The sequence below is a fragment of the Ursus arctos genome, unplaced genomic scaffold (assembly GCF_023065955.2).
Source record: "Ursus arctos isolate Adak ecotype North America unplaced genomic scaffold, UrsArc2.0 scaffold_21, whole genome shotgun sequence".
NCBI classification, from domain to species: domain Eukaryota; kingdom Metazoa; phylum Chordata; class Mammalia; order Carnivora; family Ursidae; genus Ursus; species Ursus arctos.
This window is the reverse complement of record NW_026622886.1, coordinates 5,224,249-5,341,632: the sequence shown is the minus strand read 5'-3', so window position 1 is coordinate 5,341,632 and position 117,384 is coordinate 5,224,249. Positions and strand designations below refer to the sequence as shown.

Here is a 117,384-nt window from a genome sequence, read left to right as displayed (position 1 = left end):
AGTTTGGTTGTGGCTTGAGGGAGAAATCTAATACAATTTACCCAATAGCCAGTTGTCCATTCCTTATTCATCACCTTTCCAACTTATATATGCTCGGACCTGCTTCTGAGTTGTATCCGTTGACATTTCTGTGTGTTCCGGTGCTATTTCCAAAATACTTTAATGGTGGTAGCTTTATAATACATTCTATATGTAAGAGGGCAAATTTCTCATGACGCTTTCCTTTTGGAATGTTCACACTATCATGACTAAACTGTAACTTCAGAAAAAAAATGTATGATGTAAAAGCAAAAGAACACTGGGAAAAAAAATTTGCAACCCTAAGAATTACTACCAACAATATAAAAAGAGCTCTTCTCACTCATTAAGAAAAACCTCACGTACTCCAAAATAAAAATGGCCCAAAAAAGGAACGGACAAGTAAGAAAGAAGAAACATAAATGGACAATTATGAAAAAAAATAGTTCTTAGATATGCAAACAAGGAAATGCAAGCAAAATGTCATGAAATGCCATTTTTCACCTAAGAAATTTAAAATTAATAAAAATTAAAATGCCCAGTGTTGGCCAGGTTTAGAGATACAGGTAGGAAAGTCAGTTGATCAATTCTCTCTGAGAATTCACCGTAAAAAAATAATTGGAAAAGTGCACAGATAGTGGTTTAAAAGGTACTCTTTTCAACATTGTTTAGTCACTAAATATTAGAAGTAATTGTATAATATTAGAGATTGATTGAATAAATGTTGATACATCCATATGCTTCAGAAATACCCAAAGTCACTAAAATTTTACTTAGATTTATATTTACTGATTTAAAATATACTAAGGAAAGAAAAGCAAATTATAGAATGCTATTATAGCAGGATTTCATTTATTTTTGTGCAATGTTTATGTGTCTGGGGGGGTGTGTACATACGTGTATGTCTCAGAGAGACAGAAAATGAAATTTAAAAAGGCTTGTATTAAAGTGTAAATAAGGTTTATGTCTCGGTAGAAGATTTGTGACTGATTTTTTTCTTTTGCTTATCTGTGTTTCTGACACAAATATCACTTTGCATAATTTTATCAAAAGTAGAAGAAAATTACTCACTTCTATGTCACCTCTTCTAAAATGTCTTCCCTGACCCTGCAGGCCAGGTAGGTGCCTGTCCTTTGTAAGATCACATCACCTTTCCCTTATCTCCCTCACTGCATGCTAGATTTTAACCCTCCATCCCCTGGCTATTTCCTCTGCCCAGGCTGGGAGCAGCCTGAAGACACATAGGGGCTGGCTGTGCCTTATTTTTCTCTGTGGACCTGGAACTAACACAAGGCCCGGCATAAAACAGTCCTCAGTGAATACTTGAGCAGAACTCAGCATCTGTTTTCTTATCTGTAAAATGGGTATAATCACTGGGTCTCTCTTAGCCCCAAGGACTGTCGGGAAGAACACAGGAGACCCAGACCTCAAGTTGTTTTGTAAACCATTAAGTAGGTGCTCCAGGGTGCTCAGTTGGTGAAAGCATCTAACTCTAGATTTTGGGGGCGCCTGGGTGGCTCAATCGTTAAGCGTCTGCCTTCGGCTCAGGGCATGATCCCGGAGTTCTGGGATCGAGCCCCACATCAGGCCCTCCACTGGGAGCCTGCTTCTTCCTCTCCCACTCCCCCTGCTTGTGTTCCCTCTCTCGCTGGCTGTCTCTCTCTCTGTCAAATAAATAAATAAAATCTTTTTAAAAAATAAATAACTCTAGATTTTGGCTCAGGTCATGATCTCAGGGTCCTGAAATCGAGTCCTGCATCAGGCTCCATGCTGGCTGTGGTGTCTGCTTAAGATTCTCTCTCTCCCTCTCCCTCTGCCCCTCCCACCCTCCCTCTCTAAAAAAATAAAATCAATAAACAGCTAAGTAGTATTCACTTACCATAGAGCGTTATTGATAATGTTCATTTCCATTTTCCTCATATCCCCAGCCTCCCGGCTCCACCCTTTCTAGGGAACTGAGGTTGCTAAGAAGATGGAAGGTCTCTGTTGGCCAGGCCCTCAATTCTCTCCTCCCCATCCACTAGCCTAGATGCTTCTCTAACTCAGGAAACCCTCCCACCTGCTATCCAGCCCGGTAACCCCTCCTGTATCTCGCAAGAACCAAGAACCTGGATCCTTGACAGTGTCTACTCTTGACAAATTTGAGGAAAATGTTTCATCTATTTTGTCTGAGAATTAAAATAATATTATGGTTGGTACAGAAAATACTAAAAAGAGAGAAAATTTACATCACCCATAAACTTAATCACCACAATAATGCAACTATTTACAAACGTTGTTGTTCCCTTCAAATCTGTATACACACACATACATATTTGAATGAAATTGAGAGGTCCACATATATATGTGGTCACCTGATATATGACAAAGGTGCCACTGAAATAAGTGAAGAAAAGATGAGCTTTTTAATAAATGGTGCTAGGTCAATTGCATATCTACATGAACCGAGAATCTTGACCCCTACCCTCACACCATTTATGGAAATAGTTCAGAATGGATCAGAGTCCTAAATATGAAAAGCAGACAACAAAACTTCTAAAAGAAAGCATAAGAGAATTTCTCCATGACCTTGAAATAGGCAAAAAATTTCTTAAGACACAAAAAGTATAAACTATAAGAAGGGACTGTTAAGTAGAACTTAATTAAAATTCAGACTTCCGTTCATCAAAAGACACATTTAAAAAAGTGAAAAATCGGGGCACCTGGGTGGCTCAGTTCGTTAAGTGACTGCCTTCGGTCCGTGTCATGATCCGGGGGTCCTGGGATCAAGCCCCGCATCGGGCTCCCTGCTCTGTGGAGGAAACTGCTTCTCCCTCTCTGTCTGCCTACTGCTCCCCCTGCTTGTGCTCTCTCTCTGTCAAATAAATAAAAGCTTTAAAAAATGAAAATAAAAATATAAATAAATAAATGAGTGAAAAATCAAACCACAGACTGGGAGAAAACAATCACAATACGTATATATCAAAGGACCCGTATTCTCTGCCCAGGCTGGGAGCTGGGATCCGTATTCCGAATTTATCAAGAACATCTATGTTAAGAAAAAGACACGGGGCACCTGGGTGGCTCAGTCAGTTGTCTGCCTTTGGCTCAGGTCATGATCCCAGGGTCCTGGGATCGAGCACCCGTGTTGGGCTCTATGCTCAGTGGGGAGCCTGCTTCTCCCTCTCCCTCTGCCCCCTTCTCTGCCTACTTGTGCTCTCTCTCTGTCAAACAAATATATAAAATCTTAAAAAAAAAAAAAGAAAAAGAAAAGACAGACGAGGTGCCTGGTGGGCTCAGTTGGTAGAGCATTTGACTCTTGATCTTGGGGTTGTGAGTTCAAGCCCCACACTGGGGGTAGAGTTTACTTAAAAAAAAAAAAGAAGAAGAAGAAAGAGAAGACAGCCAACCCATTTTTTTTAAATGGGCAAATTTGTATGGGCACTTATAAAAGAGGATATCTAATTACCCAGGAAGCCATAAAAAGCTGCTAACCATCATTAGTTATCACAGAATGCAAATTAAAACCACAAAGAGGTAGCGCTGTCCCCAACCAGCGTGATTAAAATGAGATACGAAATGTTGGCAAGAATGGGAGCTACTGGAACTCTCATAAATGACTTGAGGGAGTGAGGGTAGTTTCTCCAACCACTCTGGGGAAGTGTTCGATCGTATCTACTCAGGTTGAATATACATGGATACCTTACAACCCAGCAAGTTCACTCCTAAGTATACACTCAACAGAAACGAGTGCTTAGGCCCAACCACAGTACATACAAAAATGTTCATAGCAGCTTAAAAAAGCCAAAAGCAGGAGAAGAAAATTATATCAACAGTAAAAAGAACATATGGAGCATGTTCATACAATGGACTAACATACAGAAAGGAAAAAGAACAAAGTAGAGTTAACATGTAAAGAAATAAGAAGATGTGGGGCACCTGGGTGGCTCGGTCCGTTAAGTCGGCTCACGTCATGATCCCAAGGTCCTGGGATTGAGTCCCTCATCAGGCTCCCTGCTTAGCGGGAGGCCTGCTTCTCCCTCTCCCTCTGCCGCTCCCCCTGCCTGTACTCTGTCTCTCCCTGTGTGTCAGTTAAATAAGTAAAATCTTAAAAAAAAAAAATACAAAGACGTAAATGTCCGTGAACCGATGAATGAACAAAATGTGGCATCTTCATACGGTGGAATATTAGTCAGCTCTAAAAAGGAATGGAGCCCTGATGCCAGCTACAACACAGATGAGCTTAAAAACACAATGTTGAGGGGCGCCTGGGTGGCTCAGTCGTTAAGCGTCTGCCTTCAGCTCAGGGCACAATCCCAGGGTCCTGGGATTGAGCCCCACATCGGACTCCCTGCTCCGCTGGGAGCCTGCTTCTTCCTCTCCCACTCCCTCTGCTTGTGTTCCCTCTCTCGCTGGCTGTCTCTCTCTGTCAAATAAATAAATAAAATCTTTAAAAAAAAAAAAAACACAATGTTGAGTGAAAGTAGCCAGTCACGAAAGAGCGCGTATTGTCAAATTGCATGTGTATGAAACGTCCAGAAGAGGCAAATCTGCAGAGACAGAAAACAGCTCAGTGGTCGTCGGAGGCTGCAGAGAAGAAGAAATGAGAAGTTACTGCTAAGGGCTACGAGGGTTGAGTTTCTCAGGGGGTTTTTTTGTTTGTGTCTTTTTTTTGAGGCAATGAAAATGTTCCGAAATTGGATTGTGGTGATGGTTACACACTCTGTGACTATGCTAAAAGCCGACCGAATTGTATCCTGGGAAGAGTTGGCTTTGTTTGCCTTTTTTTTTTTTTTTTTTTTAGACAGAGAGCGAGCGAGCGAGCAGGGGAGGAGCAGAAGGAGAGGGAGATAATCTCCAGCAGATTCTACACTGAGCCCAGAGCCTAACACGGGGCTCGATCCCAGGACCTCGAGATCATGACCTGGGCCAAAACCGGGAGTCAGATGCTCAACTGACTGAGCCACCCAGGTGCCCCTCAATTGTACTTATTTACTTATGTATTTATTTATTTTAAGATTTTTAATGTATTCATTTGTGAGAGAGAGACAGAGAGAGCACACAAGCAGGGGGAGAGGCAGAGGGAGAGGGAGAAGCAGACTCCCTGCTGAGCCAACCGGAAGCCTGACCTGCGGCTCGATCCCAGGACCCGAAGATCTTGACCGGAGCCAAAAGCAGACACCCAGCCATCTGAGCCACCCAGGCGCCGCCTGTATTTATTTTTAAGTAGGCTCTACACCCAACATGGGTCTTGAACTCAAGCCCTGAGACCAGGAGTCACAGTCTCTACCAGCTGAGGCTGGTACCAGTCAGGCTCCCTCTCCCCCTCTCTTTTTTTAAATTGAACGCTTTATTTATTTATTTTTTAAAGATTGTGTTTATTTGACAGAGAGAGACACAGCGAGAGAGGGAACACAAGCAGGGGGAGTGGGAGAGGGAGAAGCAGGCTTCCTGCTGATTAGGGCCTGATGTGGGCCTCAATCCCGGGACCCTGGGAAGGCAGACGCTTAGGCACCCAGGCGCCCCTAAATTGTGTACTTTAAAAGGATGAACACTATGGTATGTGACATATCTCAATTAAGCTGTTGTTTTGTCGTTTTTAATGAGTGAATCTCACAGACATACTGTTGAGTAAGAGTTTAGATACAAAAGAAAAAAGTAGCTACTGTATGAGTCCATTTACGTGACATTCTAAAACAGGCAAAATCAGGGTCTACTGACAGAAGCCAGAATGGAGGTTCCCTCCGAAGAGTTTGTGAATGGGAGGGGCCACAGGAGCCTTCTGGAGTACTGGAATGTTCTAGATCTTGATCCGGTTGGTGGTCACTCTGGGTCTACCCATGCAAAATGTATTGCTTTGTGCACTTAAGACTTGTGTGCTATCCTGACGGTAAATTCTATGTCAATGGAAAGGAAAGTAATAAAATTGGAGCAAAATATAAATAATTGGTAAAGATGAATAAAGACTATGAGAGTCCTTTGTACTATTCTTGCAATTTTCCATAATTTTTTAATTCCTTTTTTTTTTTTTAAGTAGGCTCCATGCCCAGCGTGGAGCTTAAGGTGGGGCTTGAACTCGCAACCCTGAGATCAAGACCTGAGCTGAGATCAAGAGTCGGATGCTTAACCAACTGAGCCACCCAGGCGCCCCCTATAAGTTTTTCAATTACATAAAATTAAAAGTTTCAAAAAACATAAAGAAAGAATTATGATTTGAATTATACTCTGTATGTGGCTTTGTATTCCTGCTAATTATTTTTCTCCTCAACATCTTGGGAGCTCACCTGCCTACAAACATACTTTGGATTTCCCTGTCCTAAAAACAAACCAGAGGGGTGCCTGGGTGGCTCAGTGGGTTAAGCATCTGCTTTTGGCTCACGTCATGATGCCAGGGTCCTGGGATCGAGCCCCGAGTTGGGCTCCCTGCTCAGCGGGGAGCCTCCCTCTCCCCCTCCTCTCCACCTGTGCTCTCTCTTGCTATCTCTGTCTTTCTCTCTCCAATACATAAATAAAATCATAAATAAATAAATACCAGAAAATGGACTGTTACCTAAAATATACAAAGAACTCTTAAAGCTCAACAATAAGAGAACGACATGATTAAAAAATGGGCCAAAGACCGTAACAGTCACTCAGCAAAGAAGAAACACAGATGGCGAACAAATACATGAAAAATGCCACCATGTCATCAGAGCAATGCAAATCAAAATGAGATATTACTACACACCTATTAGAACGGCCAAAATCCAGAACAGTCCAAACACCAAATGCTGGCAAAGACGTGGAGCAACAGGAACTCTCATCGATTGCTGGCGGGAATGCAAACCTAGTTTGGAAGACAGTTCTTGGCAGTTTCTTGCAACACTAAACACACTCTTCCCATACAATCCAGCAACTGCACTCCGTGGTAATTTACCCAAAGGAGTTGAAAACTTACATCCACACAAAACCCTGCACACAGATGCTGACAGCAGCCTTATTCATAATTGCCGAAACCTGAAAATAACCAAGATGTAGGTGAACGGGTAGAGACATCCAGACAAGGGAATATTACTCATCACTAAAAAGAAATGAGCTGTGAAGCCATGAGAAGACATGGAGGAAACTTAAATGCATGTCACCAATGGAAAGATCCCTCACCTTGCTCTCACTCACCTCCAGCCCCTCCTCTCTCTCAACTACTCCTCAGAGGTCAGCAAGCTGAATGTCTCACCCAGGTCTTGCCTTCCTAGACAGCATTTGAAACTAATCAACATCCCCTCCCACCAACACAGACTTTCTAGAAACTTCCCAGAGGGACGGATCACCTTCCTTGTTCCGTGGCTAGGGTGGACACTCAGCTGGAATGCACAGGTGTGGGCTGCATCTGTTTATTAAAGACAGTGTTTCTTCCAGTTACCTGGTACCTGTGGTATACCTGTTGTTCAGTGGTTTTTTTATGTGTTTTTTTATAATTCTTATTTTTTAAGAATTATTTATTTATGGGACACCTGGGTGGCTTAGTTGGTTAAGAGTCTGCCGTCGGCTCAGGTCATGATCCCAGAGTCCTGAGATCGAGTCCTGCATCGGGCTCCCTGCTCGGTGGGGAGTCTGCTTCTCCCTCTGCCTGCTGCTCCCCCTGCTTGTGCTCTCTGACAAATAAATAAAATCTTTAAAAAAAATTATCGATTTATGTGATCTCAACACCCAACATGGGGCTCAAACTTACAACCCTGAGGTCAAGAGTTGTATGCACTACTGACTGAGCCAGCTGGGCATGGAGCCCAACATGGGGCTTGAATTCATGACCCTGAGATCAAGACCTGAGCTGAGATCAAGAGTCAAACACTCAACTCACTGAGCCACCTGGTGCCCCTTGTACGGCGTTTTCAATCGCTCCTCCACCAGAGCTCACATTTATTGGGTGTTTTACCATGGGGCAGGCACTCTGCTAAATGCTTCATTTAAGCATTATCTCCACTAATCCTCACAAACACTGTGAGGGTAGATACAAATATCATCCCCGTTTTAGAGATGAGGAAGCGGAGGCTCAGGGAAGTTGAGTGGCTTACCAAATTCACAAATTCACGCATCTACTAAGTGGCAGAGCCCCGCAGCAGCCCGCGTCCGTGGAATTTCAGCTCTCCTCCTCTCCCCCCTTCTCGGTCTGTGCCCTCTCTCCTGAGCTTCCAACCCACTCCCCCACTTTGAGATATCATCTCCATGGGAATGACTTCCAAATCCGTATCTCCCACCCCAGCCTCATCCTGATGTTGGGTCTATTTTTTTAATTTGTTTTTATTGTCGTATAATACATACATAATATAAAATTTACCACCTTAACCATTTTTGAGTCCACCATCCATCTCCAAAACTCTTGTTATCTCACAAAACTGAAACTCTGTACCCACTGAGTAGTAACTCCCATCCCCTACCACCTCGTCCCAACTCCTGGAAAGCCACCATTCCACCTTCTGTCTGTCTGATTTTTGACTCCTCTAGGTACCCTCGAATCACACAGTATTTGTCTTTTTGTATGTGGCTTATCTCACTGAGCGTCATGTCCTCAAGGTTCATCCATGTAGTAGCACGGGTTAGAATTCCTTCTTTATTAATGCTGGATTTTATCCCGTTGTATGTGTACACCACATTGTGCTTCTCCGTTCATTCATTGATGGACACTTGGGTCACTTCCGTATTTTAGCTACCGCGAATAATACCACTATAAACACGGCTATACAAATCTCTCTTCTGTTTTGAATTCTGTGGGGTGTATACTCAGCAGTAGAATTGCTTGATCATATGGTAATTCTATTTCTATTTATTTATTTGTTTGTTTGTTTGTTTATTTATTTATTTATTTTTAGGACCTGCCATACTGTTTTCCATAGTGGCTGTACCACCTGACCTTCCCACCAACAGTGCGCAAGGGGTTCGGTTTCTCCACATCCCCCCAACACTTATTTCCTGGATCTTTTCCCTTAAAAAAAAAATGTACTGTCAACAAAGGATATACATACAACAGGAAAATCGGTGACATTTTTTCTGGGTTTTTGACGGTAGCCATCCTGATCGATGTGAGGTGGTACCTCATTGGAGCTTGGATTGGCATCTCCCCGATGATGAGCGACACTGAGCGTCACTTCATGGGTTTCTTGGCCATTTGTATGTCTTCTTTGGAGAAACGTCTACTCATGTCCTTAGCCCGTTTTTGAATTGGGGGGTTTGTTTTTCGCTGTTGAGTTTTCAGAGTTGTCTACATGTTCTAGATATTAATCCCATATCAGATACATGATTTGTAAGTATTTTCTGTCAGTCTGTGGGCTGCCTTTGTACTCTAGTGATAGTAGATTCTGATGCAGAAGGTTTTTTGATTTTCAAGTTTAATTTGCCCATGTTTTTGTTGCATCTGTTTTCAGTCTTTTTCTCTTAATCAACATTATTTTTTAATGCTAGGACAATACACCCTAGACTAGACAGAACGCCTTGGGAAGGATGTACAAGAAGTGAGTGACATGGGGGTTTTTCTTAGAACTGGTAGGAAATCAGGGTGGGAGAATTTTCACCGAAAAACACTTTAATGTCTCTTACATTTAGACTCATCTGAATGTATTATCTATTTATAAATCAAATTTAAATACGAAAATATATGCTACGCATTAAAATATACATATTATAGGGGCACCTGGGTGGCTCAGTGGGTTAAGTGTCCCGGGATTGAGCCCAAATCAGGCTCCCTGCTCAGTGGGAGGTCTGCTTCTCCCTCCCCCTTCTCCTGGCGCTCTCACTCACTCTCTCTCTCTCTCAATCACCCTTCTCAAATAAATAAATAAAATCTTAAAAAAATAAAATAAAATATACATATAAAATAATATGAACTCATTATTTAAGTTACAAAATATTTTTTAAAAAAACAGAAAAATATCTAAATTACCTCCAGTTCTCTTTCCCAAGATTCTCTATGTGTTTCCCTATTGTTCAGTGTCTAAATGATGAACTCCCACCATCCTGGGTCTTGCCAAACCCGTCTGTGCGCCTGACTTCCAGCTCTGCTCACATTTCCAGCCTCTCCATGCCAACCAGACTCAAACCCAGAGGACTCCGTCGTCCTCCCTCCTCCCTGGGAGCCTTCAGCCTTCCCAACACCATCTCACCCAGGCTTTCTTTCCTTCTCTCTGGACTCTCACTGCCTTCTGTCACTTGCCCTTCCCTCCTCCCCTCCAGACAATGACCTAAGTGTCCAAGTTCTCCTCCCTCTTCCCCCCTCCCCAGTATCTTCCACATCCTGAGTCACTCGCCCTGAAACACAGATCTAAGCATCAGCCCAGCCCAGATTCACTGAGCTCTTCTGGGCAGGCCAGGTGCTAAGGACTTGGCACAGAGATTGCCTTACTACATTCTCATCTCAGTCCTTTGATTTGGTTACTCTTATTCTCCCCCATTTCCCAGATGAGGAAACCAAGGCACAGAGGAGTCAAACAATGTGCCTGAGACCACATTGGATCTCTCAGATGCTAATATAATTAGGATTATGATTTGTTCATTACTCTCAACAACCCAATTTTTTTTTAAAGATTTTATTGATTTATTTGACAGAGAGAGAGACAGCAAGAGAGGGAACACAAGCAGGGGGAGTGGGAGAGGGAGAAGCAGGCTCCCAGTGGAGGAGCCTGATGTGGGGCTCGATCCCAGGACCCTGGGATCATGACCTGAGTCGAAGGCAGATGCTTAACAACTGAGCCACCCAGGCGCCCCAAAAACAACCCAATTGTTATTATGACTTTTTTTCTCCTCCTTTTCACAGAGGAGAAAACTGGAGCACGGGATGTTAGGTAACCTGATCAAGTCTCTGGGCTCATAGATGGCCAGGCTGGGATTTGAACCCAGATATTCTGGTTGCACGAAATCCAAAACCTCTCACCTGGCAGACCGCCCTGGCCCTCAGGGACCCTAGAGCACCTCCCGCTTTACGCCAGCCCAAGAACCTTTCTAGTGCTTTCGGTGCAACGCCCACACTGCGAGCCTGGTAGCCACGGTGGGGCGGGGGGGGGGGGGGGCATGCAATTGTCTCCAACCTCCTGGTAAGCCCTGTCTCTCCCTGGTTCTCTGCAGGGTCCTATACCCCAAGCAGCAGCCGTTCCCTGCACCGTGAACCTGCCCATTGTACCCACGGGCCCTGCTGCCACACCTCGCCTTTCATGCCTTTTCTGCCAATTCTGCCCCCTGAAGCCCCCACCCACCGGCAAGACCCCATCCCCCACCAGAAGGTGACTTCTCCCTTCGCTGGACCTACAGCAGGTTTGCACCCTCTCAGGGTGCCTCTTCCTTTCTGTCCCATCTGTCTTGGGCCGTCAGGGTCAGAATCCAGGCTCCGCTCCTTCCTGCACCTGTCTGTGCCTCAGTGTCCTCATTTGTCAAATGAAGACGATGCCGGTCATTGCAAAGTTGGCTGGTCGGGACCATGAAGACAATCGGGGTCAAACACCCACCAGGCAGTCCGAGGGAGTAAGCCCCAGCAGGGTTTGCTGTTGTTATGAGGAATGTGTGTTGTCTTATCTCCTCTAGGGGTGAGCCCCTGAGGGCTTAGGGCTTGCCCCACCCTGTGGCAGGGTTGGTGGCTGACAGCCTGCAGTCTCTGCTCTTGTGGGGCACACAGGACTACTGCTAGGACGGCCTATAGGATGACACCGCAGGGGCCTGGAGGGGCAAAGGGCGGCACCTGGGGGAGGGGGAGAAGTTCATTCCAGGCCGAAAAACTGGGCCCAAGGCCCAGTGGGGAGAAGACGCACACGGTGCGGGACTCTGAGCAGCCCAGTGTCGGGGTGGGAAGAGCCAAGGGGCAGGAGGGGTCGGCAGGGCCAAGGGCCTGCTGCAGAAAGTGGAGTTCTGGCACCTGGGAGCTTCTTAAATGCAGGGTCTCACTACCTAGCCCAGACCCACCGGAACCCAAAGCTTCATGGTAACAAGCCCCCTCACCCCGGGGTGGTTCGCATCATCTTCAAGTGGGACGAGCACCGGGCTCCATCAGGGGGTGTCCTGTGGTCGTGCTGAGGGCTCTCCACGCCATCCCATATTAGAATCGCTGGTGAGATTTTAATGAAATCAGAGTCTCGGGACATGCATCTTGAGGACCTGTATTTTATAAATCCGTTATTCATTCGTCAAACAATTACTGAGCCCCACGTGTACTCTATCACTGGGACCATGCCTTCTCCTTCCCTGGAACGGCATTCAAGGCTCTGCCTCCAGCGTGTGCCCAGGGAACCTAGTGCAACGTCTCCCGTGCCCAACTGACATCTTCTGTCTGGGCGCACCCGGCCTCCAGGCCTCCACTCAAAGATCTCCATGTCCCCCTTCCTCTTGAGTCTCTGAGTGTGACGAGTCCCTCAGGAGCCTCTCAAACCCTCCCCGGGAGGTGGGGGGCAGAAGTCCTCCCCTGTGCTCCCACTGCACTCTGGGCTTGCGTCAGTCACGGGCCCCTCAAGCCCTGAGCTTACCGGCCTCCGGACAAGGAGGCCAGGCGTTTCTGAAGGCCAGCGCAGGGCTTTATTCTTACTGATATCTCCAGGACCTGGCCTGGTTAAATGTTTGTGGAGCAAATGAACAAATAAATAAGCTAATAAAATATGAATAGGGGCTCCTGGGTGGCTCAGTTGGCGAAGCGTCTGCCTTGGGCTCAGGTCATGATCTCAGGGTCCTGGGATCAAGCCCCACGTTGGACTCCCTGCTGAGCAAGGAGTTGGCTTCTCCCTCTCCCTCTGCCCCTCCCTTTCCCCCACCCCCTCTGCTCATGCTCTGTCTCTGGCTTTCTCTCTCCCAAATAAATAAAATCTTTAAAAAAATAAAATAAAATAAGAGTATATGGGAAACCAATACATGAAAACTAAGGAATACAATTATCCATTCATTGGTGCCCTATGGTCTCTTACCACAGATGGGTGCTGGCGAATAAATAAACATATGCTTCTAGGTTTTGGGGGGTTTTGGGGGGCAGCTTTATTGAGATATAATTCACATACCATAAATTTTACTCATTTAAAGTATATAGCTAGTTCAGTGGTTTTTCGTACATTCACAGGGTTGTGCAACCATCACCACTCTTTAATTCCAGAACATTTTCATCCCTCCAAAGAAACCCCATATCCATTAGCAGTCAGTCCCCATCACCCCCCACCTTCTCCCCCAGCCCTAGGCAGCCACTCATCTACCGTCTGTCTTTGCCTATTCTGCACATTTCACAGAAATGGAATCATGCAGTCTGTGGTCTTTTGTGTCTGCACGAGTCTTCAAGGGTCGTGCCTGCCGCAGTCCGCATCCCGGCTTCATTCCTTCCTATTGGTCAGTGACACCCCGTACTGCGTTTCCCCCACTCGGCCGATGACAGTGCCCGAGCTTCACGCAGATATGTAGCTTTTAGCTTCTGCAGCAACATTTTCATCCCATCTCACTGCACCCTGACGTCTACTGTTGGAGGAGGGTGGTGTTTATCCCCATTTTGCGGATAAGTCAAGTGAGGCCAGACAGAGCAGCTGTGACTTTGCCGGAGACCACAGGCCGTTCAATTGCAGTCGTAGCTTGAAGCCCTTTTTCTCTGTCTCCCTCCCCAATCCAGTGTATATCACGTGTCTCTTTTTCCCTCAGAAGGGCACTGCTCAGGGCGTCCACGGTGCCCCACGGCCACCAGGCCTTGGGCACACAGACGGTTGGGCGTGTGCTCAAGGTTTCAAGCCTTTATCTTTCTTGTCTGGGTTTACGAGCCAAAGGTGTGCCCTCTCACCCGCCTCAGAGCACACAGGCCATTTCCACGTCCTGGGTGTGGGTGGAGAGGACGTAGCCAGAGGAGACCACGCTCCTGGAGTCCTTGGCCTCACTGTCCACCCTGCGAAAGAGGGGCTTCTTGCACCTGCCCCAGAGTCACCCAGACCTTCCAATGGCCACTGCCTTCTGCTTGCCACGTCCCTTCCTCCCCAACCAGAGAACCTCCACAGCACTCCGCACACGGATACAATGTGTTTCACGTCTGCTCCCCCAAACCTGTGGGCTCCAGACAGGAAGGGTCCTAATCATCTCTGAATCATAGAAAGTGACACTTCATAGGAACTCGGCCAGTGCTGGTGGAATGGATGGATCTTCCCATATTTTAATAATAGCCTACAAGGGGCGCCTGGTTGGTTCAGTCAGTACAGCATGAGACTCTTGATCTTGGACTGCTGAGTTTGAGCCCCACGTGGGGTGTAGAGATGACTTTAAAAAAAAAAGTAATAATAATAGTGCCTACGAACTATTCATGTTTACCACAAGACATTCTGTCCTGACAGCAACCCTCGGATGTGGTATATATCTCCTTTCCACAGAAAAGGTAAAGTTGACAGGCCCAAGGTCATAGACAGCAAGACATAGACCTGGGAGATAAATCTAGACCTATTTAGGGAGCCCGGGGGGCGTGGTCGGTTAAGCATGCGACCCTTGAGCTCGGCTCAGGTCATGATCTCAGGTCCCTGAGTTGGGCTCAGGTCTGCACTCAGCAGGAAGTCTGCTTAAGATTCTCTCTCTCCCTCTCCCTCTGCCCTTCACCCCCGTGCTCGCTCTCTCACTCTCTCTCTCTCAAATAGATAAATAAATCTTAAAAAAAAATCTAGACCTATTTGTTTCCAAGTATGCGCCTCTTTACCACCAGCGGGTCCCTTGGAAGGGCAAGTGGGAATTTAAGCCTTTGGGAGTGGATGATTTATTTTGTTTACTTATGTACTTACTTACTCAAAGATTTATGTATTCATTTGAGAGAGAAAGAGAGAGAGAGCACTTGAGCATGGGGGAGGGAGGAGAGAAGCAGACTGCTGAGCTTGGAGCCTGAGGCCCAGGCTGGATCCCAGGACCTGACCGGAGTCAAAATCAAGAGTCCCTTGCCCAACGGATTGAGCCAGGCAGGTGCCCCCAAGAATGGATGATTTGGGGAAAAAAAAGAAAAAGGAGGGCAAGGTTACCCAAAGCTTCTCAAATTCTACTCACCTGTGATCTCTACTATGAGATCGTACTTAGGGTCTCAAGAGAGAAACTAGCTCAGAGAGGTTACGCGACTACCAAAAACACACAGCCTCAGTGGGAGGACCCGCCCTCAAGGCCAGACCCGCCTGCTTTCAAGGGCCGGCTGGCTTCAGTCCGCCACCGTCACTGAACAGTTACTCCACCTGGCGCAGCTCAGACGAAGTCTCGGTTTCCACTGAGCAGCGTTAGAAGTGAATGAACAGGGGCGCCTGGGTGGCTCAGTCGTTGGGCGTCTGTCTTCGGCTCAGGGCGTGATCCCAGGGTCCAGGGATCGAGTCCCGCATCGGGCTCCCTGCTCGGCGGGAAGCCTGCTTCTCCCTCTCCCACTCCCCCTGCTTGTGTTCCCTCTCTCGCTATGTCTCTCTCTGTCAAATAAATAAAATCTTAAAAAAAAGTAAATGAACAAATTCAAATCATGGAGAAATCAGAACCCTCGTCTCTTGCTGGCGGGATGGTAAGAAGGTGCAGCCACTTTGCAGTAAGTGTGGCAGTTCCTCATACTAGTAAACAGTTACCAGCTGATCTAGAAATGCCACTCCCAGGTATCTAGCCAGGAGAAATGGAAACATATGTCCACACCATCACTTGTCACAGCAGCATTATTCATAAGAGCAAAAAAAAAGAAAAGAAAGAAAGAAGAAAGGAAACAACTCGAATGTCCACGAATTGACGAATGGATAAGCAAAATGTGGCCTGCTCATAGAATGGAATGTTATTTGACAATAAAAAGGAATGAAATTCTTTTTTAAAGATTTTATTTATTTATTTATTCATTTGATAGAGATAGAGACAGCCAGCGAGAGAGGGAACACAAGCAGGGGGAGTGGGAGAGGAAGAAGCAGGCTCATAGCGGAGGAGCCTGATGTGGGGCTCGATCCCGTAACGCCGGGATCACACCCTAAGCCGAAGGCAGACGCTTAACCGCTGTGCCACCCAGGCGCCCCAAAAAGGAATGAAATTCTGACACACGTTACAACATGGGGGAACCCTTCCTTCCTCTAAGGGAAGGATGCCAGTCACAAAAGACCACATATTGTGGATTCCATTGATATGAAATGTCCATGTTAGGCAAATCTATGGGGTCAGAAAGTCAATGAGTGGCTGCCAGGGGCTGAGGGGAGGGCAGAACGGGGAGTGACTGCTAATGGGTACGGAGTTTTTTGGGGGGGGGGATGATGAAAATGTTCTGGAATTTGAGAGTGGTGATGGTTGCACAACTCTGTGACTATCCTAAAAAACCACTGAACTGTATACTTTAAAAGGGTGAATTTTATGGTACGTGATAAACTATATATCAATAAAGCTGTTATAAAAAGAATATGAATAAATAAAAATGAAGTGACCTTTGTCTCTCCCAGCTCCGTGGAAACAGGTATTTGAAGGTGAGAACCACCAGCAGGTGCACCCATCCCACACCCATGCTGTGACAAAGCGTGGCCTCCTCTGAGCACCACACACGTTCCCTGCAGCCAACCTTGGCATGTTTGACTAGCGGGAGTGTCTCTCAGCCTCTCCTCCCTTGGAGGGTGCATTTTTAACATTTGGCCCTATTTATTTCTGTGTGGCAAAGGACTTCATGGGCCTGGTGTGTCCCTTGCCGGTGGGTCAGGCCATGCTGTATGACATCCATTCCAAGATGGGACGCCATCTTGGCAGCCCTGCCCAGCTGGGCGGCAATGGACTCAGGGTGACGTCACAGGATTTCAGCCATTCGGAGTCAAAGCAACCTGGACCCCCAGTGCCAAAGCAACTGGAACAGAAAGACAAACGCACAGGATCTGACTGACACCCAGACACCTGAGTTTGAATCTCTGCTCTCCCACCTACTAGCTGGGTGGTCTTGAGCTTTCTCTTAACTGCCTGGAGCCTCCAGCTACTCACCTGAAAAAACAAGGGTGATGATTTCAACCTCACAGGACACTGAAAGGGTCCTGGCTATCCACACCGTGTAGTCCATTGAGCCCAGCGGCCTCAGCATCCCCTGGGAGATGGCTAGAAATGCAGACTCTCGGGGCACCTGGGTGGCTCAGTCGGTGAAGCGTCTGCCTTCGGCTCAGGTCAGGATCTCAGGATCTTGGGATTGAGCCCCACATTGGGCTCCCTGCTCAGCTGCTTCTCCCTCTCCCTGTGCCCCTCCCCCCAGCTTGAGCAGGTGCCTGCGTGCTCTCCCTCGAATAAAATTTTTAAGGAAAAAAAATCTTGGGCCCCAGCCTCGACCCCTGAAATTAGAATCTACATCATAACATCAGGCCCAGGGGATTCATAGGAAGGCAAAACCTGAGAAGCACTCGTGAGAATTAAATGAGACTAGGCAACACCTGGCCCACACTGGGTGCCACCCACACCCCACATTGTTATTATAACATTATTATAACATTATTGTTATTTAGAAAGAGGGCTGGACTGAGGTGCCAACCCTGCCACTTCCTCGCTGTGTGATCCTAAGCCAGTCACTTGACCACTCTGGGCCTTAGTGTTTCCATGCCCCTTCTCCCAAGATTGGTTTCGTGAAGTTCATCAGATAAAATGCTTGGGAAGGTGCTTTAAAAATGCGAGGGCTGTCTGTGCATACGGTTAGCTCGGCCAATGTGGAGACAGAGTGACTTGCAAGACTCTGGAGATAAGAGAAGGTTTGAAGCAATGCCCAAGCACCAGCCAGACGGGCAGAGACCCCAGCAAACAGACAGGAGTGACTGGGGAAGCGCTGTCTGGCCCACCAGGACCCTGTCTACCTTGAAGTCCTTTCGCCCAAGGAAATGGGGACAAAACCACAAAGTGCTGTCGGGCAAGACAGGGAGGTAGCGGCCAAGGTGAGGTGCGGGCTCACAGCTGGGGGCCTCCTTGTAAACTGGGCAAAGGGCTCCCACTGAGGAAGTGTGAGTGCCGAGGCCAGAGGCAGCCCTCCCAGTAAATGTCAATGTCACATTTAGTGGGTCTGCAGGGGGCTGGATATTCCTCCTCCGCTTACCCACAGCCCCTCTCTCCCCAGCTGGCCCACGGGATGGGCCAGGATGTGTTCGCTCAGAACATTTCTAGATACTCACTGCCCAAATGCTCACAGCGGCCCTAGAGGTAGGTCTCTTGCAATTCCAAATGGTACAAATGCGGCCACAGCAGCACAGAGAGGTTGAGGGACTGGCCCAACACCACAGAATTAATAAGGGGTGGAGCCAGGCTTCAAGCCCAGGACCTCTGGTGCCTGGGCCCCTTTCTGAGCAACGCTTCAACTGCACTGAATAATAAATAAAAATAAATAAATAAAATTTTAAAAAACAATTTAAAAAATAAGACTTTATTTTTTATTTTTGTTTTTTAAAATTTATTTTTTTAAAGATTTATTTTGACAGAGAAAGAGAGCGAGAGAGAGAACGAGCGATGGGGAGAGGCAGAGGGAGAGGAAGAAGCAGACTCCCCGCGGAGCAGGGAGCCCAATGCAGGGGCTGGATCCCAGGACCCTGAGATCAGGACCTGAGCTGAAGGCAGACGCTTCACCGACTGAGCCCCCTGGGTGCCCCAAAAGACTTTATTTTTTAGAGCAGTTTTAGGTTCACAGAAAAAGTGGCGATACCCCCACCTATCCCCCACCTGTGCACAGTCCCCCCGTCATTAACACCTCCCACCCGGAGTGGCCGTGATGTTGTTATTTATAAAAAACAAATATAGCTGGACATTCAGAGAACACAATGTATTTCCCACATTTGCTCTCGGTCAAGGTTCCAGGCTCACAGCTCCCAAGCGCTTGGAATTTCCTAAGTGTTGACAGCCACAAAAGCGTCTTTTGTTACATTAAGGAGGTGACTTCTGGAAAGCACCTGAGGATGGGGGCTGGTTGCCAGTGGAGCCAACCAAGTGCAGAGAGGGTTGGAACTTTCAGTCCCACCCCCCTGACCTCCAGGGAGGGGAGGGGCGCAGGAGGTTGAAATCAGGGGCTCATGGCTGGTGATTTAATCAGTGGTGCCTTGGAATGAAGCCTCCATAAAAACCCAAGACGAGGAGGTTCAAAGAACTTCCGGTTGGTGAACACAGGAAGATTCCAAGAGTGATATGGAAGTTCCATACCCTCTCCCCACACCTTGCCCTATGCCTCTCTTCCCTCTGGCTATGCTTGAGTTACAGCCTTTCATAAAAAACCAGTGACCTAGTGAATAAACAGGTTTCCTGAGTTTTAGGAACAGCTTTAGCAAATTAATGGACCCAAGATGGGTGGGGGGGTCTTTGGAACCTCTGATCTCTATCTCATGGGTCAGAGGCACAGGTGACAACCTGGACTTGTGACTGGCATCTGAAGTGGGGGTGGGGGGAGGGGCAGTCTTGTAGGACTGAGCCCTTCACCCATGGGATCCAACCGGTCTCCAGGTAGAAGTGACAGAATTGAGCTGAACTGTAGGGCACTCCGCTGGTGTCTGGGGCATTGCTTGTTGGTATGGGGACCTTCTTCCCCCACCCGCCCCACACATACTGGAACTGGTGACCAGAACCCTTATTAGTGGGTTTGTTTTTGCTTGTTTGTTACAAGTGACGAACTTACATTGACACGTCCTCATCACCCAGAGTCCGTGGTTTACATTATGGTTCACTCTGGGGGGGCGTACGATCTGAGGGTTTGGACAAATGTATAACAACATGAATCCATCATTATACTATCATACAGAGTTTTTTCATTGCCTTAAAAATCCTGCGTACTCCGCCTGTTCCGCCTCTACCCCTACGCCTGCAACCCCTGATTTTTTTTTTTTTTACTGTATCCACAGTTTAGCCTTTTCCAGTTGTCATATAGTTGGAATCATACCGTATGTATGTGGCCTCTTTAGATTGGCTTCTTTCACTTAATTATATGCATTTAAAGTTCCTCCATGCCTTTTTATGGCTTGATAGCACATTTCTTTTTAGTGCTAAATAACAGACCATTATCTGGATCTATCACAGTGTATCCATTCACCCACCAAAGGACGTCTTGGTTGCTTCCAAGTTTTGGCAATTATGAATAAAGCTGCTGTGAACATCCGTGTGCTGAATTTTGTTTGGACAAAAAGTTTTCACTTTTACTGTTGTTTAGCCTGGAGTTGGAGATAGTTGGTTGGAGGCTGGCCTGAGAGCCATGCAGCAGAGAGAACAGGGCTAGATGTGGTCTTCTAGGACCAGAAGAAGAAGGAGAAGACAGAGGAGGAGAAGACGAAAGAGGAGGAGAAGTATTAATCCAGTAGTCCTGTCCATAGCATCAGGCCAGCAGAGAGGTCTGACGAACCAGGGTCACTGAGCAATTTCAGGTCTGCTGCCTGGTTCGTTACATTCCAATAACAGCCCCATAGCAAAGCAGTACACGCAGGTGCTTTATCCATGGCAGTGTCCAAAACAGTGTTCTTAAAGTTTTTGTTTCTTTACCTTCAAACCACCATATATTGGAGGAATATATCTTATAATACAAATACACTCACATAAGTGAAACACGTTTCCCCCCAGTACTCTGGTATCTTCTAATCCATTTCATTGTTTAAAATGTTGGTCATGACATTGACTTCATGGCATATTAATGGATTTTATTGACAGTGTAGCTTTTGGTAAGTTCCTGAACCTCTGTAAGCCACCACGCATACCTCAAAATGTTGTTCTGAGTAGTAAGGGAGATAAGGTATGTGAAAAATTTAATACAGTATCTGTAACACAGATAAGGGCCCAAACCAGGGTTGAACTCCGAGCCAGGTTCTCCTTCCCGCAGTTCCATGCTGCCTCTCTAGAGAACCCAAACTTACTGGGTATGGCTTCCAAAGGTTGTGCTACTGGTTATAGCTTTCATTTGGGTAGAGGCCAGGGTCACCACTCCTGGAGAATATAAGAAGCTGTCCTCACGCTCTCCTGGACCAGTGACCATCTTCTCTCCCCCCCTCCATTGTCCAATTTATCTTATTTATTTTTTATTATTTTTAAGTAATCTCTACACCCAACATGAGGCTCGAACCCACAGCCCCGAAATCAAGAGTCACATGCTCCACCGACTGAGCCAGCCAGGTGCTCCTCCATCGTCCAATTTAATTCAACATCCATTTGCTGGGCATACACTGGCCACGACTATTCCGCCTTTCCCTTCCTCAGCCTGGAACTCTCCAGATAACTGCACGATGCCCTCCTCACTTCAACAGATTGCTGCTAAAATGTCACCCCCACACAACCACCCCTAAGCCAAACGAGAATCACTATCCCTGTCTAGGGTAGCCCCTTTCCCTGCTTTAGTTGATTCCAAGCGTTTGTCACCACCTAACAAATGGTACACTGTGTCGGTTTATCCATGAACTCTTTGTCTTCACTAAAACATGAAGTCCAGGAGAGAAGAACTTAGAGTTGGTTCCCTGATCTATCACCGAGCAGGTGCTCAATAAATGTCTGTCAAATCAATAAATGACACTGGGCCAAAGCTGGGGAGGTGGGCTGATGAAACAATGGGGACCACGGGGGGGGTGTGGCTGGACATTTTGACAAGTGCGCTCAGACAAGTATAAACCAAGTGCCTGGAAGCACAGAGGAGGCAGAGATCAACTCTTACGTGTGGATCAGGGAGGAGGCTCAGTGATCCCAGAGGCTTCGAAGATGGAGCTGTAAGGAAAGAGAGTGTCTGTGTTGAGGCAAAGGCAAGGACAAGGTCGGGGCAAAGTCGGGACAGAAAGGTGATTGGGCACAGAGACCAATCTGTGGGACTGTAGCTTTGGGTTCAGGGTTGATGGGCAGCTGGGAAGAGGCTATAGGGCAGGCTGTAGAGGGCTTTGAATGCCAGGCTAAAAAGTTCTCTGACAGTGTCCTAAGATGTCTCCAGGGGCACCTGGGTGGCTCAGTCGGTTAAGCCTGGGATTCTTGATCTCCGCTCAGGTCTTGCTTTCAGGGTCGTGAGGTCAAGCCCCATGTTGGGCTCCAGGCTGCGGGTGGAGCCTACTTAAAAAGAAAAATCTATCCATCTCTCTGTATCTATATCTATATGCGTATGTCTGTGCACATATATGTGGACCACATATATGTACACACCATGAGAAACTCTAAAAACATAACATTTAAATACATATTTTAAGTTAAATATACATTTTTAAATAATACATATTTTTAATTTTATTTTTAAAATAACTGTTTTTTTTTTAAATTACATTGTTAATGTAATCTCTACCCCCAAAGTGGGGCTGGAACAACAACGGGAGATCGAGAGTCTCATGCCCCTCGACTGAGGCAGCCAGCCCCCCCCAAATAATACATACATTTTTTAAAGTTTGTTTTAATAAAACCCCCACGGTTCAGTTTGAGCATAAAAGGCTTTACGTTGAAAATCTCCCTCCCACTGCTGCCCTCCCCCGCCACATCTCCTCCCCAAGGAAGTCCCGCAGAAGTAACCGAGGTTACCGTGTTTTGTGCCCCTCCAGCAGATGCACGTTTACAGGAGGCCGCACTTGGGAAGCGGCTGTGTGGGGTGTAGGCGGTCCATGCCGCTGACCCACCAATAGGACGCAGGGCCTCATTCACCGCGGCCAGCTGGCCCTTCCACTCCTGCGCAGAAGTCCTGCGCGCTCCACCCTCTGACAGGTAGGCTTAATTGGGCCCGCCCACTCCGGTTGCATGAGCCAATCGAGCACGTTATGCAAATTTGAATCGAATTCCGCTCCCAATGGTCGCGAGGTGCAGCAACAGGTCAGCCGGGTTCCCCTTTACTACCTGGGCGCTGAAAAGTCTGGAAAATTTCTGCCAGGGGCAAGAAGAACTTGGAAACCGCGGGAGCTGGAGAATTGGGGGCGGGGACGTAAAGGGGACTGATATTGAGGCTTGAAGGACAGCTAGAGGTCATTTCGCCTGGACTGGGGGCTGACCCTCTCCCTCCCTCCGAGTCCTTCCTGCCAGGTGCTCACATAATCTTCGGTGAAGTCATTACCGGCAGACGTGGCCCAGCTGATGTGAAAGCCGAACGTGGCTTCATCGGAAGCAGGTCCAAGGTCTGTCTACTGGGTGTGGGGGAAAAGCCCCAGAGAGAATCAGAAGCAGGCTCAAATCCTGCCTCTGCCACTTGTTAGCTGTGTGCCTGCCTTCTGGGCAATCCCTGACATCTTGCTAAGGCCTCAGCTTCCTCACCTGGAAAATGGGAGTAGTATCACTACCCTCCTGGCTCCAATGTTAGGATGGATGGACTAGTCAAATGAAAACACAGATTTTGATCTCTGCAAGCCATAATGCTTGACAATTAGAAGAGTATCGCTTTGAGGTTAGACAGACCAGGTGACCCACTCCTGGTTTTCCCATTTATTTGCCGTGTGACCTTAGGCGGGTCACTTTACCTCTCTGACTCTTGCTTTCTTCAACTCTAAAGTAAAAAATTCCAAGGGCTGTCATTAGGATTAAATGAATTCAGGTTTATAAGGCACTTGGCACAGGGCCAAGCCCTGTGATCCTAGAACCATAGGTCCTCCTGGAACCTCAGTTTCATTACCTGTACTCTGGATACAATGATAATATCTTCCCTGCCTGCCCCACAAGTTAGTCGTGAGCCTTAAATGTGTTATGACACAGTTTATAAATAGGAAAACATTATACCAATGTCAATTAGTGATATTACAGGCAGCCAGCACACTGGAAAAAAGCGTGATGTTGGCCCTGTCTCTGCCTTTTATTCTGGGTGACCTCGGACATGTTATTTTATCTGTTCAAAGGTCAGTTTCCTCTCCTGGAATATACCAAGTTTATAGGGTCATTGTGGACATTGGGAAAATGGTGTGTGGAGAGCGCCTGCTATATGCCCAACACGCAACAAATTTTAATAAACGGTACCTATTATTACCAGCTCCCAAACAAGTTTTTCTTTTCGTTTAGAGGCGGGGAGGGGGAGAGGGAGAGAGAGAACCGTAACATATTATTTTTTAAAAAGATTTTATCTATTTATTTTTGCAAGGGGGGAGGTGCAGAGGGAGAAGCAGACTCCCCACTGAGGAGGGAACCCGATGCGGGACTGGATCGCAGGACCCTGGGATCATGACCTGAGCCGAAGGCAGACGCCAAACCAAATGAGCCACCCAGGCGTCAGGAATGTATTATTTTTTTTAAATAAATAAAATTTAAATTAAAAATGGAAATACAACTAATTATATAAATATAATAAATAATAAAAATCAAAACATAATGAATTAAAAATTTAAAACTGATTTTTAATCTCATGAGTAGAGGCCTTGTCTGGGGTAAGAAGAAGCCCGCATGGAAAGAATAACCTTGTGTCCACAAATGCCAGAGTTCACCATGAAACGTCAGAGTCATGATTTTTCTCCCTAAGACCCATGGGAAAATTTCCAAACCCCAACAAGGGGTCACCTCTGAAAGGAGTGACCATCCATTGGTGTCAACACTCTTGAAGCCATTCTGAAGTCATGGTCTATGGAAGGAGATGACCTGGATAAGGCAGCCTTTGGACTGGATTTCCCTGGGCATCAGAGGTATTCAGGACTCAGGGTGAGTCACTCCTCCCCGCTGGGCTTGCCCTCCAACCCGGATAAGGACGAATACCTCATTATGGAGTATTAGCATTCCCCCAACCCTAGTGCCTTACATGGGTATCGATGAGCCATGGGATGTCCAGCCAATCCACGCCCACACTTCTCCAACAGTCCTGGGATGCCTCTGGCCTTTGGACGACCTTCCTGTTCTTCCTCCTCTGCAGGCCACGGTCCGAACCGACTACCACCACCCTACCCTGGAGGTTTCCATTCAGCCGGAAGAGGCAGGAAGGAAGAACATCAAGGCCCCAGCCCACTTGCCCTCCTGTGTCCACTGTCACATCTTTACTGTGTGTGACCGTCACCCTGAAATTCAGGTTTTGTTCACGAATTATTCATCAAGGCGGCGGGGAGCACATGAACTTTCACCTGCCTCCTCCTGGAAGGGACGTGTGCCCTTTTCACTCACATCTCATTGGTCAGAACCATCCTGGGCCCCGCCCAAGTGGAAGGGTGCGGCAGGTGCTGGGGAGCGACTGGAGTATTTGGTGAGCATTGCTGAGTCTGCCACCATCTTTCTGCTCAGCCTTTGACCCACATTAATTCACTTTAGAACCAGAGGACATTAGGGAGTCATCCAGAGGGAGGGGCCTCAGGAGTCATCTCATCCAGTGAGTTCTGAAAGTCGAAACACATCAGAATCTTTGGGTTGTGGTCAAAAATGCAGAGTCTGGGGCGCCTGGGTGGCACAGCGGTTAAAGCGTCTGCCTTCAGCTCAGGGCGTGATCCTGGCGTTCTGGGATCGAGCCCCACATCGGGCTCCTCTGCTATGAGCCTGTTTCTTCCTCTCCCACTCCCCCTGCTTGTGTTCCCTCTCTCGCTGGCTGTCTCTATCTCTGTCAAATAAATAAATAAAATCTTAAAAAAAAAAAAAAATGCAGAGTCCTTGGTCCTCCCCCAGAACTCCTGACTCAGAACAGTGTAAGATGGCACCAGGCAATCTACATTTTTAAAAGCTTACCAGGTAATTCTAGCAGCAGCCAGGTTTGTGACCCACTGATGGAGTCTATCCCTCTTTTACAGATGAGGGAACAGGCTCAGAAAGGGACAGTGACTTTCTCAGGGCCATGTGGGGAGTGAATGACAGAACTTGGACAAGAGTCTAGGTTTCCTGTCCAGGGCTCTGAAAACCTGTCCCTGCCTGCCCCAGCTTCTGATAACAGCACCTCGATTCTCCTTCAGGGAGCCACTGGTCACCCTTTCTTAGTCCCCATGGTGGACATGGGGCTAGGGTAGGACCGTGACTCAGACCTGACCAACCGGAAGCCCAGGATATGTTCTGAGACAGTTTGGGGATCAAGTCTGGGAGGTGGGAGGCAGCCCCGGGATGTCTGCTGCAACTACTTAGAGAAAGCAGCTCTCTTTCCACTGAGGTTGCTAACTGGCTTGATGTGAGACTGGAGAGCTAGTGCCTGTCTGCTGTCCCGTAGTGAGAGCCCACCTGAAAATAAGCCCTGACTGCAGAAAAGCAGGGCTAAGGGACGGAGAGAGGGACCTGTTCACAGCATCCCATCCCTGCATCCAGGTGTGTGTGAGCCAATAAATTCCCTCTCGGTTCCAAGGTTGGCGTCTGCCCTGCGAACGGCTGGGAGACAGAGCCCTGGGGTCCGGTAGCACCATTGGTCAGATGATGCGTGGCTTCGGAGGGACATCTATTGAGGGTCAAGTGTGAGATGCTGAGCCTGCCCCTCATGAGCTGGGGACAAAGGACCCCCACAGAGCAAGTGGGGCCTGAGGCAGGTTCTAGAAGGGCTTCAGAGACACTCGGGTCTCATTTGATCTCCTCCCTGGGAGTCAAGCAGGGGCAGCCGAACCATCTCTGAATGACAAAGAGAGCTAAGCTCAGAGAGAGAAGGTCACTTGCCCAAAGTCACACAGGAAGTGACAGAGCTGAGACTTAGCCCCGGTGTTTCGAGGGTCAGCCCTGGAGTGCTCGGCGCTCCCGGGGGCTGCTCCTCGTGGGTTCTGGCCTGCCGGACGTATGGCAGACGTGTGCTGAGTGAGTGCCTGCCACGGGCCCGGGGCCGTTCTGAGCACTTCCGGGGTTTGCTCACAGGTTCCGTACACGAGGTACTGAGAGGGGTTGCTGGGGATGACGACCCCATGTTACAGTTGACCGAATAAGGCACAGGGTGATTCAGGAACTTCGCTGGGGCCATAAGGCCGGATAGCATCAAGGTCAGATTTGGGTCCAGAGAGCCTGACTCCTGAGCGGATTGTGGCTGGAAGTTTCCTTCACTGCATGTCACACCACATCACGTCAGACAGGAGCTTCTCAAGCTGAGGAGAGCAGCTGAAAAGAAACCAGTCTCTGTGGGGGGCACACGGGGAAGGACAGGAGCCCCTTCTGTGATTACATGGACTTCCCTGGAATGGCCCCTGGCCTGAGTCTCCCTGCAAGGAGGCCTCACAGGACAGCCTGAGAAGCCAGTGGCGTTTCTGCTAAGAGGCAGGAAAGGCGGTGAAGCGTGCTCTCTGGACTTCTGTGCGTCCCACAGAACTGAAAGCAGGGTCTCGAAGAGCTAGTTGCACATCCCTGTTTCTAGCGGCCTTGCTCCCATTAGCCAAGAGGCAGAAGCACCCAAACAAGGTATGGTACACACACACAGTGGAATCTCGCTCAGCCTCCAAGACAAGACAGTTCTGACCCAGGCCATAGCGCGGATGAACCTGGAAGACGTTCTACTTAGTGAAATGAGCCAGTCACAGAAGGACAAAGACCTTCTGATTCCACTTCGGTGAGGTACCTAGAGGAGTCAGCTTCGCAGAGACAGAGAATAAAATGCCACATGGGCGCCTGGGGGGCTCCATGGAGGAGGCATCTGACGCTTGATCTCAGCTCAGGTCTTGATCTCAGGGTCTTGGGTTCAAGCCCCTCACTGGGCTCCATGCTGGGTGTGGAGCCTAATTGGAAAAAAAAAAAAATGCCCCTTCCCGGCGCTGCAGGGAAGGGCAGATGGGGAGTCGGCGTTCAATGGGGACACAGTTCATTTTGCAAGTGGAAAAAAGTTCTGGCGGTGGACAGTGGTGATGGTTGTCCAACAGTGTGAACGCGTTTCGTGCCCGTGACCTATTCACTTACAGACGGTGAAGATGGGAAATTTTATGTTATGTGTGTTTCACCACCATTAAACATTGGTTGATTGATAGATTAAAAAGAGTGCTTGATTGATTAAAAAGAGTGCTCTAGGGGCCCCTGGGTGGCTCAGTTGGTTGAGCGTCCGACTCATGATTTTGGCTCAGGTCACGATCTCAGGTCATGAGATCCAGCCCCATGTCCAGCTTCTGTGCTCAGGGCGTGTCCGCGTCTCTCCTTCTCCCTCTCCCTCTGCCCCTCCCCCTGCTTGCATGCACTTGCTCTCTCTCTCTCTCTCAACTAAATAAAAATAAATAAAAGTGAGTGCTTTTTTTTTTTTTTTAAGTGACAGCTTCATTTCATATCCTAGCTCTGCCAGTCATGGGCAAGTTTCTTTCCCTTTCTGTGGCTCAGTTTCCTTACCTGTGAAATGAGAACAGTACGGGCACCTATGTCAGTAGAAGTATGCTGAGGTTTCGATGCCTCCGTCCCAGCGAAGTGCTCAGAACAGTGTCTGGACCCAGATGCGCGCTCAGCGGTGTTGGCCAGCATTATTTCATGCCAGTCCCTGGAGTCAGAAAAGGAAAATAATGAGTCTTTCCTCTCTAGTTTCTCAGTTACTTTCCCTAAGTTCCACCAACCTAAAGACACGGAACTCCATGCTTCAAGCCACGGGGTGGGCTCGTGGGGAAGACGGGTATCACAGTCAGTGCGAGGCTTCAGCTCCGCTCACCTCGTGCTGCTATGCAAATCTGGCCAGCTTACTTACCTCTCTGTGCCAGATTTTCCTCACCCGAGAAACCAGTGAACTACTCCCTCTCTCACCGGTGGAAGTGAGGATTAAGAGAAGGAACGGAAGTGTATGGGGCTCCCCCCACCCAGTAGGCACCCGTCACATCTCCATGCCGTTCTCCCTCTAAACCAAGGCCAGGACCCAGGGCAGTGTGTTCCCTCACTTCCCAGGCTGTTGCTGGTTTGTAAAGGACCAGAGAAATGTGGTCTCCAAGGACTTCAGTCCGTGTGACCAGGATGAGAGTCATTCACAAAGGGCCACCAGCCCTCCAAGGCTTTCTGAAGAGCTTTTGTCTTCCTTTTAGGGCCTTGGGTGGGGGTCAAGAAAATGCCCAGGGCGATAAATAAAGAGGAAGCAAAAACAAAACTAACAAAACTTGACTCTCAGATGAAAGTGTGTTGCTAAACACTAACCACAAGGTCTTGTGTACAGAAACCACATGTTGGGGATGCTCTCGGATGTCACAAGCTACAGTGGCAAGAAAGGCAGGCTGGGCTGGGCCCCAGGAGGCAGGAGCAGGACCCCACCCTTGGCAGCCCTCTTGGGGACCCTGGCACCTTCATGTCCCAGGTTCCATGAGCTCTCACACCCGAGTTCCCACAGCCTGAGCCACCCGTAACCCCTCCCTCTGTGACCGCCCCCTCCTCTATAGGGGCCCCTCTGCCCATCTGGAGCGCCTTTGGCCCCCACTCTCCTTAGTCTCACTAACCCCAACTCATCCTTCAAAACTGTGTTTAGACACTACCTCTGCTGGGAACCCTTTGCTGACCCCCCGCACCCCCAGACCCTCATAACCCCTATACTCATCTCTACAGCTACAACGCTATAGGGCACATCAATTACCTGTGTCCTTGCTTCTCTTCCCTACGAAGCTGCAAGCACTTAAGGGCAGTAGAATGTTGAGGATGTGGCTTTGGAGTCGGACTGCCATGGTTTGAATCCTGTCCTCCAGCCGTGGGACCTTGGGAGAGTGAAGGACTCTCCCATGCTTCAGCATTCCTGTCTATAAGTTGGGGACGGCAGCAGTGTCTGCATTATGGGGACTCTGTCAGCTGCTGAGGGGGTCTATTCCAATCACACATTCTAGAACTGGGGAATTAACCACAGGATGGGTTTGGGGGCCCATCTGGCCAAGTGTGAGACAGACCTGAGCTGACACTCCATGGATCACCTGATCTCCCCAAAAGCCTTGCTGATGTTCTGGGTCTCCTGGGATTCCCATCAGTTCAGAGCCAGAAAGGTCTGATTACCACCTTTCCCGAATGCGCAGTCACCCTGGAAAAGGGCTGGAAGTGCCTTTGGGGGAGATTGGGAGAAAGCTCTAGAGTGTAAGTTCTTTTTTTTTTTTTTTTTTTTTAGATCTGTCTCTTTTCTCACTGAGCTCCGTTAGAAATTCTCAGCCTTGGTTACTTTATTTCTTTTTTACTTTCCATTTGATATATGCATGTAGCACCCATTTTTCTTTTCAGTTCTAAATCAGCTCCATTTTTTTCCCTGCCAGAGAAATGGCAAGGCCAATTTCGATGGCTCACACTGCTTTCTTTTTTTTTACATTGATCTTTTCTGTTAATCATTTTTTCTAATTTTAATTCCAGTTGAGTTCACATACAGTGTTACATTAGTTTCAGGTGTACGATGTAGCGATTCAGCACCTCCACACATGACCCCGTGCTCATCATGATAAATGTGCTCTTAACCCCCTTCACCTGTTCCCCCCCGCCCCCCTCTGGTGACCAGCAGTTTGTTCTCTATACTTAAGAGTCTGTTTTTTAGTTTGTCTCTTTTTTCCTTTGTTCGTTTGCTTTGTTTCTGAAACTCCACATATGAGTGAAATCAGATGGTATCTGTCTTCTCTATTTTGCTTAGCATGATACTCTCTTCTAGCTCCATCCATTGTCATTGCAAATGGCAAGATTTCAGTCTTTTGACGGCTGAGTACTAGTGCATTGTATAATATACACCACATCTTGGGGCGCCTGGGTGGCACAGCGGTTAAGCGTCTGCCTTCAGCTTAGGGCGTGATCCCGGCATTGTGGGATCGAGCCCCACATCAGGCTCCTCCGCTATGAGCCTGTTTCTTCCTCTCCCACTCCCCCTGCTTGTGTTCCCTCTCTTGCTGGCTGTCTCTGTCTCTGTTGAATAAATAAATAAAATCTTTAAATAATAATAATAATAATAATAATATACACCACATCTTTATCCATTCATCAGTCGATGGACACTTCGGCTGCTTCCACAGTTTGGCTCTTGTAGATAACGCTGCTATAAACACGGGGGTGAAGAGGGGAACTTCCTGGAGGTGTACTGTGGTCCCTCCTCGAGGGGAGCCTGCTTCCCTTTATTCGAGGTGTCTGGGGACATAAACTGACTGAGGGCATTGACTTTTGCTTTGGTCACTCTGTTCACGTGACAGAGAATTCTTCCACTTCCGTAGACCAAGTAAGAATTCAGTAGACCCTCCATCCATTTCTTTTCTAGGGACACCAGGATCGACCAGCCAATGTCATCAATCTCCGTGCGTGTAGATAGATTCAGGGGGTTGATGTTCACGAGGCACTAGAATGATGCTTTCTACGCTATACGTAGAGGGGCTTTTTTTTCTTTTAAGATTTATTTATTTATTTTGGAGAGAGAGCAGGGGGAGGAGCAGAGGGAGAGGGAGAGAGAATCTCAAGCAGACTCCACACTGAGCCCAGAGTCCGATGTGGGGCTTGATCCCACAACCCCAAGATCACAACCCGAACCGAAACCAAGAGTCAGATGCTTAACCAACTGTGCCATCCAGGCGCCCCAATAGAGGGCCTTTCACCACCATCGTTCCTCTTTGTGTTCCTGTGCCCCATAGCAAGCAGGCCCTCGATAAATGATTACAAAATGGGGCCACGAAGGGGTCCATGATCTAGGTCTCCTCTTGAGACATAAGTGGTGTTCACCTGTGATTCGGGTAAGACTGGAGGTCCTGGCACATCCAACACGGGCTTCTCAGCGTGTGGCTGAGGAGACTTCCCAGAAAGAACTCACTGGAAGGTAAAGGAGAGTCCAACATGGAGGGTTGCTTTGAGGGTTGGCCAACGCCAGAGGGGAGTGTTTTGAACATAGAGCAGAGAAGCCTGAGATGTGACCCTCAGCTTACCTCCCCTAGGCTTAGCTGTTTACGAGTGTAGTTATTTGTTTTTATTCTGCCTCTAAGAAACTCCAGCTACAACACAGTTGAGTAGACATACTTTCAGGGGATAGCCACGATCTTTGGTAGTTTATGCAAGATCCTTTTCTTATTTACTTTATGCTTTCCTTCTTCCTTGGTTCCCATTCGTCTTGCCCGCACATGCGTGAATCTTGTGAATTTTCTTTTAAGGGTTCCTCGTGTGTGTTGTTTTTGGGTTTGTTTTTTGCCTTGCATGTGCTTTCATTTTTGAAAAATTACATCGCACTCTGGGGAGCTTGCACGGTACAGTCAGTCAGGCATCCAACTCTTGGTTTCAGCTCAGGCCCTGATCTCAGGGTCCTGGGATCGAGCCCCATGTCAGGTTCTGCGTTGAGCATGGAGTCTGCTTTCTGGGCCTCTCCCCAATGCCTGCACACACACACCCTCTCTCTCTCTCTCAACTCATTCAGTAAATCTTTTTTTTTAAGGTTTTCTTTTTATTTATTTGACAGAGAGCACAAGCAAGGGGAGCAGCAGAGGGAGAGGGAGAAGCAGGCTCACTGAGCAGGGAGCCCGATGCGGGGCTCGATCCCAGGATCCCGAAGACAGACGCCCAACGACTGAGCCACCCAGGTGCCCATAAATAAATCGTTTTTAAAAAGTTAAATCTCTTGGGGCGCCTGGGTGGCTCAGTTGGTTGGGTGTCTGCCTTTGACTCGGGTCATGGTCTCAGGGTCCTGGGATTGAGCCCCACGTCGGGCTCCCTGCTCGGCGAGGAGTCTGCTTCTCCCTCTCCCTCTGCCGCTCCCCCTACTTGTGCTCTCTCGCTCTTACTCTCTGTCAAATAAATACATAAAATCTTAAAAAAAAAAAAAAGTTAAATCTCACTCCGTTTACTGCTTTGAGACCCCCCTGTGTTGCAGTATGCACACCCTGCTCTTCTTGCTGCTCTAACTTCCCTAGCACAGATCTGCCGCGTTTTACCACTAGCAGTGCAATAGTGAATATATCAGCCCAGATTCTCCGAGGGATTTTGATGAGAGTTTCTCCAGGATGATTACCCAGGAGTGGGGTTTCTGGGTTATGGGGCCTTTGATCTTGCCAGATATGGCCTGGTTGCTCTCCAGAACGGCTGTGCTTGAGACCACCCACCACCCCACCTCGTCGCCAACACTTGCGAGTACTGACCTTTCTAAGTCGTGATGGGCATGAAGTGGCATCTCACTGTTTCAGTCATTGTCCACAGCTGTCTCCCCTGCTGGATTGTAATCTGTGAGGATGGGGCAGGTCCAGACAGAAGGTACATCTGTGTCCTTAACATTCTGCTCAGCACCTGCCACGCCAGGTGCTTCCATTTGTACCGTTGAAGGGATGAACTCTTACTCTCGTGAGCCCCCCTCCTGAGCTCAAGCTTGACTCCTGGGGAGGAGAGACAGGGCCGCAAGTGATCAAAAAGGAAGAGCTGATCCACTCAAGCCTCCAAAAGCCATCCGCCAAGGGGAGTTCCCTAGGGACTCCCAGACACAGCTGGAGGGAATGTAAAGGAGTGGACGCTCCCACAGAGCCAGGGAAAGCCACTGGGTTGCAGACTGGTGTCTGTATTCATCTAGAAAAAAGGGCTCTGCTGAGATCAGGGACGCCTGGCCGGAGGCACCAGGCAGAATCCCCACAGGCAGACTTGAATATCGAAGGAGAAGAGAACAGCGGCTGCCGGGTGATTGAACCAAATGGCCCTGGTTCACATGTTATTATAATGATGATTAAAATTTGAGATAAAAGGGCGCCTGGATGGCTCAGTTGGTTAAGCATCTGACTCTTGATTTTTGGCTCAGGTCATGATCTTAGGATTGTGGGATGGAGCCCCGCATGGGGCTCCATGCTCAGTGGGGAGTCTTGTTGGGATAAAATGAAAGCCACATGCCTCTGAACTATTCCGACCAGAAGTCTCCCCGTGGAGTTGCACAAAAGCACTGGCTGTCAAGGGGCTGAGACCTGCTTTTCTGCTGGTAGCCTCAGTTTCTCACTTATACAGTGGGGACAATAAGGGTGCCCACCTCACTGCCCAGCATGCAGAAGGCACTCAGCAAACACTGGCCTTGACAGACTTTCTCACAGGCTTGGCACTAATGAAGGCCAGCACCTGGTCAGGGAGAGGCAGCCCGGCCTTCCTCTGACCTCCCTTTTCTGGCTTCTGTGGGACCCGCTCGTGACTTGAGTACATACGTGCGCTCACTCATTCCATCAGCAAACTCCTAAGGGAGCACCAAGGATACAGCCTCCACTCTCAAGGGTGCTGCAGACACTGGCCAGAGCCGTGAGGCTGTGATGAGGGAAAAACCAGACCTCCACGGGAGCAGAGCAGAACCCCCCCCACATCCTCGCCTGCGGTCTCTTCCAGATCTGCTTGAGCCTCACTCTTCTCCCCTGCAAAATGAGACTCACAGGGTTGTTTTCGTGTTCAAGTGAGAAGAGGGTTGGATGGGAAAGAACTTTCTAGACTGCCAAGTGCATGTAAACAGATGGCCAAGACTATATTAGGAAAGTAGAGACCTCCTTACAGAATGATGTTGATGGTCAGTGGGCTCTTTCTTCAGGGCAGTTTAAAAACCTATGGTTTTAAGGAGCTTTCAAATAAAGGAACAATGCGCTTAGCCCATCCTTTGAAGAGGGAGAGGGATGGGGGCAGTTGGTAGGGGAGGGATGGGGGCAGTTGGTAGGGGAGGGATGGGGGTAGTTGGTAGGGGAGGGATGGGGGCAGTTGGTAGGGGAGGGATGGGGGTAGTTGGTAGGGGAGGGATGGGGCTGAAATTTGGTTGCTCACCCTGCTTTCTAGACTGCCAGGACCTATCTGAGTGATGGGAGGGTCAGGAGCAGAAGCAGATGGAATCCAACCACTGTCTTCCCCGGGCCTAGCCTCCCAGAGGCCAAGGAGCCGAGGGGGTGGGACACAAAGCTCACTGCTCCAGCAAAGGGACAGTATTGGTTAGAGGGCAGACCAGGCTGCTGTCACAGAGTGGCAAACATCAGAGACAGAGATGTATTTCTCTCTCGTGTAGGAGTCCAGGGTGGTGGTGCAGGGCCAGCATGGCAGGGCACCCAGGCTCTTTCTATTTTGTAGCTCAGCCATCCCTCTAGGGTCGCCCTTATTCACATGCCTTCAGCCAAAAACTGCAACTCATCTGTCATTCCAGGCAGAGGGAGAAGAGGGAGAGAGAGGGGCTGACACATTCCTTTCCTATTAAGGACGCAGGGTAGCCAGCCTCCAAGACTGTCCCCGGTGACCCCTGCCCCCCTGTGTTGTCCTTTCCCACACCGAGTAGGGATCGCTGTGTAACCAATAGGATATTCTGGAAAAGACAGAGGGTGCCTTCCGAGGCTAGGTCATAAAAGACGCTGCAGCTTCCTCCTTGTTCTCTCTTGTCGCTCGCACTGGGGGAAGCCAGCTGCCATATCCTGAGAACACTCATGGCCTGTGGAGAGGTCCACACGGTGGGGGACTGAGGCCTCCCACCAGCAGCCAGTGAGAACCTGCCCTGCCGTGAGAAGGAGCGCCTTGGAGGAGGCTCGTCCCACTACAGTGCAGATGGAGGTAACTGCGGACCCAGCCGACATCTTGACGGCAATTTCCTGACAGTCACTGAGTCACTCAGCTAGGCCATTCCGAAATTCCTGACCCCGTGGAACTGTGTGAGATACTACATGTCTATTGTCGTTTTAAGCTGCTAAGTTGTGGGAAAACGCGTTACTCAATACTAGGTAACTCATACAAGTCAGCACTCAGAAGGCACACACGTCAGACTCATTCACATTTATTGGCCTCGACCCAGCCTCATGGCTGCATGTAGCTGCAAGGGAGTCTGGGAAATGTAGTCTTCAGTTGGGCAGCTATATGCCCAGCTAGAACTTCAATGACCCAGGTCCTTAACTTAATCACATCTGCAAAGTCTCTTTTGGGTGTAGTTTCGGGTTGGGTGTACAGCTTACTTTAAAAAAAAGTAAAAAAAAAAAAAAAATTATGCTGGACTCCCAGACTGGAGACCTGGCTTCTGGGTTCCAGTTCTGGTTCTTTCCTTACCACCTGCAGCAAATTGCTGGCCATCTCTAGGACTCTATCAGTCCACCTGTGAAATGGAGGTTTGGGCTTATGTCACAGGTTTTCAAAGTTTTATGTCTAACAGGGAAACCTTTGGTTTGGACATAGACACTGTTAGCACCCAGTACTGGGATCCTCCATGGGACTTACTTCTGCCAGCCCTGGTATCACCTCCCTGGGGGGCTCTAGCTGAGCTCAGGGGAGGCTGGAAGTGCTGAGAGAGGAATGTGCTCTGCCGGGAGCTGGTATGAAGTGTCCCTTTGGGAGGGATGATGGGGTGGAGCAGGCTGTGCACTGGCTCCCAGAGGGGCCCTGGCCTGTGGTGGAGACTGGCTTGACGGCACCTGCTCTGTCACTTGTCCTGCCTGCCTTGTCTCACTGTCCCCTCTCCTTTACCTACAGTGCCTGGGAGTGTGATCCAAACAAATGACTTGTATTCAAATCCTTGTCTCGGGATCCGCTCTGCTTCCAACCAAGTTAGAGTCCCAAAATGCAAACAGATCGCGGTCCCAGGAGGCAGGTGGGTCAATGAGGGCTGTGCCATGTGGGGGGCCACTCTGGAGCCATAGTACGTTTTGATAAGGAAGGGAGTAAATAGGGACGCACAGCTGGAGAGGAAACCTCATGAACCAAGACACCAGGAGGAATCCTTAGACGATAATTTGCTGTCCCCATCCTCCAGGCTGACCAAGGCACTCGGTGGTAGTTCTTTCCATATCTTTCGTTTTCACTCCAGACCATGTTCCTCTTTTGACCAAGAGACTGACCCAAAAAGGATTGTGGTCACTTTCTTATCGGGCCTGTGGTGGGGGCGGGGCACACACGTCAGTCCCTTCCCCAGCTCCTGTGGCCCCAAGCAACTTCTCCAGGGAGGACACTGCAGCCCCACTGGAGGCCACCACTGGGCACCTCCCAAACTCTGAGCCAGACAAAGGAACCCCAGGCAATGTCCTGAGGGTAGGGCCCAGTAGAAGCCAGGTAGCATGGTCCTAGGAGAGAGCACTAGGGAGGAAGTCCTAGGAGAGAGCACTGGAGAGGGAGTCCTAGGAGAGAGCACTGGAGAGGGAGTCCAGCAGCTGCCCTTATAGAGTACTTATCCTTCTGAACTTCAGTCTCTTCAACAGCATCCACACACCAGGATCCTGGGCAGGGGAGGTGAAAAATCCCCATAGGCCACAAACCATGACCAATTGTACCGTTCAGCTGCTAGTTACCCTTCCAGAGAGGGCAAAGCCCTTGTTCCACATTGTGTCCCGGCACCAGGCACAGGGCCTGACACATGGGAGGGGCTCAGTAAATGCTGGCTGAATTAATGAGTTGGTGAATGAATGAATGAGAGCCTGGATAGGCCATCCAGTGTGACAATTTAATCCAACCAAGTATCCCTAATGGGCCTTCTATGTGCCAGGGGCTGGGCAGGGCACTGAGAAAAATCATAAATAACAAAATGGGATTTCTTCCCCTTAAGAGCTGATGGCATAAGAGGGGAGCAGCCTGTGTGGAGGCCCGTGTGTGTATTCCTGGGTATCCTCTGCCCATCTAACTGGAATCTCAACCCTGGGTCACTGCTCAGGCTGTCTGTGGTGGCTGAACTCTAAGGCAGCCCCACGATCCCTCCTCCCGGTCCCTTGTGTAATCCCCTCCCCTCGAGTGTGGATAGGGCTACAGTTTGCTTCTAACCAACCGAGTGTGGCCAACGTGATAGGGGGAGCATGACCACGTGTGGGTGACTCCATTACTCCCACTCTTCTTGTGAGGGGTCTCTGTCTCCCTTGCTAGCTTTGATGAGGCCCAGAGCCATGTTGGGGGGCCCAGGTGGCAAGGAACTGAGGGAGGCTTCCCACTGACAACCAGCAGGGAAACGAGGCCCTCGGTCTGACAACAGCAAGGAACTGGATTTTATCAACAACTGTGGCAACTCGGAAGTAGACTCTTCCCCAGTCAAGCCTCAGATGAGATTGTAGCCCCAGCCAGCACTTTGTCACCTTATGAGACCTCGAGCTGGTAATTAAGCCGTGCCCATATTCCTGACCCGCAGAAACGGAAAGATCATAGATGTGTGTTGTCTTAAGCCTCTGAGATTGTGGTTATTTATTAGACAGCAATAGACAACTCATACATCCTTCCTTCTTCCTGAAACGTCCTCTTCCCTATTCACCACCTGCTTTATCTTTGGGGGTGAAGGCGCGTGTTGCATTTTGCCTTCCCCGAATCCCATTTTTCCTTCTCTAATAACACAGCCCAGCTTCCATGTGGGGGGCCACCTCTGTCCCACTGTTGGTTGGTCCATTTCGTTCACATGGGGCTGGTTCCACTCTCTAGCTCCAGATTTGGACACATGACTTGGAATCCTCCAGGTCAGAATTCTCCATTTGCATGCCCATACGTGATAGGTTCAAGGTTGAGCATGTGTTCTAAGCTGGTGCATTCAGAGGTAAGTCTGGACTTTTTCTGAGTTTGCCACACTGATACTTTAGCTTTGTGGGCAATTGCTGTCATCTTGCAGAAAGAACCCACTTCAGAATGGAGCCAACAGGAGGAAAACAGAGGTAGATTTGGATGGAGACAAAGGCTTTATGATATTGCTCGCTTGAGTACCTGGATCCAGCCATGCCTGAAACCGATAATCTATCCTTGGACATTCCACTCATGTGAGTCAATAAATTTTATTGTTTCTTTAACCCAATTAAGTCAGGTTCCTGTCACTAGGAAAAGAGAGAGTCTTGACTAATACACTCATCTCTACAGGTATAATTCAATAACCACCCTCCTCAAGAAAGCCTTCCCTACTCACACCGATGGGCTTCTGGCGACTACACCACTCTCCCAATTTAGCCTTTGGTTTTATCCTCTCCTGTTTTTTTGTGTTTTTTTTTTTTAAGATTTTATTTATTTATTTGACAGAGAGAGAGGGAGAGAGAGTATTAGTGGGGGGGAGGGAGGGAGAGAAGCAGACTCCCCGTTGAGCAGGGAGCCCAATGCAGGGCTGTATCCCAGGACCCCGAGATCATGACCTGAGCCCAACCTACTGAGCCACCCAGGCGCCCCTCGTCTGTTGTTGTTTAGCATCTTGAGTGTGAGTTCTGATGCTCCAAAGAGATTTGAAGCACTTTTTTTTTTTTAAGATCTTATTTATTTGATAGAGAGAGACACAGCGAGAGAGGGAACACAAGCAGGGGGAGTGGGAGAGGAAGAAGCAGGCTCCCAGCGGAGGAGCCTGATGTGGGGCTCGATCCCAGGTCCCTGGGATTACGCCCTGAGCGGAAGGCAGACGCTTAACAACTGAGCCACCCAGGTGCCCCTTGAAGCACTTTCTAAAAGCCTTTCTCTTGTGCCAGGCACGTAGTACGCACCAAAACAAAACTAAATCAATCCAAACCAAAGAATACCTTTTGGATCAAAATGCAATGTTGTAAAGAGGTGGCTAAATGGACTGAGGGTCCCTACCCCGCACTGGGCACCTATGGGCTGTCCCAGGAATCACCCAGAGCTCTCGAGGAAGCAGTTCAGTTAGGGAACTTGGGTTGAGCAAACAGTAGAATTCATGCTGTCTTGACACTGGAAAGGGAAAACAGTGGTTCTCAAACTTGACCGCACATAAGAATCCCCTGGAGGGCTTGTTAAAACACAGACTGCTAGGCCCCCCTCCAGTTTCTGACCCAGGAGTTCTGAGGTGGGCCCAAGAATTTGATCTAATAGATTCCCAGTATTGCTGACAAGTTTCTAACTACAGGTCCTGGGACCACATTTCGAGAACCTCTGAACAAAATGCTATTAAGAGGATTACAGAGCCAGTGAGGGAAACTGAGTCAGGCCTGGAGGCTACACAGAGAGAGGCAAGCCCACACCACGCTACGGGACAGCTTCAGGGAAGAAGAGCCACGGTACGGTTGTCACCGCTGACACCAGGCACTGGGCACCTGCCACCACTGTGGAGCCCCGGAAGGCTGCCACCTCCCCCATCACCCCCCGCGTCTGCAAGCGAAGTTTCCTGGGGGTTGCACACCCGATTCTAGCTGCAAGAGAGGCCAGGAAACAGAGGTGAGAATTCTAATGTGGAAATTCTCCCAAACATAAGACAGGTTTTCCCAAAATGTCAGGTGGCCACAAAGCACAATAAATGCTGATTTAGTGCGCCTGTTTGATGCGGGACAGGAAAAATGGTTTGTGATAGGAAAACTTTTTTTTTTTTTTTAAGGTTTTAAAGGGCGCCTGGGTGGCTCAGTCGGTGAGGTAACTCTTGATTTCATCTCAGGTCATGATCCTGGGGTCCTGGGATCGAGCCCCATGTTGGGCTCCCTGCTCAGCAGGGAGTCTGCTTGTCCCTCTGCCTCTGCCCCTCCCCCCCCACCCCCGGCCCTGTGAGTGCTCTCTCTCTCAAATAAATAAATAAATAAAATCTTTTTTAAAAAAAGAGAGCGATTTTAAGTCATCTCTGCACCCGATGTGGGGCTCAAACTGACACACAGGCAGAAAACCCAAAGAAAGCCTGTGGGTCCAGCAAGCACCATGTTCTCTCTGGGCCTCAACCGCCCAGTCTGTTTCTCTTTGTCTAGGCCTCTTTCTCGAACTCTGTCACTCACCATTTTGTCTCTGGGTGTCTAACTCATTCTCTCTCTCCTGTTCCTCAGGACTCTTTTCTCTTGCTTCTTCCTCTATGCATCTGACCCTCTCTCTTCTGTTACTTTCTGCCTCTGGCAGTCTCTCCCAACTCCCTCTGCCTCCCTCCCCTCTGCCCTGTCCTTCCTCCTCTCCCTGCCTCCCTTCCTCTCTCCTCTCTTTCCTCCTCCCTTCCCTGCCCTCTGTCCCCCTGGAGCTCAAGCAGAGACCCAGCAGGCCTCTAGGAGACACGAGGCTCCCCAGGGGCCCAGCAGGAAGTGCAGTTTGCCCTCTGACCCCGTCAGCTGGCTGTGGGGGACGCAGCTTCCCTCCCACTCTGTCCTCTGGGGCAGCCTGGGCGGCCTCCCTGGGGCTGGGGGTGGAACATCTCGCTTTTGAGGAGGACAGCCTTTACCGGAAGGGCAGAGGGTAGGGGGCTGGGCTCTGGCCCCATGAGCAGGGGAGGAGAGCCCCAAGTTCACTGAACACCTCCTGGGGGTTGCAGCACGGGTTGCTGGGAGGGAGGGAGGGAGAGAGGGGGAGTGTCAGAGGCCACAGTTGGGATCCCTTCCTGGAAGAATGCAGAACACAAAGGGCAAGGAGCTGGGGGACGGGGGTTGGCAAGAACCAAAGTTTGAGGGGTGAGAGGGGTTTCTGCAGAGGCAGGGGCTTCCTGGCCGGCCCGGGTTGTGATAAGAACCACACCCATGGGGGCATCTGGGTGGCTCAGTCCATTAAGCGTCTGCCTTCAGCTCAGGTCATGATCTCAGGGTCCTGGGATCAGCCCAGCAACAGGCTCCCTGCTCAGTGGGGACCCTGCTTCTCCCTCTCCCTCTCCTGCCCTCCCCCCGCCCCTGCTCGTGCTTGCTCTCACTCTCTCAAATAAATACATGCAATCTTTAAAAAAAATAAAAAAATAAATGCAAATACATCTTAAAAAAAAAAAAAAAGAACCACCTCCATGAATTTGCCCAGCCAAGAGGCCTGGTGTCTGACTCCATTTTCACCTTGCCGCATGCGTGACCGTGGACATGCCACATAACCTCTCCCAGCCTGTTTCTTCATGTATGAAATGGGTGTAAAAGTCCTGCTCATTGCCACGGTGTAGAGCGGATGGGGGGGCTAAAGACACAGGAGAGAGGAAAGGAAGGAGCACTGGACCAGGAGCCCGGCTTAGAAACACACGCACTGAGGATCCCACGGCTGCTGAGGTCGGAAGCCCAGCCCCTGGTCTCCCTGCACATCAAGGCGTTGGCAGGGCTCCATTCCTTCTGGAGGCTCTGGGGGTCTGCGTTCCTCTGCCCCTTGGCAGCTTCCAGAGGCTGCCCACGTTGCTTGGCTCCACCCCCTCGGACCATTCTGCTGGAACCACAGCTCCCTCTCCCCTGTTTAAGGACCCACCCAGGTAATCCAGGGTCATCTCCCAGTTTTAAGGTCAACTAATTAACAACCTTTTTTTTTTTTTAAGATTTTATGTATTTATTTGAGAGAGAGAGCACGCAACAGAGAGAGCACAAGCAGGGGGAGGGGCAGAAGGAGAGGGAGGAGCAGACTGCCCGCCAAGCGGGGAGCCAGACAGGGGACTCGAGGACCCTGGGATCATGACCTGAGCCGAAGGCAGACGCTTAACCCACTGAGCCACCAGGTGCCCAGCTAGCAACCTTAATTACAGCTAGAAGTCTCCTTTGCATGGAACCTAACTGTTCACGGGTTCCAGGGATTAGAACGTCCTAATGACCATCTTGGGGGTCACTTTTCCGTTCGCCACATCCTGGAAGGGGGGAGGTTTCACATGCCCCACCTCATTTTAATCTCCCTAACAACCCTGGGTGGGGGGGTAGTGTCGTTAACCCCATTTCACAGATGCGGAGATTGAGGTCACGATCACGCCAACGTTAAGTTACTGCTCTGGAGGATACGCGGAGGATTTAGATGGGAGCTCTGCCTTCCTAGGAATTTACAACCTGGGGGAGGAGTGGAAGAGGCAGGGTCAAAAGCAGAGAGGAGAGGGGTGGGGAGGGAGAGTAAGGGGTGGGAGCAATGGCTTCTTGGTGGGGGGTGAGGACCCTGATACGCCAGGGTCCTTGCTGCCGGGAGGGCTTTGGCAGTGGGCTAATCCTGTACTTTTCAATGTATTTCTTAGTGGCAAACCACTTCTGCAAGGGCACCTCCCTGGAGGGGCCATAGACAGGACCGATGGAAGTGTAAACTCCTCACTCTGGCCTCTGAGGCCCCCCTGACCTGCCCCTGCAGACCCGTCCAGCCTCCTGTCTCCCATGCTCCACCCATACCCACCACAGCAGCCCCACAGCCATGGGAGACAGAGCTTGTTTTCCTTAAGCTCTTCTGTTCACTCCCCCTTCTGGGCCTTTACTTCTCCTCCTCCCTCCCCTGAGGTAGTGTGCCTAGTGTTGATGAGCAGGGACACTCAAGTCCCAATACCCGCCCCTGCACTTATCTGCTGTGTGTCCTGGGATGAGTTACTTTCCCTCTCTGGGCTTCGGTGAGGAGTAAATACAAGATCACATGGCTGGCCCCCAGGGCACACTCTCCAAGCTCACTCTGTACTTTAGGTCACACCCACAGGTGTGGCCCCTCACAGAGGCCTTCTCAGATACCCCACATCTCACTGCCCTGCCCTGCCTTCCCGCCCCCAACAATAAACGCTATGGAGAATCCCCTCCGTGCCAGGCTGGGCTGGGCATCATGGGGAGACTCACAGGAATCAGGCAAGGCCCTCCTCTGGGGAGCCCCGAGGATAGGAGCCCAGCCTCCAGGGCAGGAAGCCTCAGGAATTTGTTCTCCAACTTTCCTGCCCCAGGGCCGCAGGAGCAGGTCCTCAGCCCCCACCCCCCACCCCCGGGCCCCCAGATGGCTCGGTGCAGACCTCAGGGGGCTCAGCAGCCACAGGAGCTGGGAGCCTGGGAGGGGTGTCAGGGCTCAGACTGAATTTTGCACCTCTGGCTCTGCCCCTGTGCTAAGGGAGAAGAATGGCCCCTGGTCTCTTGACTCAGGAATGCGGAGCATTTCTTAGCACCACTAAGAAGGAAGGGGTCGAGGCCTCCAATGCCAAGCTCTAGAAGGATCCAAATTGCTTGCTAAAACCACAGAACAGGAGAGGTCTGAGGGGAAATGGAGGTCTGGATGGGGGGGTTGGCAGAGATCCTGGCTCTCATTACCCTGCGGGGAGGAGGGGCCTGTCCTTAAAAAGGAAAGTTACCCACAGGGGGAGTGGATGGATGGAGGGAGGCAGGAACAGGACTCTCCCTCCCACGGCCACACTGGCTCCCCAGGGTGTGGGCGAGGGTGTGGGTGGGCTGTCCCTCCCCCCTCGAAGGTCCCCCACCTCCCAGCCTGGCCCCCATTCCCTCCTTTTCTCTGTCCTCAGATCTTCTTTGTCAAATGCCTCATCTCCTGGCCCCTGTTGGCCAGGCCCAGCCTCCTATAATTCTTTTTTTTTTTTAAGATTGTATTTATTTATTTGAGAGAGAGAGAGAGTGAGATAGTGGCAGAGGGAGAGAGAGAAACAGACTGCCCATTGAGCAGGGAGCCCAATGTAGGACTCCCAGGACCCCGGGATCATGACCTGAGCTGAAGGCAGACGCTTCAACCAACTGAGCCACCCAGGCGCCCCCAGTGTCCTGTAAGTCGTGCAGTGACTATTACGTGCCAGACACCACACTCACTAGACAGCCCCGTTAGGGGCAGGACGCCCCAGGAGAGCAGGGGCTGCTCCTTCTCTTTGGCGCAGTCTGGCCTTGCTTTTCCAGCACCTATAGGCCTGCTTGCTCCCCAGAGCCCCCCCCCACACCCCGCAAACCCAGGCCTTGCTCTTCACTCCCACCTGGCCCATCCCAGCTCTGCCCTCCCCCCCTTCCAATTCCTGTGTTTGCTCAGAGGCCTGCAGGGACTGCACTCCTCTCCACCCCCTCCCTGGAGACCTGGCCCTGACACAGATCCTAGCTGAGGGGCCCCTGACCTTCTAGACTCTTCTTGAGCCAGCTCTCCTCTGCCCACCATGACCCCATTCTAAGTGGTCTCCCAAATACAGACCCCCGAGGGCAATTTCCCTTGGCTCCTGTTGGCCTCAGGCTTCAACCAGAGAAAGAGAACCAGTAGGATACATATATATTGAATGACTGATTGATTGATTGACAGAAAGGCATGCTGCGGTGGGAGCTGGCGAGGCAAGTCCAAAATCTGTAAGGCAGGCCATCGGGGAGGGCGGGCGGGATTTTTTTCCACCTCCAGAGCCTTAACTCACCCACACCTGCAAAGTTCCTTTTGCCATATAAGGTAACATATTCACAGGTGTCCGGGATTAGGATTTATTTTTATTTATTTTAGAGAGAGCCAGCGCATGAGAGCGTGACAGGGGAGTGGGGGCGGCAGAGGAACAGAAACTTAAGCACACTAAGCCCAGAGCCCGTCCTAGGGTTCCATCCCAGGACCCTAAGATCACTGCCTGAGCCAAAAATCAAGAGCCCGTCGCTCAAGCAACTGAACCATCCAGCCACCCCCGGTGCCTGGGATTAGGACGTGGCCATCTTTGGGAGGCCAGCATTCTGCCAACCAAACCCCTCCCCGCCGCCCCAGGCCACCACCCTGCCCATTCCTTCACCATCTCAGTTTTCCACAGGGTCCTCCTAAGGCCTGAGCCTGTGCAGGGGCAGAGGGGGTGCTGGGGGCACAGAATGAGGTAGCCTGTGGTCCTTTCCTCCAGGGAGGCCACCGTCAGAGGCCAAAGCAGCCACAGAAGCAGATGGCTGTGACATAGAGTGACTTTGGTGACACGTAGGGGTCAGATCTGAGAAGGGGGGAAGGGAACACTGGCTTGTCCTCAGGGACAGGAGTGTCTCGTGGGGCCCTCCCCGCAGGGGTCGGTGGGGACACTGCCGTGCTGTGGCTAGAAATCAGAGCTCTCCGCAGCTGGATTACCGAGACCCTTTATGGCCGGCAGGAGGAGAGGGGATCACGTTATATTAAAACAAACACAGATTTGCTAGGGAGTGGAATGCAAAATTCACCAGGTTCCTTAAGAAAACAATGGAGACCTGAAGGTGAGGGGGCTTCTGGTTCTGTTCTTTGATCCGCCTTCCCTTTCTTCCACCTGCCCTTCCCCCGCTGCCTGGAAGACGCCGCCGTGCTGGGTTTGGGAAGCTGGCAGGGCAGGGCTGGGCCGGCCGGGACTAGGAACACGGGGCTCCGTCACTCCTCCCACACACCTACCTGGGAGGAGAGAGGCCCAGCCAGCGGCTCGGCTCCAGGCCAGGCGCACACCTGAGCGCGGGGCGGGGTCGGGTGGGGGCCTCGGGCCCTCCTTTCCCTCTCCTCCTCGGCTCCCAGTCTCACCTTCCTGAGCTCTCTCTGGCTGATAAGTGCTAGGGACACAGGAGAGAGCCAGGTGGCCCGTGAAAGCAGACCCCTGGGGACCAAGCCGGGCTCCAACCCCTGAAGCTGAGTGGACAGGGGCAAGTCTCCTTTCCTCTTCTGTCAGATGAGGGTAACTCCCTGCCCTCGCCCTCGCCCTCGTTCCTGGCCAAAGGCCACAGGCCTGGGAAAAATCCTGCCTGACAAAGCCACAGTTACTTAACCCTCTGCTGCAACTAACCACATCTGCAGCCCTTCGAGAAAAATCTCCAGGAAAGCAGCGACTGGATCTTCTGCCTGTTCACCATCCCCGGTGTCTCTTCCAGGGTCTAGCACACGGTGGGGGACACAATAACTACCCCCCTTTCTTCCTTCCTTCTTTCCAAAAATGCCTACAAAGCAGTCTACAGTGAGGTGGGCAGATACTAGGCTGAGACTTAGGCATACCTGTCTTCACTTGACAGCTGAGGAAAGGGAGACTCAGAGAGGTTAAGTGATTTGCCCAAGGTCACACAGCAGGCAACTCCTAGTAAGTGAACCACCCCGTTCTTCTGCTGGGCTTTTCCCACTTGACCGAATCATCAAAGTGTGGAGGTACAGTGGAAAGGAAGGGGGTGGCCCGCTGGGAAGGTAGCCAGAACAGCGGGGCTGGGCTGGCCTGGAGAAACGGGCCGGGGCAGGCTCATGGTGATCATCGAAGGTCAAGGGAGGGACGAGGCAAAGTTTAGTTTTCATCCTGCGGGTCACAGAGACCAGAAGTTTATTCCTGCTTTGGGCCCTTGTAAAACCAAAGTGGCCCCAGGAGAGGGCTTGTCACAAGTACTCCATTTTCTCACCTGAAAGAATGGTGCCAATCTATTGATAAGCTTTCGTAATACCAATGTAAAGGGTTTGAGCCTTGGAGTCAAACATATCTGGGCTGAAACCCCAGTGCTGCCACTTCACAGGTGGGGGATCTTGGCAAATGAAATCACTTACCTTTCCTGAGTCTTACTGTCCAGCTGGGGAAACGGGACTGACCCTCTTCATCACGCAGGGCCACCGGGAGACTCACAAGGGCCAAGCTGGGGAAGAACCCGGCACAGTGTAAGTAGCTGAGACTGGTAGCTGCTATTATTATTACTATCAGCCAGGCATTGGGGGATCAGACCCAGCACTGAAAGTCCCCTAGCCAGGGAGCAGGGCTCCCCGTGTTCTGTGGGCCCACCTCTCCCCACAGAACTTGGAGCCCTTTTGTTTCTGGCTTCCCAAGTGTCCGTACATGTTCCAAAAGTTTAGGCTTACGAGTCATGACCCCCATGAACAGATCACACTCAGCAGCATGAGAAAAAAGCTGGCTGGAGACAGGAGACCCGGGGCCGAGCCCCAATCTGCCCCGACGCCATGTGATCTTGGGTGAGTCATTCATCGCTCTGAACCACAGACAGGGGGAGGGGGACCAGATGACTGGAAGGGCCTTTTCTTTTCTTTTTAAATTGATTTTTTTGAGAGAGAGAGAGAGAGAGAGAGAGAGAGAGAGCACAGGCAAGTGGTGGGGAGGAGCAGAGGGAGAGAGAGAATCTCATGCAGAACCCACAACCCTGAGATCACCACCTGAACCGAAATCAAGAGTCGGACACACAACCAACTGAGCGATTCAGGTGCCCCGAGCCTTTCATTTCTTATCTTAGTAACGGGAGCCTAGAGATGGAAATCCAGCACTGGCCCCAAAGCCTGGTGCCTGCAAGGTCCGAGTCAGAATAACGCCAGGGAGTGGATGCCCACCAGGTGTCCAATTCCTGAAGCCTCCGAAGACTTGATTATAAAGAATTCCCATGAGGGGCACACCTGGCTGGCTCAGTCAGTGGAGCTCGTGACTATTGATCTCAGGGTTGTGAGTTCAAGTCCCACATTAGTGTAGAGATTACTTAAAAATAAAATCTTAAAAAAAAGGGAGGGGGGGAATTCCCATGAAATACAGTAGAAGCGGCCAGATTTGGCAAATGAAATTATGGGTTGCCTGGTTACATTTGAATTTCAGATTACAAATCAAATAAGGTTTCTTTTAGTATTAGTATGTCCTAAATATTGCATGAAACAAACTTATACTAAAAAGTCATTTGTTCTTTTTATTTATTTATTTATTTATTTATTTATTTATTTATTTGACAGAGAGAGAAAGAGAGAGAGCACAAGCGGGGGCCGGGCGAGAAGTAGGCTCTCTGTGGAGCAGGGAGCCCAACGCGGGGCTCGATCCCAGGACCCCGGGATCATGACCTGAGCCAAAGTCAAGGGTCAGACGTTCAACCGACTGAGCCACCCAGGCGCCCCAAGCCATTTGTTCTTTCTCTGAAGTTCAAATAACTCAAATTTAACCAAGCATCCTGCATTTTATCTGGCAACCCTAAATACAGACAGATTTAAAAAACGAGGAAGCTCCGTATGTGCCAACATGAAATGCTCTCAAGAACAAGTTCAGGGAAAAAGTGAAGTGAAGAATAGCTGATAGGCAGCTCTGGGTTAGCAGGGGAGGAAAAGAATACCGGAAATTTGCAGGCAGAAGCCACTGGAAACGCAGGCCTTCTGGGGACGGGTTGGGGGGGCGGGAATGGGAGGATGAAAGACTTCACTGAGTCCCCTTTGTACCTTCTGGATTTTGTACGATGTGAATTTTTTATCCAGGCAAAAATAAATAAATAAATGAGTAACATAATCAGGCCGTTTTGCCCTGACCCCGCTCCCCGCACCCTTAACCTCCTGCATTCTAGAAATACTCCAGGGCTTGTGTTATCCTTATCAAAATTCCTTTAGGCCTTTGGACTCGTCGCAGCCTGTCTGCAGCATCTCCCGGCCTGCAGGAGTGGGGTGAGTCACAGCCACCCCCGGCCAGCTGTTTGCCATCTGCAGACCTTCTTGGGGAAGAGCCCCTTCCTGCTGTGGTCCCCATCCCCGCAAAGACTCTAGGGTTCCTTTCATCTCTCTCTTTCTCTCCCCTTAGACTATAATTCAAGTGAATTCAACTCCCATTTATTGGGTATGCCAGGCACTGTTCTAGGAATGAATTTGAAAGGGAGGGATGACCAGAGCCAGGGGGAGAGGTGCGGCGGTGGGAGGAGCAATTCTGTATGTATATTGCAGGGAGGTGGCATCTGGGAAGGCTTCCTGGAGGAGATGGCACCTTGAAAGAAAAGTGCTCTCCTGGGCACAGACAAGGTCTTTGGGAATTCATCAGCAGGTCTTTTTTGAGCACGACGATGCATGGAGCTCAGTGCTAAGTGCAAGGTTGAAGGCCGAATGAGGAGGTACAAACACAGGGCCCTTCCCTCGAAGAACGTAGTCGCTTAGGGCAGAAAATAGCACATGTCATAGGAGGCTGTGGGCACCACGAGCAGGATGTGCCCCATTGCCATATCCAGGAGGACAGGCAGGGCTGCTAAGGGGTCCAGGGGATGGTTATGAAGCTAGCGTGGGGAGGGCCTTCACACATCCCTACATCTCACTCATCTTTCAGGCAAGGCCTCAGGCCCAGAGAGGGGCAGGGAATTGTGCAGCTCACACAGCAAGTCAGCTGCAGAGTCAGGAGCCCGGCCCAGCCCCCGGGCTCCTGACTCCCAGCCCAGGGCTCTCTCCGCAGCTCCCACTGCCTCCCGCACGGCTGGGAACTCAGGCCGGCATCAGAGAAGGCTGCCAGAAGGAGGGATGCTAGCTAGGCGCTCTGCCCCTGGCCATTCCTTTGGCAGGTGGCACAGATGGGAGGCACGAGGTGTGGTCCCAGGAAGGGACCTGCCCACTTTGTAACCTGGGGTGACTCTGCCCTGGTCGGGCTCCACTCACAGCCACCCGCCAGAGCAATCTAGAGAGGAAAGGGCCGCCTGATAAAGGTTATCTCGTGTAACCCACCCTGTGGGACTCCTTGTAGGAATCATGCCCATTTCCAGGGGAGCAAATGAAGGCTTAGGGCAATGAAGTGACTTGCCCAAGGTCGCTCAGCAGTAATGACCATGACCCAGCCATAAACAGTGCCCTGTGCTGTTTCCACAAGACCATTCTGTCTGCATTTAGGAAGTCCATAGCCCTCCCACCAAGACACACACGCGGTTCCTGCGGACATGCCTGACAAGGTGCTGAAACCCCACCGGGAATGCTCTTTCTTCCTGGTTACCGCAGGCACCCCCTTAAAAGGAGCAGGTAACCCCCAAAGGCCCTATCAGCCTTTTATACTTGAGTGTCAGTTAGTTATCAGACTCTGAGACTGGAGCTGAATGCAGGGCCCTGCCCCAAATGACACACGACAGGTGAAGACGGAGAGGTCCCTGGGCTTGGGCTGCGCCCCAGGAGTGGCAGGGTGGAGCTTCCCCTGAAGCCCCTGGGTGCTGGGCACTGTGTCCAGGTGGCACCGTGAAGGGAGGCACCCAAGGGCGGAGGCACATGGTGATGTGGAAACAACACTAGCTTTGCTCAGGTTCCAACCTGTACCATCTGAGGCCAGCCCCTCACCTCCCTGGGCAGTGGGGAGCCTTCTTGCAGGTGGGGGTGCTTGAAAAGGGGCTCCCCCCAGGGGTCTCGAACTTGAGGGAGCACTGGCATCCCCTGGAGGGCTCCCAAAACCCCAGACGGCAGGGCCCCACCCCAGAGTTTCTGCTTCAGTTAGTCTGGGGAGGGAACTAACTAACTAACCAACTAACTAAGTGCCCTAACAAGATCCCACGTAGCTCTGAGGCTGCTTGTGCTGTACCCCTTCTCTATAAAAACCAGGTGATTGCTATGAAAGCCTAGAGATTGCAGGGGTGGGTGCAGGGGGTGGACAGAGCAGAGCCTAGAAAAACCTTAGGCACGAACTTGACATTTGGCGGGGATTTCACACTCCCATCACCTTGGTTGGACCGAGGGTGCCCAGGAGGAAGAGAGGAGGTGGCATGCAAGGCCACGGTCAGGGGTCAGGATGCCGAGCTCTCTGCAACGACTGCCCCTGTGAAAATCTCCCACTAAGTGCACGGTGGCAGGTGATTCTTTCTATGCCAGGCGCTCTGCCCAGGGCTTCTCACGGATTGTCTCTCATAATCTTGCCCACGAGTCTGTGCAGTAGGTTATCACCACCCCATTTCACAGGTAAGGAACTGTGGCAGGCAGAATGATGGCCCCCAAAGGTGTCCATGTTCTAAAGCCCCAGAACCTATGAATGTCACCTCGCATGGCAGGAAGGGCTTTGTAGATGTGATGTTGGTACGATCTCCGGATGGGGAGATGATTCTGAATTATCCAAGTCAGCCTGAAGTAATCCCAGAGGCCCTCATCACAGGGAGGCAAAAGGTCAATGTCTTATGCCATTCAGGCTGCTAGAACAAAACCCAGCACTGGCTGCCTGGCTTACAAACAACAGACATTTATTTCTCACAGTTCTGAAGGTTGAAAGTCCAAGTTCAAGGTGCCGGCACAATCACTTTCTCCTAAAGTTCCTCCTCCCTGTTCACAGATGACACCTGCTCGCTATGTCCTCACCTGGTGGATGGGGAGAGGGAGCTCGCTGGAGCCTTTTTTTTTTTTTTTAAGATTTTATTGATTTATTTGACGGAGAGAGAGCCCAAGCAAGGGGAGCAACAGGCAGAGGGAGAGGGAGAAGCAGGCTCCCCCCTGAGCAGAGAGCCCTATGTGGGGCTCGATCCCAGGACCCCTTATAAAAGAGGGAAGGGCTCTGCCTTCCTAACCTACACACCTCCCAAAGGCCCCACCTCCAAATACCGTCATCTTTGGGGGTGAGCATTTCAACGTATGACTTTGAGGGGGACAGAAACCAGAAACATTCAGACCACAGCAGTCAGAGCGGTTGGAGGTTGGAGACATGAAGTGTGGGGCTGCCAGCCCAGGCGTGTGGAGGGCCTCTAAGAGCCAGACAAGGCAAGGAAGGATTCTGACCTGGGGCCTCTAGAAAAACCTCAACCCAGCTGACACTCTGATTTTAGCTCCGTCAGATTCATTCTCAACTTCTGACCTCCATAATCATCCGATAAAAAATGTGTCTTGTTTTATGCCAATACATTTGTGGTAATTTGTTCTAAGAATCATGGAAAATTCATCCCAAACCAGAGGCTCAGAAGGACGCAGTGATAAGACTCAAATGTAGTCTTTCTGTCTACAGGAACTGTGTTCAGACCCCTAACCACAAAGCTGACTCAACAGCCAACCAGGGTCAAGAATCGAAGGCACCAATGTCATCCCCCCCCACCGCCCCCCACGGAGTAGAAATGGCCCCGAGGGTGAGCATGGGGGAATTCCGCTGTTGTTAAATGTCAGAAGAATTGTTATGGGACAGAGGGATGCTTTTGGCCAGGCGCAGCAAAGAGTTTCCATATTTGGGAACTCCAGTTGATCAGAACTGGCTGCCTGGGGCTCTGCACAGAGCAGTATCTTGAGGCTGAGTCCAGGCTCCCGGGGAAAGGGTGCTGTGGTCGATTGGTAATGCCTGACTTGGCTTTGCTGTGGTAGAACAGCTGTGTATGCTGATCTGGATTAGATAAGTTTCCTTGGGTTGGCCCTGGGTCTGACTCATCTTTTTATTCCTGGGCCTAGCAATGTGCCCAAAACAAAGCAAACACTCAATAAATGTTGGGAGGAGGGAAGGAAAAAGGCAAGAAGGGGAAAGGAAAGCAGGGAAGGAGAAATGTGTTTTCAGGAGGCCGGGATGAGGGCCAGTGGGTAGAATCCCAGGATGGAGAGCTTCTGATTCTTCCGCCTTGTTCTGTACATAGCAATCCCTTCCTTTGGGGGGACCCCCCCCTCCGGGCCTCATTCCATCTGGTTATGGCAGGGCTGCCAATCACAAGGTCCTGCCCCTCCCCTCCTAGGGCAGGTCTGTGACTCAAGCCAGGCAACAGGGCTCTGGTTCCCAGAAGCAGAACCTTGGTGAGAGACACCGGGGGACAGTGCGTCTGACGGCCACATCCTGGAAAGGGGGTCCGTAAACTCAGCCAGTAAAGAGGAAGTGGTAACTGGGCCAGAAGGCTGGTCTGCGAGACTCCTGAGGGGGAGCTCAGATGCTCCTAACCTTAAAGGCATCTCTTGCAGGACTGCCAGCCGAAGGCACAGAAGCCTCCCCAGGGACGTGCGGGCACCCAGCCTTTCCTGCAGCGGCATGGCCAGTGTTCCAAGAAATCCCTCCACCTTCGTTTTTATTCTGCTTAGTTGTGGAGTCAGTTTCTGTGGCCTGAAACGGAAGAACCCCAACCTTGTACAGTCTTTCTAGAAGGAGGAGTGGGCCAATCATCAGAGCCGTTCCACTAGGGAAATGCTCTTTAGTTGGAGACTTGAGCAGAGAGAGGTTTGTGCTCCCCCAGATTCACGGGTTGAAACCCTCATGGGTCAGAACGGGAGTTAGAGGTGGGGCCTCCGGGAGGTGGAGCCCCCATGATGGGATTAGTGCCCTCTGAGCAAGAGGGCGCTGGTGAGCACACAAGAAGACAGCATGTATGAACCAGGAAGAGGCCCTCACCAGGGACCCAACCTTGCTGGCACCCTGATCTTGGCCTGCCAGCCTCCCAGTCTGTGGTACGCTGGTGTAGCAGCCTGCCCTGAGACACGGCAGGTGTGTCCATCTGGTGTGAACGCTGTGGAGTCAGTCCGGGAATGAATGGGAAGGAGGGTCCAGAGCCCCCGGCCAGTGAGCTTGAGTTAGACTCCCTCCCTTCTGGAGTCCGGTCTGACCAAGCCCTTTGCTCCCAGAGCCTCAAGGAGGCCATGGATATTATTTATCTCATCGGGTCCCTGTGAGACACAGAGAGATAATGTAGGTGAAGCCCTTAGCACATTTCCAGGCTTCTCTGCTCTCCGGGGTGCTCACACTATGCAGAGTAACACTACGTTAATAGACCCAAGCAGCATTAGTGAGTGCCTGCGGGGTGTGTCCCTCCCCAACCCTCCAACCTGCCGGCAGGCCAGTAGGGGGCTGGGGCTTGAACCTGGGCACTTTCCATCAAGAGCCCCAGATCTTAACCAGTATTCATGCTGTCTCCCTAGGGAGAGGCCCAAATCCTTCCCACAGTAAGAGCCCTTGATTGCAGACATCAGCTCTCAAATCCTGCCCCAAGGAGCATGTGGTCCAGTTAGAGAGGAGATTCCCACGTGGAAAAGGAAGGTGAACTGAGAAGGCAGATTTTGCATGGCGAGAGCCCAAGGAGCCAGGAAGCCCAGCAGGAGGAGGGCCCCTCTGCCTGGATTTCAGGCCATATCCAGTGTCTCCAGAAAGAAAGGACTAGAAGCCACCACCCTAATCCTGAGGCCCCCGGGGAAGCAGCAAGTTCCTGGAAGAAGACAGGTTCCCACAGGCTTTACTCTCCTCTGTCACTCTTCCAGGCAGCTCACGCCTGGGGAGAGGAGGAGGAGGGTCTTCTCTTAGCTCAAGGTGGGGGAGGCTCCAAGACGGGAGAGGAGAAGGCAGGCAGCTCAGGCTCAGAGCTGGAAGGGCTCCAGGACCTCACCTGGTCCCCTCCCCTCGTTCTGCAGCCCAGACAGGACAGTGACTCGGGTGGGGCCACAGAAAGGGGGTGGTGGAAGTACAGTGAGGACGCAGGTCTCCCAGGCTGGGGGCCTTGCAAGCACGCGGCCCAGCTGCTCCCAGACAGGACATTTCTCCAAGCCCTTTCCCGAGCCCCCTTTCCCTTTAGACAGACCCTCAACATGCAACAGTGAAAAGAGCGAGCCCTGGATTTGGAGCCAGGAGACCTGAGTCTCCAGGCCTCACTCTGAGACTAACTTCTGTGTAAACGGGTGAGTTCCCTCCCCTCTCTGGACTTCAGTTCCCACAAAACTAAAATGAGGAGGTTGGACTCCATTTTGAAGCTTCCTTGGGTCCAGCGTTCTGAGGGCCAAGGGTTATGAGTTGGGGCTGCCTCCCTGCCACAGGTTTCCCCCATCTCTCCAGAGGCCTCAGAGATCCCACATGGAAGAGGAATTTAGCCAGAAGCTTGGATCGGGGAGGGGCTCTAGCCCTCATATAAACCATCTACTAAGCCAAAGTGCTGGCCGGCAGACAAGGTGGTTGGTACAGGCTAGAGAACAGAGGGGGAGAACTGAGCCCAGCTGCGGCCTCCACCACCCCCTTCTCCCCGCCCCACCCCTGGGGCCAGTGGCATCCTAGGCCAGCCTGGCAGGGGAACTAGATGCCAAGTGGAGAACAAGGGGGGGAGGGCAGTGTGTGCTGGGAGGGTGTGCTGGATGGGGGGAAAGGTGCTGGGGTTGTTCTCCTTCTTCTCATTTGGATCTTGGACCCCCCTGGGAGCTCCACCTGGGAGCACCCTGCAGCCATGGGATCCTGATGGGGGGGAGTGGGCACCCAGACATGGGGGAGGCTGGGGGACCCGCCCTGCCCTCTGGGGCTGCTTTCCTAGTGAAAGTAGCTGCGGCATGAAGGATAGCCTCTCAGGATGCTAAGAGTTTAAATTTATGAAGCAAAAAGGACCTCCCAGCCGCTACTAGACCCTTTGGAAGGACGCTTGGATCCACGTTTTTCAACGCGCAGGTCAAAGAGCAGGATTTGGTGAGTCACACTCAGAATTTCATAATGATGATGATGATGACGATAAAAAAAAATGAAGAGAAAATAGCAGAGTGAGTCTTGGGTAGTAAGTACTCCGTCTCATGAAATGCTCGTCTCAATTTGGCGAGCTGCCCCAGGTTGTGACGTGATGTGGACGCTACCGCGGGTCTCCGGTCGCAGTCAGGAAACCTTGAAAAGCCACTGCCTTAGATGATGTATCCTTTGTTCACCAGCGGTGGGGGGAAAGTGAGCTGGCATGCGGGGCCCCTCCTGTCCGGGCCCCAACCTCCCTGCCTCAGCTCCTTGCTCACACACCCGACCAAAGGCTCCGGCCACACCCAGCTGGGGCCCCACCCCAGCAACTGCACGGCGCTCACACCTCTCTGCTTCCTTCAAAGTCCCTCCTCCTTCAGCCCTACGCCCAATCCTGCCTTCACTCAAGGAGGCCCTGTTGAAATGACACTGCCTCTGGCAGTTGTCCCACAGGGGGCCAGGCAGGATGACCCCCAGTCTGCTGCAGCACAGAGCTCACCCTCTGTCAATCAACTGGCCACATGAGGGGCTTGGCGCACTCTGATTTCATGGAGGAAGGAAATTGTTCATTTTAAATGAATGAATGAATGAATGCTTGCCTGAAGACTGAATTGCTCTGGGGCGCGGGTCCTGGTGCGGAGGCTTGCTGCTAGAATAGTCATCCAACGATTGTTGTGCACCTGCTAGGCACCATGCACCCAAGCTAATGGGGACACCAGGCCAACCAGACCAAGGACTTTCCTTGAGGAGCTCATCGTCCAATGTGAGAGACAGGCATGTAAATTACCACCCCAATGTGATATGATAAGGGGACCCCATGTTGCTGGTGACACTATCAGCAAAGACTAAAAGAAGGGCAGGGTGGGGTGAGTGGGGGTCTTCCCGGCAAAAGGCAAAAACTCTCTTGGTACTTGGTAAGTCCTTTAGAGCACATGACACTTTAAATTTTTTTTTCATACTTATTTATCTAACTCCCCCACTAGCGGGTGAATGCCCAGAGAGTTGGCTGGACCATGCCCGCTGAGCTCCTCACCACTGCTGAGCTCTGTTTCTGGTGCTGCATCCTGACACATTAAATATTTACTTAATGAATATTCAGGAAGCTGCAAATGGCTGGGGTTGACCTGAGAGTAAAGTGGAAGGAAGGAGTGCTAGGAAAAGGCGCTGAGAGGTCTGTGGGCCCCAGACCGCGGAAGGCACATCAGCTCTGCTAAGGTCCAGTCTTTCTCCTGTGGGCACTGGGGAGCCATGGAGTGGTTTCAGTGGTCTAGAAAATTCCTTTGGCTCTAGTGTGCAGGGCAGGTGCCTGTGGCCCAGGTGGGCAGTGGAGAAAGCAAATACAGAAATAACCCAGGCGAGGAGACTTGAGTCTAGAGGCAGCTGGCTGGGGCGCGCTGGCCCGGAATTTGCCTGCTGCAGGTGCGCGCTAGGACACCCTGAGCCAGACTCGGAAATCTGGCCTCCTCCTGCTACCGGTGGAAGGGAGAGCCCCCCTCCCTCTCCCTCCTGGGGCACGATGCAGCCGCTGGCGGTCCCTGCCAAATTTCAGGCACTGTTAGCCTGCTCAGAAGCTTTGCTTTGCGCTCTTGGTACTCTTATTCTTTCTACAAATCAGCTCCTATTTTAACGCATTTATTTGTGAACATTAGATGAATATATGAAAGACCATCGTATTATCATTCTCTATGCCCTTGTGTATTTCTGCACATTTTCATACTAAAAACATTAAGTGAATATTATGTCACTACGCTGTATGGAAAGCCAAGTGCCATAAACAGTAATTCTAAACTCTTCGAGGGAAACTCTGAAATCACCAAAACGAAGTCATATTATTAAATTTACCCAGCTCCTATCTCCTGCCCCAGGCTCTCAGTCTGAGGCCTGTCTCTCCTTTGCTAAAAATGGAATCTGCTAAGGGGGTGTTCCAAACACTCCCCTAACCAGGATTTGCTGAAATGTGAACACTAAGTACCTTGGTGTTTTTAAAGACTGCTCCTATGCCCCCTAACACTGGCAAACAAGACCAGGATTGGGGCTGAACTCCTGGGGGTAAGGGTCTCACTTCTGACCCTTCAGAGCTCAATTATTTATCAACTCTACCAAACACTGCTGAAAACCACTAACTCAGATTAACGCATTTAGTGCTCAACCCAACACAGAGAAATAAGCCATTATAACCCCATTATAACCCCATACAGATGAGAAAACTGAGGCACAGACCAACTGCTTGACTTGCCCTTAGTCCACAAAGCCAGTAAGCAACCTCGCTAAATCGAACCCGAGCGGTGTGGTTGCAGAGCCTTGGCTCTTACCAAGCCATACCACGCACGTTGGCAGGGCGCCTAGCTTTGTAGAAGTTGAGTTCACTGCCTGGCATGTACCAGGCACCCCTGGGCTGGGCGGGGGTGTCCCGAAGAAAGGCTGATTTTCCTCCCACCCCCACCCCAGCTTGCGGCTTCCTCCCAACTTTTCGGGCCCACATCCCGGGCCCGCTGACTGCGCGGAGACCTGCTCCGGGGCAGCTGGAAGGGAGGAGGAGCGCAGGTGCGCTGCCAGGCCGGCTCGGGGGCGGCACTTCCCGGCAGGAAGGCGCTGGGCGGCGCGGCCCTGGAGGGGTGCCGCTGGCGGGCGGGCCCCGGCGCGGAGCGGGCGGACGCAGGTGACGACAGGAGCCCCAGGCGGGAGCTCAGCGCTGCTCTCACCTTATAAGGGCAGGCGCTGCACGGCGGGGTGGGGCGGGGCCGGGCGCGGCAGGGGCGGGGCATCCCAGCCTGCTGGCCTCGCCCCGAGGCCCGACGACCTCAGGCTAGACTTTTCTTGCCAGGGCGGGGCCCCTCCAGTGAAGCCCCTAGGTCCCCCGAGGCCTTTTGGGGCTCCCCCCGCCGCGCCCCTCTTGGCTGAGACCGCGCCGGGCCCCGCCCTGCTAGGGCTGAACTTGACCGACTCGCCTTGTGGCTGTGGGCGGGTTTCTTCCTTCACCCCAGCGCTGGCATCAGGTCCACAGAGGGTAGCTGGGGGAGGAGGGCCTTTAGTGACCGTACGTTAGAGCACTCAGTTACCGAGCCTTGCGGTCAGAGGGTGAGACTTCCCGGGGCCGGTGTGCCCCAAGTGGGCGCCTTTTCTAACTGCCACTTAAAAGAGTTTCTGTAGCCCCAAGCTCAGGCCAGGACCTGGCTAAACATTAGCCATTGATCCATCGGAGGTGCATGGTTGACTGAACCCTTCTTGGAGCGACAAGACTTTAAAACAAATAGGAAGTGTCCCGCATGAGTCACCCCCTGGTCACCTGGCCGCCACTCTTCTCCCTACCATCTCTCCTTACAGCTCAGATCCTTTTAAAACACAACGTGTCCAATTGCTTTTCTTTGACCTCCACTGGACTTCACAACCTCCCAGTCACCTACAGGATAAGTAGGAACCCTTAACTCAGTGCACAGGCCTCTGCGAACTTGCTGTTCCCTGGAGGCATCATGCTGCTCCATGCTTCCCAACCTTTGCCCCTGCTTCTCCCTCCTGGAAAGCCCCTTCCTTGCACACTTGGAGGCGTATGTTCATCCTTCAAACAGATGCCTCTTAATGCCCTCTCCCCGACTTTTCTACTGATTAGTCTTTCTGAGCCTCAGTTTCTTCATATGCAAAATGGGGATAAAATAATCTTCACCTGACCGTGTTATTGTGAGGGTCCAATGAATTAATGTCCATACAGTGTTCAAGACAACACTTGGCACACAGTAGCTGCTCATGAAAATTTGTTGCTGAACAAATTCATCTTACTGTGCTCTAATCACCCATGTTGCGCCCTCTGAGATACATGAGGGCTGGGCTCTTCCTTTTCCAGCCTTGCAGACCTGGTGCCTGGCATACAGTAGGTGCTGATTAGTGCTCGGCAGAAAGTGAGTGAATAATAGGCAGTGGGAGGTGGGGGGGAGGGAGGAGATCCTTCACCAGAAGGGCCACCACTAATGGTGAGAAAATAACCCTCATATCTGCTGGGGTGTAATACATTCTAACTTTCCCTCCACAGTCTTCTGGGAACTTCATGAGACAGATGTTGGATGGCTACTGACCCCATTTCCCAGATTCACTTCTGAGGCATGCAGAGGGGAAGTGTCCTACCCATGGTTACCCAGTGGGTGGCAGAGTCAAGACTTGGCCCACTTTTACCTCTCAAATCCCATAAGTGCTGGCAACCTCCTTAAGTCGCAGGCAAACCAGGATGATTGGTCACCTCAGATCCAATTCCAAACCCTAGTCTCTTGAGGGCCCCTATCCTCTGCTCTCCCATGGGACTACCCCATTGTCCCCACGCTTTTTAGTGAATTTCTTGAAGATACAATGTTCTCCAGCCAGAAGTTCTGGGCAGCTAAAAAAAGAATCTCTCTCTTACTTCCCAAAAGTCACTCACAACGCCATGGGGGTGGGGGATGAGAGCATCCGAAGGACCCAGACCTGGGGCTAGGAGTTTGGTGCACTTTGACACAGAAGAGAAGGCCAGCCCCACCCTCTAGGGCTTGTGCTCTTGCTGGGGAGACAGTGTGAGGACACATGGCAACAGTCTGGTTTTAGAGAGCTGGAGAAGGGAGGGATGCCTCCGTGGGGTTTCTGAACACACCTCCGGACTTAGCCACTCTCCAGCTGGCCTCAGCACCGCCCTGACCTCCTCCCCTGGCTGGGCCCGGCTTCCTCTGTAAACCCGGGGATGGAGACTAGTCTCTGGGGGCTTTGGGCCCTGAGGTTCATGACTTGGGGAGAGCAGAGTTCTGGGAAACGCGGCCTCCAGAGAGGAGGCATCAGAGGCCAAGCACGCCCCCGAGTGAGTGAGGGCTCGAGCCTGGGCCTCACGGACACAAACAGCTTCATCTTCCCAGGCTGCCCCTGCCCCGCCCGCCTCATCCTCCTGGGCCACTGTCCAGAGAAGCCAGGTCTCTGCCTGGTCCCTAGGGACCACAGAGACCAGCACCAGGACAGGGAGAGCCTGGGCCTGGCCCGGGAGAGCCTGCCCTCCCTCCTTTTGCTGGGGAGGAAACTTGCTCTTGTGGCCTGAGCACTGCAGCCCTGAAGTTGGCCCAGCTATGTCTCAGTGGTCAGGGCCAAGTGCTGAGCGAACACCAGGCCTGCTGGGCAGCCAGTCCCACCTCGGCCACTGCTCTGCGGAGTCATTCCTGGGCCATGTGGGGTGCTGAGCTGGGCAAACAAATACTGGCAGGGAAGGGAGGGTCTTTCCTGGCTCCAGGGACTCGGCAGGGGGAAGGGATGCCTGGGGACCAGTTCCTGCCCCCAACACCTCCTTTAGAAATCATCGCTCCTCCTCCACCTCTCTGCCAGCCTCCGAAGACAGCAACCCCAGGATTGGCTACGGAAACCCAGAGCCACCTCTGGATTCTCCCTTCTTGCTTGCTGGTTGACCCCAGGCAAGGCCTCTACCCTCTCTGGGCTTCCATTTCCCTCTCCTCATCCAGACTTGGTAGCCTTCTTCCCTTCTCTCCACATCACCGGGAGCCCATTAGATGGAAAACAAATATGGGAAAGAACATGGGAATCATGAACACTCTCATTTCATGGGGAGGGAGGACACGGTGGCTCAGATACTCAGAGCGATGCCCAAAGTCACCTGGAAAGTGCCAGAGGTGCTGAGGCCCAGCTGGTCTTCCTTGGTGAGGAGCGAGAGGCCTCGACAGTGGGGTCTGGGCTGTGGGATAAGGGTGGGGACCAGAGCAGCAACAGGGCCTGGTGGAGAACAGCTCCTTGGTGGGGTCAGACACCTGACTGACCCATTCATGTTGCAGATTCCTGTGCTCCTCCTCTGTGCCTGGCCCCACGGGAAGGTAGGGATGTGGAAGGCAGCTCAAGGAACAGGTGCAGCCGGATGGACTTGGAGAGGGTTCTGGTCCCAGGAAGGGCATTTTCTCCAAGTCCAGGATCATCTGCATCCGAATCACTGGGCCCTTAGAAATGCATATTCTCAGGTCCCACGCCAGACCCAGGACCCATCCCAGATGCATAACCACAACCAGACGCTTACGTGAATGCTTGCTTTGGACTCCAGTTCTCAGAAATGCCAGGATTGGGGGGCCTGGAAGTTTCTTTCTTATTGTTCTTCTTTAAATTGAAGTGTAATTGACTGGGGCCTGGAACTTTCTAAGGTAGAGGTGGCCCGGACAAAAGGTGGCTGGAGGTGGGGCAGGTCTGATGACATTCCTGCCGCGCAGCCTTCCCTCCCCCAAAGTAAACCAGCAGGTGGGAGGTGCCGGAGCTGGGAGAGAACCTAGCTCGGGTTTCAGGCCCCGGGACTCTCCTTCCAGGCTCTCAGCGACCATAAAATGCTCCCTTTGCCCTGAGAATCCCGCATCTATAAAATCCAAAAGAAGAAAGGTCTACGTCCAGACATGTTCATTCCGGTCTCATTTATAATGGACAGAAATATTAACTGGAAAATACCTATGTATGGGACAGCGTGGGGAAAGGCTAATGGTGTGACCCTCGCAGAGTGACTTCCCTGGTCTGGGATGCGGGGGAGGCTGTAGGAATGCCATGAATTGCTGCTCGGAGGTCATGGTAAGGCTCTAGGGGAGGGTGAAGAGCAGGCACGGGTCAGACTCGGGGGTTTTCATCCTGGCTCTGCACCTTCCTAGCTGTGTGACCTGGGGTCATAACTAAACCCTCGGTGCCTCAATTTCCCCATTCATAAACTGGAGCTGATACTACAACCTACCTCCTAGGGTTATATGAGCATTGAAGGAGTTGGTATACAGTGTTTAAAACAGTGCCTGCAACCTCTGTGTGTTATCCAACAGGCTTTTATGGGCTGAATGTGTTCCCCCCGCCCCCAAATTCGCCTGTGGAAGCCCTAACCCCCAGGACCTCAGAATGTGACTGTATTTGGAGATGGGCCTTTACAGAGGGGATGAAGTTAACACAAGGCCATTAGGGTGGGGGCCCCAATCCAATCAGACTGGTGTCCTTACAAGAGAAGGAAATGTGGACATGGAGACAGGAAGGTTCTATGGGCACAGAGGACAGACCCTGTGAGGACAAAGCCAGAAGGGGACCATTGGCAAACCCAGGAGAGAGGCCTCAGGAGACATAAAGCGTGCTGACCCCTTGATGTCGGCCTTCCAGCCTCCAGAACGATGACAAGTACATTTCTGTGGTTTACTTCACCCAGTCTGTGGTGCTTCGTTATGGCGCCCCCCACCAAACCCACGCCAGGGGGACTTTCAACTGAACCACCCAGAAATCCCTATCCTCCCATTTCAGAGATGAAGAAAGCCGAGGCTTGGCTAAGGAGGGGATGGCTAGGATTGGAGCGGGGTCTATGTGATTCCAAGGCTTCTTTCAGGGCCCCACCAGCCCCCTGGATCCCAGCCTCCCTTCTCGGACAGATCATGTGCTTTCCCACCCCTGTGCCTTTGCACCTGCTCTCCCCTCTGCCTGGAATCCTCTTCCCACTCCTTGCTCTTCAGGCTAACTTCCCTACAGTTCTTCAAAACAAAACCTGTCTGACTGTCCCTTGCAGATCTGCACCCCTCTTGAGGACTCACAACCATTCCGCACTTTATCTTCATGACGTGCGTGTTCTGTGGCATTCCTGCCAGGCTGAGAGAGAGGCACTCACAGACACCAGCTGGCTGAGGCTAGGGGTGAGGTTGCCCTGTGGGGGCTGGAGAGAAGATTCCAGCCTTAGGAGTAGATCCTGAGGAAAAGGAGTCCTGCCTCTGGCCAGGGGTTGGCGGTGGAGAAGGTAGATAAGAGAGGCCCAAAGTCCCCATGCTTGGCATAAGAAAAGGGATCCTTTGACCCTCCTGCGGACAGCAGTGTGGTGGGGGAGGGGGGGTAGGGGATTGAGTCAGGCCACCCCGGGCCCATTTCCCAGGGTATGTCTTAGGCACGGTACACCACCTCTCTGGGCCTCAGTTTCCTTGTACATGAAATGGGAACGACAATGGCTCCCTTGGGGGGGTGTTCGGAGAGTTGGAAGTGGGTGGAGCACCTAGCAGTGTGGGGCGCCAGGGATCAACGCTGGATTGCTTCTCTGCTGGGAGGCAGCGGACCAGAGAGAGACAGCTACTTGCCTACCGCTTCCCAGTAAGCTGACCAAAGGCAGGGGACCAGCTCGCCCCCAATTAATAATTAGCAGTTGTGCAGCGGGGGGAGGGGGTCCTAGCTCACAAGAGGTGCTCCCATCAGTGGCTGCATGTGACCTGCTGGTTCAGGGGCTGGAGCGAGAGGGCAATCAGATAGGAAGGAGTCAGGCTGGGAGGCGTGGAGAACAGAGGACCAGACTCAGGGTGAATTCCAGTGGGCATTCTCCAAGAGTGAGGTCACCACCTCTAGCTCTCCCCGGGGCTGCCCGAGCCACAGGCACCTCTAGAGCGGGAGGGGGTGGTGGCAGGGGTCGGGGCCAGGGCAGGGAGCCCAATGTAAGGCCCGTGCATGGCCTAATACAAGGACGGCCCTGCCCGTGGTGAGGTCCAGGTCCTTATCTCAGGAAACCTGGTGCTTCCTGTTGAAGATGTCACTGGGGGGAAGGGAAAGCATAGCCATGGAAACTTTCGGAGCTCCAGCTAGGTACCAGAATGCTTCTGCACGCCTCGCCATGTCGTCCTCACCGTGACCTCATGAGGAGTGGGTGTTACTGGCCCAGCGTGCAGATGGTGCCACTGAGGCTCCAAATGGTGAAAAGCCTTGCCCGGGCGGGAGAGCAGTGCAGCTGATAGGTACGGACGCAGAGACAGAGTCAGACACACCCGAGTTCAGAGCCCAAGTGCTCTGGGCCTCAGTTTCCTCCGGTAAAGCAGCGACGGCAGTCCCTGCCTCTCGGCCTTATTGAGAAGGCTCAGTGAGAGGACACCCAGAGCGCACTCCGCAAGAGCTAGCCTGCGTCGCCCGGTTTTACGGATGTCACCACTGAGCTTCAGCATGGGGAGGCAGCATGCCCAAGGCCACACTAGCAGGTGACACAGTCAGGACTTGAACCCAGATCTCATTCTTCCTGCCCTCCTTACACCACCGTGGAGGGGCTGCGGATGGTCCTGGGCTTCCAGAAGGCCATCGGGAGGTGGCTGGAGAGCTGGAGCTCCTCGGCAGCCAGCCCCCCAGGCCCAGGGTTCAGGGTCACGCCCCCAGCTGGTGTTCCAGGCAGCAGAGAGGAACTGCGGCAGCATGCCTGGAAGCCTCGCGGGTCGCACAGCGTCCTGCCGGCCACCCAGGCCCCAACATTGTTCTCTGGGCCCTCCCAGGCCAGGGCCCACACATTAGGGATTTCCGGCAGCCCTGCCAGAGCTGCCTTCGCTTTCCGGAGAAAGTTTCCCCAGGCGTCTGGGGCAGGGGCTGAGGGCCCCCCTTCCCCGGCCCCTCGTCCTGGGCAGGGACTGCTGGGAAGGGCACGGGCAGCACGGTCGACATCCTCTTGACCCAACAGGTCCTGGCCCCGGAGCCTGGCCTCCTCAGAGGAGTCCTCTTCACCTCTCCTGGAGCCCAGGAAAGAAAAGGCCGTGTGAGTCAGGGCCCGGGACCTCGAGTCCCCATCACAAGTATGCCATGACCCCGGCAAGTCACGCCGCCAGTGCCCTTAGGAGGGAGACGGGATGACACGCAAGGTCCTCTCACACCCTGACATTGCCTCTGGAGTGGCCCGCAGCCCCTGGCTCTGCCGCGTGGGGAGGGCACGGTCAGTCCCTGACCCGTCCCAGTGCTCCTAAGGCCCGCGGGCGCCCTTGGTTGGTGAGCGCTCCGCTTTGCCGCGCATCTCAGCCATTTCCCGGACGTCACTCTGCCCTCAGTCTCCTCCCCTGAGAAATGGGGAGAACTCCCGCCCGGCGGGGAGTGGCGGGGATCACGGCGGAGAACAGACATACAGCACAACGAATGTGAGCTTCCATCCCTGACTCCCATCTTCGGGCCCACTGGGGGACCTCGGTATCAGGAGAATTCGTGCACAGACACCACCCCTGGGAGGTCTTGGGGCCATACCCCCCTCCCTGGAGGGTGTCTGTGCTTCTGAGGGGCCGGCGCTGGGACCACCAGGTCCTGCAGCGGCCCTGCTGACCCCTCCTCCACAGGCCGGGAGCCCGAGGAGGCACCCAGAGGCCAGCAGCGGGGCCCCCATGCAGAGCCAGCAGCGTCCCGGTGAGGTCAGAGCCATGCAATTAGGCAAATGGGATCACTCCGAGGGTTCTGTGCTCCCAGCCAGTGACTCATGCCACGAACAGCCGCGCGGGCAGAGACTGCCAGCCTGGGCCGGCGGAGGCCACCAGCTGCCCTCACCCCAGAGCACACCTTTTAAGGACAGGGAGCTCGGGGCGGTGCAGAGGCCCTGCCTCTGGCCCCAAGGCCCTTTGGCAGCCCTTCACACCTGCCAGTGGTGGAGAGGCCAGACCCCCACCTGGGTTTACATCTGGCATCATCGCTTTTTAGACGTGACCTTGGGTAAGTCAATTTCTCCAAACCGGTTTTTTCACTTGTAACATGGAAATGTTACTTGCCTCACAAGACAGGAATTAAATGAGGTAATGCGTGTAGAAAGTGCTTGGCTAAGGGTACCTTTTAAGGAGCGGCAGCGGGGTACCGTGGCAGGGCCCCGGCTCGGGCGTCACGGCACCCCGACCTTGAACTCTGGCCCACTCCTTACTTGCCAGGCGTCTCTGAAAGTTATTCAACCTCCGCATCGGCATCTCTTCTGTCGAGCGAGCCACTGCTGCCTGCTGTGCTGGCTGCCGTGGGACTAAGATCACACACTACATTTTGTACCGTGACGAGAGGTGCGGGAACGGGCCAGCCTGCCTGGCCTCGAACCCCCGCCCAGGGCTCTGTGGGCTCCATGATCTTGGACAAGGCCCTCAACCTTGGAGTGGGTCTCATGTGTAAAAGGGAACGAGGATGAGGACGCTGACCTCGTGCAGTCGGGTGGCACCCAGTTAGCGCCCTCGGGGCGCCAGCCGCTATGGCCCCCCCTCCCTCTGCTAATGCCAGCTGCTGGCTCATCTCCCCTCTGTATGCCCGTGACGGGTCCTGGGTCTGAGGTCTTTCAGGCGCTGCTTTTGAGGCAGCGCCGCTCTCTGGCATCAAAGCGGTGTCGGCGTGGACCCCTCCGAGACCCTGGTGTGACTCAGGCACTTTCAACAGCAACCCGAGAGCCACTGAGGACCATGCACCCAGGAGACACGGCACCCCAGGGCTCAGGGCAAGGGTGCCAGGATACCCCTCCTGTCAAGCCCCCGCGGTTCCCAGGAAGCTGGCACCTCAGCAAGGCAACTGAGCCAAAGGGCAGCTCGGCCCCAAGAGGGAGATGGAGGGCAGGCTCTTCTGGCTGGCAAGCCAGGTGGCCTGGCACTTTCCTCCATGGGCCACGGGGAGCTGGAACAAGGGACAGAGAGCCTGGCCCTGAGGCTGAGGAGCTCCTACGGCATACACAGGAAAAACGGTCCAGCTCCCTAGGGGGCCAGGCTTTCCAGAGGAGTGGCCAAGTGCCGGTCAGTGGAGAAGGCAGGCCCAGAAGCATCAAGGGAATCAGGTGTAGAAGCCCAGGCTTCAGAGGCAACCATGTCTGGGTACAAACCCTGGCTTTGCACCCCATGAGCCTCAGTGTCCTTATCTGCGTAATGGGGACAATAAGCAACCTCCTGCCTCACTTACACGTGAAGACGGTGCCAGGACAACGGCCACCACTGACAACAGTGTTAGGAACGGGGCGGCGGGGGGTTGGGGGGCGCAGGTCAAAGGCAAAAGGGTGGTGGAGTGAGAGGAAGCAGGGAAAGCAGCCCAGCCTGGCGAGGGGTTCCAAGTGCTTCCAGAGCCCAGACAGAACGGAAGCTGTCAACAGTGCAAACCCTAGCTTTATTGGTCCGGTTTGTTCACAGTGAGGCTTCCCAAGGCAGGGGTCTGAGGACTCCCCCCCTCCTCCTGCCCAATGTGTGTGTTCTCTGCCTTGCGCCTGGGAAGAAGGGAGGGAGTGAGGTGGCTCTTTGGGGGGTGGTGGCTACAGGGTAATTTAGTGTGGAGCCCAGGGTCTGTTCTTCAGAGCAGGAGGTAGAAGGGATCACATAAAGTTCTTTATTACAGACCTACAAAAAATGAGAGAATTATAGATTACTCTCACTTGTTTGGGTTTCTTTCTTCCTTCTTCCTTTTTACAAATCAGCAGCAGGAAAGAAAAATGCAGGAGGCAGACAGGCCAGGCACTGGGGCGCGGATCAGAGGGAACCAGGGGGATGTGGGCCGAGCGGTCATTGCCGCTGGCCTGGGGCTCTCTCTAGCATCCCGGAAGAAGGGAGACAAGCCCTAGTGGGAGCAGACAAAAGACAGTGGTGGGGGAAGGCGGCTGTCCCCAGATCAGCGGCAGCACCGTTCCTCTGGCACTTAGCCAGGTTGGAAGCACGTAAGGCCCCATATTTGGGGGCGTCATCTCCAAAGCATGGGCCCACAGGGGCCAGACAGAAGGGAGGAGGCAGGAAGGGCCAACACAGAAGGGCTCTGAGTTCTATCGGGAGCCCTCCTGGAACCATAGGCGTCCAGGGGGGCAAGGGCAACCAGGCCTCTTCCCTGCTTGTCAGCCAATGAGCTTCTTCAGGAAGGCCTCCAGCTGGTCCTCGTCCTTGATGCCCACAAACTTGTCCACCACGTCCCCATTCTTGATGGCCAGCACAGTGGGCACAGCTGACACCTACGTGGAGGAGACGAAGGGAGACCAGGTCACCCGGAGGCGAACTTTTCTCAGCGGCCATTACCCAGCCTTTATGGAGAAGGCTGGTGGTGTTTGCAGAGTAGTGACTGCCTAAGTGGCGGGCGGGGCCCCTCCCCTTGGTGCAGGGGTGCTACAGGGCCTGGAGGTCCACCCGCTGGAACGACTTTTCCACTGTGGGCTCCCGGCAGTCCCCTTCCTTCCCCAACCGCAGGACTGACTCACTGGCCCAGTGGTTTGGCTGCAATGACAGGAGGGATGAAAATAGTCCACACAGCTGCAGGCCAGGGCGGGGGGCGGGGAGAAGCTCCCCGAGGGGCAGCCTGGCTCGGGCTGGGCTGGGGCGGGGGGTGGGGGGGGGGAAGGCCCGGAGACGTGAGAGTCTGAGTCCTGGCTCTGCCACTCACTAGCAGGACACACCACCTTCAGGGCCTTGGCACCCTCTTCTGTAAAATGGGGGTGATAGGATCGACCTTGAAAGCTGGGTGGTTGGAAGCTCAGGCTCTGACAGTGGCTGACCCAATGTTAGGGGCCCCCAGCCCCTTCATCACTCCATCTCTTTGTTCCTATTCGCAAAACGGAGCCACTGAGCGCATGGATAGCAGGTCTGGGGGCTGCATGAGGTAAGGCAAGCAGTCTCAGCACGGCGCCCCGCACCTGGCAGGGCCCTCAAGCGTCAGACCTGGCAGAGCACCTGGTATGCAGTGGCGCTCAACAAATGGTGGCTACAGAGAGCATGCCAGAAAAGTCTAATAGGCTCCGTGTGAGCCACGTTCGCTCGCTGCCGCGAATGGCCAGCAGGGTCCAGAAAGTCACTGACTCACACTGGACAGTGTGAGAGGAAGGGCTCGGCCATATATGAGCTGATGTTTATTTATTGAGGTATGGAGGCAACATTCTTGGCCTATGAAGCATTTTCTCAAGTTCCCTCAGGGACCCGTACAGATTCCGTGGCACGTCCACGAGGTCCACTGCCCACTCTGGCATCGAGCACTTTCTGTGGCCTGGACTCCCTGCCTGACATTTGTAGACATTTTTTAAAAAATGGATAAACAGAACAAGATAAACATTCTTTTCTTACACATGTTAACTACAAAGTAACAACAGCAATTTACACAAACATACTGAGTCTTCACAGATTCTGAGTGCTGGCCTGCCCATGAGTCATCCCGGCAGCCAGACTTGGGAGTTCAGACATTCAAACGGCGCACAGGTCAGTTACAAGAGAACTGCAGGCCACCCCAGCCCGCTTTCACACCTTGGGTGGCTGCCACCACGCCCCCTGACCTTACGTGGCAGGCCTTGCCCTCCTCCCCTAACGAGCTCTGGGTGGACAAACACAGCAGGGAAGATGACGCAGTCCCTGGTCGTATTAGTCCCTTTAGGCCCTTTCAAGGACTGTCCTGGGGCTGATGGGGGTGGCAGAACGAATGTGCGGACAGACCCACGTAGCAGTGGGCTGACCATGTATGTGCCATGGTTTGTGGTCCTACCCCTGGCTCCTGCCCTTGTTGTTAATGACTGTGGCACGGGAAGTGGCATGAAGGACAAAGATCCAGCATGCGGCTCACCCCGTCTCTGGGCACAGACCAGGGCTCAGAGACACTTGCTCCCGACCGTGGTGAGGACAAGTGGGGGAAACAGCAGAGGGAGTGGGAGAAGCAGGCTCCCTGCTCGAGCCTGATGAAGGGCTCGATCCCAGGACTCTGAGATCACGACCTGAACTGAAGGCAGACACTTAACCGACTGAGCCACCCAGGGACCCCAATAAATAAAATCTCAAAAAGTCACACACTCAGAACGGCCAGTCAGGTGCCCCCGGAGCTGTGTTCTTATGCGCCCTCTAGTGGCCTGTGAGGGCAGCTAGGGCTCCTGGAACCCAGCCATTAGAACAGAGGGTCAAGGCTGAAGCACCTACTGGATCCCATCCTGTTTCTTAAACTGCTATCAAAACTCCATGTCGTTGTATGAGAAGTGGTCTAATGGCTTTTACGTGTCCTCTAAATAGGCCTATGTTCGCTGAGGTGGCTTGGGGTGGTGTCGGTTTTCAGAGACTCCAGACCCGTCCCGCCACCATCACATTTGTGCAAACTCACAAGCGTGCACACACACGCATGGCTACGCTACGCTACAGTCAGACGTACAACAGACACTCCAAGGTCTAGTCTTTACTGACCAAGGGCGTTCTTCGGAGGGTAAGTCTAAATCAGACGAGTGCACACGGCAACGGGCTTGCCAGAGGCCGGTTTTTCCAGGCCACTGCTGTAGTACCTGGGGTGGGATTGCACCCCCCTCCCCCCCAAGGAGGAGGATGTGGCTTTGCTGATCCCGGGTTTGGCTCACAAATCAGGAGGGGCTGGTGCTTGTAAACACTGCCTTAAATGGAAGCGCACAGGTCCTTGGCACATTCCTCTGGAATGTGATCTAAGTGGAAGAGGGGCCGCGGTGGAGCAGGAACGCCTGCTTCCCTCTCCGTTCTGGCGGCACCAAGCGACCGAGCAGCTATGCTAAGAAGCTGTTCTCCTCCTCCTGCTCTGTGACGCCACCTGGAGCCTAGCGGGCTGAGCCCCAGACCCTGAGAACTCAGGGCAGGGTGGGGTGTGTGTGTGTGTGTGTGTGTGTGTGTTCTGTTCCCACTGTCCTGCAGCCCACCGGCCGCACTGCCACGGAGCTCAATGATCCTGCTGCATTGCCCCCCCCCCAGTCTGTGAGGGACCACCAAGGGGCAGGCATCGTGCCAGCTGTCACATAGGCCAGCAACCTCCTTCTTGGCTAACTGCAGAGCTAATGCAAAGGAAAAGATCACCGTCAGCCAGGCTGCTACGTACGGGGGCTCCTCAAGTGTCGGGGTGACACTAACCCCTTGCGGACGCGACCTCATAAATTCGTGCCTCAAGGTGGGGTCGCTTTACAGAGGAGAAGACTGAGACCCGAGAGCTGAGGGACTGAGTGCTAGAGCTGGGGTCTGACACGAGCTCTGTGTGACTCCATGACGTCTAACTGGGCCACACACTGGCCTCAGAGCTCCTGAGCCCCGGCAGGGTGAGCAAGCTCAGGTAGGAAAGTGCCGAAAGGTCGACTCCACCCTTCAAATGAGAAGCTTCTGGACACAGGAGGATTCTCGGAAAAAACTATTATTATAATTATTACTTTCTTGGATTTTTTTTTAAGTGATCTCCACACCCAATGTGGGGCTTGAGCTCACAGCCCCGAGACTAAGAGTTGCACGTGCCACTGACAGTGTCAGCCAGGCACCCCAGAAAAAAACTATGATTAAAAAAATCAAATCCAAGGGTGTCTGGGTGGCTCAGTCAGTTAAGTGCCTGACTCTTGATCTCAGCTCAGGCCTCGATCTGATCAGAGCCATGAGTTCAAGCCCCACACTGGGCTCTGAGCTGGGCATGGAGCCTTCTCAAAAAAAAAAAACAAAAACAAACAAAAAACCCCAAATCCAACTACATGACATTCTGGAAAAGGCAAAACTGTGGAGACAGTAAAAAGATCCGTGGTTGCCAAGGGCATGAGGAGGGAGGAGAAAGTGGAGCACAGGGGATTTTTAAGATGGTGACTCTTCTGTACAAAACTGTAATGGTGGACGAATGTCACTGTACATTTGTCACAACCCATGAGATGGACACCACCAGGTGGTGAACCCTCGCACGCCCCCTAGAGGGTCAGCATAGGCCTTTGAGAAGCTTGTAGAAAAGCAGAATTTCGGGCTCTTCCTAGACCTACTGAGCCGTAATCTGCTTTAAGCAATATCCCACATCATATGCATGCTTGTGGCGCACTGATTTAGAATACTTTTGAGGTAGGGGGATATGGTAATGATTGAAGTACTATACTTTCCAGCTATGAAATATTATTATTCAGTGAACTATGAAGTTACATAAAACATTAAAAGGGAAAAAATTCAAATAAAAGTTGTGACAGTGATTGTGTTGGGACGGTAAGATGACAGGTGACTTTTCACCCTTATTATTTCTTAGCTGGCTGTTTTTCTAATGCTTTTTAAAGGGCCTTCTCTATACAAGGAGAAAATAAAAAGATAACAGCTCCAAGTGTGAGTCAGAAGAAGCCCCAGAGGAGAGCACAGACGCTCAAGGGTCCACATCTGGATCCGCTCTTTGCCTCTAGCAGCTGGCAAGGTCTCAAGGATCAGGGAATGCCCAGCCATCCAGTGGGGATGAGGAGCTGGGAGAACAGAGAGCTTTTTTTCAGCCAAGCCAGGGCAGTGCACAAATTGGGGGGGGGGCACTGAAACCCCAAGGCCCCCAGCCTTTCCCTTCCTTTTCCTTTGGGTGACAGTGGAGTTCTAGGGCGGGCGGCTGACCGAAACAGAAGTGTGGTGCAAGGAGAATTTGTGTGAGGAAGGACACTCACCCTGAGGGCGTGTGCTGGGCATGGAGAGGGGGCGAGTTCAGGAAAGCTCGGGGAGAGGCACCAAATTCCCTGAATACAACTTAAAGCGGTTTCTCCCACATGTTCATGCAACACCTGGAAAAGGAGGAAGCTGGCTCAGGAGGTACGATGGCTCTCTCTCGGTTGAAACTTCTTCCTCGGGCTCTCTTCCAAAAGAATAGGCGTGAAGGAAGGAAGGAAAGGGCTAGGGGAGGGGGTCAGGACCACCCCTGTTGGAGCTTCCCAAGCACCGCAGTGATATCCGCCCAGGGCTCGACAAAACAAGGAGGCCGGGACCAGGTGATGTGGGCCCGGCCGCCCTGAGGTCCCTCTGTGTGACCCACATATGATCTGGAAAAGCGGACAGGGGGAGGAGTGAGGAGACCCTACAAGGGGACGCACCTCCAACATACACTTTCCAGGCCTGACCACAGGACCTCAGTGGCCAGCCCGACATCACCAGGCTCCCTGGAATGCAGGTGGATATGGGTTATTCTTCTTCCCATCTGCACCAGCTAACCACGGTTCCTGGAACATGGCTGGCGCTCAGGGTGTCTGCTGAAAGTTCCACTGGCTAAGGAAGATTGCTGTGCTGGCAGGAGTTGGCCTATGACAGCTTATGCTTACTCGTCACCCTGGGGATGTCCTAGCGGCTCCAGCCCTAAGCTCATCCCTGCAGCTGCTGCGGGCTTTGGGGTAGGGATGGACAAGTAGGAGAAAGGCAGGGCCATCTAAATGGCCAGTAAGTGCCCCCTTCACTGAAAGATTAGTGGGGAAGCTTTAAAAAAACAGCACCTCGGGACACCTGGCTGGCTCAGTCAGTAGGGCATGTGATCTTGAGGTTGATCTTGGGGTTGTGATTTCGAGCCCCAAGTTGGGGGTACTGTTTACTTAATAAAACAGAACACAAAAACAGCAAGTCATCCCTCCCCTACAAGCCCTTGTAAGCAGCCCCGAATCCCTCACTCAGAGCCATGCACGGTCTTCCTTTGGTAACGCCCCTCCCCCATCTGCACTGGTCATCCGTGGCTTTGCCTGCCCAGCACCTACTTCCTTTGCCTCTGTTTGGGGCAGATGTTCTGGGGGGTGATCAATCCCACCCCAGTGCGGCCAGCCTATCCTCACCCCGCCCCCACGGGGACCGGCTGGAGGCGGCACCTCTTTACTTGAGCTGACATCGTGAGCGCTGAGCCTGGACTTACGAACTCTGAAAGGAACAGGCCCCCTCTTTCAGTCACTGGCTACCCAGAAGGAAGGAGGGATGAAGACTCACTCTGGCCAGATCTTCAAGGGAACCAGAAATCTGGATTTTCACGTGAAATCTCTGTTTTAGATACCAGCATCTGGTTCAGTATTTAAAAAAAAAAGAACCCAAAGCCCAGATCAAATGTGTCGGGGAATCAGATCTGGCCACAGGCTACCAGGCACGACCACGGCTCGGTAAAAACGGTATCCTCAGCATGGTTTCTTGACCCCTTCCCCTCTGGCCACAGCCAACGTTCCCCGTAGCCTGTGCTCTCATTACCTGCTCAGTTCTCCATGCTGGTCATCCAGCCACAGTGCGCCTCACCTCCTTCTCCAGCTGTCCTGGTCTCCAAGGCCGGGAGGACGCCCCCACCCCCACGCTCTCCGGCTCCAGGCACACAGGCACTGCTAGTCTGTGAGCAAACCGGGCTCACCCTGACCACAGGGGCCTTTGCATTTGATGTCTGCTCTGCCTACATTGCTCTTCCAAAGAGCTGCCTGGTTTATTTCCTTACTCCCTTCAGGTCTTTGCTCAGATGCCAGCTTCCCAGAGAGGCCTTCCTGAGCCCACCCTTTTATTTTCTATTTACTTATTTATTTATTTTTATTTATTTTTAAAGGAAGCTCTATAGCCAATGCAGGGCTTGAACTCACAACCCTGAGATCAAGAGTCACACGCACCACTGAACCAGCCAGGCGCCCCCCACTGCCCACCCTTTTAAAAATGAACCTCTCTCCAGCCCCATGCTTAGCCCCACCTCCTCTTCCTGATTTATTTTTTCCCACAGTACTTAATATTTACAGTACTTAATATCAGTGAACCATGACCCATGGGCCAAACCCAGATTGCTGCCTATTTGTGTGAATAAAGTTTTACTGGCACACAACTATGTCCATTTGTTTATATACTGTCTCTGGCTGCTTTCAATGGCAGTTGAGTATTTGCAATAGAGACCCATGTTCTATAAAGCCTCAAGTATGTTCCACCTGGTCCTCTAGAGAAAAAGTGTGCTGACCACACATCAAATATACTAGAGGGAGGGGTGCCTGGGTGACTCACTCGGTGAAGCGTCTGCCTTCGGCTCAGGTCATGATCCCAGGGTTCTGGGATCGAGCCCCACCTCAGGCTCCCTGCTGAGCAGGGAGCCTGCTTCTCCCTTTGCCTGCCGCTGCCCCTGCTTGTGCACGCTCTCTGACAAATAAATAAATAAAATCTTAAAAAACCCAAACAAACTAGAATGTAGGCTCCGCGAAGACAAGGATTGTGTCAGCTTTGTCCACTGCCTTACCCACAACCAAGAAACAGCACCTGGTATTTAAGAGACTGAACACATGCACGAAGGAACACGTTAGACTCCCTCTTGTCTCAGTATGTGCCGTGTGCTTGGCCCTTCTTCTCCCTCTCCATGCATTCTCCACTGCCCCACTCAGAGGTCCCCCTAGTGGGAAGCATTCCCTCCCTCATCCCAACCCCTGCCCCAACAAGCAGTCTCTTCTTCCATTGTGCACCTCTGCTCTCGGCACTTCTCACCATAGGGTGAAATGATCTGTCTACCTGTTGTTCTCTTGCTAGACTAAGAGTGCTGGACACAAGGAGTGTGTCTTCCTTGTGCCAGAATCACGAATGCCCGGCACATGGCAGGGCTCCCGTGTGACTGCTGATTGAGTATGTGCACGGATGAACAGATGAACGAAGGAACGCATCCGTGTCCCAAGACTCAGAGAATAAGCCGGTGTTTTAGATCATACATTCCACTTCCTGAAGGTGGTGAAGAGACTCAACGGGCTCAGAGGCTCACAGAGTCACATCTGCAAAGTGCTCTGAACTCCTGAGAGCGCTAGAAAAAACCGAGACACCCCTTATTGGCTACTGGTGCTCCCCGAGCCCTGTCCCGCACCAGCTACCTAGGGCCGCAAGCACCCCCCACACCAGCTGCGCTGGGGCGGTCGCCTGCCGACTCATACCTCATATTCTAGGGCGAGGTCTGTGTGGTCGTCAATATCCACCTTGGCCATCACCACTTTTCCGTGCTGCTTAGCCACCGCCTTCTCTAACCTTGGCCCCAGGATCTTGCACGGGCCACACCACCTCAGAAGGGGAGAGAGGACACATCTAGTCACAAGAGTGCTCGGCAATCGATCTTCTATCTCCCCAGAACCCTCCCTTGACCCACAGCTTTCTGAGGGGCCTTTTGCCCTTCTCAGCTCTGTGTGGGGTGACTGGCTGTTAACCCACGATGTTCACATGCCAAACAAGAAAGCCAGCACTCTGCAGCAGGGGGATTTTCAGAGGTCCCAGGATCCTAAAACACGGTCCTCATCAGAAGACTTCTATAAAGGTTATTTCAGCACATGTAAGAGAAATACACTGTCATACACAAAAATACGAGATCTGAAGTTAAAAGGTTTGGGTTCAGAGACTCCTCACCAGCCAGCTGACTGTTCTGGGGCCTCAGTTTCCTCTTTTCGAATACGAGAGATTATGCCTCTCGAAGCAGTGATGAGAAATCCACTAAGGCAACGTGGCTCAACGTGCTCTCTAAAATGTGGAGTTACTTCACACACCGCACGGCCCCAGAACCACATGGAGGAGAAGCCAGTGCTAGGGAGCATCTCCAACATGTTCGTCACTGCACCAGGACCTTCTCCGCTTTTACTGCCCAGAGCCCTCAACCCCATAAAGGAAAACACCTTCCTAACAAACTAAGGACCATACAAGTTAAGGAACTTGTGGTGCGGTCCCAGAGCTGGGGACAGGCACCCTGCAACTGCAACCCAAGGCTGTGCTCCAAATGTCTTTTTTCACCCTGGGTTATTTTGCGATCGCCCAGGTCCTGGGTCAACTGCTCACACTGCACTCATCACAGGTGCTCCCTCTGGGTGGTCAGCTCTGTGACGACAGGCTGTCATCTCCGGGGCACCAAACAAACTCATGTCTTACTTTCTGGTCAGAGAAGAAAATGAGGCATCATCCTAGTTACCATTCATTTTGGAAGTCCTCGCTATACCAAGAAGGGAGAAAAGTCTGCCTGCCATGAACCCCTGGCCAACGACCCTTATTTTAGTCTCAACCTTTAAAACCCTTTCCATTCAGAGATTTCAATTAATGAACTCACAACACCTAAATGAACTCACAACACCTAAAAACCCAGTTTGCAAAACTTTATCTCCTATTTTAAGTGAAGGGGAAGCACAAGGACATCAAACAGCCTGCACAAGACAACATGGTGAGTCGGAGAAAGAACAGGAAAGAAAGCGAAACAATCTGCCAGAGATTTATCCAGAAGGCCTCCCAACTTCTAACCCAGGCTACACCAGGATGCCTCAATCTGAGGGGTTTGTTCAAGTTCTTTTGCAGCCAGATGGCTAGTCAGGACCCGAATTCTGGAAATGAGGAAGGCCAAGCTAACAATCAGAAGGCGACAGGCATTTAAATATCCCTACAACAGACTTCTACAGCACTGAAAAGAAAACTCTGCCAATCCCCTGCGTGCCTGGGCACCACTGTGGTGACACTGATAACTTTTTGCCAGCCCTTCCCAGTTTTTGTGGCAAGATGGTAAAAATCAACTTATCTGCAGGGCCAGGAACTGGTATCCACCCAAAGCCAGATGATGTGATCGTCCTATTTTTCCTGCTTTGGTCCAAGCTGAAGGGGACTCTGAGCCAAGTGGGCAGTGAGAACGTGAGTGTTTCTCAGCTCCAATGACAGTGAGCTCCAAAGACTGTTCACTAGTCTGCGTCCTATCAGACTACACTCAATCTTTGAGTGCGAGGATTGGGTCTTACCAGTCTTTGGAATGAGACTATGTCTGAGAAGCATCAAATATGGGACTGAGACACAGCAGGTACTCAATAAATTCCTGAACAAACACCACCTCAGAGTCTTCTGCTGACCCCCAGGACTCACTGTGCATGGAAATCCACAACCACTGGTGTTTCACTGTTGACAACTCGGTCTTGAAAGTCAGGTCCATCCTGGATGTTAAAGGTCGTGGTGCACACTCTGGTGGTGTATATTGACCGGGCTTGGTTGGGTGCTACTGTCAGATCACCAGGACTGCGCTGTGGGGCCCTGCAGGTGAGGGGTGCCCACCGACCCTGAGGGGGCTTCCTGGAGATGATGGAGGCCAGGAATCTCCTCAGGAGAAGCCGCTGAGCCATCTGTGAGGGAGAAAGGCAGGAAGAGTTCAGGAAGTCAATACACCAGGAAAAGAAAGGTATCTGGGCAGTACTGGGGGGGCTCAAGATTCAGGGCCTGGAAAACAATGCCAAGAAATGACACAAGATTTCTAGAGTAGAGGTTAAGTGAAGAATGAGAATCAAAAAGCAGAAGGAACTGCAAACGAGGACAGGAAAACTGGGCTGAAAACCAAAAAGAAATCAGGATGTGGGCGGAGTTACAACAGAAGGGAGGGAGGAACCTTTATTTACGGAGCACCTGCTAAGGGCCAAGTCCATCCCCATCCCCAAGTGCCCTACACACATTACAGTTCTCCCAGATCACCGTGGAGGAAGTTTCTACAGTACTGCTCACATCACAGATGAGAAGTCCAAGGCTCAGGTAAATTGTGACATGTCCAAAGTAACCTAACTATTAAATGAGAGTCAACATTGGAACCCAAGGCCGCCTGCAAATTCTTTATTACTCGTTTAATAGGCGTTTTAATGGGAAATTAAGGGAAAAGGGGGTTACTAAAGGATCAGGAAAGAGGAAACGCAACAATTCAAGGGGAACCAAGAAGTTCAGGAACAGGAGTGTGTGGGGGGTTCTAAAAAAAGAAAGGACGTGTCTGAGAAGGGACTGGGGAATCGGACGCCACCGGGGATCCCGGCTCAACGGAGGACCGGTCCCCCCGCCCGGGGCCTCCGCCCGCTCGGCCGCCGGACAGCGCAGGAACAGGCCCGGAGCGTGTCTCCGCCACGACACCACCTCGAGCCACCCCCACGAGCCTCCTACCTCCCTGCAGCGCGAGCGGAGGGATGCACAGCCCGGCCCTCCCCGCCAGTCAAGGGCACTCCTGCCGTCACTTCCTCAGGGGAGGGCCCTCCGAGCATCACTTCCGGGGACTAGCAACCTAGAGCATTTCTCTCCGCAACTGGAGGGGCGGCTTGGATTTTCCACCAATGGGGATGGCGGGAGACGGCACAGCGGAAGGGGTGGAGCTTCAGTTAGGGACCGGAAGAGAGGGCCTCTGGGGGAGGGGGGAAAGAGAACGGAAGAGGGGGCGGGCTCTCGGGGGGGGGGGGGGGGGAAGGACCGCGAGAAGGGGCGGGCCCTCGGGGGAGGGACCGGAAGAGGGGGTGAGCTTTTGAGGGAAGGACCGGAAGAGGGTGTGGCCTTCGGGGAGGGGCCGGAAAAGGCGGGCGGGCCGTAGAGGAGGGTCCGGAAGAAGAGGAGGAGGAAGGAGGTGGGAGCACGGAGGAGGTACCTATGGGAGAAAAGGGCAGGAGGGAGGCGTGGTTCCGGGTCTTGCAAACTCTTGCACTGCCCGCCGCTTTTCCTCAGTGTCTTCCAAAAACTGGAGGTGGTGAAGTTTCCTTCCGTCCATCTAACAAATGAGGAAACTAAGCTCCTCGAAGGCGGAGTGCTGGTTGGGGGCAAAAGACCCTGACTGGACGTAAAGAGGACGCTCTGTGGCCCTTGTCTGTCATACACAACTGTACGACCTCGTGGTATCGGGCTAGTCACCCTGGCCCAGGGGGCTTCTGTTTTCCAGTACGGGACATGAAAGACTGGGCTTGTCGCAAGCCTGTCTTTTTGGAGTTCCTAGGGAACTGGGCCTGGACAAATGCCAGATGGTGGTCGTACTTGGAGGGCCTGCCTTTGAGGCCCCTAGTGAAGTGTGGTGACCAGTGGACTTGCTTGGGCCTTGGTTTTCCTTTCACACCCACCGTCACTGTCTTGGCCGCAGGGGTGTAAGCGTCCTCTGTGTGTCCCAGGCTGGAGTCACAGCCAGATCTCCTCTTCCCTGCACCCTGACCTTACATTACCACCACTCTGGCCTCATGGCTCTAGGAATATATCACTGCCTTTTTCCTGCTCCTTGCCTTCAATTTGAAATGCTTTTTTTCTCCACTTGGTGGAACACCTACTTACCACTTCTTTGAGCAGCATTAATTGCTTCCTTCTCTGTAGAGTGCTTTGTTCGTAACTCTTTCGAAACACATTGTACGGTGTCTGTCTCTTTCCCTAGACCACATGCTTCCTGAGGGTAGGGATTTGTAGCTTTTATTTGACTCCTTAAGCCCAGCAATCTCATACAGTGCCTGGCTCACAGGGGATGTTCCATAGATGCTTATTAAACAGTATCTTTGGATATTTCAGGGAATGGTTTGCTGAAAGGTTATGTGATTTGTCCAAGGTCACAAGGCAGGTAAATTGACAGAACCCCATCTCACACCTCCATTTCAATCTACCTTGGGGGGATCCCTTATAGCTAGTGGGGATCCCTTACAGTTCCAGAGTTTGCTTAAATGTCTTTCCTGAATTTTGCAGTATTACTCTCTATGACTGGAAGGCGTTTCCCTCTACTCTCCATGGGAGAAAATGCTACCAGATACCAGACTAGGCATCATCTTTGGAGACCCTTCCCTGAGGTCTCCTCGAGTGGAAGAGATGCCCTTCTCCGAGCCTCCACAGCCCCTGTGCATCTATCAATCAACCACCACACTCAACACTCCGTTGTTCCTGTTTCTTTCTTTCTTTGTTTTGTTTCCATTGCACTTATTATTAATATGAAAAAGTGTTAAGAAAAATTTTAGGGCAATTGGCTGACTCAGTTGGAGGAACATACGACTCTTGATCTTGGGGTTGTGAGTTTGAGCCTCATGTTGGGTATAGAGATTACTGAAAAAGGAGGAATGCCTGGGTGGCTTAGTTGGTTAAGCTTCTGCCTTTGTCTCAGGTTGTGATCCCAGGGTCCTGGGATTGAGCCCCATGTCGGGCTCCCCACTCAGTTGGCAGTCTGCTTGTCTCTGCCCCTCCCCCACGCTCATTCTCTCTCTCTCTCAAATAAATAAATAAAATCTTTAAGAAAGTGAAAAATCTAAAACATAATTCATTCTCAGTTTTCCAACGGCTCTCATCCTTCCCTCTTGCCCACACAACTCCCGAACCATTTCTTCAGGGCCAGTTCATGACCAAACCTGTTCACTGCCGTTTTCACAGGAAACAGCTCATGCCCAGGATGGAGGAAAGAAGACGGGAAGAGGGCCTCCATACTGTTCAGGTTCCAGCCAAAGGTAGGCGGGGTGGAGAGTCAAAGAATTCAGACGAAAGGCCTGGCGGCTTCATAATGCCATAGTCTAACTGAAGTGGGCTGGAGAGGGGATAGGGTTGCCCGTCAGAGGCATAAGAGGACATTTCATGGGCTTGTGTCAAACCCAGAAAAACCGAGGGCAGGAGAAGGATGGGGAGGCCAGGGAGGCAGTCTTGTGGGAAGTTTCACAATGCTTGCATGCTGGGACGCGCGGAAATATAGAGGGCACCAAGAGCCTCAGTCATTTTGGCAGAAAAACTCACTCTGGTGTGGGGAGGTCACAAAAATGCCCCGGACACTGAGAAGGGCTCTGAGGGTGCAAAGTTTCACAAAGCACAGTGGCCACAGACCAGAGACGTGGGGCTCATGCTTCTGACACAGAAACAACAAAATACTCTCTGCTTTTTTTCTTCCTCACTCATTATACTGTCAGCTCCTGCAGGGTCCCTCTGTCTCTCCACTGCTTACCTCAGGGCCTGGGGCCCCATAGTAGGTGCTCAGTGATTATTTGCTCCATGGACAGAGCGCAGGAGTGCAAATCACATCTTCTAATCCCAAATCTCATTTTCCCCACCATATTACGTGGCTCCATGAGACCCTTCCAGAATCACTGCCATGGTGGTTGCTTTTTTCCCCCCACTTCGTCTTGACCATATTTGTTCTCTGTGCAGTTGGCAGGTTCCCTCCCTCACTCCCCTGGCGTGTGCAGGACCTTCCTCCGGGATGGGTGAGGGAATCTTTGGAATAGGCCTACATCCCCCCTGGTCATCTGCTGTGTCAGCCTTCCACTTACTAGATTGTCCATCACAGGCAGGAGACTAGGGCAGCGCACGGTCAGGCGTGGCCCTCTCCACCGTGTGACCTCTTGCTTTTGCCTCCACCCCTGCCTACGACTGGAGCCAGTGGTGGTAATCCACAGCGGGAGCCCCAGGACCTCTGGCTCCCCTGACGTCAGCCTCCTTTGGTGCAGCTGTTTCGCTAATATGGTTACCATCTGGCGGGGATGCTGCCCGCTTGTCCGTGTTTATTTCCGTTTTCCTGTATCTCCCGCACTTTCTCTTCCAGTCACCTCTTCATCCTATTCTTCATGTCCGCTGACTGCACTTTCTGGTAGGCCCATCTCCCTGTGTAATTCACATTCCGAATTCCAAAGGGGGACCAGTCCTGCTTATCCTTATTCCATAGTGACTTCACCTCTTGGCCTCAGGCTTCTCATCTGAGAAATGGAAAGAATGATGCCTTCCTCATAGGGGGCTGGGAGGCTGCAGAAAGGACTGAGAACAGGGCCTAGCACGTTGTCAGTGCCTGATGACTGATGAACTCTCTCTCTGCAGGGAGAGAGCTTATGACAAGGCTGCACTCACAGTAGGCCACAAAGGGGCTCTTCAGCTCCATGCTAGGGTGTCTGCCCAGCCAGAGCCGACCTGGCATGAGTCCGGCTCAGGCACCAGGCAGGCTGAGGGCACGGGTGTGAAAGGAAGGGAAGGGAGCCAGGGCTAGCAGCCTGAGCTAGGGGTAAGGCTTCTACTGCTGTCTCTCGCTGAGGTTTATTGCAGTGTTTTTAGACTGTGGAATGTGAGCCATTGGTGGGTTTGTGAAATCAATATAGTGGGTTGTGATCAGCTTCAAAACGAACGGAATTGAAAATGTCAGAGTGTGTTGTGTGTTACAAGTATTATTTGGTGGAACAGTTGTTGGTGTTATGTCTCTATCTGTGTGTCCTGGGTTGTGATGTAGAATGTGTTTCTTGCTGTGGGTCGTGGTCAGAGGGTTTGGAAACTGTTGATAAACTGAAGAGTTACCAAGCACCAGACACTGTGCTAAAAGCACCCTACACGTATCAACTCATTTAATCCTACAACCCTGTGCGTCCCCATATTGCAGATGGGGAAAATGGAGTCCATGGAGTTTAAGTACCTTGTCCAGGGTCACCCAAATAGTAGGAGGTGGAAGCTTAAAGGTATTCTATTGCCCCTAGCAAGGGGCTGATTTGACTCTAGACTGCTGTTCCCCCCCCTTCAATCCCTAGGGATCAGCCAGCCAATCTAGGCCATTGGACTGCGACTGTGGGGCTTAAACCCAGGGCAGGGTGGGCGGGGGGGGGGGGGGGGTGTGGGCAGCGGTGGTTCTCAGCAACTGTCATTAGCAATGGTGTCCACACGGTGGCAGTGTGGCTCTCACAGTCTCTACAGGGGCCCCGCCCTGGGGCGCCAGCTCCCTTGGGTCCGCAGGGCAGGGGACGAGTGTGGGAGACAGGTGCATCTCAGTGACTGCGTGTCCGAGGATTTCATAGCTGGAGGGAAGCACTTTAGCAAAAAAACAAAAAACAAAAAAAAACCACCACAGAGAGAGGTAGTGGGCCACATCTAAGCTCATAGTGTTTCTTAGAGGTGTCTTTCCTAGAGTATCTGCTTTCAGTTTTCATCTTGATGGTAATTGGTGAGGTTTTTTTTTTTCTGTTTTTAAATGTTTTTTATGTTTTTAAAAAAATGCTTTTGCAGAACAATCAGAACTGTAATGTACGTTTTGCACTTCAACAAGCTGGTTTCATGTTCCGTGGTGATTCATGTTCTGTCGTGTTTCCAGCAATCACACAATGTCCCCTCACCCCTTTCTGAACATGAAGACTGGACACCGGAGCAGCACCGTAACCCTTAACTCCCAGAGCGGCCTCTGCGCCTTCCTGGGATGGCAGGTCTGGAGTGCTGTGACTGTCATGCGGGCGGGTGTATGCTGTCACCCTCACGTTCCCACCCCCTGCCTCCCGCGGACACGTGCAGGCTGGGGTGCTAGGGCTCATTCCAGATCCTGCCCGCTGTGGGGGGTGAGGCTCCTCACGTCTTCCTGCCCAGGCAGGTCTGGTGGCTCAAAGTTGCCAGTGTGTGTTTAACAACTCGACTCTACTGTGCCTTTAATATTATCTGTAAATAAGAATTAACATCTACAAAACTCTTGCAAAAAGATAGCCTTTAGAATCAACGTTGGGTCTTATCATAGACTTTTCCAGGAGGTGCCAATCACAGACCCGAGCTGGGAAGGCGGGCCTCGGGTGTGCTGGTGTTAGATCTCAGAGCCCAGGTTGGTGAACAGGTGAGCTTTGGAGTCAGATGGACCTGGATATGGATCCTGGCTCCGCCACTTACGCACAGTGTGATGTAACCCATATAAGGCTTGGTTTCCTCATCTGTAAAATGGGGCCAGCAGAATGTACCTTAGATACTGTTTATGGATGGAAATCAAGTCGTAGAGAGGTCCTGTGACTTACCAAAGCACACAGGTAGTCAGAGGTGAGGGCAGGCTCATATCCAGATCTTCTGACCGCATGTCCTGAGTTCTTCCCACTGACTGCAAGGATGTGGTGGGGCTAGGTCTGAAGATAGGTATATTTGTCTTTAGTTTGTGAAAGTGTCACAAGAATTATAGTGAGGGCCTGTGAATAAGAATGACTTTTGCTTCCTGAGACTTTGCTATTTTTTTTTTAAGATTTTATTCATTTATTTATTTTTTGGGAGGGGGAGGAACAGAGGGAGAGGGACAAGCCTGACGTGGGGTCTGATCCCACTACCCTGAGATCATGACCTGAGCCGAAACCAAGAGCCGGACGCCTAACCGACTGAGCCGCCCAGGCGCCCCCTGAGCCTTTGCTTTATGTGTAAAATTGGACTGTTAATAATATTCACCAACGTCTGAGGGTTATTGTGAAGGATTAAACAGGATAATGCAAGTAAAGGGCTCATAGTAAGTGCTCTTAGATTTCAATCTTGAGATTTATGGAGGCTTGCATTATGGCCCAGCCTGTGGTCTGTCTTTGTGAATGTACCATGTGCACCTGAGAAGACTGTCTATTCTGTAGTTGCTGAGCGGCGTGTCCTATACATGCCAAGTAGGTCAAGGTGGCTGATAGAGTGTTGGTTAGCTTCTCTATGGCTTTACTGATTGCTCTGCTAGCTGTTCTATTAATTGTTGAGAGCAGGATGATTGTGAATTTGTCTATTTCTCCCTTAAATCTGTTCATTGTTTCTTCGCTTATTTGGAAACTTTGTTATTAGGCTCCCACAGATTTAGGATTGTTGTGTCTTTCTTTTCTTTTCTTTTCTTTTCTTTTCTTTTCTTTCTTTCTTTCTTTCTTTCTTTCTTTCTTTCTTTCTTTCTTTCTTTCCTTCTCTCTCTCTCTCTCTCTCTCTTTCTTTCTTTCTTTTTTTTAAGATTTTATTTATTTATTTGACAGAGACAGCCAGAGAGAGAGAGAGAACACAAGCAGGAAGAGTGGGAGAGGAAGAAGCAGGCTCCCAGCGGAGGAGACTGATGTGGGGCTCAATCCCAGAACGCCGGGATCACGCTCTGAGCCAAAGGCAGACATTCAACGACTGTGCCACCCAGGCGCCCCTGTTGTGTCTTTCTGACGTTGTGACTGTTTCCCTATTATGGGATGTCTCTCCTTAACTCCAGCAATGCCCTTCATCTTGGAGTTTACTATCTGCTACTTAAAGAGCCACTCCCAACATTCTGTGTTTGTGGTTTTTTTTGTAAAGATTTTATTTTTTTATTTGTCAGAGAGAGAGAGCACAAACAAGCATGCGGAGTGGCAGGCAGAGTGAGAGGGAGAAGCAGGCTCCTCGCTGAGCAGGGAGCCCGATGCAGGACTTGATCCCAGGACGCTGGGATCATGACCTGAGCAGAAGGCAGATGCTCAACCAGCTGAGCCACCCAGGCGCCCCCCCTCCACCATTCTTCTGCTTACTGTTTCTCTGATATATCTTTTTTGATCCTTTTACTGTCAGTCTATCTGGGGCTTTATATATAAGTGAATACATAGACAGCAGCATATAGTTGGGTCTGGCTTTTTTTTAAAGTAGTCTCCACACACAACATGGGGCTTGAACTCACAACCCTGTGATCAAGAGTCACACGCGCCACTGAACCAGGCAAGTGCCCCTGCGTCTCGCTTTTTTATGCATTTTTACTATCTCTGCCTTTTAATTGGAGTATTTAGTTCGTTTGGACATGTTTGGATTTAGATCTACGTCACTGTTTTCTGTTTGTTCCATGTGTCTTTTGTTTTTCTGGTCTTCCTTTCCAGATTTCTTTTGGGTTTACTGAATATATATGTTCTAGAATTCAATTTATCTATTGATAAATCTATTTGCATTTTCTTTAGTTGCTACTCTAGGGATTGCAGTACAAATCCTTAGCTTTGCACAGTCAATTCAGAGTTAATATTAATATTGTGCCCATAAGATAATATAAGAATCTTGCAACTGGATAGGTCCATTTACCACCTCTTCCTAGCTTTCATGCTGTGTCGTCATATTCACTATATCTCTAGGCTGAGAATCCTATAACAGAATGTTGATATTTTTTTCTTTGAATTATATATATGAAATCAAGAGGAAAATACAGTCTTTAATATTTACTGAATTTTTAAAATTTTTTTATATTTTTATATTTTTATTTTATTTTTTGAAAGGATTTTATTTATTTATTTGACAGAGAGAGAGACAGCCAGCGAGAGAGGGAACACAAGCAGGGGGAGAGGGAGAGGAAGAAGCAGCCTCCCAGAAGAGCAGGGAGTCTGATGCGGGGCTTGATCACAGAACCCTGGGATCACGCCCTGAGCCAAAGGCAGACGCTTAGCGACTAAGCCACCTAGGTGCCCCCATTTTTTTTTTTTTTAGATTTAATTTTAAGTAATCTCTATTACCAATGTGGGCCTTGAACTCACAGCCCCAAGATCAAGAGTCCCACGCTCCACTGACTGAGCCAGCCAGGCACCCCTACTATTTACTCATATATTTGTCCTTTCCAGTGCTCTTCAATTCTTCTTGAAGAGATCTGGGTTTTCATCTGATATAATTTCCTTTCAACCCAAAGAAGTTACATTAGCATTTCTTACAGTTCAAGCCTGCTGGAAATTGATTCTCTTCATTTTAGTTTATCTAAAAATGTCTTTATTTGCCTTAATTCTTGAGAATATTTTCATTGGCCATGGAATTCTGGTTGATATATTTTCTTCCTTTCCCGTTAGCATTTAAAAAATGCCCTTTCACTGTCTTCTGGCTTCCATAGTTTCCAATGAGATACCACCAGTTATTCGTTCCATGTGTATAATGTGTTGTGTTTCTTTAGTCGCTTTTAAGATCTTTTATTTATCTTTGGTTTTCAGCATTTACCTGATGTGCTAGAGTGTGGTTCTCTTTGTGTTTATCTTGCTTGGATTCACTGAGATTCCAGAATCTAAATTTATGCATTTCACCAAACTTAAGGAAATTCAGAACATTATGTATTTAAAAAATTGTTTTTACTCTATTTTCTATTTTCTCACCTTCTGAAACTCCAATTATACATATATTAGAGATTTTTTTAAAAAGATTTTATTTATTTGGCAGAGAGAGACACAGTGAGAGAGGGAACACAAGCAGATAGAGAGGGAGAAGCAGGCTTCCCACTGAGCAGGTTGCCTGACGTGGGGCTCGATCCCAGGACCCTGGGATCATGACCTGAGCCAAAGGCAGACGCTTAATGACTGAGTCACCCAGGCGCCCCCATATATTGGAGCTTTTTATATTGCCCTGTAATTACTTAGACTCTTGATTTTCCAATTCTTTTACTCTGTGTTCTTCAGATTGGGTTATTTCTTTTCTTTTCTTTTTAAAAAATATTTATTAATTTAAGTAAGTTCTACACCCAACGTGGGGCTTGAACTCATTACCCCAAGATGAAGAGTCACATGCTTTTCCGACTAAGCCAGCCAGGTCCCCCAAGATTGGATTATTTCTATTGATCTAGCTTTACCTTCATTGATAGTTTCTTCTGTCATCTCCAAAATGCTGTTAAAACTGTCATGTGAACTTTTGATTTCCAGGTATTTTATTTTTTCAGTTCTAGAATTTCCATTTTTTAAAATAGTTTTTATTTCTCTGTTGAGATTTTCTGTTTATTTAGTCATTGTGAGCGTTTTTTTATGTCCTTGAGGATATTTGTAATAACTGCTTTAAAATCTTTGTCTGATATATCCAGCATCTGGGTCAATTCCATTGCTTTTCTCTTTAGTATGGGTCATATTTTCCTACTTCTTTATATTTCTAATAATTTTGGATTGTATCCTGGATTGTGTCACATTGTGATTGATGTATTCATTGCAGAGACTCTGAATTCTGTATATTTCCCCAAAGAATGTTGATTTTTTTTTGTTTTAGTGGACAGTTAACTTGGCTCAGTTTGAACTCCAAGCTCCGTCTCCTTCGTGGTGGGCAGCACTGAACCCTGTTATATTTTTCTGCCTTAGCTGAGCTACTTATAATTCACCCCAACATGGGTAGTTCAGGGGTCAGCCAGAGATTTGAACAGAGTTTTTTTTGCAGAATTTGGGCCCCTTCTCTGTGGTGTGTGCTCTCTCTCTATTTCTCTCTCTCTCTTTTAAGATTTTATTTAAGTAGTCTCTATATCTAATGTGGGACTTGAACTCACAACCCCAAGATCAAGAGTTGCATGCTCTTCTGACTGAGCCAGCCATGTGCCCCTGTGGCTCTCTCTTTTTGAGGATTTTCCCCACCCTTCCTTTCCACTTCTGTGGTATCCCGTAACTCTTTCCTCTGGGTCTTTGAGCCAGCAAGACTCTGGGCTTCTATTGAAATTTTAGCTGAGCTGTGTGGTGCTAGCTGAAGTCTGGCCTTAGGTGAAAAGCACTACAAAATAGATGACTCACCCAATGCCATTTCCTTTCTCAATGTGTCAGCTCTCTTCTAGTTCTGCCTACCTGGGTTGCTCTCCAGTGTCTTCAGGTAATTTTTCTTTTTCTTTTTTTCTTTTAAGTAAACTCTATGCCCAATGTGAGGCTCAAACTCATGACCCTGAGATCAAGAGTCACATGTTCTACTGACTGAGCCAGCCAGGCACCCCCTTCAGGCGGCCCCACCAGGGTATGTATTTTTTCTTTTTTAAGATTTAATTTATTTGGGGGGGGGGAGAGGTCACAAGCAGGTGGAGGGGCAGAGGGAGAAGATCCCAGGACCTTGGGATCGTGCCCTGAGTCAAAAGCAGATACTGAACCAACTGAGCCACCCAGGTGCCCCATGAACATAGTTTTTCAATATTTACTGAGTAGCCCAAAAACTTACCACGTGGAGGATGCACTCAGTTGTTCTATGAGACAGTAATTATTCAGCTTGGTGCCATAAGAAGCAGAAGTTGGGGTCAGGTCAGGTTTCATGTCCCTTATTTTTACTTTCTGGTCACTTACACATGATCTATATCACCTCTGTTTTATGTTTTCTGAAACTCACAACTCCTGGAGCACAAAGTTACTTCCTTCTTGGAACTTGGTGTGAACTGTTTTTATGTTTAGAAAAATAGTTCTCTAGGGACGTCTGGGTGGCTCAGTTGGTTAAGTGTCTGCCTTCAGCTCAAGTCACGATCTCAGGGTCCTGGACTGAGACCTGCGTCGGGCTCCCTCCTCAGTGAGGAGCCTGCCTCTCCCTCTGCCTGCTGCTCCCCTTGCTTGTGCTCGCTCGCTCTCTGACAAATAAATAAATGAAATCTCAAAAAAAAAAAAGAAAAGAAAAGAAAAATGGTTCTCTTTGTTTAGAGCTTTCCTCAGGCTTCCCAACTGGATCCAGGTTGAAACCAGCCTTGGAACACTAACCCTAAGTCTAGGGGTCATAAGGTAGGAAGAAACAGGGACACCTGGGTGGCTCAGTTGGTTAAATGTCCAACTCTTGATTTCCGCTCAGGTCATGATCTCAGGGTCATGAAATCCAACCTTGTGTCAGGCTCTGCACTCAGTGTGGAGTCTGCTTGAGATTCTGTCTCTCCCTCTTCCTCTGCCCCTCCCCCTGCTCATACACTCTCTCTCCCTCTCAAATAAATAAATAAATGAAATCTGAAAAAAAAAGGTAGGAAGAAACATTTGCTCTGGATGAGTTAAGGAGTTAAGGGGTCCCAAGGAACCAGCTACCTGTCTGTAAAGATGACTCAGATTATCCTCAAGGGACTCAGGCTTCTAAGGAGGTCATTTTGCTTCTCTTCTAGAGTCCAGAGCTTGGTCCACTTGTTCTCATCCACCACAAAGATTCACTGATGTATGTGCAAGACAGAGAGCCCACTGTTATGGGCTGAATGTTTGTGTCCTCCCCAAATTCGTATGTTGAAGCCCTAATGCCCAGTGCGATGGTGTTTGGAGGGGGGGCCTTTGAAGGACAATTAAATTTAGATGAAGTCATGAGGGCGGGTTCCCTACGATGGGACTGGTGTCCTTAGAAGAAGAGGAAGAGAGACCAGAGCATTCTGTGTCATTAACGGCCACGTGAAGTTATGAGAAGGTAGCAAGAAGGTGGCCATCTGCAAGCCAGAAAGAGAGCTTTCCCCAGGAACTGAAGCTGCCAGCCCCCTGACCTTGGACTTCCCAGGCTCTATAACTATGAGACCTAAAACATGTTGTTTAAGCCACTTTGTCTGTAGTATTTTGTTATGGAGGCCTGAGATACCCACCAAGAGTTAAAAGGTATATATTTTATCTTTTTTTGAACCAGGATACTGTGCTATAAAAATAGCTGTTGGAGGGGCGCCTGGGTGGCTCAGTTGGATAAGCGTCTGACTCTTGGTTTCGGCTCAGGTCGTGATCTCCTGGGTTGTGGGATTGAGCCCCCAGTCAGGCTTTGTGCTCAGTGGGGAGTCAGCTTGAAGATTCTTGCCCTTTGCCCCTCCCCCCACTCGTGTGTGTGTGTGTGTGTGTGTGTGTGTGTGTGCGCGCGCGTGTGTGTGTGCGCACATGTGCTCTCTCTCTCAAATCAATAAATCTTTTAAAAAAATCAGGCAGGACAATCTTTCCCTGAAACCCTCCTTACTTCTCCATGACCAGTACTGAGTGACATGGTCACTTCTAAATGGATAACTGGCCAAGGGAGATGGATTAGACCAATTGCAGGGTTCACTCTGTGGAGCTGGCCCACTTTTCCTGAACTCCTCCAGCCATACACACTCTGAACAAAATCAGGAAGCTGTCAGCAAGGAAGGAGTGAGGGAATGGCTCCTGGCTAGGTAGCTGATATTATAATTAGCTATAAATGCTGGAAATTTATAGAAAACAGTAAAATAAAGTACACCTCATATCAGCAAGTGAGGGGTTCAGAACACTCAGTGGTTCACGTGATGGGGAGGTCAGGAGAGAGGAAGGCCAGAGGTAGAATTTATGGAAAGGTTGTGTGGTGGAGACTGTTGGCTTCTAGAGTAATAGGATTTTAAGTTGAGCTCAGGCTTTTCAGCTGAAGATTGCACTTCCCAACCTCTCTTGCAGTTTCTTCTGGCTGGGTCAGTAGGTTGTGGGGATGGAAGTCATTTGTTCAACTTCCAAGCTGTTCTTTTAAAGTCAGGGTCAGGAAACTCTTTCTTTAAAGGTCCAGATGATAAATACTTTAGGCTTTGCAGGCTCTAAGGTCTCTGTTCCAACTACTCAGCTCTGTGGTTGTAAGTGCAAAAGCAGAAATAGACAATGCATACACGGATGGGCTGGTCTGTGTCTCAATAAAACTTTATTTACACAAACAGGCAAAAGGCCAGATTTGGCCCATGGGTAGTAGTTTACCAACTTCTGCTTTAAAAGGGTGGGGCATGCCATCCCCTTCTCTCTAATTGGAATATGGATGCGTTGGCTGGAACTGGGGTAACTACTTTGGATCCCAGGCTTTAAGTCATGTGTTGAAAATGGTGGAGAAAAAAGGTAGGAATTCGAGTCCCCGACCCTATGGAGCACATACCCACTCTGCACTGCTCGTGCAAACTGTTACTTGGGGAGGACTAAATATTTGTTTTACAACACTTGGATTTTGGGCCTGGCAGTGGCCGCCATATTTGTAGCTTAGCTATCTTATTTCACAGAGCCTAAGAGGCCATCAAATGTAAATTACACAATTATTTCATGTATCACCAAGAAAGAAAAACACTGCTGTGCCTGTTACTGAACTTTGCTTCTCAGCTCCAGATCCACTCTTCCTCTTTGTGCTTCGTGATGACAGTGCTAGAAACCTGTGAACTACACCGCACCTTTGCTTGCTGGCCAGCTTTTGCCACAAAGGGTCATTTGAGGGAGACTAGAAGGGCAAGGAAGAGAGAGAAGGAACTTGTTCCTACCTATTTGCTTCCCATTCTTTTTTTTTTTTTTTTAAGATTTATTTATTATTTATTTTAGAGAGAGAGTGTGTGTGAGCGGAGGGAGGGGCAGAGGGAGAGGGTGAGGGGAAGAAGACTCCCCACTCAGCTTGATCTCCCCACCTAGAGATCTTGACCTGAGCCAAAATCAAGAGTCAGATGCTCAACTGACTGAGTCACCCGGGTGCCCCTTGCTTCCCATTCTCACCACTGTCCAGAGCTCTGGCTTCTCACCCAGGCAGCAGCCATCGGCTCTAGCCACAGCTTTCTTCAGGACCTCAGAACCAGATTCCTCGTACCCCTCTGGAGGTGCCAGCACTAGGCAAGCAGTGCCTCCCTTTCAGAGGTCTGGGTCCCTGCGACTCCCAACAGTTAGCACAACCCAAGGTGGGGGAGGTGCTGGCTTCGCACTTACTATCCCTGAGTTATCTCTGCATTCCCTTTGCCTTTTCAGTCTGCAGTGCCTGTATAACAAATCCTCTGTATTAATTTTCCTCATTTGAAATGTGTTCTGTGGCTTTTGTTTTTATGCTTGAATCCAGAATAATAAAACTGTCAGTTATTACATGATGACACAATGTTTCTTATCACTTAGAGTTCTTATTTTACGCTTATTGAAAGAGCTCTTTTTGATTGATTGACTGATAGACTTTTTTTTTTTAAGATTTATTTATTTTAGAAAGAGAGAGAGTATGGGGGGTGGAGGAGCAGAGGGAGAGGGAGAGTTTTAAGGAGACTCTGTGCTGAGCGCAGAGCCCCATGCGGGGTTTGATCTTATCACCCTGAGATCATGACCTAAGCTGAAACCAAGAGTCGGAGGCTTAACTGACTGTACCACCCAGGTGCCCCTGACTGATGGATTTTTTTAGATTTTGTATTTAAGAAATCTGTTCTTCCAATGTGGGGCTCAGACTTAGAACCCTGAGATCAAGAGTCATGTGTGACTGATGCAACCAGATGACCCTCTTTTTTATTTTATTTATTTTTTTATTTATTTAAACTATTTAATTTATTTATTGTGAGAGAGAGAGAGCACAAGCAGGGGGAGCAGCAGGCAGAGGGAGAAGCAGGCTCACTGCTGAGCAGGGAGCCTGATGTGGGGCTCGATCCTAGGATCCTGGGATCAAGACCTGAGCTGAAGGCAGACGCTTAACCGACTAAGCCACCCAGGCTTCCCCACTTTTTGATTTATTTAAAGAAAATTTAATATATGTCTCGTGCATATATAAAAAGGAAAATACTAGTATGTTTAATAAACATTTAAAAATTTTTTTTTTATTTTAAAGACTTTATTCACTTGTTTTGTCAGAGAGAGAGAGAGCACAACAAGCAGGGGGAGTGGCAGGCAGAGGGAGAGGGAGAAGCAGGCTCCCTGGGGAGCAAGGAGCCCAATGTGGGACTTGATTCCAGGACTCTGGGATCATGACCTCAGCCAAAGGCAGATGCCCAACCAACTGAGCCACCCACGAGTCCCTAATAAGAAGTTTCTAAACTTGGGTACGTGGGTGGCTCAGTTGGTTAAGTGTCTGCTTTCAGCTCAGGTCATGACCCCAGGGTCCTGGGATCGAGTCCCGAATCAGGCTCCCTGCTCTGCAGGGACCCTGCTTCTCCCTCTGCCTCTCTCTCTGTCTCTCATAAATAAATAAATAAATAAAAATCTTAAAAAAAAAAAGGAATATCTAAACTTCACACATTCAGAATCCAATTCTTTTGAATCACTTCTTGATTCACGGACATCAGTGTCCGTATTTTTCCCCCAACAAAATACCATCCTCTGTGCCATCAAGAGTGTTGTAATGAACTTTCCTACTTGTGTTGCTGGTCCGCTGTGCTGCGTGTCTGTCCTTGAATTCTTCTCACAACAAGACCAAGACCCTTTGGTGACTCCTTCGGGAACCAACTCAAACTCGCTCATGAAAAGGGACTCGTTAGCTTGTATAACTGGCATGTTCAGGATGCAGCTAGCTTAGGCACGGGGGAATCAGGGCTCCAATAATGTTGCAGAGCTCCGTGGGCTTTCCTTCGCCTGTTTGGCTTTCCTCAGCATGTTGGTTTCATTCCCTATGTGGTGGGAAAGATGGCTACTGCCAGTCACAAGAAGTCCAGCTCTGGGTTTACAGTCTGAGGATAGGAAAGTCCCTCTCCCTCCCAGTGTCCTTCGGTCAAGTCTTAGGCAAGGCTCTGATTGGCCCTGTTTGGGTCACATGTCCAAGTGTGGCTCCTTTTCCCATTGGCCGGTCTGCATTATGTGTCTGCCCTGTGGTGGGTGGTCCCCTAGAGTTGGGTGGACACTGAGTGGGTTCTCCAGAAGAAGGCATGTGATCACAAACATGCCTGTACTAAGGACCCTTTTCTTCAAGTCCCATAATCCTTCCACTTGCCATACGACTTCTTGATCAATTCATGTCTGACAAAGTTGGGAAGTCTTGAATGCTGGAGAAGGGTCCTTTGATCCAAAAAAGTTGTGTTGGGCCAGTTTAGGTGGAAATCCCTTTCGAGTGCAGAGTGTTTGATCTCAGTGAAATACTGGTTTGTCTTGTTGACTCGCACACGTGTACAGGAGTTAGCAGGCTACTTGTGGTTTTCCGGAGGCAAAGACTGCCATCAGACTCCCGAGTTTCCACCAGTTAATTTCAGGCAACCGCAGAACAAATGGTGAGTCTCCAGGCGCTCTCTTCTTTTCTTTAACTTGCTCGTGCTTCTCTTTCTTTCACTTCTCTTTAAATAATTTTTTAGGAAGTATTTATTTATTTAAGTACTCTTTGTATCCAACGTGGGGCTCAAACTCAACCCTGAGACCAAGAGTCACATGCTCTTCCGACTGAGCCAGCCAGGCGCCCCTCCCTTGTCTTTGTAATCAATCACTCAGTATATGTACACTGAATGGTGTGATACCATAGCTATATTTTACTAAGAGTTTTTCGAAGAGTGTGCTTTGCAGTTATCTTTGTGATATGCTTATTAACAATTGTTAATACAGGGGCGCCGGGGTGGCTCAGTTGGTTGAGTGTCCGACTCTTGATTTTGGCTCAGGTCATGATTTCCGCGCTGGGTGTGCAGCCTACTTAAGATTCTACCTCTGCCTCTGCTCCTCCCCCTGCCTAAAAAAACCAAAAAACCAAGCGACAATTGCTAGTACAGATAATATACCTGCTGTTACAAGTGTATCTTCACTGAAGCCACCTTATAGCCTCTCCGTGGTGTCTATCCCTGTTATCTCTTGCTGTGGAACAAGCCAGCCCAACATTTAGTGGCTTAGAACAAGAATCATTTTCCTCACAGATACGAAATTTGAGTGGGGCTTGGCAGGGATCGCTCATCTCTGCTCCCCATGGGGAGCTCAGCTGGGACTGGAGGATCTGTTTCCAATATGGCACACCCACACGGCTGCAAGTTGGTTTGGGCTCTTAGCTGGAAGCTCAGCCATGTGCCTCACTTCCTCTCTACACGGGCCTTCCTCCATGTGGTGGCTGGGTTCCCAGAGAAGCAGTGGAAATTGCCAGTCTTCTCGGGGCTATGCCCAGAAACCGGTGTGGCATCACTGCCACCATGTTCTTTCAGTCAAAACAGTCCCAGAAGCCACCCTAATTCAAGGGGAGGGGACACAGACCTCACATCTTGATAGGAATTGTCATAACCCTTGCAGCCATCCTTAATGTACCACGGAGCTTCATCATGCAGGCTTCTGGATGCTTCTTTTCCTGATAGACTGACTTATTTGAAACTGAAACATAGCTGCTGTTAAAGGGGCTCATCTCATACATTTTCGCAGTTGCTTTATTTCTAAACTACTGTTATAACACACTGAGCATTTCAAGCTAGATTGCATTGTCTTTTTTTTTTTTTCTGGTGGTGAGACTTTTCTGCACCTAATTAATTTATAATGATTTGGAATGACTCGAGAGACTGGTCTGAGATGGTAATATCTGCAAGAGAATGAAATAAACAGGTGACAGACTTCTGAAACATTTTGTACTGAGCATGAAACTCAGAGCTCTCTCCAGAAGAGCTGGCGAATCAGTATGCCGGATTGAGAAAGGAGTGAGACAGGATATTCTGCTGGTCTTTTCTTCCCTGCTTAAATACATCTGTTATTTTTTATTTCAGGGCTGATGGGTTAGTCGTGTGATGCACTTGGATTAAATACTTGGGCTAAAGCCTCTCATATATTTGCCCATCAGCTTCCCTTGGTAGGATTCATATTCTGTCTGGATGCCAGATTGAATTAAATGCTTCTTTAAAGCCTGCAGTCTGACAAAAACCTTTCCTCAGTCAGCATTTTTACTGTATTAAAAAACTTAGCATCTGCAGGGAAATGATGCAGCCCACGGGTTTCTTTTCTAGGGAAGAATCCAATTTAGCTTTTGGGGGATGATGTTATAATTGGTCAGAGAACCGAGGAGCCTAACTGAGGCTGGAGCCTGGGGGAGGTGATGTGCTCTAGACTCCAGAGCTTTCCTCATCCCATCTGAGTCATCCTGTCCCCACCTGAGTAACAAGACGTCTGGTTGACGGAGTGGATGAATACTCGTTTTGAGGGTATGTTTTTTGTAATCAGCAGTTCAACATTTCCCTGCCACCCGGTGGGGCCACACACACTTTATTTCCTGTTTCTTAGGTTTGGGAATTGTGTGGTCCCATAATTTCTTGTTAGCCAGTGTTCATGAGAAGGAAACCCATAGGTGACATGGCTGCATTCATGATTTAATAGTTAGAGAGTGGCTCGAAGGAAGTGGATTTTCGAAGCACTGTGTAATTGTTCTCAGCATAAGAATGGGGAGAATAGGGTAGAAATGGGGGATAGGATTATCTATCTCTTAGGGTTGTGGTGACAAATTAATGCAGGTAAGCTATTTAGTGCATGTATTAGTTATCTATTGCTGTGTAACAACCCCCCAACCCCCCGAAATTTAGCAGCTTGAAACAACAGACATTATCTCAAAGGTCTGTGGATCAGCAGTCAGGGAGCAGCCGAGCTGGTGATTCTGGCTGGGGGTCTCTCCTGAGGCTGTGTTCAAGGTGGTGGCCAGCACTGCAGTCATCTAAAGGCTGGATGGGAGTAGGACATGCTTCTAGGCTTACGCACATGGCTCTTGGCAGGTATCAATTCCTTGCCACATGGACAAGGAACTCTCCACATGTGCCTGGATGTCTTTGCAATATGACCCGTGTGAGTGATGAGAGAGAGAACAGTCTCTTGGTGGGTGAATGCTACAGTCTTTTTATAACCTAGTGTTGAAAATGACATCCTATCACTTCTCCTCTGTTTGCTATTAGTGAATCACTCAGTCCTGCTCTCACCCAACAGGAGGGGAGTGAGCACCGGCTCTTTGGAGAAGTATCAAAGAATTTGTGAGCCTATCTTTAAAACCACAGCACAGTTCTGGGTACATAGCATATACTCAGTAAATGATTAGATGTTAGGATTAATTTAGCAGATAAATTCACTTCTTGGTGATTCACTTTCTAGACAGACTTTAGTTTGGGCCTTTATTTGGGGAACAAAAGAAATTTGGGGCTCTGCAGCGGATTGGAGATTACACCAGGAGACCTCCACAAAATGAGGGTTTTTTATCTTTCATTTTATGTCACTTGGGAGGGAAGCTTCTTCCAGAGATCTCCTCTGTTGTGCTGGGTCAGTCAGCCCAAAGACTATAGCACAGCAGCCCACGCCGCTTACAATTCCCTTCTCTAGAGGGGGCACATCTTTTCTCTTGACACTGGATGCAGTGTCTTCCTGACTTGGGAGAGGGAAGAAACCATGGGCACCCTGGGACCGGGGCAGAGCATGTCCCCTGGGAGGGCTCCCTGCTCCTCTCACCCCCAACAATTTTAAATCCCAAAAGCAGAGATGATTTTTTAAAAAAATAAATATTTATTTCACTAAGGGTGTAACCACAACTTGGACAAAGGAAGAAAAAGGAAAGAAATGCCTCCACAAACGTGATAGAACTACTCTTGACATTTTGTGATATGTCCTTTCCAGAGTCTCCCCCGTCTGTGGCTTTCTAGTTTTATATAGTTATAAGTAGTTCACAACTACAGTCTCATGGCCTGCCGCTTTTCGCTTGGCTTTGTCACACATGTATTTTTATGGCATGGTCTTTCACCATCTCTGAGGTTTTGAGAGCTGTGTATTTTATTGGGTGAATGTCCCATCGTTCGCTTAAATATTCTTTTTTTTCTCATTAACTCCAATCAGTTGTGTAATAAAGATATTTATTATTTATTTTCTTGTGTTTTATTCTGCTGTCATTATTTTTACCCATGCTGTTTGCCTTTTAATTTTTATCCTTTTCTTTAAATGGTCACATTAGTTAAGTATGGGCGGGGTGGTGTGGCGGGGGAGCGCCTGGTCAGTGGAGAGCATGACACTTGATTTCAGAGTTGGGAGTTTGAGCCCCATGCTGGGTGTAGAGATTAGTTAAAAAAAAGAAGAAGAAGAAAGAAGAAGAAGAAGAAATTTCACCTGAAACTGATGTTACACTGTATGTTAAGTAACTGGAATTTAAATAAATTAAAAAAAATTAAGTATGGACTGGAAATGTTAAACATTTTCCTCTGGGGAATTACCCCATTGCTTCTAAAGTTGGACTGTCCTTTCTTTTATTCTAACACCCCCTCATCACCTCCAGTTTCTATATGGCTCTTAAAAATTGCTCTGGAATTGGGGCGGCTGGGTGGCTCAGTTGGTTAAGCGTCTGCCTTTGGCTCAGGTCATGATCCCGGGGTCCTGGGACCCAGCCCCGCAGGGAGCTCTCTGCTCAGTGGGGAGCCTACTTCCCCTCTCCCTCTGTCTGCTGCTCTGCCTACTTGTGCTCTATCAAATGAATAAATAAAATCTTTTTAAAAAATTGCTCTGGAATTAATTCTCAAGTATAGTATGAAATAGGGATTTGAAACGAGATTTATTTTCTTTTCCAAATTACTGACCAGTCTTACAAGGAGGATACCATGGACGGCATCTCTAATCAGCTGAACCATGAAGCCACGTCTTATGAAACACGAACAAGGCTGGCTGAAGTTTGGTGGAATTAACAGTTTGGCAGATGACGGGAGAAGCAGCAGATGTCACATCGTTAGGTGCCCCTGAATTATTTGTTGCAGCACCTTGAACTTTGATTGGCACAAGGTGCTCAGCTACCTTCAGTGGCTGGTGAGGTGTGATGTGTGAGTCAGGGTTTGACATTATGGGAACAGTCCTAGTGAAAAGATTTTTTAAAAAGGTCTGGGAAAAGGAGGGGGGCACTGACGGGGCCCAAATCTGGTTTACGTATCATCTGTAAGAAATATGGTGAACCCAACACTCTGGGATTAGGAAGAAATCTTTAGAGGTTTCTGCCCTCAGGCAAGCTATGCCAAGTGTTGTCACAGGGTAAGCACCTCCCCGACAGGCTCGGGCTGCCAGGTGTCACTGTTCTAACTGCGCAAGACTGGAGCGAGACGCATTTGCAGACAGGAAGTGCGCCTGGTGGTTGAGGCCAAGAGGATGTTTCCAGAAAAGGGCCGTGGATCCAGAAAGCCTGTGTTCCTTGAATTCTGAGTGGATACAGGGACCCATAAGAACCGATGAAAAAGCAATCATCTACGGTCCTGGGCTTTGAAAAATCACCCTGATTATTTCCTGTACAAATGCTTTCTATGGCCTACTCCTACCTGAGACGAAAGTGCCTGATGGGAGTTAGGCAGGGGGCAGAGTCCTGGTGAGGAAGAGTGAGAACAGCCAGGGCAACCAGAAAGTAAAGGCATGGTCGTTATCACACAAATGCAGTTAGAAATGGCTCCCTGCACACGCTGAGCCAGGCTCTCCGTACAAACAGCGGGTGAATCTCCTCAGACAGAATCCTCACTGCACGCATGATGACAGGTTCACAGGCCTTGCTCAGGCAGACCAGAGGCAAGGTGTTGTTCAGGATTTCAGAGGCCAGGGGTGGGCCAGGGGGAAGGTGTCGAGGAGGAGAGAGGAGAAACAGACGTTGAAGATACAAGTCAGGGAGTGCAGTCTTGGGGCGGGCACCGGTCTGAGTCCTGCCACTCAGGCAGAAACCCGTGTAGATAAGGTGGCTTTGCAGGAGCTGTCCCGTCTCTGCCTGGTGACAGCAGGCAGGCCTACAATGATAAAGCTGGGCCGGCCCCCCTGCGTTCTGGAAACAGAGGTGGGGGTGGGGCGAGGCAGAGTGGTGAGGTGGGCAGAGTGGCACAGGCCTCAGGGGATCCAGACAGGGATGCCTGGAGGGACCCTGGGAGTCACCTAAGCTCTCTGAGCTGATGTCTTCATAGGGGCGACAGTCCCACCTGCCCCAGATGGTTGAGGCTATTAGAGCTTCGGTTTAAAGTGCCTGCCACGAACCCTTATGAAGAGGACAACTCCACCTGTGACACATTCCGCGGGCGGGCGGGATCCCGGTTCATCTGACGAGTGGACCAGAAGGAAATGGGACCGGTGGGCACTTGATGGGGACAGAACCGAGCCAGCCTGGTGCCCAGTGACAGTTCACTTGCAGACAGGCCTGGCTGTGAATGTGGCTCTCACCTGGCAGAGCATGCCCTTCTCGGGACCCCGCCTCCCAGGCACCCAAGGACCAGACCGGAGGGGCGACCACTGCATGGCCACCCCTCAGAGTGGCCTTGGTCACCGTGACGATCTGAGTGGCTGGTGCTGGGCCCGGGTGGGAGCAGCCTGGCGGTCACAGCTCCTCCTTGTTGCTGTCGAGGGCCTGGACCGGAGGCCCTGGGGCCTGGGAGCCACCCAGAAGCCCCCGGCCCCCGTCCTCACGGCGCCTGCCCACAGTGGCATAGTCCCGCAGGAGCCCGCTCTCCACTCCGTGCCGCCGGAGGCTCTCAGTCCCCATGAGTCCCTGTGTTCTCAGGTACCCCTGCTGGCAGAAGGGCGGCAGCTTCTGGTGTGTTAGGGCAAACAGGAAGCAGGATTCTACACAAAAGCAAAAGGAGATGAATCAGTAAGACAGAGAGGTGTGGGGAGAGGTGCGGGAGGCGGGGATGCCGATGCCCCGGGGCCTCACCCAGTGCCCTCCACCCTTTGACCCTGGGGGCTGACTTTTGTGGGGATCTCACATCTGACCTGAGTAGCCATGGATCTCGCCCCTCCCTGAAGTTCCAAGGAGGGTGCCCTGGCATTCTGAAAGAACAAGGCCCCAAATGGAAAGCAAACCGCAGAAATGACTCAGCTCCCAGAGATCTGGGCCCAATACGATGCTCTGCAGGGAGCCAGTCCCCTGGGAGCTCAGCCACTCAGGAGCAGACCCTCAGCCTTCTCTTCTGGAAGCTGGCCTGGCTGGGGCCGGGAGCTCGGTGGTCAGTCCTAGTTTGAGGTCAGAGCTGCCTGCAAGGCGTTATTCCCTCAGCAATCTCTGGGTTGCAAATACAGTGTGCAAAGCACTGTTGTGAGCCCTGGGGGGGGGGGGCGGGAAGATAGTGCTGGTAAACAGCGGAACGCTGGTGCGCGGGTCAAGTCGGCTCTATCAGGAAGCAGCTGTGGGTATTCATTATTCAGAAATATGAAGAAACCACCAGAACAGCCAGAAGTAGTTCCTTCTGGGACTGAGGGTGGAAGTGAGAAAAAGTCTTTTAGCTAAGTGCTTATGTAACTTTGACTTAAAGAATAGAAAAGATGAAACAGATATGGGCTGTCTTCTTGGGGCTTTAGAGACAGGAGGGGAAGGAGCGAACGTCCAAAAATTGTCTTGAGTCTTTTATTTCAAAAAACCCTGGCACCTTACAAAGGATGTTGTGAGGCTCACATGGATGAACAGGCTGTAAGGAGCCACGCAAATGGTACTTCTGACTTTCTGACTTCTGGCCCAGACGGCCCCTGGCGGAACAAGCCATGACAATCCTTTCTGAGCAGGGAGGACCACAGGTGCGGGAGGGGGGATGGGAGAGCGGCAGCAAGGTGGCCTTTTGGCAAGCACCACCTTTTGATGACGTATATCACCCTTTTGGTGGGGGCCCGGGGGCGGGGGGGCAGAGAAGCCCAGCAGAATCCGGGGCCAGAGCTAGCAGCCGCACATCAGCTAAGGGTGTGGAGGAAAGCCCACTCTGCCAGCTGGCCCTGAGTCAGGAGGATGCTTCCGAGCTGAAGGCAGGGACGCTCGGTGGCTTGCAGTGCTGAGCAGTGCCTAGGGAGTGGGAGCCAGGAAGCTCTAGGGCCTGGAGGATGCATTCACTGCGGCCGTAACCCAGGGTGGGATACGCTCCCTAACGCAGCACGGCCATCTTTGTGCACTCCTGAAACCTCCAGAAACAGGCAGGGATTTTGTAGCTGAGATCTCTAGACATGCATTGTGTCATTTCCTGGGCAAGCGTGCAGTCTGCGGAACAATAGCACTTCAAAGTTGCCCAGCCCTGGGCTACGAATTTACCTCTGAGCACCTCCATATATTTAGACGATTAACCTGCACTATGGTTTTAAGCCAGCTCTCTTAACAGATACGTTTTTATTTCCAAGTTGACTGAGGATGTCGCCTGGGGCTAAAACAAGGTCGCCTGCTCTCTGACCTGTAGGCCAGAGACTGACCATCTCAAACCTGATTTGATTTGAATAGTGCCTCACATACAACTGGTGTTCAACACATGTTCGCTGAACAGAAAAAGGTAGATATCCTAGGCAGTTGGGTTTTAAAAAAGACCAAAATGTGGCTTGTTTCCATCAGTTCTCCCTCCGGATCCTCAGACTTCTCTGTCAGAGCTACCTTCCAGTTCACCAATTCTCTCTTCGTCTCTGTCTAATGTGCTACTTTATCTTTAGGTTGAATCCCCCCCCCCCACTTTTTTAGATTTATTTATTTTAGAGAAAGAGAGCATGTGAGCAGGGGGGATGGGCAGAGGGAGAGAGAGAATCCCAAGCAGACTCCCCACTGAGCATGAAGCCTTGACACGGGGCCCAATCCCAGGACCCTGAGATCATGACCTGAGCCAAAATTACAAGTCCGATGCTTAACCAGCTAAGCCCTCCAGGCACCCCTAGGTTGAGTTTCTAGTTACACATTTTTTCATTTCCAGAAGTTTTATTTGGGTCTTTCTTTTTTTTTTTTTTTTTAAAGATTTTATTTATTTATTTGACAGAGAGAGAGACAGCCAGCGAGAGAGGGAACACAAGCAGGGGGAGTGGGAGAGGAAGAAGCAGGCTCATGTGGGACTCGATCCCAGAACGCCGGGATCATGCCCTGAGCCAAAGGCAGACGCTTAACCGCTGTGCCACCCAGGCGCCCCTATTTGGGTCTTTCTGAATGCTGCCCAATTATATTTTTGATAATCTCTTTTCACATTTCTTTACATATTTTAGACAGACTTTGTATACTGTTTGTCACTATTACAATTCCCACCGTCTTTTTGGTTTGATCCAGCAGATTGCTGTTTCTGCTGACACTCTCTCGTGGAGGTTTGTGTCCTTATGTGTTAAAGCTTTTTGCTTGGGGGTGGGGGGTGGGTTCAGCTTACTTGGAACTTTATCTGTGGGAACTTTTTGAGCTCTAGTTTTTAAAAATTTTATTCATTTATTTGAGAGAGACAGGGAGAGAGTGGGGGGAGGGGCCGAGGGAGAGGGAGAAACAGACTCCATGCTGAGTGTGGAGCCCACATGGGGCTCAATCCCAGGACCCTAAGATCACAACCCGAGCTGAAACCAAGAGTCGGTCACTTAACTGACTGAGCCACCCAGGTGCCCCGAGACCTAGTTTTCTTTTATGTATATATGTCTTTCTCTAGTTTTATTTATTAAGATTTTATTTATTTATTTGACAGAGAGAGAGATAGCCAGCGAGACAGAGAACACAAGCAGGGGGAGTGGGAGAGGAAGAAGCAGGCTTCCAGTGGAGCAGGGAGCCCAATGCGGGGCTCGATCCCAGGACCCTGGGATCATGCCCTGAGCCGAAGGCAGATGCTTAACGACTGAGCCACCCAGGCGCCCCTCTAGTTTTATTTAGTTTTTAAAAGATTTTGTTTCTTTGAGAGAGCGCGTGCGAGTGTACACGTGTACACAAGAAGGGGGAGGGCCAGAGGCAGAGGGAGAAGCAGGCTCCCCACTGAACAGGGGGTCTGACTCAGGCCTTGATCCCAGGACCCTGGGATTATGACCTGAGCCAAAGGCAGACGCTTAAGCCACTGAGCCACCCGGGTACTCCTGTCTCTAGTTTTAAACTTTGTTTCTTCACAGAAGACTTGCATTTAATTCTGTGATTTTTACACCATGATGACAGTGTGAAGTTTGGCCCCAAACTCCCATGAGTGAGGCTCAGTGGTTAGAAAGTCTCAGGGGAGGTTTTCCCGTTTTCTACCCAGAGCCAAAAAGCATGAGTCTCCACCATCTCTCTCTTGAGAGTATTTTGTCCCAGTTGAGCCACTGGGATCTAAGCTGAAGTGCAGTTCTCTAAGCAGACCTCCCAGCGTGCTCCAGCCTCACCTTCCCACCCCCAAGTGCTAGTCAGTCACCAGGCTCTAGGCTACTACTGACGACTGGCAGATATCCCAGATCCAGCAAGGGCTTTATACTTCTTCTTAGAGTTCCCTTTTTTCCCCCTGCCAGTTCTTTAAAAAATGACATTCTATTTAGCGACTTCAGGTGTGCTGTGCTGGGAAGGGTCTCTGTGAACATCTCGTCTACCTTGTGGATAACAGAATTCTCGGGCGTGGGTTCTAGATATGAATTCTGAAAACTCCACAGGGCATGGATCTATCTGGTCTTTCTTCAACCTCCAGCTCAGTCCCTTTGTCCTTCTAGGAACTTAGGTTACCTGCAAAGAAGCTTCGCAAATCGGTGTCCAAACAGTTCTCCAGAAAGCGCCTCAGAGGCAAGATATGCCCCACCGGGGCGGTCCAGTCCGTTAAGAAATCTTCCACGATGTGGTGGATGGCCGTGGGCCGAGGCAGGGCCCAGTCAGCAGGGCGGAACCTCACCTCCTGCTCTGTGGGGAGGAGAGGGGGAGCCGTGTCAGAGCCTGGCGGCTGGGCCTCCCATCCTGGAGCTGACAGCCCGGTTCCCACACACCCCAGTGCTTCCCTCGCTCCCTCATGCTCAGCTTTCCTGACACACTCCGTGCTGGGCAGCGGCCAGCCTCTTCAACAGCCACCCCTGTGTTTGCACAGCTGGCATGAGGAAGAGGCTAGATCTGTTCCTTGTGGTTTCAGAAAGCGGAAGCAAGACTCATCACTTGCACTCGGTGTCTTTCTAAGGCGCGCCTGGACTGAGGTCTATTGTGACTGCTTCAGAACTGCTCTTTCTGTGAGGAGACTCAGAGGCTCGGCACCGAAAGAGGCCTGAGAGCTCACCTAGTCCAGCTTCACATCTGGTGGTGGGAGGCTCCCTTCTGTGGCGTCCCAGGCTGACGGCCATTAAGCCATGATTCAACCATCCGTGTACTGGGAGACTCGACTTTAGGGGTGACTCATTCCACTGTTGGGGGGCTTTGACTAGTAGTCACTCCTGATTCTGAATAGAACCCTGTGTTCCTGTCACTTCTACCTGCCGATATTACCTCTGCCTGTTTTTAGAGCATCCCCTTCCAAGTGACAGCCCCTTAGTTTCTAAAGCAGAAGTCGCGCTCCCCCGGGGGGGAGGGGAGGTTCATCTACTGGTAGCTACTGGTGCCAGGTACCGTGCTGGTGTTCTGTTTTTTTTTTTTTTTTTTTTTTTTTAGATTTTATTTATTTATTCGACAGAGATAGAGACAGCCAGCGAGAGAGGGAACACAAGCAGGGGGAGTGGGAGAGGAAGAAGCAGGCTCATAGCGGAGGAGCCTGATGTGGGGCTCGATCCCATAACGCCGGGATCACGCCCTGAGCCGAAGGCAGACGCTTAACTGCTGTGCCACCCAGGCGCCCCTGGTGTTCTGTGTTTTTAAAAAAAAGATTTTTTTTTTGTTTACAAGTAATCTCTACACCCAAAGTGGGACTTGAACTCACAACCTTGAGATCAAGAGTCGCACGCCCCTCTGACTGAGCCAGCCAGGCGCCCCACTCTCTGTGTTATCTACCTCATTTATCCTCACACAATCCTAGTGTTATCCCCATTTCTCAAATGAGGAAGTGGAGGCTCAGAGAGTTCAAGTAATGGTTCCAGGCCACACAGCAAAGAAAGTACAGCCCGAGGAGACTGCCCAGCTTTTCTGCACTTTTTAGGTTGCAGGCCTGTTTCAACCACTTCTAGCTCCATTCCCCATTCCCTCTGAGAGTCAGTCTCCAGGTCCCCTCCTCCTCCACCCTCGGCCTCCTCTGGAGACACACAGCAAGCCTGTCCCTCTTACTGTGTGGTGCCCAGAGGAGGTCATGACACTCCATGTGTGGCCCGCCCAGGTCATGGTATATGCCCGAATCTGGGAACATCATTTCTTATTCCTGGACCTTCTATCCCATATGGTTTCTGGGCGGAGTCCCCCAGTGTCCTCTGTCAGCCGGGTGAGTTGTGTGAGGGCTTAGTGATGACAGGTGAGAGACCCAGGGTCCGAGCAGTGCCCAGCTCCCGGAAGCCCACGCTCGGGGGACAGCAGAGGCCTGGCTCACCGGTGGGGAGGTGTCTGTAGTAGTAGATGACGGGATGGAGGAAGTTAGACTGCCAGGCGTCTTCCGTGTGCCCCACAGACCGGTCATAAAAGAAGACATCCTTGTCAGGCCCGGAGAAATTTCTGCCATACTCCATGTTGATGACAAAGAGCCCATGCCTGGCCTTCCTTCCTGTGATGGTCTCCAGCTGAGCCAGCATCTGCGTGGGGAACTCCTCCAGGTACTCAAATGCCATGGCGTTCCTGGGGATAATGGCAGTGCAGGAGGGCCAGACCCTCAGTGTTGTGGCAGAGGTGAGGGGGGCGTGTGCATGCGTGTGTCTCTTGTACAGTCAGTGTACAGCCTCTGGTCATCCCCACTTATCTCACTTTACCCTTAACTGTCACAGTTGAGCCCTGGCTTACACTGGGACAGATTCCAGAAAACTCTGAGCAACCTGAAATGTAGTTGGGGAAAGGGTGACCCAGGCTGAGAGAACAATAAGAGAAAAGCCCTGGGAGGGAGTGACTGCCTTGGTGTCTTCGAGGGACAGGAAGGAGGCCTGTGTGGCTGGAGTGGCCTCGGGTGGAGGGGCAGGAGAGGGGCTCGGGGGCAGGCTGAGGAAGGCTCGTGTGTGCCCTGATGGCCCCCGGCTCCTGGAGAGCACTGAGCAGAGCTGAACTGTGTGACCCCTGTTTTGAGAGAACTGTCAGGGTGCTGTGTGGAAAGCAGACTGTGGGGCAAAGGTGGGAGGCCACGGTTACTTCAGGTGAGGGATGCTGGGCGCCCGGACCAAGACGGCAGTACTGGGGCTGGGAAGAGGAGGTCCGATTCTGGACACAATTTGAAGGCAGAGCTTACTGGGTTTATGGAGAGTCTGAATGTGGAGGATGGGAATGGAAGAGAGGAGTCAGGATGATGGGATATTTTGCGCTGGGTGCTGTGAATTCCTTGCATGTCCCTGAACTTGGTGTATGTGGCCCTCCCCGATTTTGGGTCAGGCTGCTCCCCCTCTGACTGGGGGGAACCCCCACACACACCCCACTTCTCACCTGCCACCTGTCCTCAGAGCGCCCTCACCCACAACCCTTCTCCCTCCCTGCTCTGCTGGGTGTCATCTGTGATCTGCCACCTGTCACTTAATTGATAAGGAGCCAACATGGTCCTGGCCCGAGGGAGCCCTTCGGTCCGCACTGGTGGTACGCATCACTGAGGTTTACTGCTCATCTGCTTGGTGCCAACTGCAGTCTACCCGTGACTTGTACTCCTGGCCGCAAGGTGTGATTCTCCCCATTGTGCAGATGAGAGAGAGGCTCAGAGAGGCTAAGTACTTGGCCCAGGTCATGAAGGTAGAAAGTGGCAGAGCTGGGATGCACACCCGGGTCTGTCTGTCTGCCTGAGGAGCTTGTGATGTCGATTTCCCTGAGGTTTCCCCGGAATCAATCCCCTTGCCCCCCCGTAGGCTTCACCTTAGGAGGGACCCACGGGGCCCCTCCACACCTAGTACAGGCAGAGAAGAGCTAGGACAGGGTGAATGGGGAAGCCGGGCTACTCACTCCTTCAACAGGACGACGTCGGCCAGCACACCGAACATCTGGTAGAGCCCAGAAGCCTCGTTCACGCGCCGGACGATGGAGCTGGTCAGCTGCGAGATGGGGTGCTTGGTGGAGGGCCAGGCGACGCCGTGGTGGCGCTGCTCCAGCAGGCGGTGAACAGCACGCACTGAAAGGCCAGAGGGAGGGACAGCACGCTGCCCTTAAGATTTGATCTTCACCACACGGACAGTTGTCCGGTCCCCATCAACTTCTTGGAACTCAAGACATGCTTGTATGCGTGGCGCCAGGAGGCGGCCTTTGGAGCGGGGTCAGCGAAGGCTTCCTACTAAGGGCCGAATGGACAGTGTTTTGGGCCCTGCTGTCTGGTCGGTCACGCTACTCAGTTCTGCTTCTGCTGTGAAAGCAGCCCCGGATGGCAGCTGCAAGGCCGGGCGTGGCCGGCTCTGGCTCCAGGGCAGAGTGTGCCTGGCTGGCTCTAGGCCACCCGCACCACTCCTCCCAGCGGCTCTGTCCGCCCCGGGACCCGCGCCTCCCTCTCACCCTGCTCCCCTGCTCCCCTGCCCACAGTTCCCCTTTCGCTCAGACCCCCAGCTGGAGACCCCTTCAGCGCCCCCTCTCCTTCACCACCTACGCCCAAACTGTCATGAAGTCCAGATGACGTAAGGGCAGAAAAGCGACAGCTGTCCCTCTGCACAGGGTCAAGGAGCGACACAGTTACTGGAGTCTGGGGAGGGGGCCCTGACGAAAGGGGCTACCATCTTGAGAGAGCCTGGCCCATTCTGAGAAGCAGGTGAGGGACCAGGCTGGAAAGGTGAGCTGGCCCGGGCCTGGAAAAGCTCGGACTGCCATGCTGAGGGGCTGGAGCTGTCCCAGGGGAGGTGGGGAGCCGCGGACAGTGGCTTAAGCTGTAAGCAGAGGAAAGAGAAGATTTTTTTTTAAGGAAAGGGTGTTTCGGCAGGGACCATGCGGCTGGACGGGAAGCCAGAGAGACCTCTGGCGGCAGGAAGACCCACCAGGAGAGACGAAGAGGCTGCAGGTCGGGAGATGGTGGCGGGTGGGCTGACTAAGATACAGCAGGGGGATGGACGGGCTGGGCGTCCAGAATAACCGTCCACGCGATTATGGTCTGTGCCCTTCATGCTTTCTCTTCTGTTGGCTTTCCTCTACCTTACTGATGCTTCTGGTCTCCCCCGGGACTGCTTCCTCAGGTTGGAGCAGGATGAGTGCGATGTGCACTGTGACACTGGCCCTCCCTCACCCAGCAGGGCCCTCTGCTCGTCGGACCACAGAGTGGCCAGCGCCTGTCCTCCCAGGACTGTCACCCACGTGCCCAAAGCTCAGTGGTTGGCTGTGAGCTTTAGGGTCAGACACATGGATTCAGATGTCCCTTCTGCCATTCACTGGCTGGGGGACTTGGGGGAAGTTACTTAAGTTCTCTGTGCCCTAGTTTCCTTATCTGGAAATGGAGCAGAAATGACAGGATGTGCCTCATGGAGCTGCGGTGAGGATTCGGTCTCGGAGCTGGGGAAAGATCGGGGGACAGAAGGGAGCGGGGAAGACGGGGCAGCATCTGCCAGGACAGCAGGCGCAGGGCGGGAAACACGCACGGGAACAGTGATGAGGATTTCTTACTGGGGAGACCCAGCTAAAGGGACAGACTCTTCCATTCTGGGGCGTGTGTGTGTATTTGATCTGTGGAGGTTCTGGTTTACAGAGAGCTCGCACTCGCTCTCTGGGTTCCTTCTCTGACCACGCGCACGGGACATAAAATACATCGTCTGGAAATCAAACATGGTTATTTTTTCCTGCCAAATGGGAAGGACAGTAAAATGCAAAAATGAGCATTAAGCCAATGGGAGTCATCAAATTAAATACAGGACGCTCTGGTGTTTGTGGCAAAATCAACTAACTGGCCTGTGTAACACTCGCCACGCGGGAAAGCACCCACCCAACAGCCTGTCCGGAGTGCAGAACATTTACACCCTCAGAACCAATGTAATCCAGCTGCAATTTTTATGGAAATTTGTGGGTACCCAAAGAATCTGTGCATGATGCTTCACAGCTATAAGGTCCCCAGGTATCGTCTTAATCCTTATGACAGCCCCGCGAGAGCGGACAGTTCACCCCGTTTACACCTCTGACGCCACGCTCTGGAGAGGTTACGAAGCCTCATCTCTCAGACCACCCCGCTAGGATGAACCCCCATGAGCACTCCTCAAGGTCTGCCTTCTTGTCAACACCTGCTGCTTGACTGGCACCGGGCTTAAGCATGTGACATGCCACCCCCAGATGTACTTGCTCTCACTCCTTATCTGACGCTTTTCTAGATCTATCCGCAGCCCACGAAAATCTGTTGCCCTCTGTCCCAGACGGGGAATTTAAGACAATCGACTACCGACAAGCACTCCCCTGAAGGGTGCTGCAAATCAGGTGATGTTTACAAACCCTGGGGATGGTTCTCTCTGCCGGGCTCACCTGTGTACCGGAATCCATGGATGAAGCCACCGGCCGACCTCCGGTAATCCACAGAGTGGCTGGCGGTACCCAGGACAAAGAGACCCCGGCTTCCTTTGGACTCATAGCTAGCTTTGACCAGCGGGTACTTCTTGCTGAGCTCACCCCCGGAAGACAGTCTGAGGGACCTGTGAGTGCAAAGGGTTGATAATGAAAATCACTACTGTGTAACGAAACACATACTACGTGCTCCACGCTGAGCTAAGCGTACGACCTTTTTTTTTTAAAGTTTTATTTATTTATTCGACAGGATAGAGACAGCCAGCTAGAGAGGGAACACAAGCAGGGGGAGTGGGAGAGGAAGAAGCAGGCTCATAGCGGAGGAGCCTGATGTGGGGCTCGATCCCATAACGCCGGGATCACGCCCTGAGCTGAAGGCAGACGCTTAACCGCTGTGCCACCCAGGCGCCCCTAAGCGTACGACCTTTATAGTGCTTATCACACTGAAGGCACACCAGGACCCTAGGAGCCGGGTGTGATGATCTCTGTTTAACAGACGGAGTAGCTGAGGCTCGGGTTGAAGATGTGGTGGGTCAGGGACAGAGCCAGGATTCAAGCCTGACTTGAGGCTAGGCTCTGGGCTCCGGCTGGGCCCTGGGGGACCTGCTGGGACGGGGGGGGGGGTCTACTTCAGGCCCTCAGTTTCTCCTTGTCCGCCTGTGCCTTGGCCAGAGGAAAGTGAGCCACTGGACGGATTCTCTCATACCGAGCCTTGCCAAGGTACTGGGGCAGCAATGTCTCAAGCAAAGCAGTTGAGAACACAGTTTTAAGTGAAGTTGGCAGCTACCATTCTAGGAAGCGTACAGTATATGACAAGTACGTTGCCATATTAATCCCCATAACAGCCCTGTGAGAGAGAAACTCTATGATCCCTGTTTTAGTGATGAAGAAAGTGGGCACAACCTGGTTAAGCGACTTTCCCAGAGCCTGTAGATTTGGTCCGTAGAGAATCTCAGACCGACCTCAGAACCTGTGTCCTTAGCCGCTATGCTACGCTGCCTTTTGGCAAGTTCCCCTCCTTATTCTGCCTGAGCTCCCATTCCCCTCTCTTGGGAATACAGATGACGACCCACTGTTGTTGCTACTCCAGGATGGAGGGCCTCTGGGCCACCTGTCCTTGTGAGGACAGCGAGCTCACGTCCTGGGCGGGGGACCAGGCGGCATCCACGTCCACTCTGATGGCGCCGTCCTGAAAGCCCTGCCGCTGGCCCATGGGACGGTGACTCCTTTTGCTGGGGAGGTGTAAGAATGGGTTTGGAAAGTGATCCCAGCTCCACCCCTGTGTGGACTCACTTGTTGAAAATGGAGAAGTCGAAGTTCCAGCCTAGGCAGCGGATGACCCGGTCGTAGGCCACGCGCATGGCAAAGTTGTCGTTGTCATCCTGGGGGAGGGTGACGGCGTCGGCACTCTGGTTGCCTTCCTCCAGAAAGAACTTCAGGGTGATGTGAAACTTGCCCTCACGGTCCTTCACGACAGCCAGATCTGTCAGGTCGGACTCGAGCAACCCGTCCAAGGACTTCAGCTGGTAAGTGTCCAGGAGGCCATTGTTGATGGCCCTGGGCCCAAGGGGAACACGAGGAGAGAGAAAGGAGTCTGAGCAGGCACAAGGAGACTCAGGGAAGGGGCGCTTGTTCCAGTGGGGTCGGGAATGGCTTTCGAGGGGGCTGGCGGTATGGAACCCCCAAGCAGCTCGGAGCGTACCTGAGGTCTCCAACGTAGTGGGTGGCCCACGACAGCCGGACCCGGGAGCGGCTCAGCATGTGGATAAAGTTGGTGACACCCAAAATGTTCTCTGCCGTCTCAAAGGCAGAGTTCCCACGCCCCAGGATCAGCACATTCTGACCCTCGAAGTCCTCGGGGTCCACGGACACAGACTCGTACCCCTCCACGTATTCGGAGCCAGGGAAGTCAACCTGGTTGGGGACCGACAAACCAGTGGCCACAAGGAGCACGCTGCAGGGAGGGGACAGACGGAAGACGGCTCAGTTTCTGAGCTGGAAGATCATGACGTGAAAATCACTCCCTGCCCCACTGCCTGGCTCGCCCGCCTCCCCCAGGCTGCCGGCTCCTAAAAAAAACCACAGAACACCCGTTCATTCATCGGCGTTTACTGACCTATCCCAGAGTATCTGAAAGACTTCACCCTTTCCCCTCCCGGGCCCACTCCAGTGGACAGTCTCCTCTACCCTGTACTGGGATGATGACAAACATGGGAATTAATCCAACTCTCTGAGAAGGGAGTACATGAGAAATTGAATAATTCCCCTAATGCTGAATGCAGCAGTTAGGCCAAGTGTTGCCCTCAATGGTGAAAATCAAACTTGGCGGTCCACTTTCCCTTTTCTGATGGCCGGGCCGATGCAGGAATTCTGTCTCAGGCTCCTAATTGAGTGTTTCCTGCATCATCTCACTGCCTAAAGCAGCCCTGAGTTGGTGTTATTTGGCCTGCTTTACAGGGGACTAGACACCGGCCCTGCGGGCCAATGGCCTCCCAAGCTCCTACGACAGCAGAGCCAGAATCTGAAACCAGATCAGCCTGATTGCCGAGTCCTGCCCTTCATACTGGTGGGCATTATAGTCCTGTGTGGGGCAGCCAGGAGCCGGATCCTGCCGGCCTGCAGAATGGTTTGATTACAGGTGGTTTGGAAAACAGAACCGCATGGCCGGTAGAAGACATTCGCGGCCCCTGTGGCTCCTTGTTTTCTGACCGTTGCCCACCCAGCTCAGATCTAACTCCCCTAGGCTGTTGCCCTGCTGTCTAAAATGCAAGGGTCCCAAGCTGGCACAGCCCTTCTTTCCCTGGGGCTGTAACAAGCAAGGAGCAAGCTGGGCCTCCGGCGAAGGGCGTGAGAAGATAACTCCCGGCACCTGCCCAGAGCCAAGCGGCAGCCTCCGGGCCAGGGAGGAGGGAGAGGCAGTCTGGTGTAGCAGAAAGAACACAGGCTTCGGGGTCAGGAAGACACAGGCTCAGATTGTGTGACCTAGCACCAGTGACTCAACTTCTCTGGGCCTCAGCTCTTCATCTGTAAAACGGGGATCAGTGAACTGCCCCCAGGGTCCTTGTGAGGACCGAATCAGGGCAGTACCGTGTGTGACTCTGAGTTTGGGTTGTCTACACAATCTTTAGCTTTCACCCAAGCCAAAGCAATCTAACACTGATTGCTGGCAGCTCTGCCTGTCGGGCCTCCCGCGCTAGTTCAGTTCTGAAATCCCACTGAGCCCATCTGACGCTTGCTGGTCATTTTTCCCAGAATGTCTTTAGAGGAACATTAGTTCTAGGAGATGCTCTTCAGAAAGGGCTTTGCGGGCACATAAGCTATACGATGCTGAATACTCAAGGTTGGTGTCACAGTGAACATGACAGATGGATAAAATCTTAAAAAAAAAAAAAAGAAAGGACCTCATTCTCTCATTTCTTCCACACCTCCCGCCAACCAAGGGGTGCCAGCAGGTAGGCTCTGGGACAGGTTTCTTTTTTCTTTTCTTTTCTTTTTTTTTTTTTAAGATTTTATTTATTTATTTGACAGAGAGACAGCGAGAGAGGGAACAAAAGCAAAGGGAGTGTGAGAGGGAGAAGCAGGCTTCCCGCGGAGCAGGGAGCCGGATGTGGGACTCGATCCTAGGATCCTGGGATCATGACCTGAGCGGGAGGCAGATGCTTAACCGCTGAGCCACCCAGACGCCCTCTGGGACGGGTTTCTTACCTGCACTGGTGTGCGTGGCCCATCTGGTCGGTCAGGATGAAGTAATGGCCGTTCCAGGCCTGCCGGTCCTTGTCCAGAGTGACGTGGGCAATGGTCGTGTTGTACAGCACGTGGAGCCCCAGCCGGTCCGCGAAGTCGCCCAGGTAGCGCACCATGTCGCTCGCGTCGGGGAAGTAGGCGCGGGAATAGTGTCTGAAGAGCAGCCGGGGGTCGTGGCTGAGCAGAGAGTTCCAGTCGTGGCGCAGGTTGAACTCGGCATTGGCCTTGCCCGTGTGCCGCTTGTTGATGCTGATGAGCTTGCGGTGGCGCGGGTAGCGCGTGAAGAAGCTGCCCGGCCGCGGGGCACGCTCGAACACCGCGTAGTCCCTCCCGGCCCGCTGCAGGAAATAGGCCATCTGCAGTCCCGCGGGCCCGGCGCCCAGGACGCAGTAGTCCCGGTGCCGGGGCGCCGAGGTCTGGACCGGGCGCAGGCACAGAGCCGGGTGCAGGGCGAAGGTCAGGAGCAGCCCCGGCGGGCCCCACAGTAGGGCCACGGCCGAGAGGCCCATCCTGCGGCAGACCACGGATGTGAGGCCTCGCACTCCGATGCCCTCGGGATGATGGGAGAGGGGCAGGGGCTCCCCTGAAGGCTCACCGCTATCTGAGGTCCAGCCAGGACCCAAACCCGAGGCTCTCGGAACTCATTTGCCTGCCTCCATCCTTTCAAGCTCGGATCTGGGGCTCCCCCCAGGAAATTCGAACGCCTCCATCTCCTCCAGGGCCTCGGTTCCCAGGAGCGCCACCCCCCTTGCCACGGTAGTACTAGGGTGGGTGTTCCCCCATTCTTCCCCTAATTTGAGGGGTGCCCAACACCCCTCCCGAGCCCTCCCCAAATCAGACCCTTGAGGGGCAAGTCTCTCTGGCCACGCCCCCGCCCTCCAGACCGAAGGAGGCGTGGCCTGCGGGACCCCGCCCCCTCCAGGTGTCCGGCGCACCGGACTCCTTGATCACGTGACAGGGATGGCCCAGCACACCTGCTGCCACGCGACGCACACTCCTGCAGGCGCGCGCTCTCCGGGGGCCGCTCCCCGCGCGTGCGCGGTGCCCACGCCTGCCCCGCCTGCCTCTCCGCACGGAGCGCGGACCTCCCAGCTGCGCGGGAGACAGTCCGCAGTCGACTGAAGCCGCGCTCCGCCGGCTGGCGCCTCGGCGGCCCCGCCCAGCCAATGGCAGGGGGCGGAGTCACGTGCGCGGCGCGCGGCACGCCGGGAGGGGCGGGGCGGCTGCGGACCTCTGGCTGCGCGGTACAGGGGCGCACGTGCTGCCCGCGGGCTGGAGGGGCGGGCGCCTCTGGGGTTAGAGTCGCGCTGGGGCGCAGGGCTCCTGTGTTGAAGCTGTACCTCTCCACGTGCAGGGGAGGCATGGGAGCTGATGACTTGTGGAGATGAACCTGGTTTATACACTCCACCATTAACGTGGTCACTTATTGGCTACCTAGTTTTGGGGGACTGGAAACCACGTCGAAGTCAGAACAGAAAAAAGCAACTAAGAGGTGTTTGCTACAGTGATTCCAATGTTGTTTGCTAAGCAACATGCACGACTGGCTGGCTGTCCCACCAAGCAGGAGAGGTAGGCGATTCTGTTTCCCACATTCTGTCGGCACTCGCCAAATGGAGGTTTAGCAGTGATTTGCCTGAGATCAAACGGTTAAGTGGAACCTGGAATTAATCCCCCGCACCCCTCACTCCAAATTATGAGCTCCTTCCAAAAGTTTTTTATTCGTCATGTTTTGCATTCTTGGTAATGTTGTAAACAAAGTGACCGATGATAGGCCCCATGTAGACACAAGCTCACTGCTCATGCACAGCAACCGGTATGGCTGCAGTGGAGGGAACGTGAACGGCAGTAGGATGAACTTGAGCCCCCGTTCAGGTGAACCAGATGATCAAGGCTGGCTTTGCACGGGTGGAATGTGGACCCTGCCTTAGATTTACAGGGGCAGAATATATGCTGTTTTGAGAGAGGTACAGGAACCTCCAAGGGGCATTAAGTAGTCCAGTGAGATGGGCCTGAGGGTTCTCATGGGAAGGCAGCCATGCCTGGTGTGGAAAGAACCTGATGGTCTAACTTTGCATGGCTGGAGCTTCTTTTTATTAAAGATTGTCCCTGTGACCTCTCTAGAGAAGTCTTCCCTGACCTCTCAGAACAAAGTATCCACTAAAGAATGCCACTTATCTATTTATAGCCTGTATCTGTATCAGAAAAATGTTCATAGAGCAGAAATGATCTTATTCATTCTGGTGACCTCAGTGCTTCCTCCAAGATCTGGCATACAGCAAGCCATCAGTAAGCATTTGTTGAGTAAACCGTGAAACCAGACGGGCTATGCAAAGTACCTTACCAAAAGTAAAGTAGGAAGGTCTATTTAGTGGTTGTGAAGATGTGAGAACGGGTGCTAGCAGATCATTAAATACCAGAATTAGTTGCCGGTCTTATTTGGTGAGTAGAGGGAAGTCAGGACTTATAATGTATGGCAGGGCCTTGACAGTAGGCTGACAGGGTGGGGGATGCGGTGAAAGGTTTGAGTCGGGACTAAAGCCATCAGCTTGAGGGCCCCAAGCAGGACGGATAAAAGTAGGGGATAGATAAAATAAATGAAGCATGTGGAAGTTGGTGCAGTTTTGAGGGCCCAAGGCTGAAACTGACTTCCACCTGCCCACTCATCCCAGCTAATTCTGCTGGATTGCATCATGGTCTGCAAGAGGCAGTTTTGTGAGGACCAGGCCCAACTCTGAAACCCCATGGCACTTGTCACAAGACTTTAAGGTTTGCTTTTTAACAATTTACCTGTCTTGAAGACTCCCCAAGAAGCATGTTGCATGCCCTGGCTAACTGTAGCAAAACCAGTGTTTGGTTGCTTTCTGAGGCTCAATTACTATTTTTTAAAGATTTTATTTATTTGAGAGGGATAGCACGAGCAGGGGGAAGGGGAGAGGCAGACAGACAAGCAGACCTCCCACTGAGCTGGGAGCCGGATATGGGACTCGATCCCAGGACCCTGACATCCTGACCTAAGCCAAAGGCAGATGCTTAACTGCCTGAGCCACCCAGGCTCCCCAGATGCTCAATTATTTTGATTAAAGTAGTAACTTCAGGAGTGTTACTCAAAAGGTGAGCCTGTTTCCTCATCAGTACAATGACATCACTTCGACCAGCATTCCAATTTGGATGGGCTCAGATGAAGTATTTATAGAAAGCTTA

The 117,384-nt window shown here is 51.3% G+C and overlaps 2 protein-coding genes and 3 long non-coding RNA genes across 9 annotated transcripts; 2 read left to right on the top strand and 3 right to left on the bottom strand.

The window, feature by feature from the left end:
- Nucleotides 1–18,690: 18,690 nt before the first annotated feature.
- Nucleotides 18,691–46,882, bottom strand: LOC130544437 (uncharacterized). The gene is made up of 4 exons (XR_008960710.1): nt 46,582–46,882; nt 32,730–32,960; nt 28,027–28,171; nt 18,691–21,609 (listed from the first exon to the last, which is right to left on the bottom strand). It is a non-coding gene; the product is annotated as an uncharacterized LOC130544437 (long non-coding RNA).
- Nucleotides 22,556–25,369, top strand: LOC130544436 (uncharacterized). The gene is made up of 3 exons (XR_008960709.1): nt 22,556–22,982; nt 23,933–24,483; nt 24,692–25,369. It is a non-coding gene; the product is annotated as an uncharacterized LOC130544436 (long non-coding RNA).
- Nucleotides 46,883–66,960: 20,078 nt separating the features above from the next.
- TXN2 (thioredoxin 2) lies at nt 66,961–78,583 on the bottom strand. Its single transcript, XM_057316174.1, has 4 exons — nt 78,430–78,583; nt 77,380–77,633; nt 75,435–75,558; nt 66,961–67,805 (listed from the first exon to the last, which is right to left on the bottom strand). Exons 2-4 carry the CDS (start codon nt 77,631–77,633, stop codon nt 67,692–67,694), a joined length of 492 nt encoding a protein of 163 aa, XP_057172157.1. The 5' UTR covers nt 78,430–78,583; the 3' UTR covers nt 66,961–67,691.
- On the top strand, nt 77,940–85,235 carry LOC113255992 (uncharacterized). 5 transcript variants are annotated; one of them, XR_008960708.1, is made up of 4 exons: nt 78,857–78,880; nt 78,979–79,132; nt 80,641–80,714; nt 84,960–85,235. It is a non-coding gene; the product is annotated as an uncharacterized LOC113255992 (long non-coding RNA). The 5 variants fall into 5 exon arrangements; XR_007189691.2 differs by lacking the exons at nt 78,857–78,880; nt 78,979–79,132 and adding an exon at nt 77,940–78,033; XR_008960706.1 differs by lacking the exon at nt 78,979–79,132 and having other exon boundaries at nt 78,818–78,880.
- A 12,843-nt stretch (nt 85,236–98,078) lies between these two features.
- Nucleotides 98,079–115,327, bottom strand: FOXRED2 (FAD dependent oxidoreductase domain containing 2). The gene is made up of 8 exons (XM_026499686.4): nt 114,145–115,327; nt 112,142–112,393; nt 111,733–111,996; nt 110,401–110,567; nt 107,926–108,091; nt 106,391–106,632; nt 104,626–104,796; nt 98,079–100,805 (listed from the first exon to the last, which is right to left on the bottom strand). Exons 1-8 carry the CDS (start codon nt 114,690–114,692, stop codon nt 100,561–100,563), a joined length of 2,055 nt encoding a protein of 684 aa, XP_026355471.2. The 5' UTR covers nt 114,693–115,327; the 3' UTR covers nt 98,079–100,560.
- Between the last annotated feature and the right edge of the window lie 2,057 nt (nt 115,328–117,384).

Bases quoted from the DNA above. Each gene is read 5' to 3' on its own strand.
- FOXRED2 (XM_026499686.4), bottom strand. From the start codon at position 114,692: ATGGGCCTCTCGGCCGTGGCCCTACTGTGGGGCCCGCCGGGGCTGCTC. The intron at 110,568-111,732 runs GTGAGTCCACAC...TTGCACTCACAG, and splicing joins GACTTCTCCATTTTCAACAA to GTCCCTCAGACTGTCTTCCG. The intron at 106,633-107,925 runs GTGAGTAGCCCG...CATTATCCCCAG, and splicing joins GACGTCGTCCTGTTGAAGGA to GAACGCCATGGCATTTGAGT.
- TXN2 (XM_057316174.1), bottom strand. From the start codon at position 77,633: ATGGCTCAGCGGCTTCTCCTGAGGAGATTCCTGGCCTCCATCATCTCC. The intron at 75,559-77,379 runs GTGAGTCCTGGG...TCCCCTTCTGAG, and splicing joins GTTGTGGATTTCCATGCACA to GTGGTGTGGCCCGTGCAAGA. The intron at 67,806-75,434 runs GTATGAGTCGGC...TCCTCCACGTAG, and splicing joins ACCTCGCCCTAGAATATGAG to GTGTCAGCTGTGCCCACTGT.